At 34.6% G+C, this 139,964-nt stretch overlaps 18 protein-coding genes, 3 long non-coding RNA genes and 1 pseudogene across 36 annotated transcripts in view; 9 read left to right on the top strand and 13 right to left on the bottom strand.

Moving 5' to 3' along the window:
• The window catches only part of LOC108476915 (protein BASIC PENTACYSTEINE7), a 2,090-nt gene extending 3 nt beyond the window's left edge, over positions 1–2,087 (bottom strand). The window contains exons 1-2 of one of the 2 annotated variants that reach the window (XM_017779288.2): positions 1,806–2,087; positions 1–941 (exon numbers count right to left, since the gene is read on the bottom strand). The exon at positions 1–941 is cut by the window's left edge and continues 3 nt beyond it. In XM_017779288.2, the coding sequence (XP_017634777.1) occupies positions 222–926 (705 nt within the window). In that variant the 5' untranslated portion in view covers positions 927–941; positions 1,806–2,087 and the 3' untranslated portion in view covers positions 1–221. Of the gene's footprint in view, positions 942–1,374; positions 1,741–1,805 lie in introns of those variants that run through there. The other variant, XM_053023009.1, reaches the window with a different exon arrangement.
• A 1,552-nt stretch (positions 2,088–3,639) lies between these two features.
• LOC108479533 (CSC1-like protein At1g32090) lies at positions 3,640–10,225 on the bottom strand. The gene is made up of 11 exons (XM_017782199.2): positions 9,569–10,225; positions 8,265–8,417; positions 8,048–8,183; positions 7,724–7,825; positions 7,509–7,628; positions 7,300–7,380; positions 6,829–7,169; positions 6,129–6,374; positions 5,026–5,350; positions 4,519–4,752; positions 3,640–4,329 (listed from the first exon to the last, which is right to left on the bottom strand). Exons 1-11 carry the CDS (start codon positions 9,880–9,882, stop codon positions 3,958–3,960), a joined length of 2,424 nt encoding a protein of 807 aa, XP_017637688.1. The 5' UTR covers positions 9,883–10,225; the 3' UTR covers positions 3,640–3,957.
• Positions 10,226–12,966: 2,741 nt separating this feature from the next.
• On the top strand, positions 12,967–14,724 carry LOC108477717 (uncharacterized). Its single transcript, XM_017780223.1, has 2 exons — positions 12,967–13,322; positions 13,413–14,724. Exons 1-2 carry the CDS (start codon positions 12,967–12,969, stop codon positions 14,722–14,724), a joined length of 1,668 nt encoding a protein of 555 aa, XP_017635712.1.
• Positions 14,725–18,452: 3,728 nt separating this feature from the next.
• On the top strand, positions 18,453–20,335 carry LOC108479286 (myb family transcription factor PHL11). 3 transcript variants are annotated; one of them, XM_017781790.2, is made up of 6 exons: positions 18,453–18,854; positions 19,173–19,249; positions 19,360–19,423; positions 19,548–19,590; positions 19,777–19,846; positions 19,936–20,335. In XM_017781790.2, exons 1-6 carry the CDS (start codon positions 18,695–18,697, stop codon positions 20,194–20,196), a joined length of 675 nt encoding a protein of 224 aa, XP_017637279.1. In that variant the 5' UTR covers positions 18,453–18,694; the 3' UTR covers positions 20,197–20,335. The 3 variants fall into 3 exon arrangements, with proteins under 3 accessions (XP_017637279.1, XP_017637277.1, XP_017637278.1); XM_017781788.2 differs by having other exon boundaries at positions 19,512–19,590; XM_017781789.2 differs by having other exon boundaries at positions 18,454–18,842; positions 19,512–19,590.
• A 1,095-nt stretch (positions 20,336–21,430) lies between these two features.
• LOC108479285 (scopoletin glucosyltransferase-like) lies at positions 21,431–23,653 on the top strand. Its single transcript, XM_017781787.2, has one exon. The coding sequence runs from the start codon at positions 21,930–21,932 to the stop codon at positions 23,469–23,471; it is 1,542 nt and encodes a 513-aa protein (XP_017637276.1). The 5' UTR covers positions 21,431–21,929; the 3' UTR covers positions 23,472–23,653.
• Positions 23,587–33,482, bottom strand: LOC108479284 (protein ENHANCED DISEASE RESISTANCE 2). 3 transcript variants are annotated; one of them, XM_053023662.1, is made up of 23 exons: positions 33,176–33,482; positions 32,542–32,925; positions 32,103–32,177; positions 31,558–31,611; positions 30,896–30,961; positions 30,614–30,717; positions 29,874–29,941; positions 29,673–29,789; positions 29,481–29,521; positions 29,281–29,381; positions 29,037–29,132; positions 28,368–28,432; positions 28,206–28,277; positions 27,957–28,112; positions 27,342–27,574; positions 27,220–27,259; positions 26,953–27,107; positions 26,747–26,848; positions 25,857–25,901; positions 25,635–25,775; positions 24,434–24,529; positions 24,233–24,334; positions 23,587–23,883 (listed from the first exon to the last, which is right to left on the bottom strand). In XM_053023662.1, exons 2-23 carry the CDS (start codon positions 32,677–32,679, stop codon positions 23,767–23,769), a joined length of 2,184 nt encoding a protein of 727 aa, XP_052879622.1. In that variant the 5' UTR covers positions 32,680–32,925; positions 33,176–33,482; the 3' UTR covers positions 23,587–23,766. The 3 variants fall into 3 exon arrangements, with proteins under 3 accessions (XP_052879622.1, XP_052879621.1, XP_052879620.1); XM_053023661.1 differs by having other exon boundaries at positions 32,542–32,824; XM_053023660.1 differs by having other exon boundaries at positions 32,542–33,482.
• A 1,930-nt stretch (positions 33,483–35,412) lies between these two features.
• LOC108476580 (MOB kinase activator-like 1A) lies at positions 35,413–40,386 on the bottom strand. Its single transcript, XM_017778824.2, has 7 exons — positions 40,053–40,386; positions 38,738–38,786; positions 37,684–37,792; positions 37,419–37,512; positions 36,561–36,694; positions 36,227–36,390; positions 35,413–35,677 (listed from the first exon to the last, which is right to left on the bottom strand). Exons 1-7 carry the CDS (start codon positions 40,073–40,075, stop codon positions 35,603–35,605), a joined length of 648 nt encoding a protein of 215 aa, XP_017634313.1. The 5' UTR covers positions 40,076–40,386; the 3' UTR covers positions 35,413–35,602.
• Positions 40,387–41,197: 811 nt separating this feature from the next.
• Positions 41,198–46,203, bottom strand: LOC108479414 (putative disease resistance protein At4g19050). The gene is made up of 4 exons (XM_017781991.2): positions 46,084–46,203; positions 45,484–45,705; positions 41,640–43,933; positions 41,198–41,546 (listed from the first exon to the last, which is right to left on the bottom strand). Exons 2-4 carry the CDS (start codon positions 45,677–45,679, stop codon positions 41,523–41,525), a joined length of 2,514 nt encoding a protein of 837 aa, XP_017637480.1. The 5' UTR covers positions 45,680–45,705; positions 46,084–46,203; the 3' UTR covers positions 41,198–41,522.
• Positions 46,204–47,145: 942 nt separating this feature from the next.
• On the top strand, positions 47,146–50,003 carry LOC108476662 (uncharacterized). The gene has a single exon (XM_017778933.2). It carries the CDS (start codon positions 47,339–47,341, stop codon positions 49,811–49,813), a length of 2,475 nt encoding a protein of 824 aa, XP_017634422.1. The 5' UTR covers positions 47,146–47,338; the 3' UTR covers positions 49,814–50,003.
• A 981-nt stretch (positions 50,004–50,984) lies between these two features.
• Positions 50,985–54,074, top strand: LOC108477015 (uncharacterized). Its single transcript, XM_017779424.2, has one exon. It carries the CDS (start codon positions 51,504–51,506, stop codon positions 53,913–53,915), a length of 2,412 nt encoding a protein of 803 aa, XP_017634913.1. The 5' UTR covers positions 50,985–51,503; the 3' UTR covers positions 53,916–54,074.
• A 4,020-nt stretch (positions 54,075–58,094) lies between these two features.
• On the bottom strand, positions 58,095–59,512 carry LOC108477352 (probable disease resistance protein At4g19060). The gene has a single exon (XM_017779865.2). It carries the CDS (start codon positions 59,223–59,225, stop codon positions 58,224–58,226), a length of 1,002 nt encoding a protein of 333 aa, XP_017635354.1. The 5' UTR covers positions 59,226–59,512; the 3' UTR covers positions 58,095–58,223.
• A 763-nt stretch (positions 59,513–60,275) lies between these two features.
• LOC108477716 (protein BOBBER 1-like) lies at positions 60,276–61,373 on the bottom strand. The gene has a single exon (XM_017780222.2). It carries the CDS (start codon positions 61,234–61,236, stop codon positions 60,427–60,429), a length of 810 nt encoding a protein of 269 aa, XP_017635711.1. The 5' UTR covers positions 61,237–61,373; the 3' UTR covers positions 60,276–60,426.
• A 3,669-nt stretch (positions 61,374–65,042) lies between these two features.
• On the top strand, positions 65,043–66,662 carry LOC128285604 (uncharacterized). The gene is made up of 3 exons (XR_008276102.1): positions 65,043–65,172; positions 66,089–66,130; positions 66,582–66,662. It is a non-coding gene; the product is annotated as an uncharacterized LOC128285604 (long non-coding RNA).
• A 7,834-nt stretch (positions 66,663–74,496) lies between these two features.
• Positions 74,497–76,176, bottom strand: LOC128285605 (uncharacterized). Its single transcript, XR_008276103.1, has 3 exons — positions 76,102–76,176; positions 75,554–75,639; positions 74,497–74,736 (listed from the first exon to the last, which is right to left on the bottom strand). It is a non-coding gene; the product is annotated as an uncharacterized LOC128285605 (long non-coding RNA).
• Positions 76,177–79,663: 3,487 nt separating this feature from the next.
• LOC108477715 (beta-galactosidase-like) lies at positions 79,664–83,848 on the bottom strand (annotated as a pseudogene).
• Positions 83,849–87,927: 4,079 nt separating this feature from the next.
• LOC108478944 (uncharacterized) lies at positions 87,928–89,746 on the top strand. Its single transcript, XM_017781397.2, has 5 exons — positions 87,928–88,488; positions 88,625–88,720; positions 88,832–88,880; positions 89,180–89,316; positions 89,486–89,746. Exons 1-4 carry the CDS (start codon positions 88,165–88,167, stop codon positions 89,266–89,268), a joined length of 558 nt encoding a protein of 185 aa, XP_017636886.1. The 5' UTR covers positions 87,928–88,164; the 3' UTR covers positions 89,269–89,316; positions 89,486–89,746.
• Positions 89,747–92,448: 2,702 nt separating this feature from the next.
• LOC108478203 (uncharacterized) lies at positions 92,449–93,777 on the top strand. Its single transcript, XR_008276101.1, has 4 exons — positions 92,449–92,634; positions 92,913–93,082; positions 93,200–93,262; positions 93,345–93,777. It is a non-coding gene; the product is annotated as an uncharacterized LOC108478203 (long non-coding RNA).
• A 14,083-nt stretch (positions 93,778–107,860) lies between these two features.
• On the top strand, positions 107,861–113,247 carry LOC108478201 (protein BREVIS RADIX-like). 7 transcript variants are annotated; one of them, XM_053023390.1, is made up of 8 exons: positions 107,861–108,066; positions 108,204–108,271; positions 108,384–108,611; positions 109,600–109,782; positions 111,558–111,952; positions 112,078–112,207; positions 112,315–112,622; positions 112,723–113,247. In XM_053023390.1, exons 4-8 carry the CDS (start codon positions 109,666–109,668, stop codon positions 112,799–112,801), a joined length of 1,029 nt encoding a protein of 342 aa, XP_052879350.1. In that variant the 5' UTR covers positions 107,861–108,066; positions 108,204–108,271; positions 108,384–108,611; positions 109,600–109,665; the 3' UTR covers positions 112,802–113,247. The 7 variants fall into 7 exon arrangements, with proteins under 7 accessions (XP_052879350.1, XP_017636124.1, XP_052879349.1 ...); XM_017780635.2 differs by lacking the exon at positions 108,384–108,611; XM_053023389.1 differs by lacking the exons at positions 107,861–108,066; positions 108,384–108,611 and having other exon boundaries at positions 108,073–108,271.
• Positions 113,248–113,627: 380 nt separating this feature from the next.
• On the bottom strand, positions 113,628–118,989 carry LOC108478199 (cyclin-dependent kinase F-4-like). Of its 2 annotated transcripts, XM_053023388.1 has the most exons (19): positions 118,760–118,989; positions 117,805–118,065; positions 117,687–117,737; positions 117,031–117,585; positions 116,866–116,944; positions 116,692–116,760; positions 116,527–116,616; positions 116,302–116,440; positions 116,106–116,208; positions 115,964–116,016; positions 115,809–115,875; positions 115,537–115,645; positions 115,332–115,397; positions 115,178–115,246; positions 114,989–115,052; positions 114,779–114,895; positions 114,537–114,568; positions 114,344–114,422; positions 113,628–114,075 (listed from the first exon to the last, which is right to left on the bottom strand). In XM_053023388.1, the coding sequence occupies exons 4-19, from the start codon at positions 117,036–117,038 to the stop codon at positions 113,921–113,923; spliced, it is 1,299 nt and encodes a 432-aa protein (XP_052879348.1). In that variant the 5' UTR covers positions 117,039–117,585; positions 117,687–117,737; positions 117,805–118,065; positions 118,760–118,989; the 3' UTR covers positions 113,628–113,920. The 2 variants fall into 2 exon arrangements, with proteins under 2 accessions (XP_052879348.1, XP_017636121.1); XM_017780632.2 differs by lacking the exon at positions 117,687–117,737.
• Positions 118,990–120,227: 1,238 nt separating this feature from the next.
• LOC108478197 (probable methyltransferase PMT21) lies at positions 120,228–124,640 on the bottom strand. Of its 4 annotated transcripts, none has more exons than XM_017780629.2 (8): positions 124,267–124,640; positions 122,867–123,166; positions 122,632–122,780; positions 122,332–122,527; positions 121,993–122,203; positions 121,095–121,770; positions 120,923–121,000; positions 120,228–120,842 (listed from the first exon to the last, which is right to left on the bottom strand). In XM_017780629.2, exons 2-8 carry the CDS (start codon positions 123,143–123,145, stop codon positions 120,620–120,622), a joined length of 1,812 nt encoding a protein of 603 aa, XP_017636118.1. In that variant the 5' UTR covers positions 123,146–123,166; positions 124,267–124,640; the 3' UTR covers positions 120,228–120,619. The 4 variants fall into 4 exon arrangements, with proteins under 4 accessions (XP_017636118.1, XP_052879346.1, XP_017636119.1 ...); XM_053023386.1 differs by having other exon boundaries at positions 123,463–124,508; XM_017780630.2 differs by lacking the exon at positions 124,267–124,640 and adding an exon at positions 123,349–124,253.
• A 6,489-nt stretch (positions 124,641–131,129) lies between these two features.
• Positions 131,130–133,959, bottom strand: LOC108478200 (uncharacterized). The gene is made up of 4 exons (XM_017780633.2): positions 133,739–133,959; positions 132,966–133,132; positions 132,518–132,811; positions 131,130–132,078 (listed from the first exon to the last, which is right to left on the bottom strand). Exons 2-4 carry the CDS (start codon positions 133,104–133,106, stop codon positions 131,428–131,430), a joined length of 1,086 nt encoding a protein of 361 aa, XP_017636122.1. The 5' UTR covers positions 133,107–133,132; positions 133,739–133,959; the 3' UTR covers positions 131,130–131,427.
• Positions 133,960–134,417: 458 nt separating this feature from the next.
• Positions 134,418–138,393, bottom strand: LOC108478196 (replication protein A 70 kDa DNA-binding subunit E-like). Its single transcript, XM_017780628.2, has 3 exons — positions 137,799–138,393; positions 134,896–137,195; positions 134,418–134,788 (listed from the first exon to the last, which is right to left on the bottom strand). The coding sequence occupies exons 1-2, from the start codon at positions 138,113–138,115 to the stop codon at positions 134,936–134,938; spliced, it is 2,577 nt and encodes an 858-aa protein (XP_017636117.1). The 5' UTR covers positions 138,116–138,393; the 3' UTR covers positions 134,418–134,788; positions 134,896–134,935.
• Positions 138,394–139,964: the final 1,571 nt, after the last annotated feature.

Here is a 139,964-nt window from a genome sequence, read left to right as displayed (position 1 = left end):
AAGCAAATAGCATGAACTTTGTTTTAACAACATCAGGCTTCCAAACGCAAAGTAACAACATACCCTTCTAAGTTTTAGCCAAAGTCAGAGAGACAATATTTACAATCCGAGTTGTCGGATCATCTCTAGGGTGTAACAGTAAATTACATTCAAACTAGAAAGCAGGGTACTAAATATTTGAAACTATTGATATTATGCTCAGCTACCAGCCATCTGCATTTCTATTTGATTGTAACGAACTTGTTTGTACCATGCCTAGCCCAGTGGTCTTTCAAGTCAACAGGATGAGAAAGATCATATCCTTCAGCTGCAAGTCTCAGAAGAAGTTTGAAATATGCTCCATTGCTCATTTTTCTCCCAGCCACACGAGCACCAGGCCTGGTGGGACTCATGGGAAGTGGACATTCTGATATATTGATGGTACAACATGAGGATTGCCAACCACTGGCACCCCACTTGTAGCACACTCTTGCAACACCTGTACAAGAGCAAATGGGGGAAGGCACCCCAGAGAAATCAAACTTCGTTCCATCAAGATTGATGTTGGGATTTTTCTTCTCGCGTTTGGTTTCCGGAATGCTTGCTCCCTTTCCCTTCTTAGGAAGAGAGGGTTTCTTCATGGGCTGCTTTGGTCCCAGAACCTTGGGAGCTATTTGATTAGAACCCTTCACAGAAGACTTCTGTTTCCCCACCTTTGTAGTTTTGGTCCCCAAATCATTGTTGTTCCCTGATTCAGTTGTGGCAGCAATGGTACGAATGGGAGAAACAACAAGACCAGGTTCATGGTGTATTCCAGTTCGTTGCAGAGAACTAAAGCCAGGTTTGGATGTGGGGTTGTAATGATAAAGCCAAGAAAAAGGTGAACCGGTTGATCCTATTTCAGTTTCAGGCATCACGTTCTTATCGGAGTAAGACCTCATCTTCATAGCTATTACTTGAGCCTGCAGCAAAACATTAACGAAAACAAAATTCCAATAGGCACTTGAGAATTTTCTAGAATTATCTCAGGACAATAAATGATTTCTAAGCATTCAAGAAACAAAAATCACAGCCCCGCTTATGTCTTATATATCATTCAATGTCCTATTATCTACTTCCGCTTTCCCCTTGATCGACAATGCCGGATGCGTAGGCGCAGAACAAAAACATTACCCTAGCAATGCCATATATTGACCACAAGCTCTTTGCTACACATCAAAAATTGAGAACTTGCATGCATAAACATATACATCTTTTAAAAAAGAAAGGGAAATGTTCTAAAGATATGAATAAAAGCGGGAGAAATTGGATGCAAACGCTGCTAAACAGATTGCATGACAGAAAATTTACCATCAAGAAAAGGAACAAAAGATATTAGAGAGATGAGGAACTCACTCCAAATTCCAAGAAACTGAAGAATAAAAAACCATAGCAGACTACATGGGGATAAAGCTATCTCAACCGAAGTAAATGGCTACCTGGAACAGGAACATTCCACACAAACCTCATCTCAAAACAAACAAATAAAAGGCAAAAGCCTGACCCATTGAGATGAAACAACCCGAAACCCTGATCTACAAACAAAAACCCATTTGAGGGAAAGCATCAAAGCAACCATAAAAGATAAAAGCTAACTAATAACAAACTGCATAAACCCATATCTCAGCCTGAAAAATCAAAAGCAAAAGACTTCAGGTCTAGGGGGGAAAAAAGAGAGAACTTTTTACAACTAGCGACCATAAGGTAAGAAACCATCAAGGATAAAGAAGATATTAAGCACTAAAAGCTGGAAAAAAAATATTAATATAGTATTAAAAGGAACTTACAAGCTTGGTAAGATCTAGTGGAGGGTAGGTCTAGGCAAGTTTCAGGCTGAAAAATCTAAGGGCAAAGAACAGAGTGATTTGCCATCTCCAAAAGAAAGTTTCCAGTTGTATGGTTTAGTGGTTTCTCAGTCTGTCTGAGCAGTGACAGTGAGCACCAAAAGCATTGTAACTGAACTTACTATCTTTTCTATCTTTGCCTAAAAAATTGATAAAATATTCGTTTTTATTTATTGCACTCAAATCTCAAGTTTACCCAAGAGTTTAATTTCCCTCGAAAAACTCTTACATTACTGCTAGCATTACCATAAATGCACAAGGGACTAGGGTAGGATGTTCCCACCAGCATAGATATATGTTCCATGTGGCATAAACTTAGTACATTTGTCTCATAATATAATCTTCTTTTCTTTTTGTAATTTACACTAACATGTTATGAAAGTCCAAATTATCATTTCTCTAAGAAAAAGCATACTATTATTATTTCCTTGTCCTTAAAAACCAACAAAAACTACCAAACTCATCTCTTGTTTCATGTATATTAGATATACACAAATTAGGGAGTGACTTGAGAAGAAATTGGCTGCTATAATCAGCCACGAAGATTAGTTATTGAACTGCTAAATGAGTCTTTCTTATAGAACAAGTAAAAGTTAAATTGAAATGAGCTACTAAATGAGCCCACTTCAAAGACAGTACTCTGCGTACAAGACTCCTCAACAATGAAATATCAGATTCAGTAGTCCAACATTGATGGTTCCTCTGCCGTAAGCTTGTCTTCCCCTACAGCAGTGCAATGATTCTTTTGTCTTTCTGGCTACAAAATAAATTGATGAAACCATTATACCTTTCTGCTACAAGAAGTGCCTATCTTACTACATGAAGCTATCTGCTGGTTTTGTCCAGATGTTGCAAGGGGCACGAAAAATGTGCCAGATACTGCCCTGCACAGTTTACTACTAGAAAGGGAATGCCAAAGCCCATAGGATCATTCTTCAAGGCTAAGAATCAGGTTGTAAGTCTGACATTTTGGGACGCTGTAAGGGAGATTAGGATTCATAAAATGTCTGCATTAGGATTTATGCTGTAAAAATACCACAAAATCTCTGTATTGTATCTTAAATTGTTTTTTAGTTATTTTTATTGAAAAATAATAAGTTAGGGGAAAACAGCTCATTCCTTAAAATTTAGGGTTAAATAGTTGTTTTGGTGTTTCATATATACAGTTAACCCCTACTCATTTATTAGAAGTAAATAAAAAATTTAAAACTAATAAGGTTAAAATATCAAAAAGTTTTAGTACCAAAAAAAAAATTCAATTAAGCCTTTTCAAGATTTAAAAATTAAAAATCATAAAAATTATAACCATACGTAATTTTGGTATGTCTCTAAGTGTCATCATATACAATTGTCACGTTTGACTTTTAATTTAGTTAGTCCAGTCAATTTGCTGCTTTAATTTAGATTAAATCATTTCTTAATCTAATTAATCGAATCTACGTTATACTTTAAAAAAAATCAAATTGCAGAAGAATTGAAGCCCAACCCAAGAAACTTAAGCCTTCTGGCACTGTTTTTACTCTCTCTCTTCTTTTTTTTTTTTTCCTGTTTTTCATAAGGTACTATCCAAACAATATTCAATCAGTCAACTAAACCGCATGTAAAATGTTCAAATCGTTAATTAACATCAATTCTGAATCATTCTTATGCCTTACTTAAAACAATAATAATCTTGCTAAAGAATCCTTATCCCCTAAAACAGTAATGATCCTGCTAAAAATTGAGCTGTTACGCCAAGGATATATGTTAAAGTCATTTTACATTGACAAATCAATAATTTCCAAATAAAGGAGGAAAGAAAATCATTGAACCAAAGTATCAAAAATTACAACCGAGTAACAAAGGGAAGTTCAAATCTTCAAACAGATCGAAACTCGGGAACATCTCTCACTTCTTTTGCAGACACCAGATTTAGCATGCTGGAACTTCAACATAATTTCTAATAAAAATGCCTTCAAACTGATAGAACCATATGTACTTAATCTAAATAATAATAATAATTACAGGAAAGGAAAGGACTCATCCTCAATGCCTACTAGTCCCTGGTGGTAAGTTATGAGATTGGACAAATTGGTTAAGATTCTTTCTAAGCATTTTAGTCCCTTGAAGTCCATGACTCTGCTTCATAATAATAGCCATAAAGGTTATAATCATACTGGGGCGGAATGCCATGGTGATAGATATCTTGGGGTGGAGAGGTGGTGGGCTGATGATAGCTATGGTGAGGGGGGGAGGCTGGATGATATGCATGATGAGGTGGGGAGGGGGAACTGATATCATCTCTGGTTTGGGCATTGTCGGCATAAGATTGGTGTCTATCAACTCTAACTTTATCAACTCTGATCTCTACCAACTCCTCTTCCTCGAAAGATCGGAAAATTGGGTGCAAGTAAGCATCAGCCAAGAATGCTTTTAAGTTTATATCAGATTCAGTGGTCTGATCCATTAAGTCCTTTGCCATTGCTTCCTGCAAAAGAAGATAAAAGAACTTTCATCATACTTGAACAAAATTCTCAAATCTTATGAGATTAAAATTCACATCCAGTTAAAGACCATGAAAGTATAATTGCAGGCAAAAGGAATCTCTCTACCTTGCTCACCAAAAACCTACAACTGTCATTGCAATAAAGTCAGCTATTTGCTCTACTCAACTTACCTCCAGTGGATGCTTTCTGAATGCGGGTTCAAAGCGGCTCTTGCAATACTTATGGAAGGATAATGTCAATATTGGTAAGATAACAAGCAGAGGAGTTGAATTAGCAGCCTCTTTTGTACTGAGCAGGCCCATCAATAGAAGTTGAGAGATCAATAAGCTTGCTATTATGCGGCTGTGCACGTGTGGCCAGAATGCAGCACCACTCTCGTACTGGGGATTGTAGACATTAATTATCTGCGTATGATCAAATGGAAAATAAGATTAATGAACTCTAAAAACAAGAGAAGATCTACAACTAACATAATTTGCAAAAGAATCTTCAAATTAATCGACTTATCTCTCTTGAGAGTAAAGGTTTCTATCAGTTATGACCTATGAGCATCCTATTGAGTTTTAAGTTTCAAATGCAGACATTTTATGGTAGGCTTATAGTAACTGAATAAATTATCAGATGACCTTGCAGAAAGAGAACACATATAAATAGAAAAGCACTGTTCATAAACTAACCTGATGACGGTAAACCAGGTAGGCAAAGGCAAAGAAGACTAGTATAAAAGGAAGAAGAATGGGAGTAACTACAGCATATACAATTCCCAAAAGGAAGTAGAGTTGGAGACTTGGGAGAGTTTCCGGATAGTCCACACTGCCAGGGTCCATGGCCATTTCTCTGTCTCTTTCAGTCTTCACCAAAAACATGTTCTTGAGATGAAAAATAACCAATGGTTTCAGTCGGAGAATTTCACCAGCTATACCAGCCCATCCATCAACCATTATATATGTAATAAAGAAAGTGGCCTTCATTGGTATTGACACCCCTATGGTCCTGGGGATCCTGCAGTAGAGTGGAATAATCAGATCACATGATCAGACATCTTCAAAGCCATGCACTAAACATCATCTAAAATTTGCAAAAGTTAAAAGTGGATGAAAGATGACTTACACGACCTTAATATTGCAGTGTGCTAAATTTACATACTATTACTCTACTCGCAAGAACAAATCCCAAGACTAATACTCTCTGCCATCTTCCCAGCTCACTACTGTTCATAGCTAGGCTAATGTTTGCATCACCAGAAGCTCTAGGCCTCTTGTGGAACCAACTTTAAATTAACATCAGACATGAGTTGCACTTGTGTTGGTATTTTTAAAGGTCTCAAGGGCTGCATCATGTTATAGATTTCTATCCCCTTATTAGGCAGCCCCATCCTAGCATATTGAGGTTCACCATTGCAGCATCTCAAGAAGCACACATTCCCAGCATCTTGAGAGGCTCTTTTTACTAAACCTATTTGGTGCTGTCGACAATTGAAGCTCAAAAGGAACCCTTTATAGTTTTCTTTCTGTCAGACCTTGTTTTCAGGGTCACTGTCATGTTAGTCCATCTAAGATTGCTAAATATAGTAGTCAGGTTTTATTCAAAGGGATCTAGACTTGTAGGTCTCTCTCCTTACAATAAACTAGCAGACATTCATGTTAAATTATTGTTCCTCTTCACCCTCGAGATCTCAGGTTTCTGAAAAAAAATTAGCAATTTAGAACAACTTATAACATCTTAAGACAATACTTAAAAAAAAAAAAAAAAAGAACACCAAAGTTGAATGGAGAATTACTGGGTTGGTGGTTGGTGAAGGAACGAGTGCAACTGCTGAAAAGCTGTTCCAGTCACTATACTCCCCAAGAACACATTCACCAACATAAAATAATAGTACTTTGCTGATGCTCGTCGTTCAAGAGTTGATATAGCTATATGTCCCTCAATTTTTGACATGATCATCAAAATTGTAGGAAGAACATACAAAAAGATCTTAAGAGCAAGGCCGGGAAGAAAACCTTGCAAGAAAGATTTGATGAAGTTCCTGCATATTAATTTCAAGTAACACTTTCTGAGTATACTGAAAGAACTTACAAAGTTGCAAGATACTACTCCATTTTTTGATTAAATGATAATAGTAGTTTGAAAGTTGCTATAATGGTGATTATATCACCAAAGTCTTCTATGTTGCAGAGAATACGAAAATTGAAAATGTAAAATGGAGCCCAACAAAAGCTCGTTACCCCATTTTGTTGTATACAGCAGTGTATATAAAAAGACATAGACTATCCCTTTGTAAGTGATATGAAGAGATAAATATGAAAAGTAAGCATAGACTATCCCTTTGTAAGTGATATGAAGAGATAAATATGAAAAGTAAGCACTAGAGCTAAGCATGAATTTTCATAAAAAAATGTTTAGAGCATCTAAAAATATAAATGCATATAGGAAATTACTAATGTTGCATCTATATGCTAAGAATTGAAAAGATAACTTACAGTTCTATAACTGGCCTAAGGAAGGGAGCAACTCTTTCAAGACCCTCTAAATTTGCAAGAGATTGCACAAATGCGATGGGTATCATGTAGAAAAATACCAAGGCAAATACTGATAATGATATAATTAGCTTCCGAATGGTCAAAGAGACAAATGGTATTGCCAGATTTCGCCAATAAACATCACGGGGTTCCGGAGCCCAATCTGTTAACCACAGTGTAGGATTTTTACTTTGTTGTGTCTGGGCACAAACAGCAGCCCCCCAACGTGATTTGAATGATACAAAAGCAACAGGCAGGATAGATTTGGAGTCCTTGAGAATTTTCTGGCGCTCTAGTTCCATCTGAGACGATTAAAAACAATGCAATAGACAGGGTATCAGAGCCATCCAAAGGTCTAGAAAAGTGTAGGAAGAAAATAGGTTAAAACCATTTGAATATTGAATGTATTGGAACAAAATAGCAGCAGCTTACTCTTTTATCAAATTCTTTTATTTGTTGTTTGTAGAAATCAATGGAATCAACTCTTTCACCCCATAGCCCCAGAAAACCTATCTGAAAGTGGAAAGCATTCAGGGCATCAAATGACCGGGTCCATGAAATATTGGACAAATTGTAAGTTGATAAAAATCTCAAACAAAAACATATAAATAACCACGAAGGTCTGTATAAGCATAAACTACGTTTTTTGTTGGTCTCTTCTCCGGGTTTCTTTCAAACTTCAATTGATTATAGTCCAGCCAATTTTGAAGCCTATCTCTTTTCCTCACCAGTGAAGCGAATTTGTTTGCATTATATACTGCCTGCATAAAAAAAAATGCAGAAACTATAACGCGCCATGTAAAGCCCCACAAAGATGGACAAGGATGTGTTATATGTATATTATACATTTGATTACCTGGTGACAAAGATAAGTATCAGGGTGATTTGTTTTAAAGAAGTGGTCTAGAGATTCTGCTATTGAGTGACCTGGAATCTGCGGCACATTCCTCACAGCTACCTGAAAATTCACCAAAATTTTACCCACAAATGTTTGAATAAACCATTTGATAGCAAACATTGTAAGAAGTGGGACTGATATGGTTACTAGAGTTATTCAAGTGAATTAAAAGAAAAATCTTAATCCTCATATGAATGATGAGACAACGACATGACAGTTTCTTCTCAACTTTAAATATGCTGTAACTGTTCTTAAGATAGTAAAATAGAACTCCCAACTCACAGTGAACTGTTCTGCACGCCTACGCTGAGAGGCCAAGAAATGCAACCTCATTGTTGCTACATTATCATATTCCTTGTAGAGCATGTAACAAATCCAAATTGTGAACAAGTATTCTAATCCAATATGAACAAAAAACCTGAAATTCAACCCACAGCTCGTTAGAAATGCTATCAAATCAGCAATGAGATGTTTATTAAAGATATCGTGCTAAATTTACCTTATAGATTTAGGGGGAACATTTGATATTGAAAGCTTATCAATGTCACTCACAACCAATTCTTTCCTCAGGAAAAATAATGTTCCACTTGACACATTCACTGGAATAAGGATTAGAAGGGCCACAACAGCTATGGGCACAAAAATCTTTAAGCTGTCAGAGAAGAAACAACAGTGTTAAAAAGATGGTCACAGATATTAAAGTTTCTTTTCTTATCTTGAAAATGGACATAAATACTTCAATTATAAATAATAATAATGATAAAAAGAAGAAGAAGAAGAAAAGAAAAGCAGTCATGGTTCTGAAGCAGGCAATATGTGAAAGTAACGAAACTTTGACCTTTTCTTAAAAAAGAAAAAGTATTAAGATTATTGATGCACAGAGAAGATGCATAAAATCATCTATTCGATAAAGCTCAATATGCAAGTACAGATAATATCAAGATTTCATGACTGTGAAATACGGTAACCAGATGATAAAACATACTAATCTGTAAAAACCATCATCCTAGACTTGAGTGTACAAAAAGAAACAGCATGAATGAAGTCTACTCATCCTTTTTAAGTCCTACAAACAATGCTTAATCTGTACAGCAATCAACAGGAGGTTGGAAGGGATCATTAATGGGGAACAGTAGCACGCCTTTGAACTCTTAAATCGTGTGAAAGAGCTGCTTTACATATTTCTACAACAAATGCAGTTTCAGAAAAATTTAACTGATACCTGTCAATGTAATGCAAGTTATTCAAAGCACACATAAATACAACTAAAGAAACCCCAACTTCACTTAATGTGACACTTCGCGTACAATTCGATACAAGATTACACTATGACTTTAACACAGGGGGTAACCATATACTGCGGTCAACTTAGATAGAAAAGCAGATTCATTACATCAAAATTCAAATGAATGGGGAAGGAGCTAGTTCTAAGTCAAAGTTTACGAATCTGATTCCAGAAATCACTCACATAAATATAATTTGAAAAGAATATTTATCACAATTTTTTATCCTTCAAATTCCAGAATTTTCTCAAGAAAAATAATACTACTCAGAACCTAAAACAAGTAGAAAAAGGACAAGGGAAGAATAAAACAAGAAAATTGATAACCGTAGGGTATGCATTCACAGGAGAAAATAAAAGGTAAAGTTTTTTCCTTTTTGTGTTTAGACCCACAATGGAAATAACTTGAAACGGTGAAAATTATAGTTCAAAACTCAATGTTTCTGTGATGAGAAGAAAATAGTAGCCACAAGCAATGAACAACCGAACACTAAAAATGGAAGGAAAAGAGGAAAGACTACCCAAGAATGTAAATTCTGAGGAAAACAGCAGAATCAAGGCCAGCATGGTTGATAAGCTGGGTCTCACTCATCTTCAAAGCTTGAGGCATCCAGTTCAAGAAAGTAAGATAAGTCTTGAAATCGAGGTTGACGAACTTCGCCACAAAATTCCCACCCCTTCTTGGGCTTGCTCTCTCTCCATTGATATACCATTTTGGGAAGTAAACTCTGTCATTAACTGGTTGAATTCTCAACAGAGCAAAAGCCAACAAGAACGCAAATGCACTCAGAATATTGATTAACGCTGACACCCCAATATCACTAAGAGTAGCCATTCACTAAAAAGGCAGAGCAAAAGGAAAACAAAGCATGTGATGTGAAGATGTTTTGAAAGAGATAAGGAAAAGACGCAATAGATGTGCAAAAACGCAAGACAAGTAGACAAGCACCTAATAGTCCAAAATATGTGACTGCTGATGTAAACACTAAACAGAATTAAGGTGACGTAGAGAAAAAGAAAGAAGAAGAAAACAAAGTTTTCTTTTTTATAATAGAAAATAGAGTTAATTACTTATTATTTTGTTTAGATTCCAATAAAAAATATGTTTTACATTTAAAAATATTATTTTTTAACCATATTTTGGATAATTAATAATAAAGGAAAGGAAATGAAAAAAAAGAAAAAAGAAAAGGAAGGGACGCAATATATATATTTTTTGAAGTGGGAAATTAATGGTTTTGATCTGTCAAGCTATAATTAAGAAGTACTTATTACCACTATAATTGATTGGGTTGTTAATAATTGAATTTAGGGCTCAGTAGGAAGCGTTTTCATGTGCATGTGACTGTGTGAGCATGACTGTCATGTTGTTTAATGTTTTATTATATGAGAGAGAAAAAGTGGGGTTTGCTTTTTCTGGACTTGTTTATATTGCCTTTGTCAGCAGTTGGGTTCATCAAGGATTGTTTGTTAAAATTATTTTTGAAATTTACGGTATTTTTTATTTTTTTATTTATTTTATTAAGATGAAATAAAGTGTAAATTCATATAGTACAAGGATTATAAATATTTATAATTCTCCATTTCATATTTTCATACTTTGAAGAGGAAAGGTGATAGATTGATGCCCCCATCAATGCCTTGAAATCAGGCAATAAAAGTATGGTTCTTATTTTCTTAATCAGATATAAAGTACTAAACATAAAAGACAATAAAGATATGATTCTTTATTCTCCTAGTCTTTTTATTATATCGTTTTCCCTCCAAAAGGCTAACACATTTTTGCTTGCTTTATTCCATCGATGATGATGAACAAAAAAGGGAAGTTTTGCTTTACTTATTTTGTTTTCTTTGGCGTTTTATTGATTGAGTGGTAATTTAATTTATATAAATATTATTATTAATATAATAAAATTTAAATTTAAATGTATTGGAGCATTTTATTTATGAATTAGAGAAAATATTATCTTAAAAGAGTAAATATAATAAAAAATTATAATGAAATTATTTAAAGAAATAATAATAAAATAAAAGCTTTGACTTTTGGAATCCCCAGCCAAGCCTCTAAAATCCCAAAAGGATTTCTTTTTAACCTTTTTTTTCTCGCCCAATGTTAATGCTTGTTTTTCGGTCCTTAATACAAGTGGAATACATTCCATTTAAGAAAAAGCTCTTAAAATGCCAACTTTTTTTTTCTTAAAGCAAGAGGAAAATATTCACAAAAAAAGGGGGAAGGGGGCAAGAGGGAAAATTGATGAGATAAAATTATTTGGTATCATATTCGAATCTTAAATTAATTCATTCGAATTAAATTAATTATAATGGATTTTATTTATAACTAAAAAAAATTTGTTTTGTTAGTTGAATGTTGGGCATATTCGATAAGGTCGGTGGAGAAAGTGCACTAGAGTCTAAGCTCTAGACTTGTACAATCTACTGTTGTGAACCCACGCGGTCCACACTATTAATGCCACTTTCCTCAAGAGTATGGTTAGGTACTTAGCTTTACAACTTGGTGGAAAAAATCAAAAAAATAAATGTTTAGATATTACATATTAAATACCCTTTTAAGGAAATATACTTCATACACATTCTTCTTCTTTTGTGAGCTTTTATCTTGCATGCTATCACTTCTTTTTAAAAAAATAAATTACAATCAGTATAAAGATTTAAGAAGCTATAACAGATTTCATTTTTTTATTATAGAAAATGAAAATACATGTCTAAAAATTAGGAATATATAAGGATAAAGACCTCCTCATACAGTGAACTATGAATATATTCATTTAATAATCTTTTAACATACTGTGATGTCAACCTTGATACTCTCTCTCAATACATAACATATTTTATTTCAGGCTTTTAAATTCAGGATTATCTCATTAAGTTGATTAAGTTCAAAAATTAAATAAGGATGGATGGGATAGCTTTCATTTGATTTAATTTTGAATTTTATATATCTATTTTATTATAATTGAATAAACAATCCTTCAATTTTAATTTGTTAAATTTTAATATTTTTACTTTATAAATATTAAGAAATTGTCCCGTTTTTGATAAATATATGAGCTTAAATTATTGATTATTTATTAATTTGTTGGATATAAATTATTAAATTATTTATTTTTATTAATTATAGGCATATAAGTATTTGAATTATCAATTTCTAAATTAATTTAACAATATTATCTTAATTGGATTAACTTTTCAATTTGTAAATGAGTATGAAAATTCAATTTTGATAAATTAAAATAGAAAAAAAATTAATATTTTCATTTAAAATCTAAGGTAAAATCACCGTTATATTTAATTAGGCCGGAGTCTTGGGCTAAATACTTGTGGACAAAAATTCCATGATCTCTCAGCTTTAGTGTGAATATGCCCATCAAAATTTAGAGCAATAAATTGTCAAGCCCATTCGCGGGTCTTTAATTTGGGTACAGGAACTGAGAAAACAATGTTAGTTTAGATGGATATTTACATTGTTTATATCACTGATGATTCTTAACAAGATCTTTGATATATATCTTTTTTCCTTCTGAGAGTTGAAAAGAACACATAAAGACAAAATGTGAATGAGGGAAAAGAATGATGCCAAATCTATCCCCACGATATCAATTCATAAATGAACACAACGAGGTTTGCTTTGCCAAACCCAAACTCTTGAAAATTTCACACCACAATGAAACATATTCTATTATTCTCATACTCTCCAACATTGTTCAATTTCACCCTCATAGCGACCTCTCTTCCTTCACCATTCTGCCTAGTGCCAATCGACTGCCGACCTCGTTACTCGACAAATATTTTTTTTATCGTCTATTGTTTCTTCATCATCTTTGTCTATTTGTACTCTGTGTATACCTTCATTTTCCCAAACAACAAAATTTTCATCTAACAAAGCTGAGACTCAGCCAACATGGCAGAAGAGAGTTCTGAATTTCAAAACACTCAAGGACTAGTCCATGCACCAGAATCAAATGAAAGGGAAATTATCGTTAGGTCGATCTTTGACGTGGGTGGCACTTCCATGAAACTGGAGAGAGCTAATAAGGAAGCTTATAGCACATATTCGAGGGTTGAGCATAAACCTACGAGACAGGAAATTTGGGCTTGGTATGCCTATGAACTGTGCTCTTACTTTGTCCATACAGTTCTTATACCTGTAGTGTTTTCTCTAATTATCGGTCAAATAGTTGAGGAACCTACTGAGCCACTCCGAGGATGGAGCGAGAGTGCCAAGGGCTTGGCTTGTAAGATCAATGAAATGAAACTGTAAGCGTCGTTGAGTTGGTATATATTTCTCGAATCATTTTCAGCTTAAGATCATGCAATTAATAATATATACGCGTTTAAATATTACAGGTATGAGCGACTTACACAGCGTTCAGTATCAGTTGGCAATTCCAAAGTTTCCCCCTTAGAGTGGACTTCAATCTCCTGGGCAATAGGCCTAGTTCTGGCTGCACCGGCACTCCGTTCCATTTCCACCAACCTTGACCAAGGGCAGAACCTGCAAGTTTTTACTGGAGCTGCAACAGCCATTGGAGCATTATTTTGTCTGCCTGTTGGATTCTTCAAAGTCACATGGATCTTCCCCATATATATTGCTCCAGTGGTGGCTGCCATTATCGTTGCTACTGCTTCTCACACCCGCCATCATGGCCTAATGGTCCGAGGATTCTCTGGAACCACCATTCAAAGACATCATTTCCCAGTTAGAAGAGGTGTCTCAAGTTGGCTGTCGCTCTATGCCACAGCCGCTGGTTGCTTGGGGTCTGCTGTAATAGCAGCATTCGTGTATTATATGCTTCGAATTCAAGATATTTTTACTGGCTTGTGGGTGGTCTCCATTTTCAGTGGACTGAAATGGCTAGCTGGAATAGTTCACGTCTTTACTTTGAGGCCTGGGGAAGCCATTACCTCTCCTTCACCAACAAATCATTTCCTCTCCATTTTTAAATATCATCATGGACTTGGAAGCCTTATTATTGTTTGGCTTTCTTCATTCACATCAATGTGCATTTTCACAGGAGGGGTACTTTATTTGGTTGGACAACTCTGCCTCAAGCCTGTGTTCTTGCTCTATTTCTGGTTAATTTATTTCATTTTCCCCTCAGTTTCTTTGCCGCTGCTGCAACCAATTCAGCTTGTTTTTAAGGCAAATGCAGTGAAAATGCATCTGCTTGGACTCATTTTATCACTAGTAACTTCAGGAACAGGGTTCCAGTTCCGAAAGGGGAACTGGCAGAGACATCATATACTGATTTTTGCTGCAGTGCAAAGCACATCGGCAGGAGTCTTGCATGCTTTTGGGCGAGTTTTGTTGATGGACTGTTCACCAGCTGGTAAGGAAGGCGCATTTGCAGTTTGGTACTCGTGGGTGAAAATGGTGGGAACTTGTTTAGGTTTTGCAATAGCGTCGGGAGCCGCTGCTGGAAATGTTGGAACTTCTTTCGCAACCGCTTTCTGCACAGCAGCAGTGGCGATGGTGATTTCGATATATGCGAACATAAGCGACGTTGGAGGAGCAGTAGCCGCAGGGCTTGTGAGTGAAGACGGCGAGACGGCTTCACCCATCTCCAAGGGCTTGGATGAGAGCGACAGCATGAGCATGAGCATGAGCAAAGTTGATGGCAATGCAAAGAAACAGGCTGTGGGAGAGGAAGCTGCATAGGAATAGGAACCAAGTAAAAGGGAATAATTAAAGGGTTTTCTTTTACCGTCAGAAGGTAATTTCCTTTTTGTAATCCTAATTCTTTTGAAATAATTTAGGCTAAATGTTGAATTTGTTTTTTTTTTTTATTCATTTGTGTTAATAAAAAATGTTTTAATTTGCTTACGGAGGATTTGAATTTTAAATGGGCAATTGTTGTATCAAAAATGTTTTGATTTAGTGTATGCATACATGAAGATTTTTTTATATGCAATATTATAACTACTCATATCCCTCCCAACCTTTAAATAAAAAGATAATATACTTTAATATCTTCGAATTTACATTTCTTACATTGACAACAATGTCGATGCCAACTGAACTAAGATCCAATAAACTACATGCAGTTTTTCAAATATAAGTCAAAAATTATATATTCTGAAAAATTAGAAATTATATGTAGGGAGAGGCCCACTTATATCTGTATAAAATTAAAATAGTTTCAGATCTTCTCATATATTTTTGTACGATTGATATTTTAACGAATCCATTTGTTGAATCTATCGATATAATTGTACTTATCATGCATATAAAATTTTAAATTAATTTGATATCATTATCATATCAATCTAAGATATTGTATATATTAATATTTATTAAGCGATTGAAAGTTTTCCATAAAACAAATAGTTAAAATTTTAAATTCACGTTAAATTTGACATAAACCATATATGTCAATAGAATATGAAATATAACGTTTGGATCGTTAAAATATTAATTGTATATATATATAGACAAGGTGTAAAACTACCATATTAGAAAAGGTTTTTAATGTGCATACTCTTTTCTATACTTTAATTTGTAAACATTGAATCTTTGTGTTTTTTATTTAAAATATTAGCCCCCATCCAACTTTATTGCTAGTGTTGTTGTAGTAGTAATTAAAATAAAGGTAAAATAACTTTTAGCTCTTCAATATTTACAATTTTTTCAATTTGATACTCACTTTTTAAAACTGCATAGTTATTAACAAAATTAAAAATATTATATTTTAATAAAATAATTTTTTTAAATATATAATTTTATTAAAATAAAAAATAAAACTTTTAAAGTTCAAAATAAAACATATTTTTTAAAATTAAAATTTTAAAATTGTAGAAAATAATGTAATAAGGTATATCTACCCTTTAAATGGTAATAAGTTGTCTCTAATGTTTTTATAATTTTATGCATATTAAAATGCTTTTTTATAAAAAATACTTTATTTTTAATGGTGTACAAAATTATTTCACAATTCTTTAAGAATTCATCATTTTATTTCAGTTAAATTTTAAATACACTCTCAATAAGGGTGAAGCAAGAAAATATTTTAGGGGCCAAAATAAAATTTTAATTTTAATAGTCCATATCTTTATAGTTTTAAAGGATTAAATTAAATTTTTATAATTTTAGAGGGTTAAATTGTAATTTTATCTTTATTAATTTAAAATTTTAAAATTTTTCTTAAAGGCCAAAATAAAATTTTTCATTTTAAAGGAGTTGGGCCCTGATAGCCCCAGAATTCGCCTCTCCTCTCAATATATGAGTCTTATGTATTACTAATAAATCACAAATTATCATATCATTAATAAATAAAGTAAAATAAAAATGTTGGAAGACACATAAATAAATAAATATCCGTAAATTTATTTAAACGTAATAAATGATGATTTATAAGATGATGATGGTCATAATAAGCTATTGAGATGGTGTTGAATGTATATCAATTTTCCAATTTAAATAAATTTAGGGATATTTATGTATAGGTACTTCATTATTTTGTTAATTAATGAAGTGAGTAAATATAATTCAATGATAGTGTACCAGACTCGTGTACAGGGGTGAAGCCAAAAAATTTTTTTAGGGGGGGCCGAATGAAATTTTAATTTTTTATAGTTTATATTTTTATAATTTATAAAGGATTAAATTAAATTTTTATAATTTTAGGGGGGCCAAAGTGAAATTTTACATTTACTAATTTAAAATTTTAAAAATTTCAAGGGCCTAAAATAAAATTTTCTATTTTGGGGGGGGCCGGGGCCCATGCCACCCAGCTACGCCTACTTGTGTATTAATAATGCATTACATATATAATATTATTTAAAAAATTAGTATATATTTTGTGCATGTTGATGTTTAGATTGAATTTTAAAAAAATTTATGGCTGTTCAACAATATTTTAATTTTTTAACAAAAAATCAAATTGAATATTAAAGGCAATTAAACGAGTAGAATTCAATTCTAACAGTTGAATCAATTCAGTTCATTTATTTTTTTAAATTAAAAATAGCTTTTGCATAATTTTATTGATGTCAGTAACTTTATATATAAAGAAATTTTATATGATAAAATAATAACTAATAATTAATTATACTTGTGAATAGAGGTGTTCATGGGCCGGGCCAATCAGGTTTATGTCGAGCTTAAGTATAATGTTAATATACTCTACGTTTGTTCAAGCTCGGCCCGACCGTAAATCAATCTAAAATTTTATTTAAACTCGTCTATATTTGCAAAAGACTAATCTAAGCCCATTTTAGGCTCGCCCATATATTTTTAATATATTTATATTATTTTATTTTAATATTTAATATTTTTATACATTTTTATTTATTGAAAATTTTAGTCATCTTAACATTTTTTAATGTTTACATTAGAGTAGTATTATATATTCAGTATTAGTTTATTTTTTAATTTGTTCTAAATTACATAATATAAAGTATTATAAATTTAAAACTGGTCGGGTTGAGCCGGGCTCAAGTCTTGAATGTTCAAGCCTGAGTTCGGCTCATATTTTAAACGGGCATTTTTTTTTACTTAAGCCCATTTTTCGAGTTTAATATTTTTGCCCAAATCTTCTCGAATTTCAGACAGCCCTTTAGGCCTGGGCGAATAGTTCAACCCATAAATAGGTCTACTTGTGAACAAAAATTGAACTAAGGACCAATCTAAAAGGTTTAGTATTGATTCACTAAGGACCATTTAGACATATATTAAACAACTGGTTAATAATTTTTTTTTTTAGTTGCCCAAAATATTCACTTGAACGAGTCTAATGATTAATATTTTACGTTTGGTAAGTTCAATAAATAGATAAATACTAGCTACAGATTTTAAAATTACTCTATACCTAAAATAAATATTAAACTTTCAACCGATTGAAAAAACTTTTATCATCTCGCTGATTAATAATTTATACATATATTTATATTTTCACTATACATCAACAATGAAATATATAGTAGCACCTCATCAAAAACTCTAAAATAAATAAATAAATACTATAAAATTTGTATTAATTAATTCGTTGGGCACCATTTTTGGCTTTTTTACGGGCATTGCACCTTACCTCCATGTTGGGGTCGAGCCATTGCAAATATTGAGTCCCCCGTTATTGACGGATAATATGACACGTGCCTTCTTGCCGGCCCACGCCATGTGGAAAGACGACGATGTATCCTGAATGACGCTTGCGTCTGTGGGCCCGCCACGTGACTCATCGAATATTCCATTCCTCTCTTTTGCCGCCGAATATTACACGCTGGCACCTTTTTACCAATTTGCTACGTCTCCCTCCAAGCTGCATCCACTTTTATTGTCTCTCAAATAACCGTTGGATCATCAAACTAGGAAAATCAACGGTGGAACGCCTAACGTAAATGTAGACCGGAGAAGTGGGAGAAAATTATTATGCTGCGCTTGTTTTGTTGTAAATGCAAATCATGTTTGTTTGCTTTTAAGATTCGTCACCGAGCTTTGCTCTGCATGTTCTGGGGTTAAGATATAAAAATTCTTTGTCCATTTCTGAGTAAATCAAAAATAAAAATACTCTACTAATCTATATGAAGTTGAAGCAGCAAAAACTCTGTTTACAATTCTCATTCTCAGAAGAATCCTATTTGACATTTGGAAAATCAACTCCCTTTCAGTTTTAAGGAGAGAATTTGATGAGATGGAGAGATTAAGCTATGGTGGAGGCGGTGGTGGAGAAGGGAACTATTGGTACGAAAATGAGGTAGTGATGAGCAGAGACCAGAAGCCGAGACTGAGATGGACGGCTGATCTTCACGACCGATTTGTCGATGCCGTAACTAAACTTGGTGGGCCTGACAGTTAGTCTTCTCTAACTCTTTACGATGTTTCTACTTTTTTTTGCAATTAGATACATATCTTTCAATTTCCTTCATAAACGGTGCAACAAGAAGCAGGTTATAGACAATACGAAACAAATAAGGCATTCGTGTATGAGTTATTAGCAAAATTTTTATAGTAGAAAAATACTCTGGTTTTCGTTAAGTAGAATCTTCTTCTTGTACTAAATTGTAATTCTATTTTTTTATTATTAATGAAATGATATAAGTATATTGAAATATCACCTTGGCATAGTTTTTACATTGTAGTCTGATGTTATTGTGAAATTCTGCTTTCAGAAGCAACTCCGAAGTCCGTCCTAAGGTTGATGGGCATGAAGGGCTTAACACTCTACCATTTGAAGAGCCATTTACAGGTAAATAGCATAGGACAATGCCATTAATGCTTTCAAGCTTCATGTTTCCCTTTTGCTTTTCAATTATTTTTTTTTAACATTGCACTGTGGTGATTTTGCTTATTTTATAGAAATACAGACTAGGACAGCAGACACGGAAACAAAATGCAGTAGACCTAAACAAAGTAAATGGTGGTAAGTTTGTTGATTAGAAATATACAAATATTTCTTAAAATGGTGATAAGTTGGTTGTTGTGGTGATGGCTGCAATTCCTTAATTTAGGGAGTTCATATGTACAATGTCGCAATCATTTTTCAGGGACTATCATCACCAATTCACCAAGAGCTGACAGTGAGCAAAGGTACTTCGCAACTCTATTTATCATTTCTGCTTTGTAATCAGAACCTCTGCTTCTGCTTGAGTATTCACTGGTTACATCAGACTTTACAGCGGCTAGAAATTGAGAATCAAATTAGGATATCATCTTTTCAGACTGTTTTTCGTTTTTGGGTCTGTCAAAAGTGCACTGAATATGCAAATGAAACAGACAAATCCCAGTGGCAGAAGCATTGAAGAATCAGGTGGAAGTACAACAGACGTTGCAAGAGCAACTTGAGGTTAATTTACCCTTTAAGAGAACAACAGTAGTATATTCTGTTAGTTGGCAAATTTTGCTATTCAAGCTTGTAATTTGTATTTACTGTAGGTAGAGAAGAAACTGCAGATGAGAATAGATGCGCAAGGGAAGTACTTGCAAGCAATATTAGAGAAAGCCCAAAAGAGAGTCTCGATTGATATAAATTATTGCGAAGGGAATGGTGAGGAAGAAACAAACTTCAACGTTTTAAACAAGGTCAACTGCTCTGCTTTCCAGAATTATGGAGGGAGATGGAGAGAAAACAGCAAAGATGTTAAGCTTGAAGTTGAAGGAGATTCCATTGCTTTTGACTTAAAAGACCAGACATAGCTACAAGTTTGTTAGTGCTGTAAATGGAAACCGCATGTTTTCATGAGTTTTTTCTTAAAAAACTCTTCAACTTCAACAGAAGATGATCAAAAGTCAAAGCACACACGAAAGGCAATTGGTATCAAATATTAAATTGAAACCCAATTTCTATCCAAAAAAAGAGAAGAAAATGAAACCAAAAAAAGCACAGCAATGACACATTAGTGTCCATATAACGAGGAAGAAAGAGCAATTTTGGTGAATAAAAAATGAGATAACAAAAGTAGCAGCAGCTTTGTCTCGCTAAATCAATTCCTTATGCACATGTGTTACTCTCAGCATATCATCAATCTCAATAGAAAACATGTTTGTTAAACAATCAATTTAATTTCTCTTCATAGGACATGCCTAACATCTGCTTAAAATCCTAAATATCCATTTTGAATAGCATTGATTGCCTTCAAGCAACCTGTTTGAATCAAAGCTTTAGCATACCCTTTTGGTTGTGGCAAGAGTAAATCATTTCAGATATTCTAAATTTTAACATAAAAAATCAAACAAAACATTTAAATTATAATTAAACCCGATAATTCAATCTCTAAGCTGATCTCGCACTATCATTAAACTGTTTAGTTTATCATAATAAATGAAATAATGACAGTGACATTTTCTTTAACTATAATATAATGATATATTTACTTTTTAATATTTTTATAAATTCTATTAATTTAATTCTTAACAAATTCCTTGATCATCTGTTGCTTTAATCGTGTCTTGGTCCACAATAGCCACAATTATCAAATCTCATCCTCGGGTTTGTTGACTCTGATCCATGCAATTCAAGGGCTGCTGAAATTCCCAGTCTATGCTTTGCTTACCCTAGCATTTCTGGCCCTCTTATTATTCTATAGATCTCTCATTTTTACTTAATGAAGCACGAACGCAGAAATGTAATATAGGATACGAATATAGTGATATGATAATTTTAAAAAGAATTAGAATACGAGTATAGTGGACATGACAATAATAACATGATAATGTTTCTTTTCTAAATGAAATTATTAATAATTTTATTTATTTATTTATAATTAAAATTAATCTTTTATGTAAAAATTAAAATTTAATAAAATAAATAAATAAATTAGACAAACATTATATATATTTAGCATAATATTTGCTTACTTTAATAATTATGTACTAAAAGAACTTCAATAATTATAAATAATGAGCTGCACAAAATTTTCAGCTTCATGCCCCTTTCCATTTCTCCACATTTTTTTTTTCATTTCAGTTTCTTTTCTTCCCCATCTTTCCTTGTCTTTCTTCTCTATTCTGTTTCTTTTTCTCTGTTTCTGTGACTGTGTTCAATTTGATTTTTTTTTTCTGATCCGATACGTATCCAGCCGTGTCGGTGGTGTGTCCGTGTCGGGCACCTTTATGACACTGGAAAGAGGAGGTTTCCCGGTGCTTTATAGACCCTTACTTTAATTGAACTTTCTTCATTGGACAAATCCAGTATCACGGAATGTTCCAGATTGTTCATCATTATTGATGACTTGTTTGTATTTGGTTCTCTTCACTTTTCATAACTACAAGTCCAACCCTCTTTCCTTGACCACCTACCAGTGAAAACCTTAACCTCTAAGTCTTCATCTCATCCTATTCCTACCTTTTCCCGCTCTATAAATTGGGTGAATCAATCGTGTTTGGATATTGAGAAATCACCAAGCCAAAGCTGTTTCATTTCAACAAGAATGTCGAGCGAAAGCCAGATATGGGTGATTCCGTTCTTTGGGCAAGGCCATCTCCTCCCATCCATGGAACTGTGCAAGCACATAGCCTCTCGCAATTTCAAAGCTACTCTCATCATTTCCTCCAATCTCTCTTCTTCTATACCCTCTTCCTTCCATGATCATCCTCTCATTCAGGTTGCCCAAATACCCTCTTCACCGCCTACTCCACCAGAGCTCAGTTCCGGCCCCCATCATCATCACTCAGATTTAGCTCAGGGCATTGCCAGTCTGCTGGAGAATACCTCCCAACCTGCCTGTGCCGTAATAGATAATATGATGGATTGGACAGCAGACATTTTCAAGAAACTTAAGATTCCAACAATTGCGTTTTTCACCTCGGGTGCGTGTTCAGCAGCTCTGGAGTTCGCCATGTGGAAGGCTCGCGTAGTAGATATCAAGCCTGGAGAGACAATTTTGCTTCCTGGGTTACCTGAAGAAATGGCTTTGACAGATTCCGATCTTAAACAAGGCCCACCACCTGGACCACCTCCTCCCCAGCTTGGGGGCTTCGGGTTTCCACGTGGGCCTCCAGGATCACCACCACCGCCGGCAGCGCACGGCTTTCCTCTTGGACATCCACCACCGAAAATGGGACCACCCCAACCAGGTGGACAACCACAATGGATGGAAACTGCCAAGGACTCAGTCGCATTAATGCTGAATAGTTGCCATGAGCTTGAAGGCCCATTTCTTGACTATTTAAGGCTCCAAATTGGTAAACCAGTTTGGGGTGTTGGGCCCCTATTGCCCCAACAGTTTTGGAAATCATCCGATTCCTTACTCCACGATCGTGAAATCCGAGCCAACAAACAATCGAACGTTACGGAAGATGAAGTGATGGGATGGTTAGATTCAAAGCCACATGGTTCAGTGCTATACGTGTCTTTCGGTACTGAAGTTGCTCCCACCAAACAACAGTTCCAGCAATTGGCTGATGCATTAGAAGCCTCGAACAGGCCATTTATATGGGTGATCCAACATGGGTCGGGCCGACCAGGTCCACCACCTGGCCCACCTCAGTTCTTAGGGAACCAACCTGATTCCAATGATGTAGTCTTTGAAGAAGAGGGTTACTTCCCACATGGTTTGGACCAAAAGGTCGGTCAAAGAGGATTGATCATACACGGATGGGCACCTCAGTTGTTAATATTAAGCCATGCATCGACGGGTGGGTTTCTATCACATTGTGGATGGAATTCTACCGTGGAAGCAATCGGACGTGGGGTGCCATTATTGGCATGGCCTATTAGGGGCGACCAGCACTCCAATGCCAAATTGGTAGTGAATCATCTCAAAGTGGGGTGCATGATTTCCGATAATCTGGCACAACAGAATATCAAGAAGGATGATATTGCTGAAGGGATTGAGAAGCTCATGGGAAACGAAGAGATTAAAACGCAAGCTGTGATGCTTAGCACTAAATTTCAGCAGGGTTTCCCAGCGAGTTCAACTGTTACTTTGGATGCTTTCAAGGATTTTATTGTTAACCTGAATGCACATTAAGCACAAAGGTTTCTGTCACGGAGGAATCTATTTATATAATTCCTTTGTATTTCATTGACATATTCTGAGGATTATTATTTACCTTATTAATTTCTTTTGCTTGGGCATCCTGATCTTAGAGATCCATGTACTTTTTTTGTTCTATATATAGAAGTTAAAATTTTCATTACATTTCCTGAAAATCTTATGTGGAAAAACGAAAGTGACGGCTTCTTTTTTGTAATGTTGAATGATAAAAGAGGAAATGTGAATGAAATATTAGAACAAATAATCCGTATAGATGAACTGTGTGTGGTCAATACAATCGTGATGGATCCGCATCCAGCTTCGGAACTATGGCAGACGATAGCTCTATATGAGAAACACGGACTGCACCAATTAGCCGCTCTGGCAGCTCATCTGTTGTATTTGCCTAGTGGGCAGCAAAGAAAACATGCAAGACTTTTAATACAACAAAAGTAAGCCACTAATGCAACTTAGAGCTCCATGCCTAATTTCTAGCAACAATGGGCAATGGTTTTGAACATTAGCCACGCTTTGTGGTTAAGAATTAGGTAAAACTACTACCTGGAGCCCCCTATATTACTATCATGCACTCTTTGCTATTGAAATGCCATTAATAATGAAAATAATGTGCATTACAACATTGATTGCATCAGATTATGCTGCTTCCTACTGACTCTCTTTGCTAGCAAGTTGGTATGTGTTATGGCTACCATCAACAATGAACAAGCAACAACTGGTGCTTTAGAAGAACGTACCTGTACAAGGAAAGCCATGTCAACCACCAATGTTGTGATTACACCAATGACAAGCCCCAAAACTCCATTAGCAACCGTAGAGGAACCTATGTCAATATCAACCTAGAGAGACACATGAACAAGTAAACACATATCAGTAACAAGGACCCCTGCTTAATGCTACATTTATGTGTACTACAAAGAAGCCATAAGGATCCTTACCTCTAAGTACTTGGGACCACGGATATAGTTGCAATCAACTGCTTTTCCCAACAAACAAGGGGTGCTCCCAACACTCTGTCGCACAATCCATGATCCCTGCAAAATTCAATGTGAACAATTCAGAACAAGTTCAAAGGTGCAAAGTGAAAATTACAATTAAACGAACAAAATAATTTACAACAACAATATGTTACTTAAGGATCAGGTTTGCAGATAAGGACTATGTCCAACTTTAATTAAAGGTAGCTATGTTAGAAAAGTGGTTCACCAATTGTAACTTTGAAACAGCAAAACCTATGTAATATTGACAAATCCACCTTGTTATTTCTTTTAGGCTTTGCTAGGTAGAGTGGAAAGAAAATTAGAAATATGGAACATTGAAGAAGCAGAAAAATAGAAAGAAAAAAAATACATTTTCCATTAATGTGCTTGATAAGAAAGATTGAAAAATTGAAAAAAAAGAAGTAATTTTCTTTTCACCAATTGCTTGGCAGAGTTGAAAAATGAGAGGAAAGGAAATGAAACTTTTGAAAAATGCAGAATTTTGAACTTACATCTCTCTCATTTTCTCCTCTTATCATTCCAGTTTGGAATGATTTCTTTTTATGCATTAGGATAGAAAATGGTCATCTCTTTTGTTTTCTTTCCTCTTCTCTTTCATACCAAACACACTCAAAATTTATTTTCTTTCCACTTTTCCACTCCTTTTTTCGTCATTCCACTTTTCCACTTAACTAAGTACACCCTTAACATGCATATATTCATGCTCGAATGCATAAAAGGAAGTCAAAAGGATTAAGAATATCATGGAGAACATGACTAGAAACCAATGATCCAGTAAAAATTGTGTTATATTATGTAAAAACTTACACTCCAGTTTTCCTACGGCATTAATAAAAACAATTTTGACAATCACGTTCAGAAACTGCTCATGAGAATCTAGATGGCACATTTGTCATACTCAAGAGGGCAGTGCAGTCAATTAATAGCATTTACAGCGTATAGGAGCTTTTAAGAATAAAGTACATTGTTTGAATGGTGACACACATCAAGTGTGTGATATGGACTTGGCAGACTAATAAAGAGCATAGTCCATAGATGACAAAAATTCAGGAGGCACAGTTATGATGAAGACTGCTTCCAACTGTCTAAACATCCTGATTTAAACATTTATCTTTGCATGATGAAAAAAGATAGATACCTTTGGCACTGAGGGAATAAGCTTCAACCTACTATTGCGGAACTCATCATCACCCTCAACAAATCGATACAAAAGGGACCCAGGTACTAGTTCCCTTGTCACAAAATAAAAGACCATACTATAGTGGGTTGAGCCAGGAACCTGGAACAAAAATAACATAATCAGACAACGTCATGATCCATCAGTCTGAGATATAACACTACCAACATTATGGAAACTTACTTGAACATTAAAGACCAAAGAGAAAAGCCCCTTTTCTGAAGCAACCTACAAAGACAAGAAAAGACCTGTAAAATATACTCCATAGAGAATTGATAGGTTTTCTACATCTATAAAGTTGATAGTGACAACCCAAGAAACACCTAAGCAGTACATGCTTAGGTTCTTAGGAGAATGGTAGGTTAACCGTTAACTGTCAGTTCAGATCTAATGCAATCAACCAATAAATGTGATTCCTACTCATTCCTTTTTTTTCCCCTAGAAAAAAAAAGTGTGGCTTGTTCATAGTAGGAACACAACCAGCTACCCTAATTTGAAGTTCCTTTTACTAAATTTACTGGTTTAAGTTAATCCTTCATCATTTCCAGAAATTTTTTCCTGATTAGCTTGTATTGAATCTGTAAGATATAATTTCTGTTCAAGAAATGTGAATATGTAGGTTGTGGTTCTACCCCCGGTACACTACTACAGAAGTATGAGGTCCTAGCCTCCTAGGCTGAAGTCTTGGCTTCAAGATACGAGGATGGGCAAAGGACTGATACTTCCAATTTGCAACCTAACCGATTGACCTGACAAATATTTTGATATGCCACATGCATGGCCTGAATCTAATTCCAATAACTACCAGGCAGGTTATGGAGTTACTCCAGCAAGGTATGCAACTCAAAAATACAAGTGAACCAATCAGTTTTAATGCAATCAAATTCCATTTGCCCATGTGGATTACAATGTTCACGGCACTTCCCTAATAAACAAAATAACAGAACAGAGAAACCATGCATAGCAAATGGAGTACGAATTATTTAATATATCACTGAAATACTAAAAAATGGCTTTCTGAAGTGGAACAGGACAGAGGCAAACAACATTAAATGGTAACTTCTCAGACTCACTTGTGCAGCGCAGCCATGACGCCTAGCAACATGGTCCATTCTTTTTGTGTCTTTAAACCAATCAACAGCAACAAGATCCATTAAATGCTTCCCAGCAGGAATCTTCATTGCATACAAGGGGAAAAAGTAACAACAAAACAAAGACATAAGATATTAATTTAGATGTAAATAAAGTAACTAGAAGTAACAAGCAAAAGAATGGGAACCTTTGTTTTGTTGAAACAAAAATGCTTGCTACGGACTCTGAAATTGTTACCATCCGAAATTCTCCAACAATCACGAGAATTCTCACGGTCATCACGTCGTAGATTACCAGAAAAGCATGACAAATCAATTTTCTCAAATGGTTCTTCTTTGGGGGCTTTAATTCATCAAACATATAGTATATTTGGGATGAGAAGTCAGACTCATAAATTAAAAATCTTATTCAATCACATCGAAATAAACCAATATAATATTATTAGGACCACCACCTGTTCTCTTGGCATCATTGTCGCTTTTTGTTGGACATGCCTGGAAATTTTAAGGAAACAATAAACCCCATAGTTAATAATAAGTCAAACAAAAAATATTAAAGATAAGGGTAATATAAAACCTCTTGTTCTGCCTCAGGCATTTGTTCTTCATCTTCGTCAGAGTATTCATCCATCATCACAGAGTTTCTGCTTGCAGCATTTGTTTGATCAAGAGAAGGGCCAGGGGGAACAGATAACTCATCTATCTTTTGAGTCTTAACTGAGGAAACTGAAGATGAGGCCATATTGACCATAACAGGAATTCTAGGAGGAGCACCTCTTTCATCTATTTGAGCAAACCATTCACGCAATCCTGTCATGATAGGTAACAACAATTTTCAGAAGGTAGATGAGCAAGAAACAAATATTATAGGAGTGAAGTTTCCTTAATATCAGACTGAAAAATATATTATAGGAATGGCATCCCCTCGCACCTCCTCACACCTTTCTTTTCTTCTCTTTTTTTCTTCTTCTTCAAGTTGATAATTATTTGGACAAGTGTGGGATGTCAAGATGCAATGCAGATTGATATCACAACAAAAAGAATATATTTCCCTATTTCTTTATGTTATTGAAATATGAGAACAAAAAGAACTAAACTATAGAAACATGAAAAAGCATCCTATCTTTTAATGTGACGTCAAATTCCCAGAAAACCATAAATTTTAACACGCAGGATAGAGAAAATAACTCACCAGCAACACTATTCAACATCTGAAGAAGACAGTGTTGCTGAAATGATGAAACATAACCCACACCCCATCCTTTCAAATCAACCTGCATGAGATGCTGCACCTGCGTTCTAGGCTTCCCATTTCGAGATTTCAGGGGGGAAATGTTGAACCCTCCACCTGAGAAATTTAGTACATAGTATGCAATATACTCTAAATTAAATACTCATCTTTCAAGTATTGGCACAACCAAGGAATTCACATAGAGCTTACTTTCAACATGAGCCCGCACATATCCTGGTTGTTGGCCACAATTCTCATGCTCCCTAGAGCGAAATAATACAACTGCACAATAATCAAGACGAGAAAAGAAGTTAAAATTCTGAAGCTAGAAAAATAAGCATACAGTTCAATATGTAAATCTGCAAGACTTACCATAACTTCCATCATCATTTCGGCGCCAATAACGCACATAGCAAAGGTCACGGGGCCATACAAACCTGCAAAAGCACAGAGCAACAACCTTGAAAAATTGCACATTCTTTGAAAAATTGCACATTCTTCATAAAGAAAGAAGAAAGAAGAAATCTTTTGAAAACTAGCATAAATCTAAAAATATTCCATAATGTTGCATAAATAATCCTCAATGAAGTGAACATAAGTGATCATAAACCTTGAATAATAAGTAGGCTCACTCCTATTATGTATCATAATAAGTAAATGCTCTCTCTAGGTCTTTTCTCTTATGTCTTTATGTCTTTTCCCACTTCCACAGTTTTTCTTTCTTTTTCTTCCTTCTATTTTAAAGATACAGTGAATTTAATCTTTTCTCATTCCTTCCTTTAATCTCATCCCTTTTTTTGGTACATGTATCCAGACTAAGCTTAACCTGGCCACATCTGGAATTTCCTATATGCCTTGGTTAGCTAAAATATCAACAATCAAAGAAATGTGCTAAAAGGTGATTCACAAGCTCTTCTATGTGTTTTCCTGACTACTTTGGTTCCAAAACAAAACAAACTATGGCAGTTCTACTTCAAAGGATAAATATACAATGAAATAAAGCATAAACTGAAAACACTTAAATTGGAGATAAAGTATTACAGAGGAAACCAATCCAACTGAAGCCTGTGATAAAGTATAGCTGTATGCCCATCTACCTCTTCAACTAAACTACCGTACTGAAAACTACAATCCCACCTGCAGAAGATAAATAAAATACTAATAAAATATGGAAAGTTGCCAAAAGTCTAAAACAAATTGTGTGGATGAAAAAAGGTATGCATTTTTGTCTCAGGCATTGAAAACTACAATATATATTTTTTAATTGAAAATATACAAAACATACTCAAATCTAGTTCCATCCATGCTCATTACAAGACCAAAAATTTCCTCACAAGTAGCTTCCACAACACCTACAGCTTTCATTGCTCTACTACAGCTCCTTGGCTGCATTAAGAAAATATATGCAATATTTAATAACCAAAACATTTTTATGACTGAAAAATAAATACAGGGCATAAAGAAAGCAATGAAATAGTTCCATACAAGGTAATCAACTTCAACAAGCTCTTCAAAAATGCGAAGTCCTGTCAAATCAAAGAAAAAGTTTAGTTTCATAATGATCTCTCACTGCCACTACAGTATCGTGGTAATTAAAAGACCCTTCCAGTACAAACTACTTTTTTGAGATTTTCATACCTGGATTGAACCTTAAAGCCAATAAAATGAAAAACTAACCATTTTGACATTGAAGGAGGCGCCAATGTTTTCCAGAAAATGCTTGGTTGTTGGCATTGTGATTTGCCAATTCTGAGTCACATTCCTGTGTCCAGTCGAATATTGAATCCGGAGGACCTGATATTTTTCCTAGAAATGTTGAGATTCTGATAATTGAACTAAATAGTTCAAAGTAGATGAGAAAGAAAATCAAATGTGTACCATTTCCAATTGTTGTTCTCCTTAGCAAACTTGATGGTGCACCAACTTCATCCTCCTGGGCACTGAACCTTAAGAAAAAATAAATAAAGAAATTTCAAGATTGACCAAGGATCACAAATGACTTCTCTTGACATTGGAAAAAATAAATAAAAATAGAGAGAGAAAAATCAGGGAAAGGCTGAGAACTGATAAGAATCAAGGCACCTTATTTCATTTTGATTTACAATCAACCTTTAATAGAAATTGAAGCAAATGAACAAGTGCTTTATTCAGCTTGCCAATAAACTTAACAAGAAGCAGATAATATGCATTAAACCAACAGTAAAGCAAGGCAATTGAACCATTTGATATTCATCATAACCAGCAGACCAGTCACAAGGCTTTGGCTATTATTTATCAAAACTATTTACTTGCTCCAACCATGAAATATTTATGTATTTCATGTATGCTATATTTTAGAAGTTGCAATACTTCAGAAGATGTAAGGCGAGGATGAAGTCCCACAAAATATAAGACCTCTTCATACAACAACTAATTATTCTAACTTTCCCCCACTCATTTACAAAAAATACCCCTCAGCCCATGAGTATTTGACTCAAAGAATTCTAGGCACTCAGGCAGCTCGACTGAAGTCCTCAGCCACAGACCTAGCTGACTCACAGCTAACATAAGAAGCGTTCACTTTTATGAGCACATACAACCAACAGAAAATTAAAAAACAGTGATAGACAGGCACTTACTGACATTCATGGTCCGAAGAAGAAGCAGTCCTCCCATTATCCATCCCAGATTTATATTCAAAAGAAACATATTTGTTACCGTTAGCAATTTGGGGCTCCTGATGCTGCATATAAAAATAATGTAACTAGACAATTGAAACAGTCTGGCTAACGGGTTAACATATTAAGAAAACACATTCAATTCAGTAAAGAAACTGTAACCCTAAACCATTGTGACAAAAGTTGATAAAGAAAGCAGGTTCACAATGCAAATCCAAAACATGCAAAAAGCGGGATATGCACCTGATCAATTACAGACTCTATTTTTTCCTTCCATATTAGGACTTCCTGGATGTTGAATGCTGCCATCTAGAAAGAAGTATACAAACATGACTTATTTTAGGTTCCCAATATTCAAGAGCATAAGATTTCACAAAAGGATATATAGGACACAAAGACTGCGAAAACTGAAAATGAACACGGGTCAAAGAAGCCACATAGTAAATCTGAAGCATGTGTCAGTTTTGCTTGCACAATCAAAGAGAAACACAATGGATAGTATCACTTCTAAACAGATACCACTCTAATTCCATCATGAAAAGCTTTCACTCCCGTATAACAATAAATTGAAGTTCGGAACTCAAAAAATAGGGTTTTAACTCAACTATTTGATAATGTCTATATGGTAAAAGCGAGTGCAAGACCACTATTTGATAATGTGACCTAAGTCATTCAGCATAGAGCTCGCAAAAAAACCACTGTTAATTTGGCAAAGTATAAATAGCAAGGGATCCATTCCTACACCCTCCCCTCATAGTGGCAAGCCTAAGAGAGAAGATGCCAAGAACTTGTTTCAATTTCTCCAAATTGAATAACCAATCAAGCAAGCTCAGGTTATTAAGCATCAAAGAATGCGTATTCATTTACTATATCCATTAAAGAAAAGGAAAATGAAAACAACAAACCGTGATTCTGTGGTACTTCTCCTTCTTGTTGTAAACAGACAAAACATAAAGCATCTGCAAAACATAAACTGTGAGCAAGTTAAAATAAAGTATAAATGAGTGTTCCATCTAAACGAATACATTTCATCATGCACCAGAGCATAAATGCTAATGGAACATTATAGTGGACTACATGAACTGTCATGCAAAAACTGAGGCAATAAGAGCATGCATGAGTCGGGATGAAAAGAAAGAAAAGGAAGAAAAGAGCAGTAAAATATATTAAGCAAAGCATAAAACTACAATTGGTCAATAGGAGAGTCCTAAATCAATAACAGTCGATAATAGAAAACACAAAGTTATCTTTAGCAAGAGAAATGGATAATTATTCATGACTTAACAATATGTTTATGCACACACTCGAGTACATGCATGTGTACACTATGAATATATATGAAGTTGGACAGTCTAAGTTCTCAGCCATCGAAAGCATTGTTTTTGTACTGTCATTACCATTATAACACAAATGTTATAACAGGCAAACACATATAAAACGGGAAACTCACATGTCCATGGTGTGTCTTCAAGCCTCGATCCTCCACTCTATAGTTTCCGTCTATCAAAAGGGTCTTGATTGGAACCTAAATGAGACCACCGGGGGAGCGAATAGTCAAATGAAACAGCCTTTTCAAAAGAAAAACGAAAATAAAAATTACTCTGTTCTCTTTTCCCTAAACAGTGAAGTAACCCAGAGATTTCAGACACCTTTGTAAACAAAGATGCTCCTCCTTTTACTAAAAGCATAGCAGCGCCAGCCGCACAAGTTCTATTATTAAAAATTAAAATAAAATATAATTGCACTAACATTCTAAATAAGCATTTTCTCTCTTCTCCGATCCCAAAAAAACGATTTCAAATTTTTAAAAAACCGTAAAAAGCTTCAGTAACATGTTTAATTCAAGAACCTAAACAAAATTAAGAACTCTAAAAATAATAATAAAACACCTGACTATCTTGTGGCTTTCGCTTGTAATAAGCCAAAAGTCGATTTTCGAGTACGAAATATCGCATGTGTATGAAAGATCGGCCGATCTTCCTTCTTCCATATCTCACCATCCATCCTTCGTACACCACCTTCGACATTTCAGTCCTCTCAAAAATTCCACCAACAACAACCGAATTTCCTCCCAAGCAAAATTGGAAGCTTAGATCGTAATCCTTGCTTCCGCTAAAGTAGTGCCGCTTAAGTCATTTGATCTCTTATCATCTCTCACTTTACCTTCCAAATCTAGAAATCAGAAAATAAATGTTTCCTAATTATCATTTCTCAAAGAATCCGAGTATTCGATTTCCACATTTCCGGTGAACTCGAGAATCGCAAAAGCGAATCTACGACGAAGAGACGACAAAAGAAAAAGTAGAAAACAGTAAAGTTAAAAAAAACAAAGAGATAAAAGCAAGCAAGATCAAGTGAACTTCAGAGAAGACAATTGAAGAAGAAATATAAAACCGTAATTTGAGAGAAAAAGAAAATGGAACAATGAGAAAAAAATGAAATGTTTGGTTTTAATTTACAAATATGAATATTATTAAAAATAAAAATAATAATAACGGGGGTGGGGGGAATCTGGGGAGAGACCTAACGCGGTAATGGGGGGGGGATCGGCGATGGTGTGGAGTGGAAATGCCGACGACGCAATTGAAGAAAAGATTCTAACGGACGTTGGATTTGAGATTGAGAGATCCCACGTAAGTGTAAAAAAGAGGAGCGCGAACAAATACGACACCACGTGTCTGATTATGATTGGGTAAGTGGGGTATGAGGTATCTTTAGAACCGTGACGCTTTGCCAAGTTTAAATGAGAAGGAGGGCTGACTTCCAAGTTTACTTTACTTTCTTTTTGGGGCTGCGCTGCTGGGTTGGATCTGAAAAATCTTATTTTTATCTGTTTTCAGGGGGAAAAAGGGCAAATATTTAGGCCACTAGTAAATAGCTTAATTACATATAAGTCCTAGCGCCTAAGGCATTTCAAAGTAATATGTATGGTCCCATGTCAGTATCAGCATATAAATTTGGATGGACGAAATGATTATTCACGCCTCACCCAATAATGTGTAAAATTGTCATTATCTATATTTTTGTGTGTGTATGTGTTTTTTCCCCCTAAAACTATTAAGAAATGAAATGTTTTTATACGTAGTCAGAAGATAATTAAAAAAAAGAGAGGTAGTATGATCACAAATTTTATTATCTTGTCGGGTGATTTTTAAATTTTAAATGGTTTAAAGTTAATACGGATGGATGTATATTAAGTTTTAATTTTATGGCAATAATAGGAAGAATTACATGAAATCATGATGATTGTTGGATTTGAGGTTTTAGTAAAGGGGTTGACTCATGTCCCATATCGGAGGCAGAATTATGAGGAGCCTATGAGAGACTTTCGATCACATAGGAGAGGGGTGCTACGAAAGTTGTGTCAGAAGTGGATTATAAGGAAACAATCGATATTGTTAAAGGAAGTGAAGAGGAGAGTTTGCCAATTTCCAGAAGAATTAAAGGACTTATATCACGATATTAGTTGGTTCTGATTAATCACGTGCTATGAGAGCTTAATAAAGTGACAGATGAACTAATTAGATTGACCTTGTGTTTCGCCATTTATCATAGTAAATATGATGTTTCTCCTGTTATTGTCTATAATATATTTATAATAGAGAATGTTGTAATACGAGGGCTAACTAATTCTGATTTTCTTTTCTTTTATAAACACACAAAAAAAAATCAACAAAACAAATTAACAGTATATGTAGAGTTTCAACAAAAATTTAGTATTTGAAATAAAGATAATAAATTAGGAAACCAACAAGAAAGAGAAAAAAATTGTTACTTTAATGGTTGATGTTGTTTATATATATTGACTTGATTTAACTAACTCTTCAATCGTAATAGAAAATTATATAAAATTAAGATAATTAGATAAGTTGATCATAAGAAGACGACGCAGTCTCCAAGTCCAAGAGTTTGTCTTTCATGATGGTGATAACTAAGGCTGATGCATGGGTGGGTTTACTGCTGCAACCAAGGCTTTTTTTTCTCAATTTTTGGAATTAAAGGACCCCGTTTCTTTGAAAGGGAACTTACATGACCTTGTAGGTTTGTCTTACCACCACCACCACCACTCTCTCTCCATCTCCCCCAAAGCTACATGTTACTAGTATTACTAGAATTCAAAGAAAGGTATGAAATATCATAAATTTAATTAAAAAGTCATGCGTTTAAATGGTTTGCTTTTCCAGTCCAAATAGATTGTTATGTGTGGAGGGGTAAATTTCAAAATGTTTGGTGTTCAATCTTCAGTTCGTTTCCGTGGCCGGAAATGGGCAAAGGAGAAGGCTTTTAGTTAAAGAAAAAGACGGGCGGCAAACGAGTGGATCGAGGTAATCATCAGGTTAGGACCATTCATTATTCAGTGTAATAAGCCTAACACGAAGGATACTTGATTATCGCGCCACTCCCAAGTGCCTACCAAGTAACCTATTAGCTTTCTCTATAATAGATATATTTTTTGAATTTATAATTTATGTTAACGATTCCGATTAAAATCATTATCAATTAATTGAAATAAATTTAAACAAAATTTTACACATAAACTTATCTTTAAACCAAGATAATTAGTTTAACAATGATCTGTTATATTTAATTTTTGGTAGATTGGTTTCGGCTTCTGGGCTGCTGGCCTGGCCACCTTTTATTAATTCACTTGCAATTTGTCCAACATATATAAGAAGAATAATTAAATGGAAATTAAGACACTGATAACTTTCAAGTGCAAGCTGCTTTCTTTTCGAAAATGCTTGATGTAAGGCAAGGCATTCAAGGAACATGACATATGAACTTGCATTTATAACACAGAGATATAAATTAGAGACACTTGTTTCTTAAGTCGTCTGCTATAACAGTCTCTTAATTTATTTGACTTTGCATCCCTAAAATAAAGAAAAAAAAAAGAAAAAAAGAAGAAGAAAGAAACATCATCAGGATATCCAAAGTCCAGTCCTGTAATTAGTAGGGGACTATGATGGATTCAATGAGCTCTTGAAGTGGAGCTAGCTCTTTCTTGTCAATCAGCCCAAACTCCTGCACATCCAAAACAACAATCTCAATTAAACCCAACAACTTCCTACTCAACTAAGCATGAATTCCAAACTCTTACAAGAATGTTTCAGAGATCTAAAAGATACAAAGAACATTTCAACTCTTGTCACCTGGCCCTTAACTCGGGTGGTGAAGCTTGAGGTTAATATCTTAAACGGTTAAACTTGAGACTCTAGTGTGCCTTCTTGTTACTTAAAGAAGAACAAAAGGTATTTTAGCCCATCTCTCTTTCCACAACTAAAACCATATTCCGTTTTTGTTTTGGTCACTGTAACAGACTCTTCTCTGAAAACCATGATACATATATGGCAAGAAATCATGACTCTTATTCAGAAAATAATGGCAAGCTTATACTTAGCGATGATTTAAAAGAACCATCAACTAACTGTTTTGGAATTTGCATTAAACATCTTTAAGCTATTGGCCCTGATTTAACTGCTATTTAAATTTGTATAAAATAGATAAATAGTGGAAGGGCAGAGAATAATATATATATATATATATATCAAGCAGAAGCAGAGAAAGACTTACACAAGTAAAAAGTATGAAATGCTTAAAGCATGTGTTCAAATGGGCTTCCTCCTTAAGGCTCACAATTTTCTGAAAGTGAGAGTGATAGATGTGGGCATATACTCGGAACAGTCTTTTGAATATTGTCTTCACTACATCTTTGAAGTTTGGAGGAAATGGTGCACCTAGCAAATTTCAAATGTGCAATGACATATATAAACATATTCCGGATAGATAAGAGGCAAGTAACTTCATATATTAAAGTTTAATCATCACTGTTGTCATCATACATAGATAAACAAATATCTTTCTCTAGTCCGAGTCAGACTTCATCACAGAGAATTGAAGATTTTACCCAGTTTTTGAGGAAATATTGATTCATCATCAAGTTGTGTTTCGATCCAGTCCATTAGATATTCGACATATTTTGGGGCAGAAACCTCGATAGGTTTCTTGATTTGCACGCCATCTGCCCATCTATATTCATACCTGTAAAGTTTTGTAAGATGGCACATAATCAACTACCGAAAACCCAAGAAATATGCTTTCAAAGATTATTAAAAATGAGTAGGCTAAATTAAGGTGCACAAGCATTATTAAACTGATTGATCAGATAGTGCAAGGTAAAAGAACCAAACATGAAAACTAAAATTTAATCATTGGACAAAATCAAATGACTACATGGACTTTTAATTCCTAAAAACATTCTAAACATATTTTATTTCTTTCTACCGACCTTTGAACAATATAAGGAAAAATTCAAATTATAGTGACCAGTTAAATCGAACTGACAATGAGAATGGAAACAACAACAAATATTAGGATTAATGAAATCAATAAAAACATAATGCATAGCTCATTGTCCTTCCATGTAATAGACAAGTTCATGCTACATATTCAGACATCATATTTCAATAACATTTTGCATATTATATATATTTAAATAAGTAAATAAATAAATTAAATGCAATTTGCATGTATGTTTTAAAGAAATAAAAGAGCCTAAATAAGTCAACGGGGTCTTGATTTATCTGAATTCCTTGGAGACTTAACACATCCAACCATTATCTGATGGAAACACTTTTAATACCACCAAATAGATACAAACATGACATAGGCATACAGCATACAGCATAATAAAATATTGAAATTTACAATTTGTACAACTAATTTATTGAAAAGAGCAAAAGGAATCAAGTTTTATATATCATACTTAGGGCCTGCGGTCATTGTAGGACAGTTCTCAGGAGTACAAAACTCAGTCAGGGTACCATAGAGCAGATTCACCTGATTGAAGAAATCCACAGCTGAAAAAGACCCAACACAGTTATGACTGTAAGTAACAGCACAGTTATACTGAAGTAGAATAATCATAGATAGATTATATACAAAGTTTTACAAATATATTGAATGATCTATGCAGAATGTGCTATCCAGGCGTATGTGAGTAAGAAAGAAAGAGGGGAAGCGAGAGATACTGTTGACTGCGAGCCATTCATTTAAATCCTCCCCAGGAGGTAGCCTCACTGCTTCCCTTAGGTTTCCACTGCCCAGGGTAGCATCAATGTGCTTTTTAAGTTGTGCACCCTGCATTATGTCAAGATTACAACACTAGGATGAGAACTGCAAAGACTGCTAAGCCACTAATATAGAAGACTGAAGTCCAGAAAGTATTTTATAATAAAGAAACAATAAATAAGACAACTCTCAAGAACTGTAGAGGAACCAGAAAAAGGCTAATAATTATTATCATATTCAACCACACATTAATACTAACCATGTTTAGAGTTTAGACATAGATGCTTGTTTAGTAAAACAATTATCACATGTAGTACGTGTATATAACGCTTGCAAACATTCGTGAGTGGGTCCCACAGGTGAGGCTGTAGGACCGTCATGCATGCGAGTATAGCATTGAAGTTTGTAGAATTTCAACTTTGCTGCTGAAAATTCAAGGAGACACTGTAACGTAAAGTTATTTTCTGAACCAGTGACTTCAAAAGTGATGAAATCTAAAAAACAGAAATATGAATGGCAAAGTGAGCTTTTCTTCTTCTTTCTCGATAGGCAAGGTGGGAATTCTTGGTTTGTTTGCAAATAAATAATGGCAACCATTCAAGTAGCTAAAAACCCAAGTTGAAGAATCAGCAGAAGGCATTAAATAAAAAATACAGTAGCCCATTTTCTTAGATTGTTTGCAAATAAAGCCAACTTTCTAGGGTCTTTTTTTAGGTTTTTGGATGCATTAGGTCTTAGGTGTTAAGTTCGGCTTGCTTTTATTATATTTCTGGACACCTTCTAATAGACTTCCAGTGTGCTAAAGTTGCATGCTCGCACCGAAGAAGTTCTTAGTCGTCAAAAACAGGAAAACATTTACTTCCGAAGGGGGGAATTGCGAAGGTGATCAGATCAAATTAACAACCAGATTCGAGCACAGAGTAAGAGAACATATCATATCAAATTCAACAGGCAGGAGATGAACAAAACTAATTATGCTTTATTATAGAGATAAAGAAGGAACAAGTAACGAACCTTACTTCCAGAAGGTGCACTTTTTTTGGGGCGGAATGTTCTCTGATTTCTGTTTTCAGAGCAATTTATTAGCAGAAAAATCTCAACTGAAAAGATACTGCTCGGACGTGGGAATAGAAATAGAAATATACACACATCTAAAATAGGTACGTTCAATGTTTCACTAATTCCTCTCTATATATATAGGATCATGGCATAGCTTGTGTAGCTTGAAGTTACTGCATTTATATATATGATCATAACAGCTTTTGTACATTGAAGGTATTCATATCCGTACTGCATGTAACCTTGGGATAAAGATTCAAAACAATATAGTTCAGAGTAATTGGATCTAAGCAAAATATAAAAAATACTTTTCAGTGTGTTTCTCTTTTAATGGCTTGAAATAATGAACAATGCTAATCATGCATACATGGACGCATATACATGATTGAGAGCAATACAAATCGCCCAAACTCCTATCTTACTGAAGACTATAGAAGATCTCCTGCATCCTTCGAAACTGATCATACAATTGGTTTTTAGAAAATTAATTAGCTCCCATTAGACTACATTTATACATTCCTGTTTCTCGTCCAGTTGATTCAACTTCCTCACCTTCATTCAGCCACCACAAGTCTTCAAACAATGGCTGCAAAGTGCCAACAAACCTAGTTTGCGACGCTTCATGATACAAAGCTAAAACTTCTGGATTATGGCAATATAACTTTTAAGGTTAAAAAAACCAAGAGTTCAGCTCTTGACCTTTTCGACCTTTCTAATGTTGCCAATCATGAAAACAAACCATGGTCACATAGCTTTTAATCCTAGTTCTAACACTGAACCAAATGAATCGTAAGCAATCAGAACATATCATTAATTACTTAACACCAGAACATTAAGAGAAGTTCAACATGCATTAAGATTCGCTACTGATTTTTTCAACATAATAATATAAGCAAAATTTTCAAAGCAGAAACCATGATCAATGATTGAATTGACCTCAACGGGACTGAATTAACAAAATCAACAATTGGATTGTAGTTGTTACAGTTAACAGAGGAACAAAAGAATCAGGGAGTAAAATCAGGATGATAGATGAAATGTTTTTAGAATCTGAATTAAACTTAATGAAGGTTAAAAAAAAAAGTAGAGTTGCTCGTTGATCTTGAATCAGAAAAAGGCTGCAAAAGTATAATAGATCTGACATGCAAATTATGAGCAGCAATTGGAAATAAGCAAAAAAAGAAGGAATTAACGAAAAGAAGATTAATTAAAGGAAAAATAACAAAGCATTTTAAGATAAACTTCTCTAAAAGTAGAAATTAAAACTCACCTTCCCAGACCGAAGAGACTCATTGTTAGAGAGGGATTGAGAAAAAAGACTGTTTGATTTTCGTTTCCTCAGGTGGGAAAAATGAAAAAGCCTCTTTTCTTTTCCTTTCACCTCTCTTTTTTCCTCCTACTATTTTCTTACGAGTACTATAATCTAATTATTTATGCATTTTTTAATCTCTTTCTGTTCCATTACTTTAGATTTAGAAGAACCAAAAAATAAAAAATAAAATAAAAGAAATTCGTGGGGGGTGTTTTGTAATTTGGAGACAGAAAAGGCTGGGACGCGGATGGGGCTTGCCTCTTGTGAGTTGTGTGACATGTGAGGATGTTTTGAGGTAAGAATTCGATACTTATAGGTATGAGGTATTATCAAATATTTTTCACTTGTATTCACTATTGACCTAAATCAAATGCGTTTTTCAAAATAATCCTAAAGTCCATTTATTTTAAGTTATAGTTTCAAATTTTGCAATATTCTGAGATCTAATTTGTTCTTTCTTTTCTTTTCTTTTTTGTTCAGTTGGCCTACTTTTGGGCTGATATAATGATATAGAAGAACTGTTATGAGGCTAAAACTAGAGTTAAGGCCATTTTTATGGTTTTAAAAGGAAATGCCGCCCCATAAATTCGTATAATAAATTATTTGATCTTTTAATTTTATAAAAATAATTTTTAAATAAATAAAAATTAATGTTTTTGAATTTTGCTAATATCATATATACGAGAACTAACCAATAGATGACAAGTTAACATTTAATTAAATTTTAAAAATTTTAAAAATTCAAAAATTTATAAAAACTATTTCTAAAAATTAAGTCATTAAAATTATTAAAATTATAAAAAATTATGTTCTTAAATTTTAATAAATTAATTAAATATTAACATGTCATGATTCACATATATGTTATATCAAGAAAATTAACAAATGTTAATTTTTCTACCCATTTAAGGTGATTTGATAAAAATTATAAGTTTAAAAGGTTAAAAAATGAATAATTAATATAAATTTTTTTTTGGTAAAGTTAGAGGACAAAAAAAAGGTCGTTATACCCATGATATACCATGTTTCCTTTCTAGTTCCGCCTAATAGATCTAAAGCTAAATCACAGCATACTAGTCTACTATGGAGAATAAGTGTACAAATAAAGCACAACAGAAAGTTCTCGAGTTTACGATAAAATCCTCAAACACCAATTCAGTTTTAGCACTAACAGTACGAAATAGATAGCACACACACAGACAAGCAAGATCACAATTCCAACACAAAATGAAAAGTTTATTTTTACACACATAACTGCTCCTCCAGTAGGCTACTAAACTTGTTCTGGGGGAAACTTCAAGTCCAGCAGATGAAGGTGCTTTAAATGTGCAAACCATAATAAAGCAAATTTCAACTCCAGTTCCCAATAGACCTCTTGGTAAGCTTGAACAGCCTCTCATCGAAAATTACATGAAGAAATTATGGCTGTCAAGAAGGGGGCAATGTGCTCACCTGGATCGTAGAAAGAAGTAGAACGTGGAATTTTGTTAAATCATTTAGTGAAAGCTTACAGTAACAGGAGATGCTGAAAATGGATGTACTCACCTTTCGGGGTAGTATTTGGAGGTCTTTAATATGACTCAGGGATTTAACCACATCTTCGCTCCAAAGTTCAGTACCTTGTAGGTCGAGCTTCTCAAGTTTCAATAGAGATGTTAAATCTGGAAGGCTTTTGAGGTTGCTGCAACCAATTAGATTGAGAATCTTCAGTTTTTGAAGAGCACTCAGCTCTGGCAAGTTCTCCAGCCTCTCACAACCTGAGAGCTCAAGTTCCTCAAGTCTACTATGCCCACTCAGTTCTGGTAGATTTCTTAATAATTTACATCCCTTCAGTCTCAGTTTCTGAAGATCGCCAATCTCAGGAGGCAAATATTGTATCTGAGTTTCTGATAGATCGAGTTCTCTAAGGTTTTCTGTTTCTTCAAAGCAGTCATACCTAATTTCTTTTATGTTAGTTGCACCTGAAAGATCAAGGATCTTGAGGCTTGACACCTGTTTGAGCATGCGCATTGCAGACAACTCACTGCATCCTTTTAATAAGAGTATGGTCAGATTTCTAAGAGTCTTAACAATAGGTAGTTTCTCGATTTTTGTATGGGAAAAGTTGATCACTTTAAGCTTTTCAAGTTTCCCGAAGCTCTTTTCTTGGATCTTTTTCAAACTTGTGCATTCAGAAAGATCAATTACTTCAAGTTTACTGAATTTTGCCAGCTTTGGAAGTTGTGTTAAGGAAGAACACTGCCTAAGGATGAGCCTCCGCAGTTCAGTCAATTCAGAGAAGCTATCAGGTAATGATTCAAATCCGGCTCCAGTTAAGTCAAGGCTCCGAAGTCGGGACACTTCATGGAAAAAGTTATCCGAGAGTTTTATCGTCCAGGCTCTTGAACCAGATATTTCAAGAACAGTTAAGGCTTTGAGTTTTTCAACAATATTTACATTCTCCAACAGGTAAGAGCCTCTGAGCATGAGCACAAGCAGCTTCTCCGGTCTAGATATGGAAAGTTCCTCAGGAGATTTGAGCCGGGGAGAAAAAATAGCAAGCAGACTCAGGTTCTCCTTAGCTCCAAAGAAAGCATCATGAACTTCTCTGCATAGACGACTTCCATCAATTAGTAATGAGGAGACCATTTTCTCTTTCTTATCACCACACAGTGTTCTCATCATGCCATCAGCTGGTGTTATTCCTTCGAGAACTTGAGCTGGTGGTATTTCTTCAAGATCTGTTTCATCAATATCCTTGAGCACGCTAGCCAAACCAGGATCAGCTGTTCCCAAGTATCCACGGCGGCAGAACTTATTCATCTCACGAGTTGCTCCCTCCACAACAACAATATTGTCCTCTTGCAGTTTCAGCATGTGATACTCTATAAGCTTCATCAAGACATCATGTCCCTCCAGATAAGCCTTATCAATCTGATTGGTGTGTTTGAGACAACCTTCCATTATCCAGCTAGTGATCAACTCATTGAAATGAACACCACCATGTTTTCCCAAGAAGTTCCAACTATGCCAAAAGCAGTCAATCATAGAATTTCCTCGCTCCTTATCATATGCAAAACGCAGAAGTTGCTCCAGACCATTAGCAGCTGCCTCCAAAGCAGCTTTTAACTCCCAAGATTTATCTTTTGCAATATAATTTATGGTTCCTGCTAACATAAGGATTTCTGCAGGCTTCCTTCCGCATCGCTCGGATACTTTTTGAAACTCTTCAGGACACACATTGACATCAACTTTGTATTTTAACAATTCCAATGTCTCGAACTCAGAAAAGGGTTCGAGTTTAAACTTCTTTGCTTTCACAGCATTATCACCTTTTTCACTTTTCCTCCTCGTGATAAGAACCTTCAAGCTGTCGATATTATTCATGCTATCTTTCAAACCTAAAATTTCTTCCTTGATGTAACATTCAATCCCCATCTCTTCATTTTGGTCTTTCTCCATCATCTCTAGTTGACCATCCAAAACCAATAGAATAAACTTACCTTTCTTTTTCACCGCGTCAAGCTTTCCTATCATTGTCTCCGCCACTCTCTTTGCATTATTCACTTTCTTATCTTTTTTCTCCTTTTCTCCATCTTCTTCTCTTTCATCTGCACTAGTAGGGAGAGAAAACCGACGGGCAACAGTGTCCAGAAAAGACTTCTTATCATGCTTTTTGTCCAGACAGATCCAAATGGGCTCATCATACTTTTTCTCCACAGCAACCTCACATATTTTACTTGCCATCCATGTTTTCCCAGTCCCAGTCTCCCCAAGGAGAATGATTTTTGACACATCGTCTTCTTTTAACTGATCAAATATCTTCCGTGCATTGTCCTTTGTCGCCGTCAATTTTTCAACTGTTATTTCAAGAAGAAAATGATAATATTGAGAATAAGAGAGCGATAATCAAATTTAAACAAAAGAATTTCAATAACATTATGAGAAAAAAAAAATTCTTTTCTACACCATATAGCAGAGTAAAACAAAGGCAAAACTACACCAACAGTCACTAAGCTTTCAACTCAATCACTAAACTTTAGAAAAATAACAAACCAGTCACCCTAACAATTTTCCATTACAGACATAATGGAGCTGTCATTTTCCGTCCCTCTCCCCCCCTCCCTCGTCTCCCTCCCCCTACCACCGCTCTCCCACTGCCCCACCATCCCTGCCCCCTACTCCGACCCTCTCCCCTCTCCCCCTTCCCCCACCGTCCTTTCCCTCTGCTAACCCTCTCCTAATTTTCTCTTACAGAAAAAAGAAATATCCAGCAACAAGTTCAAGCATTTGGGGCAGCAAATTGGATGAAATTACGACATCAATTTGAAGCAAATAATAGCAGCAAATAATTGGAGCAATCGGTGAGGAAGGAATGGTAATTAGTAGCCACTATTTCCAGGCTGATCAGTGGAAGAAATTTGGCTAACCAGCAGCCTCTTTGAAGCAATGGTCGGTGCAATGGGCAGCAAATACTTGTTCGATCGGCAGTGAATTAGAGAGCAAGCAAGCAGGTCAACGAAGCAGCTTATTTAAAGAATATTGAAGGCTTTTTAGTCGACTGTTTAGAGGCTATTTGGTGATTGAAATTGGATCAAATGGCAGCTGGTATAAACGTGGGCAGCAACTATTTTGGAAGCATTGCAATCGGCAATTTGCAGCAAATAATTTAGAAGCAATTTGGTCAATGCAAGCAAGGGATTTTGGAGCAACGATATAATGAAGATGAGAGCAATAATCGCAAGACAAAGCAACCATAAAATTAAGAATATGTCAGTCGATTGGTGGAGTGAATTGAGAAGGTTGAAGCTTGCGGGAAATCGGAGTTAGCAGAGGGAAAGGGATGGTGGGGGAGAGGGAGAGGGTCGGAGTAGGGGGAGGGACGGTGGGGAGAGGAGAGAATCGGAATAGGGGGAGGGATGGTGGGGAAGAGGGAGAGGGATGGGAGAGCGGAGGTAGGGGGAGAGAGGGAAGAAAATGAGAGCTCCTCTACGTCTGTAACGAAAATGGTTACGGTAACTGTTTGTTATTTTTCTAAAGTTTAGTGACTGTTTTGTTATTGAAACCAAAGTTGGGTTGGTGTACTTTACCCTAAAACAAATGTAGCCTTCCCATCTTTCAATCTCAACAATTACAGTTCACCCTCACATCTAAAAGTACCATTAAAGATGCTTATATTCTCAAAATTGAACTGTCAAACTAGCTACATTTATATAATTACCTGGTTAATATGGCACAGATTTACTACATTTCATTCTAATTATAGGTTTTTAAAACTTGTTTTCCTGCATTGACTCTGAAATCTGAAGTTGGGTTATTACTGTCTAGATCTCCAGAAACAGGTTCTCTACAAAAGCCATAAGAACAACAAAATATTATTGAAATTAAAACACACACACACAGAGACTACCTTCAGTGTCTTCTTCATTAATGTCATTGGTACTGCCTTGATTGAGTTCTCCTCTGGTATCTTCTTGGTTATTCCCTCCATTGGATCCTTCACCGTCAGTATTACCTTCAATGGCTTCTTCATTGATCTCTTCGTGGGTGTTACCTACATTGGGTTCTTCAGTGATATCTGGGCTTGAACTGCCTTTAGTACTCATCTCTCAAACTCTCAGGGATTCCCTCCCTTGTATAGAAATTAGTATATAAATGAATAATTAGTAAGTTATAATACCTAATATGAATAAAAGAGGAGTAAAAGCACACAGTACAATCCTGATTCCTGAAAGCGGGGGAAATAAAATCTCTTAAGTAGAAAGCATCAAGAAGGTATGAAAAAGAAATGAAATATATAGCTCGAATTGTTTCTGAATAATCACTTAAATCAGATCAGTTTCCTTTCCCCAAATGCTGAGGCATGTGAAACTATGAACATAAACCATTCATCTTTGTCCTAAGTAATAAAGATAGTAAAAGGAAACTAGAAGCTGAAACAAAAAATGAAGCAAACTGAAGGGAAGAAGGAGATAAGAAGGGAAACAGAAAAGGAAGAAAAAAGAAAAACCTGAGTGGGTTGAATATTGAACGATATGAAGCAGAACCCAATCTCAGTAAGCGATCAGTGTTTTCTGTTTTGCGTTTCTTTCTGCTTACAATGCTTGACTGCTTGCTTAAAGTTGAGGCTTTGTGGAATATTGATTCTTTTTCTTATCTTATTCGGCTTTGGATATCAAATTGACCAAGTCAATATTTTTGTCCTCCAAATTTTTCTGACTTAAATATCCCTAGGTTTTAATTATCCAAACATAATTATAAAAGTTAGGTCCAAAAATTAAATGTTGAAAAAAATTTATAAGATATATTTATTATATTATTTAAATTAATCATGAAATGTAATAAAATTGTTTGATAAATATAGATTTTAAATTATGAAATATTTTACATTATATTTTTAATTTTAAAATTTTCATCTTATTCTAAATAAAAATTAAATTTTAAATTAAATTTTATAGAATAATATAAAATTAAAATTAATAAAATAAAATTGAAACAATTGAAAATATTCACAGTTATTTATTTATTATTTTTCACATTTTTATAAAAATAAATTGTATTAAATTATGTTTATTTTGATTTATCAAATATGCATAAAAATTTAAATCAATAAATTTAATTTTTTCAATCGTAGCAATATCATATTTGTTCTTTTTGATGCAATACCTAGAACTAATAATAACCCCTCTTCAACTTTTATAGGAGAATAATTCAAACCCATATTCTCATTTATTGACAACAATACCGATCAATCGAACTAAAATTTAACTAACATTTTTTTAATAATTTATTAAACAAACATTTGTTACTTAACTACTCCTAATTAATCATCTAAATCACGTATTAATATTTAGTTGCATGAATTTCACATATACCATTTAACTAAAATTAAATTTTAATATATATAATTAATAAAATGAGTTTATATACACAATAAATCTAATTAAAAATATAATTTTAAGATTTATTGTGAATGAAATGGTTAATATTGGCTTGAAATATTGACTTAAGTTCACTAAAAGGTAAAATCACTTAGTGGAGCTACCAAACACGGCCTTAAGAAAGATAGTAAAATAAAAAAATAAAAATGAACAAGTAATAACTGAGTTCCTTCCTTTTTCTTTTTCTTTTTTTCAAAGAAAAAGCTGGTAATCTAAATTGGTTTTCCTTAGTTTCGGCGTTCTTTCAATCTATAAACTAAACCGAGCTTTCCTCACTAGACAAGTACACTCAAAACTAAAGAAAGAAGAAGGAATAGTGAAGAAATGGTCGACCCCATCCCGCCGGAGGTGCAGAAGGTATGGGACAAATGGAATATCCGAGGCACCATTCTGTTCAGTCTCTCATTGCAGACCTTCCTGGTTTTGCTCGCCCCATACCGCAAATCTACAAGGAAAAGACTCTTAATCATGCTCATCTGGTCCGCTTACTTGCTCGCCGACGCTGCTGCTAATTTCACTGTGGGTCTCATCTCCAATAACCAAGGCGGTGGTTCTAAAAAATCTGGCTTCTCTACGTCCAAGTCTTCTTCTCATCATAGTAACGATGCTCTCCTGGCCTTCTGGGCTCCCTTTCTTTTGTTGCATCTGGGTGGTCCCGATACAATCACTGCTTTTGCTCTTGAAGATAACGAGCTTTGGCTTAGGCACTTGCTCGGTCTCGGCTTTCAAGCTGTTGCAACTCTTTATGTCTTTGCTCAGTCACTCCCAAAGAACAGGTTTTGGGTTCCCACCGTGCTAATGTTTGTGGCTGGAACCATCAAGTATGTGGAGCGGACGCGTGCTCTGTATCTCGCGAGCTTGGACAGGTTTCGAGATTCCATGCTCAAAGAGGCTGATCCTGGGCCTAACTACGCAAAGCTTATGGAGGAGTACGCTTCCAAGAGAGACAACAAACTTCCGACCCGAATTATAATGATTCCAGAGCCTGATAAAGAAGCCAGGGCTACTGATATGCCAGTTAAGGAAGGCAATTTGAACAATCTCGAAGTAGTGCATTATGCTTATAAGTACTTCCTAATCTTCAAGGGGCTTGTGGTGGATCTCATATTTAGCTTCCGTGAGCGTAACGAGAGCCGGGAATTCTTCAAAAAGAGAAAACCAATCGATGCTCTGAGGGTCATCGAGGTTGAACTCAACTTCATATACGAGGTTCTTTACACTAAAGTACAAGTTGTGCATTCCGCTTGGGGATATATATTCCGATGTGTAGCCTTTGCTTCTATTGTAGCAGCTCTTTCTATCTTCCATTTCAGAACAAGGAAACACGACCTTAACCAATTTGATGTGGGAATCACCTACACCTTGCTCCTGGGTGCGGTGGTCCTGGATCTTATAGCCCTATTGATGCTCATTTTTTCCGACTGGACGTTTGCTACCATCAAGGACCCTGATTCCAATCCCGGGATCTTGGCTTGGCTCTTCAGTAGCTTCCTTCGGTTCAGGATGCCATGGTGGAAAAGCTGCAAGTGTACAACCCCTCTTAAACCAGAAGAGAAACCGATTGAGATGATCAGTCATAAGGTTTTGTCAACTCCCATTTTGTTCCGAAGGTGGTCTGGATCTCTCTCATCCTTCAATTTCATAAGTTATTGCCTGCAGAGCCATACTAGAAGAATCCACAAATTCACGAGATGGCCACTCGTTATCGCTAAGGACATCAGCACCTTTCTGCGCATTGACGCATGTTTCGACTTTGCTGTTGATTTGATCAAAAAATTCACCATTGCAATCACCGGTTTACGGTCTTGTGTGATAATTGTATTGGATTTTATCAACAACAAAGTCAGCACGGCTATCACCTATGTTGTCGATAAGCTCAACCTACAGCATGTCATAAAAAAGACAAGTATACTTTGTGGCGATGTTCGTACATTCATCATGGGAAGTATGGGGCTCAAGGACTTCATTGATGAGATATTATATGTATCCCGCGAGCCATTCACCAAAGAGCTATGGGAATTCATATTCGATGAGCTGAAAACCAAAGCCGACCATGCAGATGATCCTGAAACGGCCAAGAGGATATCTGCGGCGAGGGGTGAATGGATTATAGTAGACAGTGATACAAAAGTTGATCGCAGCTCGCTGATGCCGTATATTACCGATGTCCAGTACGATGAAAGCATTATATTGTGGCACATTGCTACTGATCTATGTTACTATACTTCCAATGGAAAGAAATTAGACAAGAAAAGCTTTAATTATCGAGAATTTAGTAAGCTTCTTTCGGATTACATGTTGTATCTTTTAATCTGGCAGCCAACAATGATGTCTGCTGTAGGAGGCATTGGAAAAATAAGATTTAGGGACACTTATGCCGAGGCTGACAGATTCTTTGCTAGCCGGGGATTACCATCACTGGTAGAAAAGCTGAAAGGGAGCGGAAGTGTAGAAGCCAAGGCCTGCGAGGCGATTCTTTCGGTGACAACAAATGTTAAACCTGTGGCGGTGAAGGGGGATAGAAGTAAATCTGTTCTGTTTGATGCCAGCATGTTGGCACAAGAACTAAACAGGCTTGAGGGGGACGGTCTGGATAAATGGAAATTGATGAGCAGAGTCTGGGTGGAATTGATGTCATATGCTGCCAGCCATTGCAGAGCAAACACGCACGCACAGCAGGTCAGCAAAGGTGGGGAGCTCATTACTTTTATTTGGTTGCTCATGGCTCATTTTGGTCTCGGGGAGCAGTTCCAAATCAACGAGGGACATGCAAGGGCTAAATTGATTGTCGGAAAGTAACCACTTTGCACGCACATTTCATCAATGCTTGTCCACCACGGCCTTAAATCATGTCTTTTTATATATGAAGTTTGTCATCTCTGTTTGCTTTTGCTTTTATTGTGCTAAATTCCAAGTTTCTGTGGAGAAATGGAAAATGTAATATTGCGCAAGATCATAGATTATGGTGTTTTCTTCAGCAACGAACAAATTTTTGGTATGCTTTTTTATTCATTGCCTATTGCACAACTTGAAAGGGATCAAATGCCCTGTTATTTTCACGATTCAAATTACCAAAAAAACAAATGGAACATCTTGCAATTTTCCAAGCATATTGGATTTATTTTTTAAAGGGCTATTTTTCCAATATATGCTGGAAAAAAATTATTTGAATATATATGCTATTTTCTTAAAAATGTATTGATCTATACTATTTTAAATAGGAGAGACAGGAAAAAATATGTCCTACAAAAATCGCATTCAGTAGCGTCAGCTGAAAGGATGCCTTTCACTATTCAAATTACCCAAAAAAACGAAAAATTTTGCAATTTTCCAAGCATGTTGGATTTTTTTTTTAAAGTGTGAAAGGCTCTCCATTCTGAATTTTTATATAACAAAAAGAGAATAAAATAAAAAAACATAACACGACACACTCATACATGTGAAGTTTTCTTGTAATTCGTTAAAAAAAAAAACTTTACAACTTTATAAGCAAGAGTTAGATAAAAGATTGTACTGTATGATTTATTTTTTGATGTAACCCATTGGATTGGCTGTTAATAAGACGAAATGGAACCAGCAACGGGCAAACCCATCCATGTTAGGATTATTTTTCTTCCATTTTTTAAGGGTGAAAAACTGAAATTCACAGTTCCCATTGCTACCAGCAGCTTGGATTACATGGGTGTACTAGGTTGAGAAAATACAATTTGCCTATTGTTTAATTGTTTTGCAGAAGGAACATGCATTGAACTTACATGTAATATATAAAAAAAACTCATGGGTTCTGCTGGAGATTAAAGAAGCAGGCAAGGTTGCATCGAAGTAAATTAATTAACCTGGTGTGTGGCCATGAAGAGTTGGTGGGGAACTCAAACAAGCCTGACATCCCTGTTTGTTCATATTTATCTAAACACGACTTTTATTTGAAAAAAAAGAAAGAAGAAAATTGTCCCATCTTCTGTATAAAACTCCACGTTTCCCTAAAAGAAAATAAGATTCCTCTTCCAAAGATGACCCTTGTGTCCTTTCACTAAATGAATTTTTGGTTTAAAGGAAAAGCATTTATGTTTCGGCGAGCAATCATTTAAGGGCATTGACTTGACTTGGTTAAAAATCTACTCCTAAAAACCAACGAGTCTTTAAAAATATTTTACAAAAATTTTCAGAAAAATAAAGAAGTGGCCCGAGGAAGTTGCTGGACTGTTTCCCTCCTTGATTAATCTACCAATATTACCATGTCATTGTCAGTTTTCAAGGCAGCGTTTGGCTGTAACTTTGCTTAAAGTTTCTTCACTTTGTCCCTTTTGTTGACCTGAATCAAGTCTTTGTTTTTTTGTTTCTCTTTACTCTTTTCCTTCTTGGAATATACAAGGGAACCTTCCCAGCTTCTCCTGCAGACTAGTTACTAATTGGGTTGAGAGATTCTTTTTTACCTGGTGTGTGTTTATATTCTTGTCCAGGCTCACTTTCTTGAGCTAATGCCCTAGCCATGTCTTCCACAGATGACAAGCCACCTCCCTTATCCATTCAGGACATAAACAATATCATAACGAACCTGAAGAACCTCCTCACTAGCGATTGTGCAGAGGCCGAAATCACTGTCGCCACCAACACTGCGGCTAATAGCCCGACTGGAAATGAGCAAGATGGCTCTAACCGTACTGGAAATGAGCAAGATGGCTCTAACCGTACTGGAAATGAGCAAGATGGGACCAACAAACAGGATGGAGATGCTAACCAGGCCCAGGAGACCAACGACAAAAAGAAGGAACCGCTGTACGAGCTGGGAAAACTATGCAAAGAACTCGATTATATGATCAGGTCATTCCAGAACCTGGAGAACTTAAAAAATAGTCTAACAGAACCATTCAAAACTCTTGAGGCCAATGTCAACGACATCGTGAGTGATCTCGAAAAAGACGAGTTACGAAAACAGGTTCAGCACAATCTACGTGTGTTCAGAAACAACATCACCCGAGTCAAAATCCTGATCCTCTTGCAACTTCAGGCCGCCAGTATAAATTCCGATGGTAATCGTGCTTTGCAGACAACCTTTGCCACCGGCGAGGCCGGGGACTTGCCTTACCTCTATCGTCAACCTATATTTGAAAATAGCTATTATTTTAAAGAAATTGAGGAAAAATATGAAAGCCTTGATGACAGGCAGAAACTGTGCTTGCTGTGTTTCTCAATTTTCCCTGAAAATGCGGAGATAAAGAAGAGGTTTTTGAGATTTTGGTGGGTCGGAGAAAACTTAATCCCCCAAAATGGAAACGATGAGATGGGAGATTTAAACGACACTCTCACCACGTTCGTGAAGAAGAGGCTAATCGAGCCTGTTCTGAAAAAAAACAGATTACAACCCAGAAGCTATAAGGTGACCCCAATTGTTCGTTCGTGCTTGATCCATTTTGCCAAGAAAGCGAGGTTCTTCGATTATGACCCGGATGGAAAGCCCATCATGGATTTTTCATCTTGCAACAAGGCATGTATGGTGAAGTCAGAAAGAGCTACTGCTTCCTGGTTCGCTGATTATCTTAAAGGCAATGACAAGGATGGCAATTCAGAAAAGCCTAAAGAGCAGCAGCAACATCAGGAGCAAGGAAAGCTATCTGCAGATCTAGTAAAGCTGCAGATGTTGTTCAATTTTCTGAATAAGGAGAAATTGATAAGTGCTAGTCAGCAAATTGATAAATTGCAGACTTTGTTCAACTTGAGTAAGCAATTTCCAGATTTACCTACGGAGTGGTTTTCTAAGATGACGGGCATTAAAGTTCTTTATTTGGGTAGATGGGAAGCCACGGCTGGGCAAGCTCGCCATATTGAGGTGGAAGACATTGAGTTCTTAAAAGGGTTCAAAAACATGAAGAATTTAAGGCTTCTTAGCCTTCAAGGTATTTCCGGTATCCCAAAGCTTCCCACCACTCTGTGCAAGCTTGAAAATTTGAGGATATTAGATCTAAGAGCATGTCACGATCTGGAGAAGCTACCAGAGAGGATAGGGTCACTTAAGAAGTTGACTTACTTGGATTTATCAGAATGCTATCTGCTTGATTACATTCCCCAACAGCTGAATAAACTATCGGAACTTCAAGTCCTTAAAGGGTTTGTGATTCTGGATGCCAAAAACTCATGCACACTTGATGATTTGTCGGAGTTATCGAGTCTGAGAAAACTAAGCGTCAATGTGAACACTACCAAGTTCAATATCGATGAGGCAGGGGACGCTCTCGCTAAATTTCAGAAACTTGAGAAGTTGAGGATAGCGTGGGGATGGGGGGGAATGCCAGGAAAAGAGGATTCTACGCTAGACAGTAGTAGCGAACAACAGCAATCCAAGACCAAGAAGAAGCAGGCAAGTAGTATTAGTAGTGCAGCAGCAAAAGCCTCGACTGATAAAGTGAACAAGGGAGAGGAGAAAGGCAACCGGGAAAGGAGTGCAGTCGCAGCAGCAGGTGAAGCAAATTCAAAGACCGCGAAGCTGGGAGGTGGTTTAAGAGGGACAGCCAACATAGCTTTGATGGCTAAGAAATGGAGGAGGTTGTCAATGAAAGGGAGAGAACCACAAAATCTGGAAGGCCTTGAGAGACTGGTGAAACTGGACCTCCAGTGTTTCCCTCGCTCGGAACCACCTACTTGGCTGGTACCAAGAAAAATGAAGAAACTCACGAATTTGTCGATTAGAGGTGGAAGACTGGGTTACCTAAATCATAAGGATGGCCAGAAGTGGAATGTGGACACCTTACGTTTGAAGTTTTTGGTGAACTTCAAGATGAACTGGAAAGAAATGCAGCAACGATTTCCCAATTTGAAATATTTGGAGAACCTTAGATGCCCAAGAATCACATTCTGCCCATGCGATGCCAATGGAGTATGGCAAAAGTTCGTCCAATCCAAATAAACTTCAACCTTTGAGCATTTGAATTTACTTTGCATTCTTGTTTCTTTGTTTCTAATTCACCGGACAAGTTTGTGTTGTATTTCAGTTTCACCTTCTTTTTTTCCTAGTTTGTTGTATTTTCCTTTATGGAAGAAATGGTAATTTTCTTTATCCAACAAAGTCTTGTTTTTTCTGCTCTTTTATCTATATTCATTAATTTTACCTTTTAACATCTAAACTTAATAATGCCTATTTCCCAACTTTAGTAGATTATTCATCAACATAATCTACCAAATTATTTACTACTAAATGAGAATTGTTGAGTATTTTCGTAAATTTCCTCTGGAGATTAACTTTCTATTTATAAAGCATGATTTTCTCGATGAGATGTACAAGGATTAGATAGATATTCACACATATCAACATGTACTCTACTCTTGAGTCAACACGTGCCTCTCGAATATGAGTTCGCCTGCATGAGAGCGCGGACCCATCAAATGCGAACTCATGGAGGCGAATTATACGCTTTGGTTAACTCTATACTTACCACGATAAAAAGGGTCGGATCAACCTAAATTGAATAATAAGTCGGAAATCGCGAACACCTAACAAGAATAGATATGATTTTAAGAGGTTTGGACTAGCTAATCACATTCAAGTTTTTATTTCCATAATATTTAGTTCTGATTACCACTAAACAGACCCGACCTTGGGAGTAGTTTAGAAGTGCGACGGTCCAGAGCCTATGGTTGAAAGAGGCCACCAAAAAATTTGTTGAGGCCCCAAAAACTTAAAATGCAGAAAATTTTTTTTATCAACTCTTCATTATATACAGGAAAAAAACAAAATAAAAAGTCCCAATTTTATTTAATATTTTATTTTATAATTTATTGGTACTAAAAATATCGGTTCTATTACTATAATTATGATTATGATATCACAATACTCACCCACTTGGTTAACTGATCACCTTTTCTCCCCTATCTATAACTTTATTTTATCAAATGTTGTCTAAAAAAAATAACATAAATAATAATTTAATTTAAATATTTACTTTTAAAAAAATTGATTGGGAGATGAATATGGGTGCTTTCAAAGTATCTTAGCCTTATGCCCTTATCCATAATTATTTTATTTTTCATGAAAATCAAATAATTTTTTTGTATAGACCAAATCCAACCCATACAGTTGGGCCATTGACTTAGGGCAGATAGAGTCCACCCACTGGCTGTATTGCATCCAAGCCTGAGTCACCACAAACCAATGCAAATAGCGTGGCATTAAAACTCCAGGACGACAGGGGTACACAGCTGGGGACTGGGAAAATCATTTTACAAATTTACCCCTAATAGCCGTTATTTTTTCTTTCTATGGCTTACTATTCAAATTTTATTTCACAACTCCCATGAAAAATAAAAATTTTAAAAAGAAATTCATTAAATAAATCAATAAATTTCAATTATGCACAATTTTTAAAAAAATTATCTACGTATACTCATATAAATTATCATGTCAATATTATTACAATTGTAATTAATTAGTCAGCTTTTTTTGTTCAAAATATACAATTTTAATTAGATTTTAAAATTTGGATCAATTAATAAAAAATTAGGGTCAAAGTAAATATTAATAAATGTTATATATTAAATTTATCATTATGTCAAAAATTTATTTCTACTATATTTTATGGCCTATTTATATTATAGTCATTCTATTTTTAAAATTTCACTTTCATTTTTAAAATAAAATTAATAATATGTTTATGTATGACATAATCACATAACTCACCCTGTACTATTTAATGAAATTAATTAAAATTAATTTATAATTAAAATTCAATTAACATTATTATTATTACAATAATTAAGAAAATATAAATTTTACGTTTAAATTTATATTTTTTAAGACCAATTTTGAGATAGTCTGGAAATATGGCTGTCTATGACCCAAGATTGTAAGGGGTCTAAATTGTTTTTATTATTTTATTTAATATAATAAAACATAAATTATTAATATATTTTATTATATTATATTATATTTTATAATTTTTGTACAAATATCCCAATTTATTATTTTTAGGTTCCAAAATGTCAAAAAAGAACCAAAATTTTCTCGCATTATATATATATAATAATAATAAACCATCATAATACAATACAGGTGACAGGTGAATTGCTTCAACAAATGGGCTTCACAGTTTTCACTTTTCAGTTTTGAGAAGAGATAATGCAAATGTCGTTATTTAATTTTTGAAAACTCATTTCATGCTTAATTTTAAATAATTTAATAAATTTAGTTCTCTACATATATAATTTTCATCAATTTAGTCATTAAACACTTCGTTAGTTGTGTAGCAATTTTAACTTGTAAATTTTTACTATTTGTTTAATTTCTTTAAAACTCCGAACAAAATTGATAGTTATAATTTTAAAAATAGTCATTTTTGTTTGTCTTATATTATATTTTACTCATTTATGTTTGAAATATTATGTTTTAGTCACTTATGTTATCGTTTTGTTACGAAGTGGTCACTCTACCATTAAGCTCCGTTACCTCCCTAACAGTGGTCCTACGTGGCAATCCAAATGAATTTTAAATGTCAACTTAAATATTCTGCGAGACAGTCAAAGTTAAATTTATTTAATTGAAAACCTATTTTCATCCTAACAATTGGGCATTCAAGTTGGCATTTAAAACCCATTTGGACTGCCATTTAGGACAGCCGTTACGGAGGTAATGAAATTTAAGAGTAGAGTGACCACTTTTTAACAATAATGTAAGTGACTAAAACGTAATATTTCAAACATAAGTGACTAAAATATAATCTGAGACAAAAAAAATGACTATTTCTATAATTTACCCTATAAATAAATAACATTTAACAAGCCGAAGCCAACTTTATCTACTCAACTAGATAATCTAAAACTCCATAAACACTTCAACTTACTAGGATCCCTAACCGACCCAAACAAGCGAAAAAGGAAGGAGAAACTAAAGAAACCCTAAAAGCTCCTGTTCAAACCAAATACTCGAGCTTGAAGCATTTTTGTTTTAGATTTAGATGATGACAAGCCAGATCAAAGCGAATACAAAGCCATAATTGAAATATTAGAACGATTGGGCGATGGATTTAAAGGATATGAGAAGCCTTGATTTATACTTTCAAATATTGAGGGTAATCAAATTTAGGAGCGAGTAAAACTCGATTTGATTCGAAAAAAATTTAAATCTTGAGTCAACTCGAATTAGTAATTCAAGTTTCGAATTTGAATCGAGTTGAATTTTATAATTCGAATAACAGATTGTTGTATATATACTTTTGGCCTTTGTTAAGTTTGAAAATGAGTAAATTGATCTCTCTCAACAAAAATTATAAAATAGTTTTCACGATTCAAAATATTTATAAAAAACCCAAATTTTATAAATATATATTTAAAAATTCTAAATATATATATAAGTTAAAAAAATTTATAGAATTATAATTTTGGAACCTAAATAAGTAAATTAATGGTTCAAGTTTATCGTACTAAAGTTTTTTTTGAATTTTTTTCAAATATATATGGTTTCAAATTTATGTGTTATAACATGAGATTAGTTATACTGTAATAAGATTTTAATTTGACATGTTTAATTTTTTTTAATTTAACTCGAACAATTTCACTCGATTCGACTCGCTTTGTATTTCAATTCACTCGACTCAATTCAAAAAAAATTTGAATCGAATTAGGATGATAAAATAAGACTCGTCAACTTAATTAGCTCGAAATTTCTTACTTAATTTGATTCGATCAAACACTCACCACTACTCAAATCGATTTCAGTAATAATCATTAAAAAAAAAGGAGAGAGAAGAAGGTTATATAGGAGTAATTCTCAAAGAAAAAAAGATAAATGATGGCTTTTAATAAAATAAAAGGTAAAAGGGTTAGGTATAAAAAGAAGGTGATGAATGATAGTAATAAATGGAAAATTTTTGTGAAAGCAACCAAAAAGATTAGCTTTTTGAGCTAGGTGTAAAAAGTTATAAAATAATTAAATATATTAAATAAAATTTGTAATTATTGACAGTTAAATTTATTGAATTATTTAAATTGATAACATCTGCAATATTTTTATCAATAATTTGATGGTTGAAAGTTTTTTGCGGTACTTTGATGACCAAATAAAAATAAGCTAAAAGCTGAGGGACTAATTATGCAATTTACAAGAAAAAAAAGAAGGAAAAACTTGGGAATTAAAATTAACTACCATGGCAGGCAAAGAGCAGAGTACAAGCAAAAAGGTTCATCAATTCCAAAATACAAATACAAGAAATAATACCACATCTAATTAAGCATGAAATGTGGAGTGAGTGGACACAGTGTGGTTAGCTTTATTTTTGTCCTTCTTGATTTCACCCATCATTCGTGCAGCCCCAGGTAGACCTCCACACCTCTTCATCAGTTCCTCCTTCACCTTGTTTGAAATTGTTGTGTCTTCACTTGTCTTTTTACCTTTCACTGCCTCGTTGTATATCCACCAGCAGCTGTTTGGATCATTGAGAGGCTGAAGTCGATGCAAGTTGTCGTCTCCCACCACTTTCTTTGCTGCTTCCTCCGACCTACACGTCACGATAACCGCTCCCCCTTTCTGCTTTGGAAGATGTTCATCGCTCAAGCATTTCTTGAGTTCTTCATAATACCCGTCTTCCTCTGCCTCCCCCACATCATCTAACACAATTAAATACTTGTTCTCCGCTAGTTTCTCCCGATGATCGCTCAGGCGTCTAAGAAGATGAGGCACTTCGGATTTGAATTTGATGATGTCCCCTGGAAGTGTATCCTCAATTTCCTCTACCACCTCCTCAGTTTCCTCTACCTCCTCCTCAGTTTCCTCTGCCTCATTCCACAAGCTTATCCAAAACATTTGCGTGTAGCTACTCTTCACCCTCTCATTTCGGAGAATGAACCTGCAAAGGGCTGTTTTGCCAACACCAGGCAGCCCTACAACACCGATTGTCTTGAAGGGTTCATCCCTAAATCCACCTTTGAGAAGCATTATTTCAAGCGACATCTCATCTTTCTTAAAACCACGCACAGCGGCTGCAGGCTTATAAGTCTTTTTAATTTTTTTCTTCTCTGATGAGGTCCCTTCGCCGGGATTGTTTGGGGTAACATCCCCGTTTGAACCTGCAGGTGGGGCAGCTGCTGCTGTGGCCGATCCATTCTGTTTCTTATCTTTATTTCTCCAGAAGCGAGAGGAACTCCCCTTGCTGCTCTTCTCTTGGGGTGTCAAACTCTCTTGGTACTTGTCGTACAGGGTCTTTTTCTGGTGTTCAGTGGGTGCGGCCATATTCTATCTCTCAAACTCAAAGCTGCTTCAAAGTTGAGATCTTTTATATTACTACTAGTACAACCGAATGGTTTAATAGAGAAGAGATTCGCAATGATTATCACTCGGCTGAGATGGGAGAGGATGGATGGGAAGACACAGGGAGTGAAAGAACAAGGAATCCTATGCAAAACCCTCAAAATGATATAGAAACATATTCACTTGAATGAAAGAAAAAGAAAAGGTTAGTGGGACCCTATTTTTATCACTAACACATCACGACTCTTATGGTCAATGAACAAAGTCGAGAGCTTTAAAAATTTTATGAATAAAAAATTATTAAAAAACTGCTAAATTCTCACATGTTGCAGCCAAGCGGGACAACTTTTTTAATCATTAAAAATTTTACTATTACAACATCCTTTGAGAAAGATGGATACACAAGATAATTTAATTATTGTTCCCAAAATTAATAATTAAATAATTTGGATGGTTTTAGCCCTTTTTCTTAATATTTTTGTTTCTTGTTTTGAGATAATGTGCACTTTAATCTTTTATTTTATTTTATTTTGGCATTGATTCTTTAAAATTATGTATGTATATTTCATTTTAGGTATGTGTAATTTTTAAAAAAAATTATGAATATTTTTAAATTTTGAGATAATATGTAAATTGTCAAATCAATATTGCTCATATTTTAATTTTCCCGTCAACTTTTTCATAAAAGAAATAATTTTAAAAATTAAGGATAAAGTGATAACAACATTAAACAATAAAAATTAAATTTATTTTCTTTTTATACTAATCAGAGAGACTCCAGCAGACTCGATCCAACTCCAACACCTTTAAGAAGAAAAAGACATTAACTAGAACAACAAAACCTTGGGCCAGATAGATGGCTTCAGTTATCTAGAAGAACACAAAGCTCTCTAGTGTCGTTATGCAAAAGCCTTGGGCTGTTTTCGTGCATGAGACGATCAAACGTAATTTGGGCTTAGCTCGGACAGCATTGGTTCAACATGTTGTAGCATTTGCATGGAATATACTAGTATCATTCATGAATATCTCTCCTTGTTCCTAAGGAAAAACCTTGATATTATATTATGAAACACTGATAAACGGATAAACAACTAATTGCTGAGATTAGAGTTTGGTGCTAACAAGATACTGTTGTTTACTATCTAATTAAACCTTAAAGATCCTAAACCTTTGCTCTTTATATCTAAAACATCTTAGCATTGGTGATGTCAAAATTTGGATTCTGAGCAATGAATTTCTTGAGCATGTTCTGGTTCTCTGTCTCCTGATTGGTGGGAAGCCCCAACTGCTTCTGCCTTTGGTCAAACATCATCTTCTCCACAGTGGACCTCGTTTCCATGTCCAAATCAGACAACTTGCTCTTCTCTGGTTCTGCCTTTTGAGTATCAATCTCCGGTCCTCCCTTCAACAACGATTTCCACCAACTGGTTTTGTCGCACTTGGTCATTAGCAAATATATTACCTTTTGGTCCTCCAAACTCCAGTACGAATCGTTAGGTTTCACGGTCTCGAACAACTGCCCATCAACAATAGGAGTCTGACCCTTGAGCCCAACCTTCAAATAATCCTTCTTTACATCGCATATAACGTCCCTGGATTTGGTCCCCAGAGGGACAGGAATTGTAACAGTAACCTCTTGCAGGTTTTGTCCCCATGAATGGTTCTCCATGTCGAGACCGTTGTCTTTGTTTGGGTTTAGCTTCGGCTTCGGCTTCGGCTTCTCCTTGATCTCCTCTTTTTCCTTCGTCTCGTGCTCTTTCTTTGCTGCCTCTTCTTTCATTGTCCTTTCCTTGATGTTCTTCACAAGAGATGATATTTTCTTCTCCACAGAATCGGTGTTGAACATGTCAGAGTTTTCGGACACAAAGTTGAAGGCAGATTCGAGAAACCCTAGAGGATTTGAAGGGTCTAGAACTGCATTGAAAGACAAAGCAGAAGAAGTAGATGATTGCTTGTTGTCTTCATCTTCTATGTAACCAGAGAGGATGGCCATGGTTAAATTAATTCTTGGGGGGGGGGGGGAGAGGGTTTGAGGCGTAGAGAAACAGATGATCTACTAACTATTAGGTCTTTTTTTCTTCCTTGAAGGAGACTTAAGGCGTCGAACGTAGATATAGGCCTGGAGTATACGAGTTCAAATCAAAGTGGGAAGCCCTTCGTCACAGATATATTAATTCAGTTTGCAGCATGTTTTTGGGCAACCTACATGTATCAAAAAGTTTTTATTTTAAGCATTTAAAAATAAAAAATTATAATTTAATCTCTCACCTTACATAATCTAATATGTTCTAAAAGATATTATTAACTAGAATTTTAGATATTATTATTATTTAGAAAATACAATTTTGATAGCCATATATTAGTGATTTGGAGGACACCTCTTGTAAAATATTTAGTGCCTATTTTGGCTAACTCTCCATCATTTTTCTTCGGCTGAGAGGCATTTATTTCCACGGTGCTCCTTTGTCCAATTATGAAGCATGGTTCAACGATCCTACTCACATTGGACCTAGTGCCCAGGTGGTTCAACCAATAGTGGGCCAAGAAATCTTGAATGGCAATGTGGGTGGGGGTTTCCAAGGATTACAAATAACCTCTAGTTTTTTTCAAATTTGGCGAGCATCTGGAATAACTAGTGAATTACAACTCTATTGTATTGCAATCGGTGCATTGGTCTTTGCGGCCTTAATGCTTTTTGCCGGTTGGTTCCATTATCACAAAGCGGCCCCAAAATTGGTATGGTTCCAAGATGTAGAATCTATGTTAAGTCACCATTTAGCAAGGCTATTGAGATTTGGGTCCCTTTCTTGGGCGGGGCATCAAGTACATGTATCTTTACCGATAAACCAATTTCTAAATGCTGGAGTAGACCCTCAAGAGATCCCACTTCCCCATGAATTTATCTTGAATCGTGATCTTTTGGCTCAACTTTATCCCAGTTTTGCCGGGGAATTTGTAACACCCCAAACCCGGCCCAGACGTTATGGTCGGATCCGACATGCCACATCGAAGCATTCAAAACATTTTATATTGTTGATCCAGAAAAACTTACTTAGTGTTTTAAAAGATGATTTCATTATAGGTTAAAGTGGATGGAAGCTGTGTACCAGGTAGGAAACGGGAAAAGAGGAGGTGAGTCCATCGGACTGCTTAAGTACCAAGCTCCCTTCAGATCCAATCCTAGACATGCACACCGCCATTGCCACACCTTAACGTCATGTATATTTCTAGAAAACCGATTTGATTAAGTCCTTTTTAGGAAAAGTGATTAATTTTGGAAAATATCTTCATTGCGGAAGCTTTGCTTGTTGTTGTGTTATTTTTAAATCAATTACTGTTTTTGAAAACGCGCCCTAAAGCTATCCAATTCCAACAGTTAATATAAGTAATACCTATCTTAATAAAACATATCAAAACCATAAAAAATAATTAAACGGCCTTATTACAACTTAAAACCCAAATCATAAAAATAAAAGAAAAGATGTCCAATTCACCGGAAGAAAACAGGAATTTGTAGAACGTGTGGCCACTCCGAATTCCCTCACAGCTCCAAGCCCACTATGGTTGGGGTTTACCTACGTGGATGAAAAATAAGGGTGAGTTTGAGAAAACTCGATGTGTAAAATAACCCAACCATAGTCTAAATCACTCAAACCACGAAGCGAATAAGTTAGCCTTAGCCTGAGCAGTTTTCGAATGAAGCCCATAGGCCCATAATGAGCGAGCGAGCAGATATTACATGTTTATGCAGAAACCCAACCCAGATTCATCCATAACACCCCCGTACTAGCCTTACACCATGTGGGGAGGCTACTCGACCCACCCAACAGCTACACACTGAGTTTTTCAGAAAAAACTCATGTCCCCATGCAACAGAAATAATATGTCATGGCATACGTATACAGAAACAGAACATCATGCTTTTCAGAAAAAAATAACCCTAGGGGTATAACGGTAATTTTGCATACATAAGGGTGTTCAAGTAATTTCACTATTCTTAAGGTTTTCATACATAACATAGCCATTTACGTACGATCAAAAACACTTACCGCGTTTTTTTACCAACTTGGGCCCATTGGCCCATTATCCCGTTTTTGGCCCATTAAGCCCAAAAACATTGAAATGCACGGAATCGCGCACTCTGCAGTCTTATCACTTTAATTTACCATATACATCAAACTATTAATATCATGAACATTGGCACACTCGCAAGATCTCAAAATACCGACTTTTCGGCTTTTGTCGATCTAGTCTATAAGAGGGTGTTAGTTACACACCTGTTTGAGACGATATGCTGACGAGATCCACACACGAACTGCCTACAATTGGATTACTAACACGTTAATCTAACTATTCAAACACGAACTACATATTAACCCCATACCATATTCGGCCAACCACACCTACAGATCATAGTAAGCTTATAAGAAATCAATAAGCAACTCATTAACAAATTTTTGTCAATGTTTACCACATAATCAAAATTTCACTGCAAGCTGTCTTCCTGAGCAACAGTCACTAAATCATTTATAACTGGAGCTACGAAACTCCAAATCAAGTTCCGTTAATTTTCCCTGAAAATAAACTCATATATCTTCTATCCATAAAATTTTCAGAATTTTTGGTTTAGCCAATCAATACCAGATTTTTCTCAAAGTTTCTCATGTTTCACTGTTTGACTAATCTGACCACTCTTCTTTACGAATCAAATTTCTCATTGTACAGAATTCAAAATATGTTCTCGTTTATTTATTTGAAACTAGACTCATTAAGCTTAAATTACATAATTTACTCAGCTTCTAACTCATCTCCCACAATTTATGGTGATTTTCCAAAGTCACGTTACTGCTGCTGTCCCAAGCATATTTATTACCAAATCACTCTTTCACACACCTAACTTGCATGCATGTTATTTAAACATGTATATCACCAATCAATCATCACATATCTATGATTTTACTTAAGTATAATCTCCATTTCATCATTTTAAAGCACAACATGTTAGCCGATTTTTCCCTTAGCATCTAAGGCACATGCATGCTCATTTGTTTAGCTCAACTTCACCTATCTTCCATTTTTCATCAAAAGAACATGAAACAACAACCATTTCCTTCATTTTAATTCATGACTAAATGCTCACAACACAACTAAAAACCAAAATATGCTTCAAGAGTTAAGGTAGAATCAAGAAGAACTCATGAACCTCAAAATAAAAGCAAGGTACCAAGAACTTACCTTCAATTTTCCTCCTCCTAGTGACCGAATACTCAAGAGCTTTCTCCTCTCCTTTCTCTTCTCTAACTTTCGGCTATGATGAACAAAGATGGACAAAACTTTGTTTTTTTCATCCTTTTGTTATTTTATTACCCAACATTTTATGTAACGCCCCAATTTTCGGGAATTCTGTGAATGTTGGCAAAATTTCATGCTTTGATTTTGTCATTTGTGAGTGAAATTATGAAATAGAACCTATGTGAAAATGTTTGAAAATGCTATAGGCTAAATTGAAGTGGCCAAATAAATAGGAGTGCAAAATAGGAGGATTTGCATTACAAACCTTCCATTTTACATGAAGTGGCCAGCCATCATGTTGTTGTAGACAATATGAGCACTTGATATCCATAATTCATGGTACAAATTGATAATGGGTTAGGTAAATGTTCCATGATAATGGATTAGGTAAATATTCCATGATAATGGGTTAGGTAAATGTTCCATGATAATGGTTTAGGTAAATATTCCATGATGGGCATTTCATGTCTTTTGTATTAAAGAATTAAATAGATGAAATATGAAATTTTATTAAAAGAAAAAGGGGTGAAAAGAACAAAGTTTTGTCCATCTTTGTTCATCATATCCTAAAGTTAGAGAAGAGAAAGGAGAGGAGAAAACTCTTGAATGTTCGGTCACTTGGGGAAGAAAATTGAAGGTAAGTTCATGGTAGTTTGCTTTTATCTTGATGTTCATGAGTTCTTCTTGATTCTACCTTAACTCTTGAAGCATATTTTGGTTTTTAGTTGTGTTGTGAGCATTTAGTCATGAATTAAAATGAAGGAAATGGTTGTTGTTTCATGTTCTTTTGATGAAAAATGGAAGATAGGTGAAGTTGAGCCAAACAAATGAGCATGCATGTGCCTTAGATGTTAAAGGGAAAAATCAGCTAGCATGTTGTGCTTTAAAATGATGAAATGGAGATTATACTTAAGTAAAATCATAGATATGTGATGATTGATTGGTGATATACATGTTTAAATAACAAGCATGCAAGTTAGGTGTGAAAGAGTGATTTGGTAATAAATCTGCTTGGGATAGCAGCAGTAACGTGACTTTGGAAAATCACCATAAATTGTGGGAGATGAGTTAGAAGCTGCATAAATTATGTAATTAAAGCTTAATGAGTCTAGTTTCAAATGGAATAAACGAGAAAATATTTTGAATTCTGTACAATGAGAAATTTGATTCGTAATGAAGAGTTATCAGATTAGTCAAACAGTGAAACACGGGAAACTTTAAGAAAAATCTGGTATTGATTGGCCATACCAAAAATTCTTAAAATTTTATGGATAGAAGATATATGAGTCTATTTTCAGGGAAAATTAACGGCACTTGATTTGGAGTTTCGGAGCTCCAGTTATAAATAATTTAGTGACTGTTGCTCAAGAAGACAGCTTGCAGTGAAATTATGATTATGTGGTAAACATTGACAAAAATTTGTTAATGAGTTACTTATTGTTTTCTTATAAGCTTACTATGATCTGTAGGTGTGGTTGGCCGAATATTGTAAGGGGTTAATACGTAGTTCGTATTTGAATAGTTAGATTAATGTGTTAGTAATCCAATTGTAGGCAGTTCGTGTGTGGATCTCGTCAGCATATCGTCGCAAACAGGTGTGTAACTAACACCCTCTTTCTTAGTCTGGATCGACAAAAGTCGAAAAGCCGAAATGCCGAAAACCGGTATTTTGTAGATTTGCGAGTGTGCGAATGCTCGTGAGATAAATCGATTAATGTTTTTGGTAAGCTGCAAAATTTGGACTGCAAAGTGCATGATTTGTAACGCCCCCACGCCCGAGACCGTCGCCGGAGTCGAGTATGAGGTGTTACTAAGCTTAATTTAACATATTTAGAACTTTAGATTATTTATTTCTACATTCGCAGCTTTTAAGCTACTTGCATCACAGTCACAAGAAAAATCATATCTCGAGTTACGAAACTCGAAATCAAGATCCGTAAATTTTTCCTGAATCTAGACTCATATACCTATCTACTAATTTTTTTTTTAGAATTTTTGGTTGGACCAATTAGTACAGTTTATTAGTTAAAGTTACCCCTGTTTCAGGACTTGACTGGTCTGACCTCTGTTTACTACGAACCATATTTCTCTCTGTACAAAATTCATATGAATATGAGGTTTATTTATTCTGAAAATAGACTCAATAAGGATTCTGATAATATAAAATACACTACCTAATTATATCTTTACAATTTATGGTGAATTTCTAAAGTTGGAACAGGGGATTCAGAAACTGCTATGACCCTGTTTCACTAAAATTCTAATATCTTCTAACATATAATTCCTTTACTTGTTTCATTTGTTTCATGTGAAACTAGACATAATAAGCTTCCATTTGATATGTAGTCCATCACCAAATTCAATTTATATGATTTTTAGTAAATTTTCAAACTCACGTCAGTGTTGCTGCAGTATTCTGTTTATGGCAAATTTCATCCCTTTTTATGAGTTTTTATGCACTAAGTATCTTATTAATTTTCCTTAACATCAAATATAATCTAAACTAACTATTTTCATAATTTATCATTATCAAGCATTTCCTCAACCATTCCATCACCATACCATAAGATCATTTACACAAAAGGTATATTGCTATACATGCCATACTTAAATTTACGAGCCATTTACCAAAAGTCTTACGGATAGTGTGGTGAGCCTTGACCTATCCCGACTCTGAGCTAGCTTGTCCAAAACTACAATGAGTAAGAAGGAGGGAGTAAGCATAAATGCTTAGTAAGTTCATATGCAAATAATAAGTAACATAACAAACAGTCATACCAATCAACATTAGCATGCATCACTAAAACACGTATCACATTTCTAATCATTTTTCATCATCTTATTACCTTATAGTGGTTGTATCAATACTCAACCCGAGGGTTAAATACATACCTGTCCAAAATATCCATTTCATATCACTTACCAATACGTCTCTTTACATCTCGAAATTTTCCTCCATTTGAGTAGAACTTTACCCGTTGAACACATCGGAATATAATTCGGATACACGGATAAATTGCACATAAGTGCTACATATTCAATCAAGCAATCATGTAACCCGCCCATAAGCGAACTCGGACTCAACTCAACGAGCTCGGGCGTTCGCATCCATAAGTGAACTCGGACTCAACTCAACGAGTTCGGATGCCTAGTTACATCTCACGAACTCGGACTCAACTCAACGAGTTCGAACATTCGCATCCATAAGTGAACTCGGACTCAACTCAACGAGTTCGGATGCTCAACCATCCTAGTGACATGTCACTTGTATCCTAATCTATTCCTAAGGTTCAAACGGGCTTTTTCCCTCGATCACTTATCCTTGCCGTCTTCCGTAGAATGCCGAAATCAATACTCGGTAACAATTATATTTAACAAGTAGTTCACATAATTTACATATTATTTGAAATTAACCACAAAGCATACATTTCATAATAAAATTCAGCATAGCATATAATTAACATCAATAACTTAAAAATAACCATTATGCTACATTATTTACACATGAACTTACCTTGGTACCAAAATACAAAGATTTTGCAATTTAGTCCACAATCTTTTCTTTTCCTCGATTGAGGTCGATTCCACGTCTTTCTTGATCTAAAATAACACATTTAGCTTATTTAATACTCAAATTATCAAATTAATCCTTAACTCAAATTTTGGCAAAATTACAATTTTACCCCTAAACTTTTGCATATTTACATTTTTGCCCCTAGGCTCGGGATTAAACTTTATTCCTTATTCTTATGTTTTACAACATGCTGATCACTTTTCTCTTCTATGGCAACATCAAATTCTCACTCTAACATGTACTTGTGACTATTAGGTATTTTTACCGATTAAGCCCTTTTACTCGTTTTGCTTAAAATCGAGTAGTACAAGTTGTCTAACATAATTTAAAACTTCATATTCTATCATAAAACATCAAAATACACAAATTTCACCTATGGGTATTTTTCCAAATATAAACCCTAGGTTAAATTATTGCTAACATAAGCTTTATCGAGTTCTAGGGATCTCAAAAGCGTAAAAATCATTAAAAGCGGGCTTGGAATCACTTACTATGGAGCTTGGAAGCTTGAAACAAACCCTAGCTATGGAGAACCCTTGAAATTTCGGCCTAATGAAGAAGATGGACAAAAATTGGCTTTTAATTTTGTTTTTAATTCATTTTAATAACTAAATGACCAAAATACCCTTACTACTAAACTTTCCAAAAATTCCTTCCATGTCCTAATTTGTCCATGAACTTAAAATTGGTCAAATTGCTATTTAAGACCTCCTCATTAATATTCCAAAACAATTTCATACTAAAAACTTCTAGAATGCAAGTTTTGCAACTTATTCGATTTAGTCCCTACTTTCAATTTAAGCACTTTAGGCATAGAATTTCATCACGAAATTTTCACACAATCATGCAATCATATCATAAACATCAAAATCATTGTAAAATAATTATTTCTATCTCGGATTTGTGGTCACGAAACCACTATTCCGATTAGGCCCTAATTCAGGATATTACAACTCTCCCCCCCTTTTAAGGATTTTTGTCCTCGAAAATCTTACCGGTAAACAGGTGTGGGTATTGGTTTCTCATAGTTTCTTCAGGTTCCCATGTAGCCTCTTCTACCCCATGCTTTTGCCACAACACTTTCACAAGTGCAACACTTTTATTTCTTAATTGTTTGACTTCTCGAGCTAAAATTTTAATCGGTTCTTCTTCGTAGGTCATATCTGGTTGTAGTTCAATTTCTGTCGGTGAAACTACATGTGAAGGATCCGAACGATACCGACGTAACATAGATACGTGGAACACATCATGAATCTTCTCTAATTCGGTGGTAATGCTAGCCGATATGCTCTGGGTCCAACTTTTTGGATTACTTCATACGGCCCAATAAAACGCGGACTTAATTTGCCCTTCCGTCCAAATCTAAGGACTTTCTTCCACGGAGACACCTTTAAAAATACTTTATCACCAACTTGAAATTCAATGTCCTTTCGTTTTAAATCTGCATAAGATTTCTGTCTATCTGAAGCAACTTTCAAACAATCTCGAATTACCTTCACTTTTTCTTCAGTTTCTTTTATTAGATCAACTCCATAAATCTGATTTTCCTTGAGTTCAGTCCAATACAAAGGCGTCCGACATTTACGACCATATAATGCTTCATAAGGTGCCATCTTCAAACTTGTCTGATAACTATTATTATAAGCAAATTCTATCAACGGTAAATACCTTTCCCAACTACCTTGAAATTCCAATACACAACATCTGAGCATGTCTTCAAGAATCTGAATTACTCTCTCTGATTGTCCATCAGTTTGTGGATGAAAAGCGATCTTGAAATTTAACCCATACCTAACGCGTCTTGCAACTTTTGCCAAAACCGTGAGGTAAACCTTGATCTCTATCTGAAATAATCGATAATGGTATTCCGTGTAATCTAACAATTTCTTTAATATACTGATTCAGCCAACTTGTTAAGAGAATAATTAAATGCGTCATCAAATAAAATGAGCCGACTTAGTTAATCTGTCAACTATCACCCAGATGGCATCTTTCTTTCCTGGAGTCAATGGCAATCCTGAAACAAAATCCATAGTAATCCGATCCCATTTCCATTCAGGAACCATAATAGGCTGGAGTAATCCTGAAGGTACTTGGTGTTCGGCTTTCACCTGTTGACAAATTAAGCATTTGGACACAAACTCTGATATATCTCTTTTCATTCCATTCCACCAATACATTTTCTTCAAGTCATTATACATTTTCGTACTACCGGATGAATCGAGAAATAACCACTATGTGCTTCTGTAGGATCTTTTGAATCAATTCCTCATTCTTGATTTTCAAATCCGATCTTTAAACATTAAGCACCCATCGAACCAATTTTGAAATCTGACTCTATATCTACTTCACACTGTTTTCTCTTGGCTTGCAAATCTTGATCATCTTTCTGAGTTTCAGAAATCTCTTGTAAAAACATTGGTTTTGCTCTTAACTCTGCTAGAATCGAGCTATCATCTGACACGTTCAACTGAGTGTTCATAACTCTCAAAGCAAACAACAACTTTCTGCTCAAAGCATCAGCAACCACATTCGCTTTTCCCGGATGATAATCAATAACAAGCTCGTAATCTTTCAACAACTCCAACCATCTTCGTTGTCTCAAATTCAAGTCTTTTTGTGACATCAAGTACTTAAGACTTTTGTGGTCGGTATATACCCGACATTTTTCACCATACAAATAATGTCGCCAAATTTTCAAAGCAAACACCACCGCAGCCAATTCCAAATCGTGAGTAGGATAATTCCTCTCATGAGGTTTTAACTGCCTCGAAGCATATGCCACCACTTTTCCTTCTTGCATGAGCACACACCCCAAACCATTTAGAGAAGCATCACTATACACCACAAATTCTTTACGATTCGGGCTGTACTAACACTGGTGCCTCTGTTAATAACTTTTCAATTCTTCAAAACTCATTGACATTCTTCCGTCCATTCAAATTTAACATCCTTTCGGAGTAATCTAGTTGTAGGAGCAGCAATTATAGAAAATCCATTTACAAACCGCCGATAATACCCAGCTAGCCCCAAGAAACTTCTAACTTCGATTCACGTTTTTGGTGGTTTCCAATCAACAATGGCTGAAATTTTACTAGGATCAACCCGTATACCATCACGAAACAATATGACCCAAAATCCAACTTCCGGAGCCAAAATTCACTTTTACTAAACTTAGCATACAATTGCTTATCTCTCAAAGTTTGCAAAACTATCCTCAAATGCTCAAGATGCTCTGTCTCATCTTTTGAATAAATTAAAATATCATCTATAAACACCACAACAAATCTGTCCAAGTATGGTGAAATATGCGATTCATTAAATCCATAAACACAGCAGGAGCATTTGTCAACCCGAATGGCATAACTAAAAATTCATAATGACCATACCTTGTTCTAAAAGCAGTTTTAGGTACATCCGACTCCTTTACCCAGATTGGTAATACCGGATCTCAAGTCAATCTTTGAAAACCATGTCGCTCCTTTTAGGTGATCAAACAAATCATCAATTCTCGACAGCGGATACTTGTTTTGATTGTCACCTTGTTTAACTGCCGATAATCAACACATAATCTCATAGAACCATCCTTCTTTTCACAAATAACACGGAGCACCCCAAGGTGAAAACTTCGGTCTCACAAAACCTTTATCACCAACTCTTGCAAGCTGCGACTTTAATTCTTTCAACTCTGTTGGTGCCATTCTATATGGAGAAATCGAGATCGGAGCTGTTCCCGGTATCAAATCAATACCAAATTCTACTTCCCTGACTGGAGGCAAACCCGGCAATTCTTCTGGAAATACATCCGCAAATTCACACACAACCGGCGACTGATTCAACTTTCTTTTCAACTTCTTTTGTATTAATTACATACGCCAAATAAGCTTCATAACCCTTTCTAGATATCTTTGAGCCGACATTGAAGAAATCACACTAGGCAATGCCTCGATTTATCTGATTCAACCCGAGAGTTTCACCATTTTCACACTTTAATTCTATAACCTTTTCTTTGCAATTTATTTTAGCATCATGCAATGTCAACCAATCCATACCCAAAATAACATCAAACTCATCAAACGGCAACAACATCAAGTCGGTAGGAAAGTAATGATCCCGAATCATTAAAGGACATTTCTTACATACTTTATCAACAATCACACATTTGCCTAACGGATTCGACACTCTAATCATAAATTCGTGTTCTCAACGGTATATTCATACTAGACACCAATTTCATGCACACATATGAATGAGTAGAACCGGATCAATCAAAGCAATAACATTAACATTATAGAGAAAATGTACGGTAATCACATCGGTGAGGAAGCATCTTCACGCGCTTTAATAGCATAAGTTCTAGCCGGAGCCCTTCCTTGAGTCTAACGGTGCATCCTGGCTACATTCTTCTTGCTTGTTTCACTTCCACTTTTCTCGGATACCTTCCCTCGAGTCTGCACCACTAGCCTTTACATTCGAAATTTTTCTTTCTCGGCTCTCTCGGCGTCTCTAATAAAATGATCCGGAGAACCACATCGAAAACATTCATTTGCTCTGCACGGACCAAAATGATTTCTACCACACGGCACTTTCGGGTTTAACAAATCTCGTATTTCCCACACTAGCCGCAAGTTGTCCGAGATTTAGGACCCACATTTCGCTTCTTAAAATTTCCATATGATTGCCCAAATGAAACTTGGGAACGAGGATTCATATTTCTTGACTTTCCGGTTTCTTTGTGAGGGTACATTACTCATTGGTCTTTTCTTCCAATTTCTTGTTTGATTCTACCTTTTCTTTTCCTTGATAATTCTTCACCTTGCAAGCTCGATCGACAAGTACCACCATTTCTTTTAGTTCAAGGATCCCAACAAATACCTTAATGTCTTCATTAAGCCCGTCTTCAAATCGTCGGCACATCTTGGCTTCAGAGGAACATATTCCACAGCATACTTACTTAATCGAACAAACTCTCTTTCATATTCGAGATCGTCATATTACCTTGCTTCACTCAAGAAACTCTTTACATTTCGATCAATAAATCTTTCACTAATATATTTCTTCCAAACTCTTCTTGAAAGAATTCCCGAGTTACCCTCTCTTTCGGTACTACCAAATCAAAGTCTTCCACCAATTATAGGCTGAATCTCTCAACAAAGATGTAGCACATTTCAAACATTCTTCGGTGTACAAGATAATTCATCAAATACCGGATAGAATTTTCAAGCGAACTCGCTTTCTCGCATCATCATCAATATTTGCTCTAAATTCTTCAGCCCCTTGTTTACTTAATTACATCAACCTGGAGTTCGTGAAATTTCATCAGATCCATACCTTGAGGCATCGGGGTGCAGGTTGAGGAATTGGGGAGGTGGGGAGGTCGTACATTTGGGTTCGTCTGAGCGAACTCGGTGTACCATGCACTCATCATTTGGAGAAAGGCTTCCGATCCCTTTCTCCTCCTCCCCGACCAACAGGGAGGTGGGTTTTCGATCGGCGCTGCCCTTCATCGGCTGGCGCATTACTCTCTACTTCATCTGCCACAGCTGGATCGGGATCCATTTACTATATAAAAATCATTTAAAAGGTCAAGTCGTCACACTATCACAATTCATACATATGGCATGTATAGCAAAATCCGTACATACAACACGTGGTCCGAGAACCGACTAAACCTGCTCGATACCACTAAATGTAACGCCCCACGCCTTGAGACCGTCATGGGAGTCGAGTATGAGGTGTTACTAAGCTTAATTTAACATATTTAGAACTTTAGATTATTTATTTCTACATTCGCAGCTTTTAAGCTACTTGCATCACAGTCACAAGAAAAATCATATCTCGAGTTACGAAACTCGAAATCAAGATCCGTAAATTTTCCTGAATCTAGACTCATATACCTATCTACTAATTTTTTTTTTAGAATTTTTGGTTGGACCAATTAGTACAGTTTATTAGTTAAAGTTACCCCTGTTTCAGGACTTGACTGGTCTGACCTCTGTTTACTACGAACCATATTTCTCTCTGTACAAAATTCATATGAATATGAGGTTTATTTATTCTGAAAATAGACTCAATAAGGATTCTGATAATATAAAATACACTACCTAATTATATCTTTACAATTTATGGTGAATTTCTAAAGTTGGAACAGGGGATTCAGAAACTGCTATGACCCTGTTTCACTAAAATTCTAATATCTTCTAACATATAATTCCTTTACTTGTTTCATTTGTTTCATGTGAAACTAGACATAATAAGCTTCCATTTGATATGTAGTCCATCACCAAATTCAATTTCTATGATTTTTAGTAAATTTTCAAACTCACGTCAGTGTTGCTGCAGTATTCTGTTTATGGCAAATTTCATCCCTTTTTATGAGTTTTTATGCACTAAGTATCTTATTAATTTTCCTTAACATCAAATATAATCTAAACTAACTATTTTCATAATTTATCATTATCAAGCATTTCCTCAACCATTCCATCACCATACCATAAGATCATTTACACAAAAAGGTATATTGCTATACATGCCATACTTAAATTTACAGGCCATTTACCAAAAGTCTTCTGGATAGTGTGACTGAGCCTTCGACCTATCCCGACTCCTGAGCTGGCTTGTCCAAAACTACAATGAGTAAGAAGGAGGGAGTAAGCATAAATGCTTAGTAAGTTCATATGCAAATAATAAGTAACATAACAAACAGTCATACCAATCAACATTAGCATGCATCACTAAAACACGTATCACATTTCTAATCATTTTTCATCATCTTATTACCTTATAGTGGTTGTATCAATACTCAACCCGAGGGTTAAATACATACCTGTCCAAAATATCCATTTCATATCACTTACCAATACGTCTCTTTACATCTCGAAATTTTCCTCCATTTGAGTAGAACTTTACCCGTTGAACACATCGAATATAATTGGATACGGATAAATTGCACATAAGTGCTACATATTCAATCAAGCAATCATGTAACCCGCCCATAAGCGAACTCGGACTCAACTCAACGAGCTCAGGCGTTCGCATCCATAAGTGAACTCGGACTCAACTCAACGAGTTCGGATGCCTAGTTACATCTCACGAACTCGGACTCAACTCAACGAGTTCGAACATTCGCATCCATAAGTGAACTCGGACTCAACTCAACGAGTTCGGATGCTCAACCATCCTAGTGACATGTCACTTGTATCCTAATCTATTCCTAAGGTTCAAACGGGCTTTTTCCCTCGATCACTTATCCTTGCCGTCTTCCGTAGAATGCCGAAATCAATACTCGGTAACAATTATATTTAACAAGTAGTTCACATAATTTACATATTATTTGAAATTAACCACAAAGCATACATTTCATAATAAAATTCAGCATAGCATATAATTAACATCAATAACTTAAAAATAACCATTATGCTACATTATTTACACATGAACTTACCTTGGTACCAAAATACAAAGATTTTGCAATTTAGTCCACAATCTTTTCTTTTCCTCGATTGAGGTCGATTCCACGTCTTTCTTGATCTAAAATAACACATTTAGCTTATTTAATACTCAAATTATCAAATTAATCCTTAACTCAAATTTTGGCAAAATTACAATTTTACCCTAAACTTTTGCATATTTACATTTTTGCCCCTAGGCTCGGGATTAAACTTTATTCCTTATTCTTATGTTTTACAACATGCTGATCACTTTTCTCTTCTATGGCAACATCAAATTCTCACTCTAACATGTACTTGTGACTATTAGGTATTTTTACCGATTAAGCCCTTTTACTCGTTTTTGCTTAAAATCGAGTAGTACAAGTTGTCTAACATAATTTAAAACTTCATATTCTATCATAAAACATCAAAATACACAAATTTCACCTATGGGTATTTTTCCAAATATAAACCCTAGGTTAAATTATTGCTAACATAAGCTTTATCGAGTTACGGGATCTCAAAACGTAAAATCATTAAAAGCGGGCTTGGAATCACTTACTATGGAGCTTGGAAGCTTGAAACAAACCCTAGCTATGGAGAACCCTTGAAATTTCGGCCTAATGAAGAAGATGGACAAAAATTGGCTTTTAATTTTGTTTTTAATTCATTTTAATAACTAAATGACCAAAATACCCTTACTACTAAACTTTCCAAAAATTCCTTCCATGTCCTAATTTGTCCATGAACTTAAAATTGGTCAAATTGCTATTTAAGACCTCCTCATTAATATTCCAAAACAATTTCATACTAAAAACTTCTAGAATGCAAGTTTTGCAACTTATTCGATTTAGTCCCTACTTTCAATTTAAGCACTTTAGGCATAGAATTTCATCACGAAATTTTCACACAATCATGCAATCATATCATAAACATCAAAATCATTGTAAAATAATTATTTCTATCTCGGATTTGTGGTCACGAAACCACTATTCCGATTAGGCCCTAATTCAGGATATTACATGATTTCTGTGCCCTCGATATTTTTGGGCTTAATGGGCCAAAATTGGAATGATGGGCCAACGGGCCCAATTCGGTAAGAACCCTCGGTACGTGATTCTATTAGTACGTGAAAAGTAGGAATATGCATGAAAAACCCTAAAATAGATAAATTACTGAAATACCTTTAAAAGTGGAAATTTACAGTTTTACCCCTAGGAGATAAATAACCGAAATACCCATAGGGTTAAATTGACCTAAATGCATGTTTGACTGTTGTTATTTACTGCATGCCATGTTGTTATTATCTGATGCATGGGATTGGGATATTGACGGAGGAAGTACTGAAAGTGGCTTGTCCACGTACTGGAGGCTTTGCCTCAATTTACTGTTAACTGAGCAGCAAGGCTGCAACTGTGGAGTGTTGGGCTGGGTGGGTTGAGCTATTCCCCACATGGAGTGTATGGCTGGTACGGGTGGAGTGTAGTGGTTGGTGGGTTGAGTAGTCTCCCCAAATGGGCTTGCATATGTTTACTGATGTTGCATGTATTTTGAAATGGGCCTATGGGCCATACTGTTATCTGAATAAGGGGCTAAGGCCCAGTTTATTGTAATCTGAAAAGGGCTCTGGCCCAGTACCACTGTTACCTGAATGGGCTTAGGCCCAATGGGCTTGAGCTGACTTGGGCTTTGAATGGGTTTTCCTTACACACTGAGTTTCCCCAAACTCACCCATTTTATTTTCATCCACGCAGGAAATCCCTAACCATAGTGGGCTTGGAGCTGTGAGGGAATTCGGAGTGGCCACCCGTTCTGAAAGTTAGATTTTCTTTTGGTAAACTGGACATACTTTTAATTACGTTTGAGGTTTTGGGCTTTTAAATGTAATAAGGCCGCTTATTTATTTTTAATGGTTTTTATATGTTTTATTAAGATAGGTAATATTTATATTTAACTATTGAAATTGGATAGCTTTAGGGAGCGTTTTCAAAAATAGTAATTGATTTCAAAATAACACGAAAACAAGCAAAGCTTCCGCAATAAAGATATTTTCCAAAATTAATCACTTTTCCTAAAAATGACTTAATCAAATCGGTTTCCTAGAAATATACATGACGTTAAGGTGTGGCAATGGCGGTGTGCATGTCTAGGATTGGATCCGAAGGGAGCTTGGTACTTAAGTAGTCCGATAGACTCACCTCCTATTTTCCGGTTTCCTACCGGTGCATGCTTCCATTCACTTTAACCTATAATGAAATTATCTTTTAAAACACTAAGTAGGTTTTTTTGGATCAACAATATAAAATGTTTTGAACGCTTCGATGTGGCATGTCGGATCCGGCCATAACTTCTGGGCCGGGTTTGGGGTGCTACATTTTATGACACAAAATAACCTATATTATTTGTGCCATACCTATGCCATAATGTCAATAAAAAAAATGCCCATAATGCTTATCATTCCCATCATGGAACATTTACCTAACCCATTATCAATTTTTTATCAATTTGTACCATAATTTATGGATATCAAGTGCACATATTGTCTTCAACAACATGATGGCCGCCACTTCTTTTAAAATGGGAGGTTTGACATGCAAATCCTCCTATTTTGCACTACTATTTATTTGGCCACTACAAATTAGCCTGTAGCATTTTCAAACATTTTCACATAGGTCCCATTTCATAATTTCACTCACAAATGACAAAATCAAAGCATGAAATTTTGCCAACATTCACAGAATTCCCGAAAATTGGGGCGTTACAGAATTTTTTGTTGATTAGGCGACACCCGGATTTGAACTGGGGAATAAGGGATTTGTAATTCCTCGCCTTACCGCTTGGCCATGTCGCCAAAAGGCTATAAACAAAAAAAGGAGAGTATCTCCCTTTTCTTTTTTCTTTTTAGATCGGATCCATACCTTTAATTGGTTATAGTATCTCAAGACACACAACATCTAAAAACTTTCCCTTTCTTTTCTATTGAAAAAGAAAATGTGGATTCTCAATTACAAAAGTCAAAATTCAGGACAAATAAATTGAAACCATTGACTATTGACTGCAAATTTATGGACGATTCTTCTTTACTTGTCTTTTTCTAATGGTATAAGAAAATAAAACTGGATACATAATTAAGCAGTATTGATTTTTTTCAATAAAAAAAAAACTTTTTGAATTTCAAGTATATTATAATAATATAACACAATTATGAGTCTATGTAAAACCCAGAGCGTAAGTCGTTACACGTTATAGTTATCTAATAAGATATTTTATCTATCTAGATATGATGTCAACAGGAATCAACAAGAAATTATCGTGTTTCAATTTTTCATTGAATAGATTAAAATAAAAGTAATGAGAGTATCAAATTGATCAAACTATGTAATATGAGTGTTTAAATTGTAATTTTTATTTTTGAGTGTCTAAAATGAAAACTTTTGATAATTAGATGACTATTTATGTAATTTATCCTAGATTTTCTTATTGTATTAAAATACCAAAAATAATTCTTAAATTTATTATTTAAAGTTATTATAGTAAAATAAGTTTTTATATAAATTTATATTTTTAATTTTAAACAAAGAGTTATTTGACTTAGGGCAAGCATTCAAGGCAAAAGAAAAAGAAATTAAGGTTGTGGATTGTATAAGTTTAAAAATTTTGAGTTGTTAAGCTTTAAGTCTTAATTTATCATGTTAATTTAAATTTAAAAATTTTCAGTAGTGAACTATCGAAAAAATATATTAAATTAAAACTTATGAATAGATTCTAAGAACATGTAAATTTTATATATATCAACAATTCTTTCAAATCAAAATAAGAGATAAATAATATATTTTAATATGATAAAATTGATTTAATAATTTTTAATTTAAAGCTTTGAATTTATCATTTTAAAAAAATAAAATTATTATAATTAAACATTAATTATAGGGTTTTTTTCATTTGTAAAGATTATTTTATATTTTTTAGAATTATACTTTTTAATAATATATTCAATTTCATTAACTCAAAATTCTTAAAAAAATTGATTTTCGTGAGTTGAATGAAGTTTGAATTTTTTTACTTATTAGCCTCCTAGCGTAAAAGCATATGTATTTAAATACAAATAGAAAAACAATAAAACTTCTTTCGCCTAGATTGGTTGTACTTTCTAGAAATAATTTTCTAAAATTTTATCTGGTGCAACATCCTATATTAGCAAATAGCTTCAACAGCTAGCCTCTTTGTAAAGTTGGCACACTCCGTTGATCCAAATGTTGCATCCGGGACATCAATCGAACATCTCTTCCTCCCAACACACTCCTGCAAGAAACCAATATATATTTTGTACTTAATAACACTAGGTTATCAGATACAGAAACATATAATCTGTATCTTGATGCCGAGAAAGTAGTCGTGACTACGTACCTTTTCCAAATAAGATATGCTTAGATCTGCATCACAAGAGCCTTTTTGGAATGAGCCACATTTTCCCTGAGGATCACCAAAGCTGGCGAATTTTATCTGCGATATGGTTTGACCTCCTTGGCATGATAGTTCCAACGTGTTGCCTTCGCTTACATTTGCACAAATCGAACCCACAGTGATGGTCTGAAAAGACACTTGCGAAGGGTTTCCACCCATTTCCTCAAATAAAATCAACGTGTTGTTGTCGTCATTTAGGAATGATCTCGGTACATGGTACCTGTTACAAATACATTACGTACATCGTATCAGGTTTCGGATTTTGAGAGTAATTAGTTGCTGGTAAACCAATATTATGTGAGAGGTGATGTTTATACCATCTTTGAGAAGGATTGCCACAATTTGATAAACATTTTCTCTCATTGTATTTCCCACGATAATCACATTCCGTGCCATAGCCATTGCTATCAGTAATTCGTGCCGGCCAGAAGCGTCCTATGCTGTTTCCGTTTATCCAGGCATGCCCCTTGCCCATGCCTTGTAAATCCACAACTACAGGGTCTGTTCCTGGCGGAGCTTTGAATTCAGTCTAAACAAACACAATGCAAAAACAAGTTGCTTAGAATCATAATTTGAATCCACAATCAAAAGGGAAAAAGTTAATTTGAATTATACTTTTAAGTACCTTGTACCAAATTAACCATAGGCATGCCGATGAAAAGTTCAAGAAATTCTGATGAAAACTGTAGTCTAGCATGGGGAGATTTTGGATCATGAAGTCTTTCGGCTTCACCATTCAACCCAATCTTTATCCAAGGCAAAATAAAGTATAGTTTCAATCAAATATTGTATATAATATTGCTGTAATAGAGATTTTCTAATTCCTTAACTTTTGAGACTTACCTTGTATTTCCAAGTATTTGATGACAAATCTATAGTAACATTCTTGTTGTCAGTCAATACAACTGGACCCCCATTTAATCCCTCAGGTCCTTTATCAAAAAAAGGTCCATAGTTCTGAATAACGAAAAGAAAGCATGATATATAAATAAATTTGAAATTGGTAATTTACATTACATGAATGTTGAAGTTCATTTTCAATTGTTAGCAAATCATCATTCCACTAGGGTGTGCCTGCCTACCTGTAGACCAACTGTGACACTGAGCAAAGTTAGATTGTTTGTTCCAGGCATTAGTGAAACTGGGTTCTTGAACTGAAATGCGTAACCTGATTGAGAGCCTGTAAAAAAAAAAAAAAGCTCAAACAAATTAAATGTAAATTTATTCTGATCATCTTTTGAGCAAATAGAATATATTTATATTTGGATCATATAGTTAAACGATACCTATCAGATGGCCGTTCACGTAAGCATAAAGGACTTGACCAGATGACTTTACAGACAGAGTAGCATCTTTCCAGGATGTTCCGTTAACATCAAAACTGTCTCCAACAGATAATAATGAGAAAACAAAAAATTCTACCATTTCTAAGGAACTCAATCACCTTATACCACAAGGATGTGTTTTGGATTTCGACATTACCTTGCCATATACCACAAGTAGTCACTGACATCAGAAGTTACTCTTTTCTGTTCAAGAAGCTGCCTAGCTGTAAATATTCCTTACCCAAGGAGGGTGTCTTTAATTGTTTCGGGAGTCCACATCCAGGATAATTTAGCAGTTTCATCATCCATTTGTTTTTTCACCATGATAGAGGTCTGTGTGTTAACCTGTGGGCAATATTTGTTTGTTTTTTTTTTTAAACGCCTAGTTAGCTTATTATTCTATTTCAAGCAAACTGTGATAGACTTATAAGCATGAAAAAATAAAGTTTCTACCTTTGCAGTGTTGAAAATCTCCTTATTGCAGCCACCAAGGATACTAACAGACCAAGCTGGAACAACGAATATATTGCCTTCTTCCAAGACAACAGTCGCCTCTTCAATTTGATTATTATTGCTCAAGAAACAAAAACTTTCCCCGGTTATACTATTGGTATACGTCGTCAGCTGGTTAAATTTCGAATTCAAAACAGCCATTTCATTCAGCATTAAATCTACAACGTCTACCACATTTCGTTAAAACTCCGTCACTTACCTCAACCCCATTGCCATAAACCTTTGTGGTTGCTGTACCATTAGTGAGAACCCTCTCCCCCACTTTAATAGCTGCGTGGAGTTGTTTAAGATGACCATATTTTGGCTGGATTAAATTGCCTGAAAACAGGAACCAATCTTAACTATTACTACGTTTTTGGAAGTGGAGGATTGTGCTTTTAGTCTTCGGCTCACTTACCGAATTCATCAAGTGGGGCATCATAATCATAGGATGTTGTGATGAATGGCCCTCCAGATGTACGTCCAAAGTTTGTTCCTCCATGGTACTGAAAGTATATTTGTTAAAAAGATAGATCAAAGAAAGAGACATTGGGAGCCAAGTTCAACAACAAAGAGGTGATAAGTAATAACCATACCATATAGTAATTTATCAACACTCCACCAGCTTGAAAAAAACGAGCTACTGAATAAGCCAAGTCTTCTGCAGGTCTGTGAGGGTCTTTTTGACCCCATTTTTTGAACCTACATTTGATAGTCCAATATATTTATTAGTTTAATCTGAAAATGGGGAAAAAATTAAAGGAAATGAACATAATTGAATACCATCCCGTCCAGTTTTCCGTAAACATTTTGGGGATCAGGGTATTTTTTGGCTTAAATGTATGACAGTAAAACCCATTGCATGTGCTAATCTGTAGAAGAAAACATCATTTACCATAATAAAACCAATTACAAAAAAACTATAAAAAAAAAAGCAGCAAAAGTTACAATGGGCGGTGGAGCACTCTGCTGTTGACACATAATCTATGGGACTCCAATATTTTGGGCTGCAGCCATTTCAGCACACCAATTGACGTATGCCACCCCTTTATCTTTATAAGCCCACATAATATTTCCGTACTCGTTCTCAATCTGTCATGAGAAAGGGTTGAATTTTGTCTCAAAAGTTCTCAATCTTCAATGCTAAATATTTACAGAAGGAAGGAAAGATAACCTGTGCTAAAATGATGGGTCCACCTTGTGAAGCAAAAAGTTCTGCTTCTTTGCACATATCCACAATCTTGGTTACAAAAATTCTCATTTCATTCTGCATTTGAAGTGATAAAAATGGTTGAAATCCATATGTTCAGACTTCAAATATGAAAACTAGTGAAAGCAGGAACCTTGTATATTTCATTATCTGTCCTTAATTCAATCCCTTCAATATTATTTAGCCACACAGGGAATCCCCTGCATACGACATAAAATATATATATTAATTCCAAAATGTATTGAATTCATTAGGTGATAGAAGAAAAATATGTTACCCATAATTCCATTCAGCACAGACATAAGGGCCTAATCTCAAGATTCCATATAGTCCAGCCTCTTGAACTAGCTTGAAAAACTTTACAAAATCCAGGTTTCCCTCGAAATTATACTGTTTTAAACCATTAATAAAAAGGGTTGACATTAGCAGATTAGTGCTGGTTATTTAAAGATTAGATGAGAAAAAAGAAGCATCACTTGTCGGCGGATAGGCTCATGAGCGTTCCAAAAGATATATGTTTCGACTGCATCAAGGCCCCCATCTTTAGCTTTCTGTATAAGATCTGGCCACATCTATTTATACAACATATAAACAGTGTGTCAAGAAATCAATTCCATGTACCTAAATAGAAATGAAAGGTCAAATTCAAGTAAATATACCACAGGGGTGCTACGAGGGTAGTGGATTGCACCAGAAAATATTAGTTTACGTTGCCCATCGATGATCAAGGCTTTGGGATCATAATCAACCTCTATTGCTGAGCTTCTACATAGGCATAGCAGAGTTGAATAAATCACGAGAATCCAAATGTTCCACATATTTGCAAACTCTGAAATTGATTACTGTGACGAGAGTAGATGGTGCCTTATTATATAGGGATGAATGATTGCATAAATTAAATTTTTGGATTTCCATATCTATCTTCATCATCTAATATTTCAACATATCTATCTGGAATTTCTTTATTATTTATCGTAATTTTATCCTACCATTTATCCAAGTATAATAAATATCACAAATCTTTCGATTTATGTTTTTTTAAGGGTAAATTATCTTAGTTGATTACCCAATTTTTAGTGCGCCTTTATTTTAGTCATTCAATTGTTAGTATTATCGAGGTACCAAAAAATTAAAGATTAAAGTGAAAACGATAGAAATTAAAATAATGCATAAAAATTATTAAATTGTACTTGTTTATCATATTGCCAAAATTGTAAATTTCTTCTTCTTTTTTTGGTATTGAAATTTTAAATTTCCAAAACATCAAAACCTATAAATTATTGAAAAATTTTATCCATGTCAACCGATTTGTTACTATAATATAAAATTTAATTTAATTAAATAATTTAATCTCCTTCTAAATTTTAAAATTTTATTTTAATGTTTCCATATTATTGTTAAAGAATTCAACTCAACTCATATTTAATTACTGTCTATGAAACTTATATCTCCTTTGATTATATAATTTCAAATCTGCCTTAAAGTAGAAAAGAAAAAAAAATTACAATTAATTAAATCATTTGTTTATTCTTTGGGTAAAAAGTGATGAAAAAGTATGGATTTTGTTTGGCATGACAAATAAAATTAATTAATTTAATTAATTGTGAGAATTTTTCTTTATTTTTAAATTAACATAGAAGACTCAAGATCATATAACAAAAAATTATGTTTCATAGATAATTATTCAAGATGGTTATTTGAATTGATTTTAAATTTGAAAGCATAAAATAAAATTTTAAAATTTAGAAAGAGATTAAATTAATTAATTTCAATATTATAGTAATACATTGACTGGCATTATCATGGGATAAATTTTTTAATAATTTCTTTAATTAATTTTGATGTGTTTGAAAATTAAAATTTAAATATTGAAAAAATTAGAATTTTCAGCAAGGGCACAATTTGACCATTTTTAAAGTATTATTTTAGTTCACTTTAATCTTTCATGTTTTTTTTACCTTAATAATACTTACAAAATGATAATTTTTTAGATGACCAAAATGAAAGCGACTAATAAGTTGAGTGATTAAAATGAAAGTGTAAATATTATGTGGCATATATAGTTAACCATTATTAGAGATTTAAAGAGTGCATGACTAAAATAAAAGTATTTTAAAAGCAAAGTGATAAAAATATAAAAAATTATTTTGAGTGATTAAAATAAAAGCATCCTAATAATAAATATTTTTTAATTAGGCTTTTTTTGTTAGAATAAGGAATTTTATATAACTAATTAAACTATTACTGATTACTCAGATAATTGGCATGATACCCATCCCATTTTAAGATGATGATTAAAGACATCATCTATAGTCTTATCAAGTAAATCAATAGATTTCACTTAAAAGAAAATTCCAAATCAAAAGAATGAAAAATTAAAGGAAACAAGCACAATAACTTGGAAGATGGGGTTTTGATTTTTTGATAAATTAGATAAAAGCTTAAAATAGTAATTATATTTTTTATGATTATAAAAATTATAAATTTTTAAACGTGTTTGGATAATAAAATATAATTATATAAAAGAATTTATGTTCGTGGTAAAAATATAATTATATATAATTTAAATTTTTAAAAAAATATTAATTAATCACTATAAAAATTATTGAGGAGTTTTTTTAAATAAATAACGAAATTGAAGTCAAACTATCATATGTAATATGTTAGTTTAGGAAAATAGTCGACATTACTATTACAAATAAAAATAAAAATCATATGCAATTTTATCTAAATGTTCTAATATTCCATATTTGTTGAGTTGTTCTCTCTCTAGCATTTAACATATACTCATTGATCTATTGGTTATTGACCGATTTCTTCATCATTTTAATCGAAATATGAATTTGTATCATTAATATTACCAAGATCTTCTTCCATATACTATTAAAGGAATGTGTCATCTCGATTCAAACAACGAATGAAGTTATGAAGTAACTTGCTAGCATGATCCAACCTTATTCTTTTAGACTACATTAAAGTGGTGATGTTAATATGAGAAATCTCTTTTTTAGGGCAACAAATATCCTCCCAATCACATTTCTAAATTTTAAATGTCTCAGATTAAATAGTTTGTGAGCCGTCTTTAGTGTTTGTGTTTAATTTCATTCTCCTAAATGGTATTGTACCCAACTATATGGTGTAAGAGAACTTTTATTATCTGTATAACTAACTTTGTGGATTATCAAATGCAATTTTTAATTTATTTTAAGACTTCTCCTGAACAACGAGGCTCGTTCTTAATATTTTTGGGGTCCTAGGCAAAACAATAAAATGGAGTTTTAAGTTCCTTAAAAGTTGAAGAAAAATTTGTTTAGGTCCCTTAAAAGTTGGTAAAAAAAAATTCCGGGTCCTTAAAAGCTAAAACTCTTTTTTTGGGCCTCTTAAAAACTGGAAAACAATATTTTGAATTCCTCTCAACTTTGGGCGGTCACACCTCCATACAACCCCCAAAGTCAGGCCTGCAAACAACATTTATTAGCACTCTAGAATATGAGGAGCAAATCTAATCATTCCATTATAATAGCAAACCAACTTTATTACATTTTTATGATATTTCGATTACTATTATTCCACGCAAATTAATGTAGAATTTAAGATATAACCTTTATAGAAAAAAGGTTTATAAAGTGTTTAATCAAATACATGTTGATGCAAGAATAATATAGAATTTATAATATAATCTTTATAAACTTAATTCACTATTAGTTCAAAAATTGTTTAAGAATATTTTTCTCATATTTTATTAAAATAATATAATATTAATGAATTTGAACATTATCTAAATTCATATATATATATATATTACTTTAAAAATCATGATTAGAACAAACATTTTATTTTTCAAAGGCACATTTGACAACAATATTAAACAATTAAATCTTAATCAAACATTTTTTTACATCCTTTTTCAAAAACAATGTTGAACTAGTCGTTAATGAGATTTTAACATTAAACTTTAAACATTCCATCAATAGGTCACAACTTAAATTTATGCACCATTTATTAATCTTATAATTTGCGAAATATAAACTTTAAATATTCTCTAAACAATTAATATAGATTGTTTTCAAAACTAAATTTAGAAGGCTAAAAAGCTAGAATGTTGAGTTTTTAGTCTAAAATTTCTAAACTTGGATGATATATTTAGGCCCTACTTTTCCACCATCCACACCTAGAGGATGAGGATCTTGGGACCAGCATACTCACTCAACCAGCCTTTTTTGCATGCTTGCATGTGGAATTGTCACCAATTTTGCATTTACGTGCATTGCTCGTAACACTCATGCATAGGACACAAGATTAGCATTTATACATAAATTTATATACTATCCATGTATTCTAATTTGTTAATGCATAATCACTCAACCGGCCTTTTTATTGTCACCAATTTTGCATGTACGGGTATTGCTCGCAACACTCATGCATAGGACATAAGATTACCAATGTAGCTTATTTTCCATACATAAATTTATACACTATCCATGTATTATAATTTGTTAATGCATACTCACTCAACCCGCCTTTTTCGTGCGCAGTTGTCGTCGCGATTCTTGCAGTACAGCATTGTTCGCAATGCTCTAGGACATATAATTAGCAATATAATTTATTGTTAATGTATAAATATATACTATCACTGTATTGAATACATATCAATATATACTATTAATATTATTGATCATTTAGTGATATTTAAAGAACCACCGACTGATATTATGATTTTTCTAGAAGAGGATAGTCGTTCGAGTATTTTTATGAAATATGAAATCAAATAGTAACTAATTTTTCTGATATTTAGGCTTTCATTTCTACCAAAAAAAATACTAATACTATCATATGTATAATAGACGAAAATTCAACCATATATATATTACCAAGAGGGGATTGATCTGTTATGCATTATAACTGGCTCTCAGAAAAACCTAAAAGTACAAAATTTCAGAATTAAAGAAAGGAAGATATGACCGATACTTCCACGTGTTAACACATACAGCTGGTAGCACACAGCGTCCATAACTCGAGTAATTCCAGATGGTTACCACAGAAATTTGAGAACAATAAAACCCGCCAGCCAGTTTGCAACTACAAATATAATTCATTCAGTTGAAAGCAAAATTGCTGGCTCCTGCGAACGAAAATGCAGAGGAGAAGTAATCGACCATCGCCATTGCCAGTGGCATCTCCTGCTCCAGAGGATAACCATTCTCCGCTCAAATCAACCATTTTCAACAAAAGGAAGAGGACTATAGCAGCTAACGCCTCCCGTTCGACTCCAGCTTCCGCTTTCTTCAACCTCCAATCCTCACCGCCTAATCACAAAACCCTAACCACCATCTCCGACCTCAAGGAATTTGTGTCTTCTCGACTGGAGGATATAAAGCATAACCTCATCGACCGATCTCACTCTGAGATTCTTAAGGATCTTGACGCCTCTCACTGGCGCCTCCATAAGCGCTTCAAGGTCTCTCTCACTTATTCCTGCTGATCCGTTTGATTATTTACATGAAATCAGGGGACCTTTGAATTTTAAAAGTTGTTATAACTGTTTTTTTTTTTTTAAATTATTCTACTGCTAATTGTTTTTCCTAATTTGACAGATCCAGACACAAGCATGCCAACAAGCGATTGAGGAAGCTGAAAAGGAATACAAGAAGATATTGGAAAAGATTGATGAAAGCCATGAAGCAATGAAAGTAAATATTTCTCCGCTGAATAAATGAGAAATTAACCATATTCTACAATTAATTTTTTTTCCCAGTTCCGATACCATCATCTAATTTCCTTTTCTTTGTGTTCAATTTCAGGCTTCATATGCAGAATTCATGGCAGATGCACAAGCCACTGCTTCCCGTGGTATTTTCGTGCTACTTCTTTTCATCGCCACTGTTATTTCAACACGGTCTTTCATTATTATTGATACGTGTTACAGTGTTTACTGCTTAGCAGAGTTCCCTGATTTGTCTAAAATTAATAGGAACCTAACGAAAAAGTTCATAAAAGATCATCTGGAAACTGATTATGTTTAAGTTGCTTTTAAATCGGTGGATCCTTCATCTAGCTTTACCTATGTAAATCTAATTTTCATCACGCCACACATATTTTACATTTTAGTGAAATTTCATCATCTTATTGTCCATTTGTGTTGCTGTCAGTTTGCAAAACTTCCATTTCTGAGCTTTCTAAGTCATTTGAGAAACGAATTGACGATCTCCGCAGCCAATTTGGAATGCCATCCGCTTAGATTTGATTCTGAAACTGAACGACACTCCCCTCTGGATCTTCTTTTATGGTATTTTTATCACCTTTTTTTTTTTTTTTTTTTTAATTACATGAATCTCTTATATAATAAACTTCCTTTTTGGTATGTTTGTCATTTTTGTTTCAGCTTCCCATAGGAAATAACTTTAAATTTTACGGAATCGTCTTCTGATGTATCTGAAATAAGCTGTGATTTTCAGGAACTGATGAAAAGCAATTTGGCTTTTGGAGGACCTGTATAATTTGCAGAGCAATGGACTTTTATTGTTGGACAAATAGTGTGTGTAGTGTATTGCTATGTCGTGGTAGCTAGCTGTTTCTGTTTTGGGAAAATTAAGCTTAATTAGCTAAAACAGATCAAAAATAAAATGTTGGCTCAAGGTTCCGCTAACAATTTAGGTGGAAGTAGAAATCATCTCAACACACGGGCAAAAACATGCCTCAATGAAACAACCCGTTTATTTTTATTTTTTTTGTTGTTTTTCTGCCAGTTAATTTTACTACACATCCCTAAACTATAATTTTCATTTTAAATTAGCCCTAAAACTTTAAAATATTCTAGTTCCATATTTAAACTATCGATGTTATTTTAATTTTGTCCTTCAATTATTAAAACTGTCAAATGATATATTAAATCTAAGGTGTTGTAATTTAAAATAAAACTTTTAAGGAAAAGTAAAATGCTTTTGCATAACTTAAAATTCAAAATTAAGTAAAACCGGAGAGAGAGAATGAGAGATATATCGGTCTGAATTCCTCTTCATCTTGCTTTTCGCTTTTGGTTTTTGGATTCTATTTCACCCTATGCTTCCACAATCCCCTGCCCCGAGATCGTGCCATTTTGAATTCATTTGATTTTTTTTACTGAAAAAACTTGTAAAAACTTTGAAAACTTTAAAAATAATATTTTTACAACATTTATTTTTAGAATTTTTTCTTTTATTTTAAAGTATGTTATATAAGATTTGATATCTTATTTAACAGGTAAATTAATAATTTTAATAAAAGACCCTTTTATACAACTTCAATAATTAAAAACTGTAATTAAAAAGTTTAAAGATGAATTTAAAATGAATGTTGTAGGTGTAATTAACTCTTCTTTTAACCAAGATTGATCCTTACACTTCCTTATTTTAGTTTATTTAATATTTCTGCTTATTAGTTGGTTTGTTGTATATTGTAGTTTAATTTTTTTAACTTATCTAAATTTCAAATTTTAAAATTTCGTTTGGTTAAACCGTTAATTAATTATGTTATTTCTAAAATCTTATGTAGCTAATATATTACAAGTTACAATATATATAATACCATGTCATTTATTATTTTCATTTAATATTTATATAAAAAAATTAACCAATGTCAATGGGTAAGATACATGTTTTCATACTCCCTATTAACGGGACATGGATTCAAGATGCATACACGAATCATCTAACTATCACACCAATATATCTAGCACTTAGTGTGTCATCGGTACATTTGAAGTATCATATGTACTTCGCGTCTCATCAGTTTAAATCAAAGTATATAAATGTGCCTAGCACATTATCGGAATGTTCAAAGTATAATATGCGTTCCGCATCTCATTGGTATAAACCAAAGTATAATCTCGTATACTAATCCTATTGCATGTCAATTATACTCGACTTTGTCTGAAACAGTTAATAGGGTAACTAATGTTTCAAACATATATTCCTAATCCACATTTCACAGTTTTGTAACTAGTTAATTTACATCATGTTCAAATCAATTCAATTCATACCATTTCATATCATCATGTGCATATTATCACAATTTCACAAGTTACCAACTAATTTATACTTATCTATTCATAAGACAATTAAGTTCATTACCTTAAACATAGCTAATTGCAAAAATCCATACATGTAATTTGAATTTAAATCATGAAAGTACAAATTGGAATAGCTACTCGTCTACGACCCTCATCTTTTCTTTATCTCGAGATGACTCAACATTATCTTTAGCTACTTATAATAATTCAATTATAGAAATGATATTAGTTTTCACCAAATCACATAAAAAACATAAATTAAACACAATCCGCATTTTAGTCTCTATATCCGAAATGCTCATACTTTTCGATATTTAACATCGAATCAAAAATCAAATTTCATATTCTCTCATTAAGTACATTGTACTTTTAATCTATATTATAATTTCTCATCAGTTTTCAATTTATTCAATTTAGTCCTTAATAACATAAATCAACTATATAATTTAGTTCAATTTCAAATTAAATCCACCATTTCCTACTAATTAACTAACAACACCATGCATGAACTTGAGCATTTAACAACTAATTTTTCTAAGCTTCTCAACCATGAAAATTTAATCAAAACATCGATAATTCATTAATCTAATATTGGGTTAGTTAAATCCAACTTATTTAAGCTTAAATCTATAAGAAATTATCAAAATAAGTTAGTTAATTTTGTTGGACGGCAAACAAGAATCAAAGAGGGAAATTTTCTTTTTCTTTTTCTTTTTCTTTCTAATGGTTTCGGCGAGGAGAGAAGAAGGTTTGAAGGTTTTTTCATTCATTAATATGTTTTATATAATTTAAGTTTTTAATTAACATATTTATTTTAATATTTAAAGGTTAAAAATTAAGTTAAAGGTTCTTAGTATTATTAATAGGTGATAATAATCATGTTTCAACACTAACAAATTTTCTTTAATGTTTATTTACTCTAATGTCCTTGGCATAATATCCAATAAGGTCCCTTGACCCTCCCTATTTTTCAAGTAAAAATTTATTAATGATTACACCTTTACAATTTAATCTCTACACTACAATTAATAATTATCTTGATTTAATTACTTAACCCTTTACTAATATATTTTCATGTTAAATTTGAAAATCATTCTATATATAATTTCATTGACTTGATTTATAGAATTGAGTTCTGAATCGAGTTGTTATTTTTTTTGTTGAAGAAATTGACTAAATATTATAAAAGAAAATGTATCCAAACAACAAAAGAACCACAAATTTAGCTTAAGACCCAATAAAGTAGACCTGAAAAACTGAAAAGGAACCGGGCCACACACAGACTGGCCCAAAGCCTAAAATAGAAACAAATCGACAAAAAGAGAACCTAATCAAATAACAAGAAAGAAAACCTATTCAAAATTCAGTCGATAGACAACTGGCCTCCATTAAGTCATTTCATTTCCCATCACCGACACAGCCTTAATGGTAGCAGATCTCCTCATATCTTTTAGTCTTCTGCTACATTTTCAAACCACTCATTCTCTTTCAGTCTAGATGCCTCGGACGCTTCCTCTCCATAGCACAACGGACGGATCTGGGAATATCTCCGACCAGGTAATGACCTTCCCCCTTCTTTAATGCCTCTACTACAACAAAATAAGCAAATATGTTTTCTGATCTAGGAACAAAATGAAATCTAAGGTTTTGAAAGTGGCTTTTTGTATTCTGAATGTCTCGAGTAATAGCTCCAATCACCGATCTGTCATGTTCTGAACTTTTGCACTTTGAAATAAACGTTCTTGAATCTCCTATTACTTGCAAAACATTAAACCCCATAGATATTCCTAATAATGAAGCTTATAACCCTGCATGTGCTTCGGCCGCAAATGAAGTTGCAATATTGGAATGTATGACTGACTTGGAGGCCAATATTTTCCCCTCCTCATTTCGAACAACTAGCCCCAAAACAGATCTTAAGAGTTGTTGATCAAAAGCCGCATCAAAGTAAATCGTCACAGTCGGTCTTCTTTTGTCAGACTTAGGAACCATGCTAGTGTCTATGGTAAGTTTTTTCTCCTCAACTCCTTTTAGTTCTAACACATAATTTAGAATTTATGATGAAATGCTCCTGCTTGTTGAGTGTTTGTTTTCGTATATTAACTTATTTCTACTTGCCCAGATTATCCAAAGCCCACAACAAAAAAGGCGACTCTGTTCTTCTGTCCCTTAACTGAATACCCAGGTTAACCAGCTCCATACATTTTCTATGTTATTTTGTAATATCCAAGAAAGCTTTAAAAATCTCCAAACTTCAATCGTTGTAGGGCAGCTACGGAAGACATGGTAGTAGTCCTCCTCCTCCTGTTGACACAGGGAACAACGAGCATCAGAAACAACTCGTCTTTGCTTCAGATTAGCAAAAGTTGGGATGTAATTCCAAGATATCCTTCAGATGGTAACTTTAACTTTCGAGGGCATCTGTAAACTCCATAGCTTCTTGAAAAAGCTTTTAGTTTCAGTCTGTATAATAATAGGATTTAGAGTAGCCTCCTGTAATAGTTTGTAGGCGGTACGGACAGAAAAATTACCCGAAGGCTCTCTTTTTCAGACTTGAAAGTCTTCATGTGCTACACTTGCCAAAGGAATCTACTTGATCTTTCTAGCTAAATCCGCTCTGAAGGTATTGTCAATTAAGTCTACTTTCCATGTTCTATTAACTTCATCGATCAGATCCGATACTAATACGAAATTATCATTTCTGTGTTGGTGCTACAATCTATCTTCTTCATTGCCCGAAATCCAAAGATCCGTCCAGACAGAAATTTGATCCCCCTTGCCTACCCTCCAACATAACCCTCCTTCTAGCACTCATTTTGCCGACCAGATACTCCTCCAGATAAGTGAAGGTGAGTTACCTAATAGGGCAGTTAAAAAATACGCATTTGGATAATATTTAGCTCTCAAAACACAGGCTAGCAAAGAATTCGGATAATTAATAAGACGCCAACCCTGTTTAGCTAATAATGCTATATTAAATTTATCGAGTTTTCGAAAACCAAGTCCACCTACCTCTGTTGCTACACAAATATCTTTCCAAGCACTCCAATGGATTCCTTTTTTCCCCCGATTTTTTTGCCACAAAAATTTAGCTATTATACCCTCCAACTCTTGGCATAAAGACTTAGGAAACAAAAAACAAGCCATAGACTAGGTTGGAATGGATTGTAAAACGGCTTTGATAAAGACCTCTTTACCTCATTGAGAAAGATACCTAATGCTCAAATTATCAATTCTTTGCTTTAATCTATCCTTCAAATTCTGAAAAGCTATTTTCTTCCCTCTACCCACCAAATTTGGTAACCCTAAATATCTTTCTAAATCATTAGAGCTGCGAACTCCAAGCACCCTGGTTATTACCATTTTCTCCTCTTCCTGCATATTGGAACTGAAAAAAAATGTAGATTTCGTGTAATTAACACATTGATCAGAACCGAGTTCATATTCATGTAATATCCTCTTTAATAAATTTGCTCCTCTCTCAGTGGCTTCCCCAAACAAAATACAATCATTTGCAAAAAGTAAATGTGAGATCTGTGGCTCGCTTCTACTAGCCTTAACTCCTCGAAGTAAATTCCCTTCTGTGGCTAACCTCATAAGACTAGATAACCCTTCTCCACAGAATAGGAATAAGAACGGGCTCAAAGGGCCGCCTTGTCTAAAATCTCTAGAAGGGATAAAATTTTCTCCAATAACACTATTAAAAACCACTGAATATGACACTGTGGTTACACATTTCATTAACACATCAACCCATTTTGCATCAAAACCCAGTTTCTTCATAATTTGTTCAACAAAACTCCATTCTACCTTGTCATACGCTTTACTCATATCTAATTTCACCGCCATACACCCTTTCTTCCCTACTCTTTTATTCTTAAAAGTATGAAGAATTTCATATGCCAATAGAACATCATCACAAATAAGTCTCCCCGATACAAAGGCACTTTGTGTTAGATCAATACATTTATTCATCACATGACGAAGACGATTTGCAATAACTTTAGCCAACAGTTTATAAAGCACATTACATAAACTGATTGGCCTAAAGTGGTTAATATTCAAAGGATTGGGGATTTTTGGAATTAACACAATATTTGTTTTGTTTATTGAGCTAATTACCTCTATTCAGTTGAGCAAGACAAAATGAGGTAACTTCCTCCCCAATAATTAGCCAATATTTTAGATAAAACAACGCCGGGAATCCATCCTCACCTGGAGCTTTTGTTGGACCTAACTCTGCTCGTGCTTCGTGAATCTCCTTTGCTGTATACCGTGCTTTCAACCTTAAGTTGTCCTCATCCAAGATGCAACGTTTAATTCCTGCCAAAATATGATCAAAATCACCCCTCCTCCCAGCAGAAAACAACTGTTGAAAATACAATCTGGCTATTCCCTCCATTTCCATAATATCTTCTGTGTCTCTGCCATCATCAAATTGCATTCTACTAATAAAATTCCTCTGTCTTTTCTGAGTAGCTTGTTTGTGAAAAAAGGCAGTATTCTTATCTCCATTCTTCAGCCAGTTAACTCGTGCCCTCTGTTCCCAATAGTGTAGCAGCCAATTTTGGCCCAGATCAACAAACCAAAAATAAAAACCCAAAATACAATGAATAAAATAAAAGTCCAATAGTCCATTTACAATGTTAAACAGCCCAAAACTTAAAGCCCCCATCAGCCCATTATCTTAAACATTTTAGCAAACAAAAAAACCCTACCGATAGCGGAAGTCTGTAGCCAATTCAAGATCAAACATCATAATTCATCACCATATCGCCCAAAGATGAATGGTGCAGTGGAAGCAACCAATAAGAACATCAAGAAGATTGTAGGAAAAATGACTGAGACTTATAAGGATTGGCACGAGAAATTACCATTTGCCCTTTATGCCTACCGGACGTCAGTCAAAACTTCTACCGGGGCAACACCTTTTTCTTTAGTTTATGGAATAGAGGAGGTTCTGGCTATTGAAGTCGAGATTCCCTCTCTACGCGTGCTGTCAGAAATAAAATTAGATGAAGTAGAATGGATCCAGTCTCGATACGACCAGTTGAACTTAATTGAAGAAAATAGACTAAAGGCTATCCGTCATGGTCAAATGTATCAAAAGAGAATGATATGGACTTATAATAAGAAGGTTCGCCCTAGAGAATTCCATAAAAGAGACCTCGTATTGAAAAAGATCCTCCCCATACAAAAGGACTTCAGAGGGAAATGAATGCCAAATTGAGAGGGACCTTATGTGGTAAAGAAGGCTTTCTCTGGAGGAGCTCTGATTTTGACCGAGATGGATGGTAAAAGCCTGCCTAATCCCATGAAGTCGGATTAGGTCAAGAGGTACTTTACCTAAAAAAAAGGAAAAAATGAGAGGCCAAGGCGAAAACCCGTAAAAAGGCGCTTTGAGACCAAAGGGGTTTTGAATTGAAAACCCAAGAATGGACAATTCAAATTGAAGTGGGGCATCTAGTTGTATTGTCTTCTCTGAATTAACAAGAAGGAGGGATGCTACATATTGGGGCATCAACAAAGTATTATTGGTCGTCCAAACACATACCAAGTTTCAAAAGGTCTTCTAAAGAATTTGTGCAACAAAGCTCATACTGCGATATCTAGGGCACTTATTCTTATCTCATTCATTTTGTATTCTTTGGCAAAATATGCTATCTTGATTAATTTATTAGTTCTCATTTTGTATCTTAGCAAATTTGCTATCTCAATTACCCTATTCATTTCGAGCTTTGCTCTCAATAAAATTCCATTTTGTCTAAAGGGATAATCTTTTTTAAGCATTTTTCGTTGAAATGATGATTAATGGACTAATAATATTCATAAAAGAGTTTTACATAGTACTCTGAAATGCTTCGAAACAATACAAGGACCTCAAACGGGACTAATTAGTTTGAATTACCCAAATTCAAGGGTTGGAAGCGTTGGGGAAATAATAGCCCAAATTGTGATTATTCTTTGGGTTTCCTGTCAAAGATACCAGTCGAAGAAAAGGCAGAGTAATACGTCATTGATAAAATCTCGGTGAACAATGAGTAATATCAAATCAAGTATTAAAAAATGATGACATTTTGCATTCATGCAAACATCATTCATGCACATCTAGCTAGGAGCATTTGATTCATTTTGATCATGACATCCTAATCATTTGGCATAAATAGGTCCATGAAATAGATTCAACAGGTCATGTTCTCTAAAGAATAATGTAACAGAACAAAGAAATCAAATCCTACACCCCTGAAGATGCAATGGGACGGATTGAAATCACCATGGCGAATCTTGTCTCCCTGAAGTTGCAGCGGAGCAGATTAAAATCGCAAATCTCATCTTCTTGAAGTCACAGAGGAATAGATTGAAGTTGCAGATCTTATCTCCCTGAAGTTGCAGTGGAACAGATCGAAGAATAGCGAACCTTATCCCCCTGAAGTTACAGTGGGGCAGGTTAAAGTTACAAGTCTTATCTCACTGAAATTGCAGTGGGACAGACTGAAGATAGAAAATCTTATTCCCCGAAAATTGCAGTGGAACAGGTTAAAGCTACGAGTTATAAGTCCTATACCTTTGAAGTCGCAGTGGGTCGGATCAAATCTACCATGGCAAATCTTATCTCTCTGAAGTTGCAGTAGAGCAGATTAAAGCCATTAATCTTATCACCCTGAAGATGCAGTGGAGCACTTTGAAATTACCAAGTCTTATCTCCCTGAAGTTGCAGTGGAATAGACTGAAGATAGCAAATCTTATCACTCTGAAGATGCAGTAGAGTAGATTAAGGCTATGAATCCTATACCTCTGAAGTTGCAGTAGGTCAGATCAAGTTACCATGGCGAATCTTATCTCCCTGAAGTTATAGTGGAGCAGACTGAAGCCACAAACCACATCTCCCTGAAGATGCAGTGGAGCAGGTTGAAATTATCAAGTCTTATCCCTTTAAAATTCCAACGGAGTAGATCGAAGCTACAAGTCTCTTCTCCCTGAAATTACATTGGAGCAAATCATAGCACCAGTCTCTATACCCCTGAAGATGCAGTGGGATGGAACGAGGCTTTTAGAAGAAAAGAAATACCAATAAGCCAAAATTCAGTGAGACTAGGCAAAATTGGCTCCTTTAAGGTCTTTACTCCATTCTCGTTACACGACAATGAGCAAAGAGGGGCAGCTGTAGCAACAAATTTTGGCCCAGATCAACATACCAAAAATAAAAACCCAAAATACAATGAATAAAATAAAAGTCCAATAGTTCATTTACAATGTTAAACATCCCAAAACTTAAAACCCCCATCAGCCCATTATCTTAAACATTTTAGCAAACAAAAAAACCCTAGCCCCAAGGTGCAGCCGTCGTCCCTTCAGCCACTAGCCTCTGCCATTGACCAGCGTCGTACGTCACCGGCCTTCCACACCTCTGTCATAGCCATTTCACACTCATCTGATGTCTCTCTGACACCACCTGCAATACGCAAAAGAAGAGGACAACGAAGAAGAAAACAAAATAGCAGCAGAGAACAAAATGAAAACAAACAAAGACGGATCTTAACATTGGCTATAAAAGCCAAGACGAATCCTTTGTACTTTTTTTTACAGAGATTATTAATCAAAAAGAGAACAAAAAAGGTTGTTTTCATATTTTCTTTTCTTGTTTTTTTCTTTCTTTAGATTTCTTTTTATATTTTCTGTATCAAATCTATTTAAAAATAAAAATAAAAAACGAAAGAGGGGCTAAAACTTACCTATTCTTCGCGCCCCGCCACCATCGGAGATCCCCCGATTCAAATGAGCCACGAAACCCCTCAGGTTTCTCGTTTAAGCCATGGAAAAAGGGGGGGATGAGTATTCGAAGGGCGAAATAGGGGCTTTCTCTCTTGAACTTGGTGTGAGGGAGGTTTGTTTCAGAGAAATGAAAATGAAAAGGGGGAAAGAAAGAGTTTTTTGGTTTTTTTCTCTTGAAAAAAAAATGGAACCAGCAGAAAGGAAAAGAAGGAAACCTTTTTTTGTTTTAAATCATTTGCAACGGTGTCGTGAGTGTAGTGGGGGGTTGTGAATTCTCCCTAAAAGGGATATTTATGCGATTAGTCCTTTTCATTCGCAACTCCATTCAATCGGGCCTCATTTCCTGTTTTCTTTTGTATTTTTTTAATTCTAACCCTCAGATTTCGTTTGGTTTTTGATTAGGTCCCTAATTAACTTTCCAGTATTTATAATTTTGTACCCCAAATTTTAACTTGTTTTCAACCATGTCCTAAATCTATTTAATCCATTTATTAACTTTTTTAAAAAAAACATTTCATCTATATGTTATTTCAAATATTTTATATATTATTTACTTTATATCTATTCCAACTTATTTTAATGTATTGTTTGTTTAAATTCTTATTATTTATTTTAACTTGCTTTATGCATATATTTTATCTTGTTCTATTTTATATGTATTATTTATTTTATATTCCTTACCTATTATATATATGTATACATATAGTTTACTCTAAGCCTTTTATATATTTATAATTCTTTTAAAAATCGTTTTGTTATATATTTATTTTAAATTATTTTATATTGTTTATTTTAAGTTATTGTACATTATATATTTCAAACAACCTTTTTAATACCTTCAAACCGCTATTATCATAAAATATATTTATATTGTCTCTTTTTAATTCTTTTACATATTTTTTTAAACTTGTTATATATCATTTTAAATTAACTTATATATTCTTATTTTAAAATTATTTTATATACCTTATTTTAAACCCATTTTACTTATTTCAAATGATTTTATTATTATTTATTTTAGGTTTTTTTACATATTATTTTACCCTTTTATATATACATATTATCTATTTTAAAATTATTCATTTTTAAAAAATTCTAATTTGTGTGGTTATGGATTTTAAAATACTTTTTTTACATTACTTATTTTAAATTCATTTATTACCATTCTAAAATTTGGTCACACTTTATTTATTTAATTTGTTTTATACCTTTTATCATTTAATTCAATAGCCCTTATTTATCGATGTTATCATTTAAATGTTGTATGATTATTGCTATTGCATATACTATGATTCGTTATTTGTATTTTCATATTATCGTCATTCACTTGTATAATATTTTATTCATGTATTATTATTCCACGCACTATCATTTTATGCACATTACTATATTTTTTTCTCATGTCATCGTATCGTGTATTAAACTTCAATCTTTTATCCAATATGGATCGTTCCACTTTTACTCCAAACAACTAATACACGTCGTTTAAATATTGTATCCGCTACTATTTAAAAACGAAATTTTCTAAATAAGGCAATGTTTTGCATTTTGGAATATCGAGGACTTGTGCCCTAACTTACGGGGTTTCGATTTTCTCGTTGTTTCTAAATAGTCAAATATCCTTTTCAAGTTTTATAACACATGAAATTCTTATTTAAATTAAAAGACGACCTTGCGCTCGGGAATTCATGGTATTGTGTCCTAACTTACGGGATGTGATACTCCGATATCTCAGGATAAGGAAATCTTTAAGCAATCATTTTAAGCTAATTCAAGAATTTTAAAATCGATGTTAATAAAAAAGGATCGTATTTCAAATCCATTCCCGATTTTCAATTTTCTACATTAAGACACTAACTAATCAATTCGATACCAATTTTTGGGCGTGTCGAGGGTGCTAATCCTTCCTCACACGTAACCGACTCCCGAACTTGTTCTCTTGAATTTTGTGGACCAAAATGCCGTTTTAGTAAACTAAAATTGTTTTATTAAAACAAAAGTGATCCGATCACACCAAATAAATATCGGTGGCGACTCCTGTTTTGATTTTCGCCTTTAAACAAAGTCGATTCCTGTTTTTTAAAAAATGGTTTCGACAAATAGCACTCATCTTTTTCCATCTCAAAATTAAGTTGGATTTTCGTATCTATGAGTTCTACCAAGGTTTCATCATTTCTTTCATTCTCAAACCATTCCAATTTTAAAATCAACGCCTCTTTCTTACATTTCCTGTTACGTTGGATCTCCTCAGCCTATTTCTTTAGACCTTTCTTAAGACTTTCAAGCTTGCACAATAGTTCTCCTGTAGTACTTTCCCAGATATTTCTAACCCTTGTAAAAAAGGTTTCCTCCAACACCCACCATGCTTCAAATTTAAAACTACTACTCATTCTCTCATATTCCTCTCGTTTTGTGTTAATAAACAAAGGGCAATGATCTGAAAAAGAATGAGATAAATGTCGAATGTGGAACTTCAGAAATAGAGATAACCAATCGTCAGTAGTAAATCCCCTATCCAGGTGTTCCTGAATATTTGTTTCTGGCAGATTTCCCCTTTCCCAAGTGAACCATCTTCTAGAAAAACCCATGTCTTTTAATTTACAAACCTCCATGGCCTTACAAAACGCTTCCATTCTGCCCTCATCACGAGGTAAACCTCCATTCTGTTCAAAACCATACAAAATTTCATTGAAATCACTACAAACCATCCAAGGAAGCTCCCCACCAGTACGTAATTGTTGCAATAGATTCTACGATTCTTCTTTATCATTTGAATAGGGGGACCCATAGAAGCCAGTAAACCTCCATTTATTACCTTCATCTGTATTCTCAATTTCCACATCAATATGGCTTTTTGAATAACTTTTAAGCCTGATGTTAATATCGCCACGCCAAGCCAAGCATAAACCACCACGAGATCCTATCGCATCAACATCAATGCCATTTAAAAAACCACATCATCTTCAAACTTCTTCCATCCTCTTCCTGTTAAGTTTTGTCTCCATAAAGAAGACCAAATGGAGATTGTATAACCTCAGCCAATGCCGAAGCCTAAGAACAGCCCGTGGGTTCCCCAAACCACGGACGTTCCAACTTAATATTTTCATTGCGATTGGTCGGCTTGCCTCCTAACAGCCACCGATAATAAATGATTAGCTTCCACTACTCGTCTATTTCTTATCACCAAAGCGCTAATCTCTTCCTTGGCTAATCCATCTTCAATATCTCCCCTAGTTTTTTTTCCCTCCTCTCCAATTAGCACCCTATCCTCCGAGTCATGATCCATTGAGGTGTGCGATAGACTTATAGTTGAATTCTCACCCCCATTAAAGGCTTTTGATTTCCCTTCCAGATTAAACCCCAACATTGGATCTATATTATTCAATTGTCCCATACTTCCCCTTAAAACCCTGCCACTAGGGCCTAATGCTTGGGTTACCCCACGATTTCCCCTCCAATCTCTTCTTCTTCTCCACGTAACCAAACACTACTCATGGCTATAGCTCTTCTCATTGCGCTCGCAATGATAAATCTTAACCAATATTAGCAGCTTCCACCCCTAATTCCATCTTCGATTTACAAAAAGAGTCACTATGCCCCAACCGTCCACAGTAAAAACAAAAAAGGGATAATCGTTCATACTTAAATTTAACATATAAACAATTACCAAAAAACATAATCTGCTTCTTCCTTTTCAGAGGACGTCTTATATCAACTTGAACTCTTATTCTCATGAAATTTTGATTTTCTTTTCCCAACTCGAATCCATCATACTCCATAAAAGAACCTATGAAATTACCCAACTGTATTGCCAACCTTTCAAAGAAAAGACCGATAGGAATATCGTGAACCTATACCCAAAAAGGTGAAGAAATCAAAGGGACTAGTAAAGGGTCCTCCCCTAATTGTAACTTGAAAAGCAATAATAAATGGTTGTTGAAAGTCCACAGTGACCCCTTCAATACCCTCTCCATATCCATAACATGAAAAAATTGGAATAAGTACCTTTTCCCTCCTAAATCTCGATTTGTACCTCCCTAACGGGATGCCAGAGGTTTGCCATCGTACTTTTCATTGCTAGAAAATGAATAGTACTAGCAGTTAAGAAACATCCTACTAATTGAAAAACCCCACATCCTCTTCCTGTTTGTGGTTCAGGTTGGATCTATAAAACTTCTTCTTCCTCTTCATTAAGTGTTAACCCAGCAAAATCAGACTCCATACTGTAAGATTGACTATATCGTAAAGAACAACCAAATTACCAAAGAAAGATTGAAAATCTAATCGCCGACGCAAACAATGAACAAAACCCTAAATCTTGCCAAATAGAGCAGACAGAGACGTACCAGAGAAGGCAGACCTATACTTTTTGAATCGAGTTGTTACACTAATAGTAAAATTTAAAGTAATGAATTTAACCGTAATAGTTTTGTGTGAGGCTATAATTTCAAATTTTCAAAAAATATAAAGACATAAAATTATAATTTATGCATAATACAAATACGAAAAATATAGATTATAGTAGAGGCGAATATAAAAAACATAAGCCTAGGTAGTTTCTATTGGGCTTCATCTTATATTTTCTAGATTTGAACAGAAGAGCCCAATATTTGGAGTTTTTGAAATGGGCTTTGTCCAAGCCTGCAAAGTACAAACGTTAGTTAGACCGTATAAAGTTGTAATTAGGGATGAGTGTGTTGGGAAGACTCAAAAGATTGGCCTGTTTTTCCGGGATGCCTCTTGTACTTTCTCTTTTTCATTGTTGTTCTCAGATTTTGCCCACTCTAACAGTGAAGTAACTTTATTTCAAAGAGAAAAAAATAGAATGAATAAAGAATTTGGAATGTAGCTCTCTGGCTTTGGAATAGCGTCATAAAGTTGGAGTGACTGCTAAAAGGAATGCAGCAATGTTAATGTAGTACCATATATGCTTCCACTCACTGTTCTTTTTTGAGAATCATCCTAGGCCTGTCCCAAATCTCCGCAGCTAGATGATGTTATAATTGGGTTTGGCCTTGTTTCTTCTTTTCTCGATTTGTATTTCAATAATAATGATTGGAGTATTTGTTTCCTCGGACATCATTAGTAGAAGATTTCTCACAAGGGGTTTAAATTCAAATTTTAAATACTAGTGTTGTAACTTTGACTGCTGAACAATTCCTAATGCAAAAAGGAAGAAGAATGAGATTCTTCCCCATCAACCATGAAAAAAAGGGGACTTCTTTTAGTGAAGAGTGCAGTAATAGGGATGGTTTTGGGAACACATATATGTATCGATTTATTTTGAAATAAAGGAATATTTGGTGTAGTAGTAGTTAGTGTTAAAGAAATTAGCAAACCTTGCCTGCCTGCCTGCCTGCCTGCCTGCCTGCCTGCTTTTTTTCATGTATGAGATCAACTTTAATGGGCCATATATAGGTATGGGCTACAAATCAACACAGGCCGATATAATGATTGCAGGGGAGATCAGATCATCATAGATTCTGCTATTTTTTCTTTATTCTTTTTCTTCCTTCTAGATTCTGAAAGAGACTAGAAGATATTCATACATTTATGGAGATTGTGAATAACACGAGGAAGCAAGTTCTAATGTTTTAATATTTGCCATCCTAGTACCTATATAGCCCTATGATAAGGTGTACGGCATCTTCAAAGTTAAGCAAGCATATACTTAATATAATATTTGAAACAAGAAGAAAACAGTCGGTCTCTTCTTTTAAGCAAAAAATAAAAATGGGAAGTGAAGCCGGAAATCAAAAGAAACAAGTGTAATCAAAATTAAAGTAATCAAAACATTGGAAATGGGGAAAGAGTTGGGGATTGAGATTACATTAGATCTACTTTAGAATGGATCGCTGAATGGCTTTATAATCACTTTTCAAACTACATTCCTAACGTTAAAACCATACCCCAACCCCCTGGCCCTACCTTTCATTTTTCAAGTGCCATCAAACTGTCTCACTTGTGCCATGTTTTCATGTTGCTACTACTTCATTTTGTTAAAACCTCTCCATCTTAATGTTTAGGAATAGGATAGGGGTTTATTTATTTATTTATTTATTTCTGATATGCTGACTGGTACATGAAACATATATTAAATATGGTTGTTCCTTTTACATGCATTGAGAATAGATAAAGAGACGTGAAGAAAATCAGAAAGTTGGGTAATTAAAGTAGTAGATGGTATTTTTGAAATTGCTAAACCATGAACCAAATAAATAGGTAAGGGAATGAGTGGGATGGCTTTAAACCTTGACTATGCTTTTCTTGCTTAAGAAGAAGTTGTCTTTAACCAAAAGCTTAGCAGTGCCATGCCCTGCCATGTGGCCATCTCAACCCGGGGGGGGGGGGGAATGGATGTTGCATATGTATTAAAGAAGAATATTGATTCAGCTTAGCCTCAAAAGAAGACAGCGGTTGGCAGTGTAGTGAAGAAAGGTTAGGAGATGGCATTGAGTTGTTTTGTTGTCCCTCTATCCCAAGCATTCTTTGCTTAAAGACAGGTTAGCCCCAGGAATAAAGCCAAGGCCAAAAACAAAAACAATACCTACACTGTGTGGTTAAAGTTAAGAAATATAAAAAAAAAAAAAAAAAAAAAAGCACACACTTGCCCATGATAATTCCAAAAAAACACCAAATACAAATAGCAACCAATGCTGACAACCGACAATAGCCAGTTAACATCTCTCTGGGTTAAAAGTTCTGCGTCTGCCATCTGTGCCCGAAAAAACAGTAACAGTTCTCAAAAGGATTAGTGACCGGTCACCGGTCACAGCCGGTTTAGTTTAGTCAGTGACCAGATGTCTACTTGAAGTACAATAATCTCTGAAACATTAATGGAGACTTGGGATGGTTTCTTCAGTCCGTGGCCATTGCTCAGACAAATAAGAATCTACCATAACCGTAACCCCCCCAAACACCCTTTTCTTCTTAATAAAAAATTTTTAGTTTAAATTTGGTGTTTCTTATTAGAATCCATTTTTGCTATATATATATGTTGACAAGATAGGAGATCTTCCTATATTCCAATTTGGATTTGTAACAGTGTTGATTCTTTCACCAGCTGCGCATCCAAGTACCACACCTCCTTCAGTCTGATTGGACCATCCATCCATGCATGCACTCCAACCCGGCCCCCCTGTCTTCCCTATAAAAACTCCCTACTGTTTCATATATATATATATATTGATGAAATACCAAAATACTGTTTATTTTAATATATATATATATATATATGCAAAAAAGTTTAAGAAGGACGTGGATCAATTGGTACGTGAAGCTGTTCCTATATATAATATTTTGACTGAATGTACTTGACCTTTCCGCTACTGATGTCACCGTCTACAGCAACCTCATACATGCCAGCGTAACTATTATTACACTAATAGCAATATACTACACGTATAGTTCTTCTTAGTGGTTAGTAATTCCTTAATCCTTACACATTTAAGAACGATTCCACATTCATGATCGATGTATGCTTCAAAACTTGGCAACCTTGTTATTCCCTCTATTTCTTAATTCTTCATTTAATTACTTTAGTTTTTTTTCATTTTTCTCATGGAAGAAAGCGTGCATTAGGTTGCTTAATTACTTGGATTGCCAAGTGTTAAAAAAAGGTTTTGCATGTGCACAATTTAGCTACCCCTACCCCAAGCTATCTAATATAATATATATATGTGTGTATATAGACACCTAAGCTAACCCTAATCTAGCTAATATATAGTTATTCTAAAGCCAAAACTTAATATTAACCAATGATTCTATACTTGATGGGTAGTAAACTTTTGTCATCACTTTTTAAGAAAAGGTTTTCCTTGTCTCGAATGAATGAATGACCAATCCCTTCATACACTTAACCTAAAACCAAACGTACTATTAGAACGTAAGCACAAACACTAGTTAAAATATTGAAGGCAGTGTCCATGATTGGCAAACACGTCTTTCTTAAGTTGGAAATAATATTAGAATATCCAGTGGTTTTTAAAATTTGTTGTTTGCGTATATAAAAACAAAAAGGAAAGTATCTTAGAAAGAGATATCATGGAATTACTTGATGAATTCCAATCCATCTGATCATATCAAAATTTTAACTTAACTTCCCCATTACCTTTTCCTTTTCCTCTTTTTCTCTTTTTCTTCACCTTAAGGGGGAAGCCATTAGCCAAGCCACAATTTTGTTTACTTTCTTCCATGGATGCACTAACAAAAATAATCGATATAGATTTTGCATGGTCGTGATGCCAAATTTCAAAATATTTGAATCATAAAGCTAATTAAAACGGGTGATAAAGCCAACAATATCTCATCTTTTAAAATGAAGATTGATGACAGCTAAAGAAATTTATATCAACAAAAATATTCACATAAAAAAGTAGAAATGTAGTTGTTGTTGTCGTTTTGGAGAAAAAAAAAATTAAAATTGATAAAAGTCTCCTTTCAATAATATTCACTCTCTTTTTTTATGCAAATATTTTTTTCCCAGATAGTGGTGTAACAAGGACCCATCATCAGGGTGTCTTTAATTAATCAATGAGTTCAATTATTCATTTAATTTCAGGAACTGTGATTTTGAGGGATTTCTTTCGATATAAGATGAAAAAGGAAACTAGGTTTATATTAATATAAAAACAAAAATGAAATGGTGATGCGACGGTTCATCATAACTCGCAACTACTAATCAGCAGTCAAATTCTAATCACTAATCTCATAAGGAAATCCCAGCCATTGCTGTCGACGATTGAATCTAAACCAATACTGCTTCGCCACGTACCCTACTTACAATACACGTAAGAGATCCCAAAACTTTATTGCATCAGCAAAACACGTGGGGCCAACATGTCCTCCCGTCTCCCGATCAGTACCGATTTGTTGCCTCTAATAGCTAATAAGAACACATTTTTCCGTTTTTTAACGGCAGAATCCACTGATGCCGTCAACACCTCCTAACCCCGTCTCACAGTCTGAGTCAAGTAGTAGGGTGTCTATTACTATATAAATACCTGGCCCTCAATTTGTTTGCGTCTCCTTGTCTGTCTGTCCGAGTGTTTTTGTCTTAACATATATTTATTTTTAATTAGCTATTTTTGGCTTCATTTGCCGAAATCTAAATCCCCGGGCTTTCCATAAACAAAACATTCCGTTTTTGGGAAGGTCTGGGATTCTCGGCCGATATATCGCCTGCATTTTTGTCACCCAATCCGGATATATATTGTTGTACGTTTTCTGTTTAATCTGCTATCTTTTCCTTCTTCATTTATCAAGATTTTTTTTCAGCTGTAATTCATTGGATTTTCCATTCTTAAGTTTTAAAGCTTTCTTGTGTTCTTTTTTTTTTTTTTCTGGTTTCAAAGCTTCAAGCTTCAATCTTCAATCTCCAAGACATTCAAAGCTTTACTGGGTTATTAAAGTTGGCCAGTGGGTAAGTGGGTCTTAATTCTTTTTTCCCTATCTTTTATTTTTCTTTTAATTTTTTCTCAGCAACCAAACAAAGCATTACTTTTCCTTTATTCTTTGCATCATTGTTTACGTAGTGTAATTAAAGCTATGGCTTCTGAGTATGTGTTTGAATGAACGAGAAACCACCAGTTTTGATATTGTAGCTGTGGGAAAAAAAAACAGAGTAGAGCAGAGCAGAAAACAGAGAGCAGAGGAAATGAAATTAGAAAGAGAGAGAGAGAGAGAGAGAGAGAGAGAGTGAATTAGAGATATAAACAAAGACAGCTAAGAAAAAAAGAAGAGCAATTGAAGGATATTAAAGGGTAAGTCGTTTTCGAACAATAAATGATGCCAAGTAGTAGTAGTTTTCAGGCTTTCAACTGAAACAAATCTCAATGTCCAACAGTTGCTACTCAATATTCTCTCGTCACTTTGTCTATTTGTTTCTCGACACTTGAAATAGGCCCATCTTCTTCTTCTTCTTCGATAAATATACATTGGTCCATCCATCCACCTATCTCCCACCAAAAAAGAAAAAGAAAAACTACTGTGCTACTGCTCCAATGTTTCTCTATATTATTCTTGGGTTGCTTTTTTGCTTTTGGTTTTTTTAATTCAATTTCGTTCATTTAAATTAGTATGTCAGAAACATCGGCTTGCTTCAACAGATCATTGTTTTATTTTGAATCTTTGCTGGTTACGTTAAAGCAAAGCATAGATTCCAACCTTGGTCCTTGTTCAATTAGGTTACTTTCCAATTGCTTATGTCCCATTATGTTTCCTTTCCTTTTTTTTCTTTTAAAATTTTCCAATAATTGACTGCTTATTTTATTTGATTTTATTTATTTTTTAATATAGCAAGGAAACACTTTTTGGGAAGGTGTTGGGGGGCCTTACTTCTCTGATCCCAAGCTCTTTTTCTTTTTACTTCTCTTTTCCTTTCTGTCGTTGTCAAAAGAAAAAAAAAACTCGATTCAATAAGGTATGATGCTGATGCAACATTCACACTTGTTGGGGATTGTTTTCTTGTATGGTTTTGATTTTTTTTGGGGGGGTTTTCTTTGTTCCTTTTCCATCCATTTGTTTTGTTTTTCTCGGGTGCCAAACATGCTGGAATTAGATCCTTTGTTTTTATATGAATGGAGCAGTCTTTTATTTTTATTGTAACAATGTCTGCAAGTATGTCTCCCCATCTCTGAACCAACCAGTACTGCATGAAAGAATCTTCCATGCGTTTCAATTGACCATCATTACCCTCACCCCCCAAACGTGAAATAAATTAGTAATCTACAATTTGTTGCTTCTTTGCAGAGATAAGTAGACAGCAAAAACGAAAGGAGTAATCAAAAGCAAAGAGATTTTTTTTAAGAAAAAAAAATGTTTACGTGCATAGCCTGCACAAAGCAAATGGCGGATGGAGGTGAAGAAGTAGAAGGAGCGCGTGGAAGTGGCACTCCCAGCACCAAAGAAGCTGTCAAAAGCCTGACCACGCAGGTTCTACTTATATCATCTCTTCGCTATCTTTTTTTTACAATGCTTGTTGGCATGGTCTGGCCTTGAGCCTTCCTTCTTTGCTTCATTCATTGAATCAATGGTAGCTTAGGCTTTGCTTTAGTTCAGTTTCCTTTTTTTCTACTTTGGGCTTTGTTTGTGAGAAAGAACAAAATCATAATCCCAATTAGCCTTGGGGGGGGGACCACCTTTTTCTTCTTTGGACGCTTTTCTCTTGGCATCTTTCCTTTCACGTTTATTCATGTATCTACACTACTGTTTTAATTTAATCCTATTACTTAATTACTATACTGTAAAAGCTGTGCATCGAGTGGGGCCTTTTAACCATTTCTTTCCATGTAATTCTGCTGTATTCAAGATATCGGCTATACGCAGTGATCCTCAAAAAAATCAAAAGTATTGTTATAGGATGAGAGTAAATGGATGGATTTTGGGTTTGGCTTTACTCAAAACCAGCTTTAGGCTTTAGCCAGAGCATTAATTAAGAAAGAGAGGATTTTGGGCATGAAAACATGGGCAACATCCTTGGAAGGATCCGATGGGGAAACAGGGGTTTTAACAAAGTGGCTAAAAGTGGGAACCTTTGGAGTAAAACGGAGGGGTTCCAGTACAGTATGTATTTGAGTACAGTGCAGGGGCTATGGGTGATGGGATTTGAACCTAGGCCGCACTAGGGTGTTGGTATATGCTGGTAGATCTTTGCGTGACTTAGAGCAACAAGAATCCCGCCACAAGCAATCCCCATCCGCCGTTACCCTTGTACTAATTTATTAGTTTTTTCCTTCTGTTTCTTGTTTTAGACCTCTAGGAGTCTCAATATGTCTACTAATATGGGTGTTACTTATTCTCTGGGTTTTTAGTTTAGATTTCGATGGATAGAATCACTTCCATGATTCCTGGCCAAAGTTCTCCCTCCCTATGTTCCTTGTAGGATTCAAGAAAACAGATGTGCCTGACATGGACAGTTTCAAATTTTATTTTATGTACTTATTCAAGAAAAAGAAACAAATTTGTTGTTTTTACTACCCTTTTGACTGCTACCATTTCTCTTATTCCCTTGCAGCACTGGATTATTTTTGGGGGGTATGTTTAAATGGCTTTGAAAGTAAAGTCGAGCAAAATGCAATAAGGGGGATTAGGAAGTAAAGTAGGGATATGTTTAGTAAAGACAAAATGGTGTAAAAACGAAGAAAAGACTCCCAAGTGTCGTGGGCCTGACCCACCATTGAATTCTTGTCGATCCACTGTGTTTGAAAAGTAAGGGAGGGGGAGGATATGGGAAAAGAAAAGGGAAATTCTATGCGTGCTAATGGCTGAGCAAGTGAGTGATATCTCATAAATTGACAGCTAGAATAGAACAGCTCTCAGGTGGTAGCAGAGAAGTACATTTCTTTTATGATTTCAGACTGTTAGACCAACAGTGTTGACTGTAATAATATTCCCCATGATATTCACAGTTGACAATCTCCTTTTGGCGTGTGTATTCTATCCCTTTTTCTTTTTCGTAGATCTTCCTGTCGGCCTCTACTGTGCACACTAGCTTGGATTTGGACTTAAACACCAATCAAATAAACCACTTCAAATTTCTGCATAATTCTAGGCCTTATATTAACTTTGTAGTTTGAAATCAATAATTCGTAACAAGATAGTTAAGGTTTTGATTATGGTTGTTAGATTGAACACATCAATGCAGTTCCAGGAATGTGGAATTTTTGTTTTTGGCTTCTTATTTAACTTTAAGTTTTGATAATATGTAGATCAAGGATATGGCATTGAAATTTTCTGGAGCTTACAAGCAATGCAAGCCTTGCACAGGCTCCAGCAGCTACAAGAAAGGAAGTCGACCATATCCAGATTTTGATGCTGCTTCAGAAGGGGTTCCTTACCCCTACATGGGTGGAAGCTCTAGCTCAACGCCTGCATGGGACTTTACCAGTGCCAGTCATCATCCAGGAAGGTCAGATTCCAGATTTACAGGGGCATTCAGCGGTGACAGAACTCCTGGCTATAGGGAGTCTTTCTCGGTCCAGGACCTGGTGTTAGAAGATGAGGATGAGCCCAAAGAATGGATGGCACAAGTGGAGCCTGGGGTTCATATAACTTTTGTCTCTCTCCCTAATGGAGGAAATGATCTAAAACGGATTCGATTCAGGTATACATGCCATCAACTTATCCATACCAGCAATGGGACTGTACTTTTTGAGCTGTTGTTAGTGAAATTTAATGAGGCGTGTATATATACGGAAACTGACGTTGCTTAGGCTTTGAATATTGAAGCCGGGAGATGTTTAACAAGTGGCAAGCGCAGCGGTGGTGGGGTGAGAATTATGATAGAATCATGGAGCTCTACAATGTACAGAGATTTAATCGTCAAGCATTACATACTCCCCCAAGGTCTGAGGATGAGGTAAAACACATTCTGTTAGTTGCATATAAATCTGGTGAGAATTATCATGTAAAACATGCCCTTTTATTCCAAGATGAAATCAGTAACAGAAAAATTACACACTTTAGACGCAGAGGGATTCGACATACTCGAGGGTGGGATCGGCAATGGAAAGCCCCATGGCTCATTGGACGCCAAGAAACAACTATAAGCCTTACAGTGCAGGGCCTAGTGGGTTTTGTCCGGGTGGCACAAGAGGGGATGCATCATTTGATGCTTCACGGACGACCACCTCCTCTAGAGATGAGCCTTCTGTTTCGGTGAGCAATGCGAGTGAGATGGAGGCAGAATGGGTTGAACAGGATGAACCAGGGGTTTACATTACCATCAGACAGTTAGCTGATGGCACCAGGGAACTCCGGCGTGTCAGATTCAGGTAATCTATTTACATTTAGGCTTAACTTGAGATTATGATTTAGACACGTATACTAAGAACATGTCAAATTTTGATGTATTTGGGTTATCAAATTGGACAGCCGCGAAAGATTTGGAGAAGTAAATGCAAAGCAGTGGTGGGAAGAGAACAGAGAAAGGATACAAGCACAATACCTTTAAATTTATGATAGTATTGCACCAAAAAAAGAAATTTAAAATTACAAAAAGGAAGAGCAGCGGTGGATCCAAATGTGTTACCAGTTGGATGTTCCCTCTCAATTTTGGTTATGATAGCGGGTAAGAGTAAGACAGATTTTACAGGGCAATTGGGGGTTTTGTCACCTTTACTTTGTAACTGATCTAATAATATTATGTCCTTTCACTCGAAAACTAATCTCAGTCAATTTTTCATTCATGGTGACAACCCAACTGGGTTTTGTTTCCCAGCTGCTGCTGGCCAAATTTTTTTTTTTTTTTGTTGGTCTGCCAATTTTTAGGGGGCTTTTATACCACCACCTTAGAAGACCTTTTGGGTCGGGAACTACCTTCTCCGCGGTTGTTTTGTTTGTTATTTTGTAATACAGAACTTGATAGTTGAAGAAATGAAATTCACATTATTGTTGTTATGTTTGGATTCCATTGACATTGCTGTCTTTGTTTTCTTTTTCTTATGAATTAGAGAAATTACACGACACTTCGAAGGTAATAAAATTTTTGAAGGCGTAGCAGTTAAGCAACCATTCTCTCAACGTTGGAATTCAATAACGATATTATCTCTAGTATCTCATATATTAAACTGGTTTCAACATTCACACTCGTAAATACGTCCTTGACTAAGAAAAGCGAATTATAACTGCACTGAGATTCCGGAACTTTTGTTTTCTGAAAGACCAAGTTTATTTTCTTTACAATAAAATAATTAAAAAGAATAAAAGAAAACCTTTCACCCCAATACCGGAGATTCAATTATCAAGGAGAAGAAATTTCAACATGCAAACCAAAATCATTGACAAACTGGCACTTCATTATCAAAGCAAAGGTCAATAGAAACCAAGCCACTCTCAATTATTTGTAACAGAACACAACACATGTATCATATCATGGTTATTGTTAAGAAAACACACAAACGGAAGACATAACTGATAAAACCAAAGCTCTCTAGCTCATTTCGATATTTGGACTCCATCAATATATAATACCCCAAGATATGCATTATTATTAAAAAGACCATCTCATCATTCCACGCTACCTTCTTTCCGGTGATCAAGTATTAGTAGGGTTGGCAAAAGAAACATGTCGTTAAAATCCGCAGTCCACAGAACCCCAGCCTTTATATTCAGAGTGCCTTATTTGCCCAACATTCAGCCGCCGATTTCCAATTGTAACATTTGCCAACTTCTCCGCTACATCTGAAGCTCCAATGGCATTCCTATCCTTGTTGATGGATGTGGCAACTGGACCAATCATTATATTTTCATGTCAATAACATCCAGAATACCAAACAAGACAGTAACGCAAGAACATCTTTCCAGCTCAATTACATTCATCTTCAACAACCAAAATGTGTAAAGTATTATATCGTCGACTTTAACCTTATATAGAGTTCATTTTCCTTATTTTTAAAAGGGCTGTTAATATAGTCATGTACTCATAATATGATAGATATCTAGATACAATGAAAAAGCAACAGTTCAATACATACATAGATATATAAATGCTTACATGGACTCTTTCTTCCTGGTGGTCGATACCTTGGTTGTTTGGCAAAGCTCTTCAAGGATTTATCATTCTTATTAAGATCCTTTAGGGTGGAACAGGAAAAAAAGAAACAAAGAAAAAGACCATATTTAGAAGCATTGTACAAAAATCGCTACTAGATAACTAGAACCACTGATACACATTAGATTACAATTACCTGATTAACCATCTCCAGCTTGCGTTGCACACCTGCATGTATCAACCATAAGTAGGGAATCCCATCATATAAGATCTTGTAGGAAATAAACAGAATTTGGAGTTGCAATTTGGACGAACAAAACAAAGGAACAACCATATACAGCTCCATACAATTTAGTTGCTAATACCATCACTAATCAGAAGACCAAATCCAACGTCATTACTGAACTACCCCAGCAATTACACATTAAAATACATTACCTGTGCCCAAAGATGCATTTGCCTTCAGAGTAGAATGATTGCCAGTGAGCTTTGCATTAGGTAGAAACCCAGAGAATCTCCTAGGTGATTGCTGTTCCCATGTTCCTTTCACCCCAACTATGCATGCAATTAAATATTAGGAACAAACTAAACCAGATAACGAATTCTCTCAAAAAGAGTAAGCAAAATTGGTAAGAGCTTTGAACAAACCAGATGGAGGAGTTCCAGACACAGCTGCTTTGGGACGAAGAGAGGGTGGAACATAATAACAGCTCTGCACAACAAAGAGAAAATATGTCAAAAGAGCACTAGCAACAACATAATTGTCATTTTAACCTCGTAAAAGAACACCCCAGAACATTATTAAGAACACTGAAATAACTATAAAAGACACACCACCTGAAAGAAAGGATGTCGAAGGGCCTCAACAGCCGATGGCCTTTTGCAAGGATCCCATGAACAGAGAGACTAAAAACAAAAGCCAAGCAAAAGTCAATTTGAACAGTCCCATCAAAGATAATAAAAAGCAACAAAGAGCAGACTTGCACTTAACTGTAATAAGGTTGATTGCATCATCACTTGCTGATGGTACCAACAAAGACAGATGCACACCAGGGAACTTAAATGTTCAATAACACAGATGAAAAGAAAAATCAGATTCTACTCTCTAATAATATGACCACACTAACTTTACATTGGTAAAATAACTTCGAATTAAAGCTATGAAGCGTGTAATCACAATTAAGAGGGAGTAAGACCTTTGGGAATTGGTAGTTTATAGATCTTGCAAGGTTAAGCCCGTCAGACCACGTATACTTAGTTGGAGTACCTAATACACTGCAGATTTTGTAGATTTCATCTGCTTCACTGCACACATAATGAAAGGTTAGCATCAATCCTGTGAACAACCAGCCAATTACCCCGAGTTGCAGAACAGACTAGTAAAGAAAAATAAACATCACCCATGTCTAAGATGGCATAATCTCGGGGGGAAAGTTCACAGCAAAAATAATAAATTAAAAGAACATACCTGGCACCAGGAAAAAGAGGACGTAAGGTGAACAACTCGGCCATTATAGCACCCATCGCCCACATATCTGTAAGCAAGGAGATAAAGGCATAATTAGAAGGCTGCTAGCATTTCCATACATAAGTGAATAAGAACCGATTACACAGAGAACTTGCCAACTTTTGAAGTATACAGGTATGATTGAAGAAGTATTTCAGGCGCACGATACCTAAACAAGTCAAAGTTTAGATAGTAGTAATAGAAAAAAAACAGAAAAAAAAGGAAAACAAAATAAACTCTCAGAAGTATCAAACTTACCAGCGTGTTGAGACATATTCTGTGTATGGAGGATGTGAACTGATTTCACGTGCAAGACCAAAATCAGCAATTTTGATTATGTCTCTAGAAACCAACAAATTCTCTAGAAAGAAAAGGGCAGTTAGTCACATAAAATATCTTTGAGTAAATGTACAGAGAAAAAAACATGAATCCTGTAGATTAAATTAAACAATACCTGGCTTTAGGTCACGATGAAAATATCCACACTGGTGCATGTATGCAAGACCTTGAAAGACTTGGAAGCACCAATTTCTGATTTCAACTTCTGAAAAATGCTTTTCTCTGTCTTTCATAAGCCGGTAAAGATTGCATTCCTGGATAATTGCATGTTTTCAGAAAGATAGCTAAAGCTCCAAAGATCATAGAGCAAGTTATAACACAAATACAAGCAGTCACTTACCATATATTCAAACACAAAGTACAGAACATTATTTTCCCTGATGACTTCCTTAAGCTTCACAATATTGGGATGATTCATTCTCCTCAGAGACTGTCAAAAGAGATAGATTATAATGCATATGAAAAGAAAAAAGGAGTAAAACCAGAACAAAGGGACTCATATTACCTTAACTTCTCTCAGATTCACACACTCTTCCCACGAGTAATATTTCTTCTTCATTTTCTTAATTGCAACCTTCAAAACAGATGATACATATTTGAAAAGGATATATCAGAGTCAACACATCAAAAGAAACGTGTTTTTACAATTTCAAATAAATAAAATTGGGGGCATACTCACAACTTCACCAGACAGCTTATTAATAGCTCTCCACACACAACCAAATGTCCCGTCACCAACTTCCCTGAGTAACTTGTACCTAATACCATCCAAAAATTGATAAGCAAACCTTAACTTGTAGAAAATAAATATACTGTCTAGCACATCACAGATAAAACAACATACCTCTCCATTCTTGCAGAACAAAAAGTAGCACTTTCTTTATTCAAGAGATGTATAAGAAACAACGATAGTCATATGAGATATATCTTCAGAAGAAGATTGCTTGTATTAGAAACTATAAAAACATCAACTGTGCTGCTGGTCAGCTAAATCCACCATTAATTTCCTCTGGCAAGATGCAAAAGCATAAAACCAGAAATTTTATTGTTGATGGGCTTCAGAGCTTTATTTGTTACTAAACCCACAGCTTCGAGCAGAGAACAGGTATCAATTGAAGGAACAGATGAACTCCACAAAACATACTGATAGGACACAACCAGAATGATGTGCTCTATCAAACAGGAATGATCCCAAGCTCAAGATACACTTTACTTGGTTCAAAAGCTTCATTGCAGTCAACTCATCTAGGATAAATAGAAACTGTTGCAGAAAGCTCAAAACACCAACATCTCATCACTGATCAGTGCCCATCAGGAGCAATAACAGAAAACTAACTTAGAACTACAACTGCTACAGGCTTAGCATGCAACTTTAAACTGCCTATCGATAGAGTCAGACCTGTGATAACAGAAGAACAAGAAAAATATGATAGAGATCAGAAAAGGTTCAACCAGTTTAACAGATATGGGCGAACATGATTATGCAGATACATGGAGCACCTGAAAAGCATTTTCCCAAAATCCTCATCTGGATGTTTTGTCATCAATTCACTGCAAATAAAATATTTAGATCCTACTATCTTATTTTTAATCAAACACAGAAGACAGAATTGCTTACTTGCGGAAATGTGCTAAAAATCCAACACCTATCTCAGAAAAAACTAGCATTCCAGCTCCTGTGTTGAGTGTTAAAAGGAGACTGAGAACTAAGTGCAATTGACAAAGGAAACCAAAAGAAAATCTCCACGGGCAAGGAACCGCCAATCTAGTACTTCTTGGAAGAAAAACACTCGGAAAAGGTAGCAATTTGACCAGAAGCACACTTGTTCCATGTCTTGAAAAGGAAACTAAATCCCTCTAAATCCAAGTCAGGTACAAGCTGATATTAAAAAAAAAAAATCAATCGAAACTTTGAGTTAAGATAGATCTAACATGGGCACATTGAATTTCTACAAGAAAATAAGAAAATAGTAACATAACTCATCAACAATACTTGGACAAAGCTTACTGTTTCTTGCCAGAAAAGAGAGGATAGAAGTACAGTATTACTCAGAAAAGAGTATACACTAATTCAAGAATACAATATGCAACAATGAAAAAAAACTGAAATAACTTTCAGTCTAAGCGATATATCTACAAAAACTGGAATAATCAATCAACAAAATCCAACTAGCGTCGACTCGGCAGATCAGGACAAGTCAATGCCCAATTCCAGTTAACAACAATTCATATTCTCCGATTATAGTAAACCAAACAAGCAAGCAAGAATCCCCGTGAGACAAGCATCATAAAACATCAATAGCAACTAATTAATTTAGGAAAAGATGAACAAACCCCAAGATGTTATCTGATAAATCAAACACGGAAACCCTTATCGATGAAATCACTTAATTCAATACGAATCCCTCATTATGAAACAGGCGGAGAAAACAACGTGTCTATATCAATAAATTGGAAAATAGATTGGATAAAAAGAATCCTAATAAACCCTAAACACGAAAAAGAAAAAGAGAGAAAAAGAAAAGAAGGAAAAAGAAGAGAAGGAAAAAGAAGAGAAGGTGTCAGATCTAAACCTGAAAAAGAAGCGGCATAAACACCGTCGCCAAGGACGGGAGGAGGTGGAATCCAGAGCGTCGCTATTTCTCTCTCGCAAAAGTAGAATTTTTGGGTGTCTTTTTTGTTTGTTTTGGAATTATTATGGTGCGAAATACGGAATGGCCTTTAATATTGTTATTGGTTGAGCCAAAGGGGGGTTCATCTTGTGTGTGCACCAAGAAAAAGCTTAATTATGTGGGTAATTTTTATTTTTATTGTTTGAAAATGCGTGTCTATACTGGGTACGGTAGTCAATATTCCTCTACTTGTAGTTGGCCCGTTCCTTCGCTCTCTCCGTTTCTTCTAGATTTCCTCCTGTCATTCTGATCATATTTGAGGGGCCCAAATCCAACTCCATTGGTAATCAAAATACATTGTATATTTCTTTTTTAAAGAAAATATCTTGTATATTAAAATAAATCTAAAACGAGTTTAAACTTTTTAAATTTTAATCTCATCAATATTAATATTATCTATCTGATTTTAAACCAGAATTTTTAAAATGCAAATCTTTGCCAATATTTTGTTCAAATAAATAAGTTTTAGGTAAATTTAACAATTTGAATTTTATGAGTTAATATAATTGTAAAAAATAATATAAAAATGTTGTATGAATATCATTAAATTTATAAGTATATAGTGTAATTAAATAGATTTTGAAAGCAGTGAGATTAGATTTCTTCTTTAAGCATTTGAATCAAGTTTAAATTTTGAGTTCGACATGATAAAAACAAATAAAAATATATTTTTAATATTTTAAGTGTAATCATGTGTTAATTAAAATAAGATTATAATATTTAAAAATAATTATTTTAAATGAAATTTAAATAAAATGGAGTTAATCAAATCTACTTTTAAAATTCTTTATAAAAATCAATCCCAAATACAAATATTCTTCAAGAATACCTTTTTTTTAATCATTAGAAAAATGAAAACAATGATGGAAATTCAATGGACCACTTAAAAGAAGAGAAAAAGGGGAATGTAGTTTAAAGCTTGGTAGGTGCGTGGCAACATATTCAACCTCGCCTTGGGTTGCTGTTAAATGAAGTTGGCATTATATTTAGGGAGTTAAAAAGAAGAATATTGGGGTGAATGCTGAGGTGTTGTGATTGACTCGTAAATTGGCGCCACCTGTCCAACAAGAATTCTAGGTGTAGCTGTAGACTTACACGTCATTTACAAACTGACCGCCCCCTTTTTTTCAATTGCAGAATACAACTAAGCAGTCAAAGCACCCGGAAACTAGGCGGCCATTGTGATTGCCACACCGCTATTCCCAAGCGCCGGGTTAAATATAATTTATGCTTAAATTTGAGTTCGGCAAATAGACGGTGCCCTCCGTCCCTACTTTGTTGGGCCTTCACTTAGTCCATAATCTTAATGGGCTGGACCTATTTTTTAAGAATGCCTTTGGATTTAGGGTTTTAGTCTAATAAAAAATGATTTGGAAAGCAGAAATAGTTTTCATTACACTTGTAAAATCACAACTGGGAAGGATGTGACAAAATAATAATATTTCCACAGCCATCCCAAATTGACAACATATAGAAGAAAGAAAATAAGGCCCACAAAAAAAATAAAGAAAAAAAAAATTAAAAATCTGTGTCTAGAATAGATAGATGCCTTACAAAGAATATATATCTATAAAATCAACTATTATTGGGGGGAGGCTAACCCTTCAATGGACGAATATGAATCTAGAGGCTCTTTGATTTCTATGGATATGCTTGTATCCGTATGCAGCTTCCATCTTTCAGCTCCAACGTTACGCTTGGAAGAACAATAATATTATATTATATAGTACTTTTTAACTTAACCAGGCAAAACATATATTGTCATCTTGAACTGCTGCTAGCGGAATACCAGAGCTTTTTCTGGCAAACTAATAACTTCTCCTTGGCTACACCATATTCGGTGTCTTCTCTATGGCAGCTCCACTTCAATCCCTTGGCAATGCTGGCTATTGCATCAATAAAATAGCTTGATTCCCGTATTAATGCATAACCCTTGGGTCGCAGGATTCGGTCCATCTCCAACAGTACATACTTCATGTCACACCTGCCAAAACCAAACATGCAATGTTCTCAACCCAGAACAAAGCAAAGAACATCAAATGGGAAAATGCACCGAATATCTACCTGTGGCTCTCAGCTGTGAAGAGGCCGTCAAGGTGAAGGAGATCATATGTTCGAGGATATGTTGAAAATGCTTCACACCTGGAAAAGATACAACAGATTAGACACCCATGAGAAACATCAAAAGAACAACATGACTAGGATTCAGATGCCATGTAAATGCATTTGAAATTACCAATCATGAAAAGTTCCAATAAGACCCCGATCGTAGACCACAGGCAGTGTGTTGGCAGCGTAGGAAGACACCACATTCATGGTCCACAGGGAATCATCAATAACAGCTGCAGCAAAACCTCCATAAACTGTATTCATGTCCATAACATTCCTTATCTCATTGGTCCCAAGTGCAGGGAGTAACTTTTTGTAGTGCTTGGCTCGGACCTTCCACTTGCCGTCATCATGCTTTAAAGCACTGCTACTCCCACCGGGAACATTTGAGATGCGCTCAGGTGCGACTTGCAACCTCTCTGGCCACTTTGGCAGGGACTCTAAAGCTGACTTCTTAAGTTCTGGCTTTGGGACTACAACACACGGGCGGAGTGGAGTGTACCATGCTGAATCTGGTTCAAGACTATCATCACACTTGGCAGGGTAGACATCTGGCTCAGCAAGCTTATTGTAGCAACTACCATCTGAAGATTTCTGCCACACAGCAATATCGTCCTTCTTGGCATACATTTTAAAGCACATCGAAGTCAACAAGCCCTCCAACTTCTCATAATCAGATTTCTGCTCTTCCACAGTTGTATTCCATCCTCGCCAGCGGTTTTCGTAGTTTACAGGAGGTCCGGACAAGACCCAAAAACCACCAGGACGGAGTATGCGGTGAACTTCAAGGAGATATATTCCACCTGAAGGCAAGAGCATCTATGTTTTAAAAACTACAAGAGTGAACAAAAGGGGCACTTATTTGATACAATATAACCAAAGTAAAAGCTTGCAGCATCAACAATGATAAATAACAAATTATAACGGAATCTCGTACTTTTTTGGCATAAATTCATAGATAACGAGAAGATTATGTTATTTCATAAACAACAGTTAAAGCACAGCTGAGAATGCAAGCTATTTACCGAATTCAGTCCATGGGATAAGGCATCTTGAGCAATGAGCCATATCAAACGAATTTGAAGGGAAAGGAAGGCGCTGGGTAGAAATGACACCAAGAATTGCAGGTATTCCTCGTTCCAATGCAAACTGCACCTGAGCTTCATGATTATCTCTCGGCGCAAGAGAAACTGTCAAAATCCCACGATCTAATAGATCGCCTCCCCAACTTGCAACCTGCAAATAAATCAGAAAAAGAAAAGGTTCAAATTTTGGAAAGAAATAGGAAGTGGGAAGCAAAGAGACAGACAATCAGTTGCTTCCATAAGTCAATTTAAACATCGGAAACAACAACTGCAACTCACCCCACAACCGGTATCAATAGCAGTTCGAACCGTGCCATCTCTCATTTCAGGGATCAAATCCTGCATCAAATCAACATATGCACCAACACCTCTAGGGAACATAGTACCACCACCAGGAAACAGGAATTTCTCTCCTTGTTTCCTCAACCAGTTCTGATTAGATTTCTGCTTATTGATCCAGTTATATGGCACATTCCTGGAAGTACATCAACATGTTATTATACCATGCGTACTTAAATAGATAGATAAATAATTAAACAAATCAATTTGATCCTCTCAGTCATCAACTAGCTATAGTACCTGTACCAACATTCATCACGGCTCTTTGGCCATCTGATAGGTGGCTTATACCCATCAGGAGGTGGAACCAAGCATTGCTTCCTCTCCGACATCGGAGGACAGTGGCGTTCCAAGAAAGTAAGCCGATGCGAACCATACTTCCTCCACCTCTGCAGCAATAAACACAACTCATCAGCACAACAATTAAAGATCGAGCAGCCTTAACTTCATTAAATGAACAGTCATGTATTACTACCCTGGGATCAGTGCATGGAGTGTAATCCTGGAAATCAGCGCTGCATTCCGGGAAAGCCATGGATTTGATTTGAAGGGGGTCCACTGCAGGTTCCTTAGGAGAAGAAACAGTCTTGGAAACATCCTGCACACTCTTTCCCTCTAGTCGACTTTTCTCAGAACAGAAGATTCCACCAAGATAGAAAGAAAACCCACATAGAACGATAACAAGCAATGTTGCAGGGACAATCTTGAAAGGTTTTTCAGGTTGTGAATGGTATTTTCCATCTTTATGCTTCATGGTTTCAGAACTATTTAGTTACTGCAATACAAAAGCACCAATCAGTCAAAACAGAAAAGAAGAACTCAACTGAGAAACACAGTTTCTGATTTTTTTTTCCCCTCGGGTAGATGGGAGCAAGTGAATGGCTGTTGTTGAACAAAATTGGTGTGCAAAAAACTAAAAAAGAAAACCCATCAATATGTAACATGAGGTGCACGTACTGATGGTTTAATTTTAAAATGAGATGTTAGCTTTCTAGGAGAGATCGGAGTGATGGATACAGAAAGCATCCATCAACCCAGGAGAGGACGGAAAGGGAAAGGAAAACCACGCACCCACCACCACACCAGGAATCAAATTTAATGTAGATCTTGCTAGCAATCCGGAGCTTAAAGACAAGACCTTGAAAGCTGTAAAACTCGAGAGATCTAATGCCAACTACTACCGACATATAATACTCTGCATGGTTACTTTGCCTTTATATCTTTCACATGATATAGGGACCCAACTTAGCATTATAACCACGGTCCCCATTCATCCTATATTTGATACACACACTCTCTCCCCCACTTGAGTCAAAAAGGTAACAGAGAAACTACAGATTTGGCTTGCTACCCACAGCATGGAAAGGAAAAAAAGGGAACCCAGACATGCTTTGTAATCATTTCCTTGACATGGAAGAAAAGGTTAAATCGATGTCAGTGAAGGCCAACCGGATCTTTTTGTTTTGGTTTTTTATTTATCATCAACAATTAACCAATGAACAAAAATGCAAAAAGCACACAGTACCAAATGCCAATATGCCATTTATGCACTAACTTGGAAGCAAAGTAGGGAACTTTTTCTTTATTCAAAATTTAGAAACACCAAGAAAACAGGAAAAGAATAAATTAAAAAAAAACAAAAACAAAGGAAAGATTTCGCTGGACTAGTAATTTAGAATGGAGAAGAACCACAGTTTGATGTATATAAGGAGAAACCAAGTCTTTCCCAAGTGATTAACTGAGAATAGGAAATTGATAGAGAGAGAGAGGAAGAAAGAAAAAAAGAGGTCAGATCTGTTGAGGCAATGCCAGAGTTATACAGTAAAGAAAAACAAGAAAAAGAAAAGAAGGATTGTATTTGGAAATTGAGTGTACCTTTTCTCACTTCTCTACAATTACAAGTTGCCTGTGACTGTCTGAGTTACAAAAAGGAAGAAGAAAATAGAGGGGAGGTGTATGTATGATTATGGTACAGGGATTTGTATTAAAACGAATGGGAGGATAAGAAAAGAGAAAAATGAGCTGCAAAAACATACAAGTAAACACAAACAAACGCAGAACAAGCTCAAGCTTTTAAATAAGGTGAAAGAGGTTCCTGGCCCGTCCTTTCTGCCTGGCTGTCTAATCCCCCTCGTCTCCACTAATTTTTATTGCTTTTTTTCTACTAATATGTTTAGGTTTATTTTATTACTAAAACTTTTTAACTTTTTTTTCTTTTGGACTTAAATCTTAAACTAAAACAAAGGGCATAAAACTATATATATATATATATATATAATTCTTGGCTTTTGTGAGGATATTGCCGCTGCCTGAATTCTTTCTAGATTTGTGTTTCTTTATGTATTTTTCATTTTCATGTACAAAAATTATTGGTTTTTAAATAATATAAATTAATTACAAAAATAGCTCGAAAAATTATTTACAAAAGTTGTTTTATATTATTTTTGTAAAAAGCCAATTTTATTATAATAACAACGGTTAAATGCCTATACGAGTTCTTGAAATTCACAATTTTAGTTGATATTTAAATTTAAAATTATATATTATGGAAAAATATTTAGTAGATTACTAATGAAGTTCTTAAACTTGTAAGCATAATTAAAGGGTTAAAATATTAAAAATATATAAATATATTAATTTTTAAAATTACTCGTGAAATAAAATAAATATCAATGTTCTAAATACTAACTCATATACTATAACAATATAATATTATAACAAAACCCATTCTAGCATAGTTTATACATTGTCGCTTGATGCACTAATACGATGACAACGATAATTAATAGGTTTCATTAAAAAAATCATATAAATTATCATAAACACAAATTTCCGCATTGAAATAAAAAGATTTGACAAAATAAAATCAAGAGAATCAAAGATTACATAGAAATATTGAACCAAATAATTAAGGTAATCAAAGATAATGAAGATTTCCATATAGGTTATGATTTTATTCTGTATTGCTTATTTAACTTGGCTTCATTGTTTAAACTAGAGCAAAGATAAAATATAAGGAATAATATTTATTACACTACTAATAGAGTTTTTAGACTTCAAAGGCTGAAAAGTATTTTATAATATTGAAAAATAAATAAATATTTGAAAATAAGAGACACGTGGCGTCTTTTTAAGATTGATTGTGAAATTAAAAATATATAATATCAAGATACCAAATACTAATATTGAAATAAATTAATTTAACAAATATATGAAATAAATGAGCTATAAAATTATTAATATTATTATTTAATTTATAATAAATTAGTATTTTATTTTTATATTTTAAGATTAAATAACATTAATATAAGCATTTCCATTTCATTATATATATTTAAAAATATTTTTATTACATTTCTTTTCGAGGAAATTCATTAATAATAAACAAAAATTAATGTTATAATGTAAAATTTTACAAAGTTAGTATATTCAATTGACTCGTGCATTCTACGGATATACAAACTAATTTTTAACTAAGTTGATACTTTTTGCGAACCTAGCTAAATCATTAATTTTTGCATCCGCGTTCATTAAAACAGTTACATGTGTTCAAAATTTAAAAAAAAATTTGCAATTTTTTATAATTTTAAAAATTAAAATATATAAATTAATTTTCAATTTTTATAAATTCTATATTTTAAATTCATAACATATTGAAAGGTTATCACATGGTATCATAGAATGATTAGTAATGTCATATCAACACAAACAAACGGGATTAATTCGTAAATACCAATCTAATTGATTGTATATAAATTCAGGTACTAATTAAATAAAAATAAACTAAATACCCATACATAAATTCAAGAGATAAAATATATATTAACCCTACATATTTACACGTAGGATGGACTGAAATGAGTTGTTGTCTAAGAAAAAAAAAAGCAAAGAGGTTGCTTGTTTCTAAATCTGAACATACCGGACGCATTTCCTGAATATAATATCTAAAATATGTATTTTTAATTTTGTGATCAACTTTTTTATTTATATCTAAAATAATATCATATGGCTTATTTATTTATATATATACCTTGATATTTTGCAAATTTTTGTATATTTAAAAAATTAGAAAAAAAAGTATGTAAAACATTTGTGGACAAAAATGACAAAATGTATATGTCATGACTGAAAAAAGTTGACCGAAGACTAAAGATACACATTTTGGAAAATTGAAAGACTAGAAATAATCAAATTATGGTGGAAGGACTAAATTCACCAAAAATGTATATATAAAGACTTTTTTATGAAATTTAACCAAAATAAATAAAGAAAACTAAAGAGAGAAGCTTTCAAATCACCGACATTGGTTTATTACTGACTTTATTTTTAAACTTTTGTTTTTTTGCTTTTCTTATTTTATTGTTCTCACAAACGCGTTTTTGCTTTGGTTTTCTTATCCTTTTTCCTTTTTTTGGAACAAGTTGCTTGTTTTATTAATTTTAATAATTTTTTTTATAACCACAATTACTTCGAAATAGAGATAAGTTTTAATTTTATATTACTGAAATATTGTATTTTGAAATTAGATAATTTAAATAAAATATTTTTAATAGCAATTTTAATGTTAAATACAGTAATATAAAAAGTAAAAAAAATTAGTGGGCCCTTTATTTTCGAAAGATTTTAAATACAGAAAATGAACCAATAGTTTAAATGTTGATTGGATTTAGTCTGACAAAGTTTAAATTATTATAATCTCGAAATAGACAACATATTAAGGAATTCCATTAATTAATCAGGATATTATGCAGGCTGACATATTAAGCCCTCTGTCTGCCGACAGGTTTAAGGAGGAGGAATATTTATTTGAAGATCACAGGAAGTAACTCGCTAAACAACATTACAGTTTATACCGACAACACCAAGGTTTCAAGTAGCAAATGGATCACATACATGTACATATACAACGTTTAACATATAGATTATTCTAATGAAATGTGATTGTAAGGAAAATTATTTTATAATATTTAATATAATTAAAAATATTAGTTATAATTTTAAAAAGTTATATTATTATATTTAATTAATTAAATAAAAGATAATATTTATGTATAGATTAATTAAATTAACAAAAAGGAAGAAAAAATAGCATTGAAATATATTTTATTCACCAATCAAAATTGCCTCTTAAGATCTATAATTGTCTCAAAAAAGCTTAATGTACATATATTACTAGACCTTTTGAATAATAATCGAGAAGACCTTATGAAAATTGAACATTTTTGCATAGAAGATGTAAAACTAATATTGGACATTCTAGAAAAGAAGTAGAAAAGCATTTTGAAATTGATTTATCGAAATTTTTAATCTAATAGATTTTAAACCTTCAGCACAATCTTTAGATTCTAATTAGAATTGAATAAATGTATATAGGAAAATTCACTTTGACTTTGAAGTGATTATACGCACTATATAATATATATATATATATATATATTATAGAAAGAAAAAGCATATGTGCTCAATTTTTATAATAAATATTATTATTAATAATATATTTTAATTAATTTTTTAAAATTATTTGTGATGTTAATTGAAAGTAAAATTATTTTAAATTTATCTTACATTTATATTGTAAATATAATAATGTACATATAAAATCATATATACATAAAACTTGTTTTTGAATAATTTTTACATATAACACTTAAGAATAATCTATTGAAATAATACAAAATAAATCAAGTAGTAAGACAAAGGAACCTTAAACTGATATAGAACAAAATTAAATTTTATCTTAATATTTTTAAAAATTTATTATCTACATGAAAAAAAATATTCTCACATTTTATCATTGAAAAATAACTATTAAAGGAAAGTTAAACTCCAAAAGAATTAAATAAAATTACTGCCCATGATACTACAGGCTACATAGTTTAAAGCTGATTGTCTATTTTGCCCAGTTGGGAGAATTTATAATGTTTGAAATTTGAGCTGATTTTTCAGGTAGGTGTTGTAGTAGTCGGTGGTCCAAATTTAATTTTTAATTCTTCTAGACAATGGTTCCCCTGGAAAATGTGAAAATATATAATATGTAACACAAAGTTTAAAAAAAAAAAACTTAGAGGTTATTAATATAATTATTTATAATGTCTGATTAGCATGTGAAGCCACAAATTAAAGCTTAAAATAAAAATTTAAGGAAACTTCCTTTATTTGTATTAATTTCTCTTTAAATAATTTTTATGATGACTACTATAATTCCAAATTATTATTGCTTAAAATTAAAGAGAGTGTTACGAAGATATTAAATTAATTTATTTTTGGCTAAAATAAAATTTTGATAAATTTAACACGTTTTGAGAGACTATAATAGAAAGGTTGATAATAGTTGTATCATATCCACGGGAGCCTAGATATATTATTGCTTGGAGACTTGGTAAAGAATTAGCCTGCATATGTAAAAGCAAAACAGGGTCAGATATCCTTTTATTTTTTCCCCAAACAAATTACTATCATCATATAATCAGAATAGCATGCTTTTCTTTTTCCTTTATGACTAGTAACCTACCTACTCAGACTTGTAATTTTGAATTAATAAAAATAAAAATATCCAAAATAAGGAAAATTTCAACCCTGATTAGTAGTTTTGACTTTTTATTATTTTATGTCCAGTCTCCAACTACTACTTAGTATGTTGGATTTTCACCCACTAAAGTCAATAATTATGCTTAAAAGGGTCGCAATCTGTAGGACTCAAACTGAATGGTATTTGATAGATTAATTAAACATGCTTATTAAGTCCATTCACCCATCATTCAGTGGAAGAAATGAAAAGGTGAGATTTTGAGAGATATGGTCACCTCTTCATTTCTCTTTCTTTCTTTTATTTATTTTTAACATCTAATTCTTCATTAGTAGTAATTAAAGTACACATATAGAAGGGAAAAGGTTGCAGCTAATTAGACGACTATCTCTTTTTCTTTTTTCTTCTTAATTTCAAAAGGTATTTTACTAGTATATTACAAATTAATATTTAAGTATTACCTTAATTTAGAAGTTGCAATTATTTTACTTTTTTATCAAATTAATTAATTTTAACAAATAATAATTAAATATGGTAAAACACTGGGGACGAGACATTACATGAAAATGGGAATAAGGGGGAGAGAGGATAGAGGAGAAGTTAATGAATGATTTCACATGGAATTAGGGAAAAAGTGGCCCCGAAATGACGGTGTGGCTGTCACGGAGTCATGAGATGAACACGTTTCCTACCATTTTAAACTAAAAATCAAAGAAAAGAAAAATAAATATACATGCCTGATGCCTGCCTACTATCACGTAATTTGCCGTCGCTACATATATTAAATTAATTTAAGCATATGATATCGAAAGGGAAATGCACCACATGGCATGTTATCACCATGTGCCATCCTCAGCCTTGCCTGCCTCAATAATTGCCCATCTCGTCATCTGCTTTCCTTTTCCCTTTACCTTTGGCAATTGCCAGCCTTTCTTAATTTCAATGCCCATATTTATATATCACAACAAAATCCATCTGCTAATGTTAACCTTGGATTGGGATTGGATGCATGTCTTTCACCACTTTTTTTGTACGTTGTACTTGTCCTTGGCCTTTGAAGGATAGGATAGGAATGGAATATATTATTTTTAGACCCAATTTTTTTCTTACATTGAGATACTTAATTAGGATTCAAATGGCTAATTCTTGTGCAACAACGTGCCTCAATAAAGTATAGCATGCTTCACCAAGTCGTGCTCCACATCTTAATTAGGGTCAAACTCTTTTACTTCACTTTTTACTCCCGTTTTGCTTGTATTCCTTTCATTACGACATTTTTATCCCATGGCCATGGTCATAACCCATTCAAAAGTTTACAAAAAGACACATACGGATTAGTATAAGTTTTAGTCTATAAACTTAATAATTAATTTCATTTTAGTCCATAAAATTGACAATTGTAAATAGTTAATTTTTCGATAATGACACAGGTGAAGCCATACCTTTTTTTTAAGGGGCCGAAGTTAACATTGTATATTTTTACAATAATAAAAATGCAATTTCACTATTTTAATATCTATATGTTTATAATTTTAAAGGATTAAATCAAAATTTTATCATTTTAGGGGCCAAAATGTAATTTTACTTTTACTAATTTAAAATTTTTATAAATTTTAAAGGGACCTAAATGAAAAAAATTTCATTTTAAGAGGGCCAAGGCCCTGCCAGCCCCAGCTACACCCCTGTAATGACATTTAAAAGTCTATGCCACATCATCAATTCTTAATGGGATCTAAATTTAAGAACTGAAATAAACCTAATTGCTAAATTTAAGTATCAAAATGAAAAAAAAAAGTATAAATGTTTGTTAGTAGTGAATATTATGAATATTAACCCTATATATTAAATTCTAGCTAGCGTAGTAAAGCAAGTGTTTTTAACGAGTAAAAAACTATTATGTTTGACTAGTGGAAGCAAACTCTTACAAGGAAAAAGCATTCAATTGTTTTTAAGTGAATGTCCCTCTCCGGTAGCGTCGGTTCCTACTTCTGAATTATTTGAGAAGAAAAAATCTAGCTCAGCTTGCTATTTCCCACAACGCATGTTCTCCTCAATTCCCGGAGATGATTACTACTACTACTACTATCCTTTAATATTATCTCTGTATTCTCAACCATACTTATATTCCCGGATAACTTTTCAACCCGGACTGGCTCTCCATGTGCTTAAAAGACAACTTACAAGTCAAGGTTCAAAGTTCAAACACACCGAATTCATCAATCAATGACTCCGTAACACAATAATATTTATATTATATGCACTTCAAATCAAAAGTAGTCTTCTTTTTACAGTAGAAACAGGAAAGTACTATTCATATCTTACACAACTGTCTCTAGCAATAACTCTTTACTTTACCTTAGGAACTGCCATATTACTTTACTACATGACCTTAAGCATTCCCAAATTCTATAAAAATGGAACTTTGCTCAGGCCATTTCTACTATATAGTACTTAAAGTAGCCCTTTTCTTTTATTTGCTTACCTCACTCCACTAGTTACATCTACTGATGTCAATAGCACACACTGTCTGATGAAGAGGATGGTCGACCCACCTTCACTGGAATGGGTCCCCAGATAGCTCCTTCTCTACCACAATGGCTTGCACCGGATGGATCAACCTGACTTAGATCATTATACCCAGCCACAGCAGCAGCAACGGCTGTTTCAGCTGCCACCTTCTCCCTTTCAGCCACTGCTTTCAGCCGCTGCCTTTCAGCTCTTGAACCAATAACCTGCCCCAGGATAGAAGCCCCAATTGTCAGGGCCATAGCTGTTTTAGGCATTACGACGGACTTCCGAAGCATGGCTATGAAGGGCACAGCTGCATGCACAGCTACAAACCATGATAAAGAAAATTTTTCAGTGTGCTCCTTCCAAGCACCCAAAGGCACGTTAGCTGCCATGCCCAAGAGAGCAATAACAAACATCTTTGCAGGCAGTGGCTGAGGGCGTAAGTTTTTAACAAGGGCAGTGCGTGCTAGGGCAGCCCTTGCGGCAACTACAGCAGGGGGGCATCTAAACTTCATTGCAGGTGAGAGATGAAAAGGTGTCGCCACAAGTGGAAGGACACGACTCACTGCTCTGTAAGATTTTGCAATTGGGCAATTCCCATTTTGTAACCACTCGTTTCCCATTGCATCATGATTTGATGAATTTCCTTTCTGAAGGATCACAATACATCTCAGAATCAGTGTAGCTTGCAGTGATTATCAGGTATCAAATACATCATCTAATGGTTACATGGAAAATTATAATTCATACTGCTAAGCTTGTAGAAAAGATCCATTGATTTTTAAATTATTGATTCATTTCTCTAGAAGGCATCAATGTATTTCAGAACTAATGAAGACCAGCCTAAAAACGTATACCGAAACATAACAAGTATAAATCTTTTATGGGCTCATAAAGACAGTTTCCTGGAAACAATGTTGATGTTGAGACCTCACATCATGTTATATTTAGGTGGGTTCAATTCTTATTTGCCAATGCAGCGCTGCGGTGATGATACTTTCACTCATCTCTTCATTTTTATATTCCTCAAATTGTGTAAATCATTCTTCTAAATTAAAACATTGAATTGGTCTAAGGATGTATGATTACCTGAGAAGAGGGTTCTTGTTTGTTAGATGAGTCGGATTTCTTTTTCTGGTTCTTCCTTTTATCTGAGAAGGGACCAAAGCTGAAGGGCCCTCCTGAGCTAAAAGCTGAAAGGCTAATTGTTGCAGCTTTTCCTGCTAATGGGTTAAATTGGATGGTAGGCTCCTGTTTGTCTCTGTCACAGGGAACATCAGACCTCCCTGAGAGAGGTACAATGCCATCCTTCCCATGAAAAAGCTTAAATGCCATATCAAAATTTGGACCATCCTCAAATAAAGGACCTCTAGCTCCCTGTACCTGCAGAAAGATATTGAAGAAATCAACTCAAGGGCAAGGGCTATTTAACAGTTCAGAATTTATATATGTTTGCATGCATATAATATATATACACACAGACACCAATGCATGAATCCTCCAAAAGGAGGATATAAAATGGACTAGAAGAACTTACAGGCATGGGAAAACTCATTGAAGAGAATGAAAAGTTGGTGGGTTTGTTAATGTTCTTAAGAAATGGACATTTCTGAATGTCTGTCTCATTAAATGAGCACGCAGATGTGTCCTCACTGATTCCCTTGAACCAGAAGTCCATTGTCTCCAGTAACCAAAACAAGTTACCTGCAAAGAAAGCTTCTACACTTGAGAAACCAATGGTTGAATTCACATGAGGGAAGGGAAGGCAACCACCTCCAATTTTGAGATTACAAAAAAAAAAAAAGCCAGATGCAAAATAAAGGATGTTGAAGGTTCCTTGCTAAGCCCAGAATATAGATTGCATTGTTTTGAAGAATGAAATTTGATAAACAGGAAATTTTAACTAATTGCAGAAAGAATAAGGCTAGAAATGAAATTTGATAAACAGGAAATTTTAACTAATTGCAGAAAGAATAAGGCTAGAAGCAGCTCCCAATTAAGGGTATTGGAACGCAAAAGCATGAAATCTATTTTCATAGGACTTTCTATCTATAGTTTATTTGTCTAACTGAAAGAACAGCGAGTATACATGTACAATAATTGCAACTGAATGGTTCAAACAAAAGCAATTGAAAGCAGATTCCAACACAAAACAATATTAGTAATTCAGATGGAAACAATACGAAGCGTTCGCAATTTATTTATTCATAATGGCAATAGCAAAATTAAGGAGAAGAATCGAGAAACCCTAACATTTTAATTGTAACCTAAGAGGAAATGAAAAGAAACGAGAGTAGGTGGAGAAATTACTGGATGGATGTTGTGTCGTGAGATTTCCTCGATGTTGAGCTCCACCCTGAAACTTGGAAATCCGACGGAGAAACGCAAGATTACTGAAAACCAACAGCAAAAGGACGTGTGGCTCACACAATCACCAAATCACGATTCGCCAAAGCGGCTTTTTTTAAATTATTTTATTATGTCTGGCCTGTGTGGCTGTGGCTGTTAAACCAATGACCATCACAACAATTTATTTTGCCACGTTCGACTATCCGCTAAGGCCTCTGGGCAGCCAATGTTTTTTTTTTTTTTTTTTTTTTAAATAAATGGTCGAATAATAACTATAATTTGGCTGTAATTAGTCATTAATTATACTAATAACTTCCTAATTTCTTGTAGAATTTTGGGTTAGAAAATACCTTTGCGGTTTTTGGCTTGGAAACTTGGTTGGTTAGGTTCAACTAAGTTATCCAACGAGTTTTGGATGGGAACACTTGATAGTAGAATTTCATGTTTAATAACATTGTCCTTAGTTGGGAGCGAGTACACCCCTATTTTTTTACTACAACTAAATTCAGAGTGCCTGGCTTGACTTGAACAGCTCCGACGGTCCTCATCATGCCTTTGCCTTCCATACAGATTCAATTGCTTTCTAGTTTCTACTGCTTATGACTTTATATAGACACATTTTTAAAAACGAAAATTTCAATTTTCAGTGCAAACCAATGGAAGGTGTTTGTCATAAACTTCAGGAACACGCAATGCAACAAAACGTTAGTACAACCAAAGATTATACCACAATCCAACTTTTTTACATGTAGAAAACAGAACCATGTAATATGTAAAGATATAGAGTCGGCACTAAATACACCAAAACCAAAATGCTTGAAAAGCTACCCTTTTCAGACTGCCAAGTTCATCAGGCTTTTCGCATGCATGACCCCAATACAAAATGAAAGAACCTGTGCCACCGCCATCTCAAGTCTCTACCAGAAAGCCCTAACCTATTAAGTTCACTTTAAGATTGTCCAAATGGCATTCCAGCAGCAACTCATGCCTCCCAAGTCCAATGTCCAACTCCTGAGAAACCAATAACATACAATTAGAAGGGATAGATGATATGCTACAAAATGATGGGCTGATTTAATGTTCAATGCATATTCCAAAGAACTTCAAAACCAGCCTACCTGTTGCCTCTGAACACCTCCATATCTTCCTGAAGAAAAATCAGTGCCTCAATGGAGGTAAACGTCCAGAGTTTGGGCAGTCTCTGGCCCAATGTCCAGTTTGATGACATTTAAAGCACTCACTTGAGGCACCACCAACACTTGCCCCAGAAAATACTCTATCAGAATAGCCCCTACCAATGGACTGTACTGGACCATTCATGATGGTAGGACAATTTGTAGAGCTATGACCTGTAACCCCACAACTATTACAGAATATATCCATGTTCGAAGCAGATTCTCTAAGCCCAGAACCACCATAATGGTTTCCATATTGACCCCCTTGGTTTACTGGTAATCCATATTCTCTACTAGCAGTTGGTGGTGCAAGATCCCTCCTTCCATCAATCCCAACTCCGGTGTAATCCAGTCCAGTATTGGGAGTGGTAAACTCTGTCTTTGGTGCAAAAAGACCTGAATCATTTGCTTTAATCTTATCAATCAAATCCAAAAGGTACCTCGCTTCCGACGAAAAATTTACTTTTTCTACTTTCACCACTGTTGATTTCACACGCTGTTCATCACTAAAAGTTTCCTCCTTTACCTTTAACTTGAATATGTATTTATTAAACATAACTCGACGAGTGATTTCCATAAATTTTTCATCATCTTGGTTTTCATACCTCAGATAGTACAAATCTTTTGCAGGCACCCCCATGATATCCTGACCAGATTCCTGAAAAGCAGTCACCCATATTATGCCTGTATGATCCTGTATCTGCAACTGAATTATATACCTGTAGTCACATTCATCTACTGACCTATCACATTTATCACACCACCACTTCCCATCTCCATTATTTGTAACCTTTTTGTTGCATTGACGATCCCCATTCATGATGGGACAAGCTGTATAGCAGAAATTGTCCAACTTGATGTATGCAATCCTTGCTGCCACTGTAATCCAATCTGGTTTCTCAGAAGTTCCGAGCTTCTCATCTTTGATTTGTGATAAAGTTTTTCTATTATCTGTTCTACTCACACTTGACGTTTCCCTGGATATAGAGACAGTAGGAGTGTTCCTCCCATCAGTGACAAACCAATTCTTTAAACTATGAGCCTCAGGAAAATCAGGATCTATAAATAACTGGGTTGAAGAGATAGAACCCACTGCCTTCCCATTAAAATCATTCACCCTACCAGCTTTCACAGCCAGAACTGGAAACTCCCCAGAATCACACAAAGATTGGAGCTTTTGTCCTTCAGCATTGCATAAAGATCCCCATAAAGTTAACTCAACGCTTCGGCCAGACATGTCCTTCAAATGAAGGGTTCTCTTCTGAGTTTCAATACCATTTTTTCTCATTATTGAAGCAGCAGGACTGATAAATGACACCACACCAATTATATCCACAATACTATTGTTCTCCATACCTTCAATATCACTTATGGTACGGAAATGAAATTGCTGTCGTGGAATTCTGTTGTCATCCTCATAACATGGCTGTATCGTTGATGTGCTATCAAGAAGTATTTCATGCTCATTATTAAGGTGATTAAATGCCTTCTGAGCGGGTTTTAGACTTCCCCTAGAAATCAAATATATCTTACCAGTTTCAATCTGGTTATAGAATTGGTCAACCACAGTATTAAAGCAGGTCACCCGTATTTCTCCACCATCAGAATCAAGGAGGTCAAACGAGAAAACTTTTCCTTCACCACGTGCATTGTTATAGCGCCTAAGCTCTCCCTTTGCTGTTACTCTGGCTTTTATTGTCCACCGGCCCTGATATGGGTTCAGAGCAGAAATTGGGATTATCCTGGGTGGTGCCTCATTCTTGGCAACAGGCCCTCGGTTAGTGTACATTGGGGATGGCTGTTGATACGTAGGTACGGATTGGTAGTTAGAGGTGCTTAGAGGACGTGAAGTTGCTGGCCTAGGATTATGGAAACCCGTACTCTGAACACCATATGGTCTATCTAGAGGTGATGATCCAGGAAAACCAGCAGAAGGATCTGCTTTGGGATAAGAGGGTGGTGCATTTGCAGCAGGATAGTTTATCTGATCAGATTCATTTGAACGAGAATTACCATGCCATTGATTCATTCTAGGCTGTTGCAGAGTGGTCCCAGTTGAGTTCAGCCTATCAGCCATGCCGCCAGCAACTGAGCTTCCCCCTAATGAATTGCTCTGTGCCATCACCGTCCCAGATTGATCAGTAGGGGCTTGTGTTAGCCTAGAAGATCTTGGTGCTGCTACAGGCTTCCCAATAATATCACATTTTTCAACTATCACATCCAACTCAATGATAATAACAATCCTGCATGCATGGGACAGAAAATAAGGTCATCGGGAAAATTAGCACATTGACCTACACAGAGATGCAACAAAAATCACAAAGCTTGAGCAAAAAGCTATGCAGACACAAAGAAGGATCCCTCATCAGAGTTTAAAGTGTGAATTGTGAACAAAATATTCAATTACTTTGAGAAATTAAATTTTAAGTTCAAGAAGAAAAGAACCAAATCAATGGATAGATATATAAACGTGCCAAGTTAAGAACCAACAAGTCATTGTCATCCCACTAAAAAGCGATGCTATAAACTGCAAGTCTAAAAATTGCAGACTCGAGAAACTGTAATGGTTGAATTGATTCTTTAGAAATAAATAAAGCTAGAAAAGTGCATTACACCCAATTCAAGCTTCATCAATTAACAATGAAAAGAAGAAAAAATATATAAACCCACCCCAAAACACAAAACAGACAACTAATCATGTCGTCACAGGTTGAAAACCCAACAAATATAAGTTCTTTATATACGCAAAGGATCATAACGAAATAGTAATAAAGAAGAATATCCTTCAATCTTTCATCGAAAATATGTCCAGAAATAAATATAGAGTGAGAGAAAGAGGGGTATACATGCGATCTTGGATTACGTTGCAAATGTACTGAGTCAATTGAATAACGGAGCCAATTTGCAACTTCGAGGATTTCACAAGTTCATTCTTACTGGTAGCGAGCATCCCTTGCTGCGTCAACGACCCATCCGACAGCAATAGCCTATACCTCTCGCTCTTTTTCGGTTCTTGCTGCTGCTGCTGCTGCTGCGGATTCTTCGACGTCGTTTGAACCTCTTTCAACTCTATGACTTGAAGCAAAGGTTTCAAATCCCTCTCTGTCGACACCTCTCTGTTTATAATACGAGCCACCGCCCCTCCCGTCAGATTTACCTCCATCGAAGCCCTCAAATTAGGGACTTTTGGGCACAGATAGATGTTTGGATAGAGAGAGAATAAGAGAAAACTAGGAATGATGGGTTAAAATTTTGAGAGGAAACTGAAGGATTGCAGGAGAAGGAAACCTAGGGCAAAATGTTAGAAGCAACACTTCACTTGGCCAGTTAATTGAGAGAGAGAGAGATGAAGTGCGCCAAATCTAGAGTTTCGGAAATTTTGGTTCCAATTTGAGGGAATGATGTTTTTTGAATTTCCCAACGTGTCCCTACTTCCACTGTACACTTGTTTAACGCATTTTGTTAAACATAAAATACGGTTCGTGTCATTGGAAAAATTAGCCCAAATTGTCAAATTTGAAAAATATTTAGTGAAGTATATAGTTTTTTTTTTTATTTAAAGAAATAAATAGATTTTAGAGAGACGGGATGTATTTTAAATTAAGATGGTTAAAAATACGTTTTATAAGACTCGCTTTTAATATCCCCGCTATCACCTTAGTAATTTTTCGTTTAATGTTTAAATTTTTAAATAGTTAAAAATTCAATTGATAATTTCTTTTAAACGACTAAAACAACTAATTTATTTGCTATATAAACTTAAGTCATTTTTTCTTTTAATTTAAATCATATTTTTTAATTCTCTCAACTATTTGCAATAAATTTAGTTCATTTGAATGGAATAAAGACTATAACAAAATAGTCATTATGTGAGAATGAAATAAAATTGTAATGGTATTAAATAAATATAATAGTAATTTTGTTATATGAAATGAGTATTTTAATAATATTCATGCGTTTGATTGAAAAGAATAAAAATATAATTGTAAAAAATACTCAATCACAAATATTTCCTTTAATATTTTAATATATATTTTACATCAATTTAATATTAAAAATAATATTAATATTTAATATTTAAATAGTATTTTATATTAAATTACATGAAAATATTTTTTATTTTTATATTTTCTAAAATTTGAAATTAATATTTTATATTATATTATATTAAAAGATTTTTTATTTTCTCCATCTTCATCCTCGTTGATCCCCTCGCTCTCTCCAAATTCTTCTTCATCATATTGCATGAGCAAAGTGGATAGCTTTTTGATATCTCGAAATCATGATATGACAATTATTTTTAGTCCTTTGACAATTAGGCACCAAAAACGTTTGACTACAAGTAAGCTGCTTATTCATGCAGTAGATTTCATATTTAGTTGAATTTAACAAATTACAGACACCTCAAGGCTTTCCTTCAACAGTCACTAATGACGGTTATTAGTACGAATAAAGGGGACTACTGAGATTTTTATCCTTCAAGTAACAAAGTAAATATGCTTCTGAAATCACCCAATGAGGATATGATCCTAATTAGCAAATAGTATAGCTGACTAATTTGTAAATGAACATGAATAACATCAAAATGCAGAAAAGATAGCATTCCAGAAAGCTTTGTGAACCATACGATATCACAGCTGCGATTTGTGCGAAGCACTAACTGTTATATGGAAAAAAGGGAAAAGATGTTGAAGGAATGCGACCAGTACTCTAATCCATCTATTAGGAAAAAGAATATCCAGGAACCTCTCTCTGCCTTTGAAGGACCTGCTCTGTCAAAACAACGGGTACCACATACTAGCAGCTACACAATAGCCATTATAAAGGTTTCTAAAAAAAAGGGCAAATATCTCAGTGCTGATTACAGATTTTAACTTATGCAACTGGAAATACCTGGTTCTATCCCCTAAAAGAAGAATATTACAAAAATCAAACTTAAAGAAAAACTCGACCAACCCATCACCCTTCACTTGAAAGATTTCCGGAACAATTAAGAATTAATTTAATCATGC

This window comes from Gossypium arboreum, chromosome 12, assembly GCF_025698485.1.
Source record: "Gossypium arboreum isolate Shixiya-1 chromosome 12, ASM2569848v2, whole genome shotgun sequence".
NCBI classification, from domain to species: domain Eukaryota; kingdom Viridiplantae; phylum Streptophyta; class Magnoliopsida; order Malvales; family Malvaceae; genus Gossypium; species Gossypium arboreum.
This window is presented reverse-complemented; position numbering and strand designations above follow the sequence as displayed.

Bases quoted from the DNA above. Each gene is read 5' to 3' on its own strand.
- LOC108478199 (XM_053023388.1), bottom strand. The intron at 115,053-115,177 runs GTGGTGTGTCTT...TTTGTTGTGCAG, and splicing joins TTCGACATCCTTTCTTTCAG to AGCTGTTATTATGTTCCACC. The intron at 114,896-114,988 runs GTTTGTTCAAAG...TTGCATGCATAG, and splicing joins GTCTGGAACTCCTCCATCTG to TTGGGGTGAAAGGAACATGG.
- LOC108477716 (XM_017780222.2), bottom strand. From the start codon at position 61,236: ATGGCCATCCTCTCTGGTTACATAGAAGATGAAGACAACAAGCAATCA.
- LOC108478197 (XM_017780629.2), bottom strand. From the start codon at position 123,145: ATGAAGCATAAAGATGGAAAATACCATTCACAACCTGAAAAACCTTTC. The intron at 122,781-122,866 runs GTAGTAATACAT...TTATTGCTGCAG, and splicing joins CTCCATGCACTGATCCCAGG to AGGTGGAGGAAGTATGGTTC. The intron at 121,001-121,094 runs GTAATTTCAAAT...TATCTTTTCCAG, and splicing joins ATTGGAACTTTTCATGATTG to GTGTGAAGCATTTTCAACAT.
- LOC108478944 (XM_017781397.2), top strand. From the start codon at position 88,165: ATGCAGAGGAGAAGTAATCGACCATCGCCATTGCCAGTGGCATCTCCT. The intron at 88,489-88,624 runs GTCTCTCTCACT...CTAATTTGACAG, and splicing joins GCCTCCATAAGCGCTTCAAG to ATCCAGACACAAGCATGCCA. The intron at 88,721-88,831 runs GTAAATATTTCT...GTTCAATTTCAG, and splicing joins AAAGCCATGAAGCAATGAAA to GCTTCATATGCAGAATTCAT.
- LOC108479286 (XM_017781788.2), top strand. From the start codon at position 18,695: ATGGAGAGATTAAGCTATGGTGGAGGCGGTGGTGGAGAAGGGAACTAT. The intron at 19,250-19,359 runs GTAAATAGCATA...CTTATTTTATAG, and splicing joins ATTTGAAGAGCCATTTACAG to AAATACAGACTAGGACAGCA. The intron at 19,847-19,935 runs GTTAATTTACCC...TATTTACTGTAG, and splicing joins CGTTGCAAGAGCAACTTGAG to GTAGAGAAGAAACTGCAGAT.
- LOC108478200 (XM_017780633.2), bottom strand. From the start codon at position 133,106: ATGGACTTCTGGTTCAAGGGAATCAGTGAGGACACATCTGCGTGCTCA. The intron at 132,812-132,965 runs GTAAGTTCTTCT...ATCTTTCTGCAG, and splicing joins CAATGAGTTTTCCCATGCCT to GTACAGGGAGCTAGAGGTCC. The intron at 132,079-132,517 runs GTAATCATACAT...GTGATCCTTCAG, and splicing joins AACAAGAACCCTCTTCTCAG to AAAGGAAATTCATCAAATCA.
- LOC108479414 (XM_017781991.2), bottom strand. From the start codon at position 45,679: ATGAGTACTAAAGGCAGTTCAAGCCCAGATATCACTGAAGAACCCAAT. The intron at 43,934-45,483 runs GTAGTCTCTGTG...TTGAAATAACAG, and splicing joins TAATGAAGAAGACACTGAAG to TTGAAAAATTGACGGCGACA. The intron at 41,547-41,639 runs GTGAGTACATCC...TCTACGATCCAG, and splicing joins TCCAAATACTACCCCGAAAG to GTGAGCACATTGCCCCCTTC.
- LOC108477717 (XM_017780223.1), top strand. From the start codon at position 12,967: ATGGCAGAAGAGAGTTCTGAATTTCAAAACACTCAAGGACTAGTCCAT. The intron at 13,323-13,412 runs GTAAGCGTCGTT...TAAATATTACAG, and splicing joins AAGATCAATGAAATGAAACT to GTATGAGCGACTTACACAGC.
- LOC108479284 (XM_053023660.1), bottom strand. From the start codon at position 32,679: ATGTCGAAGGTGGTGTACGAAGGATGGATGGTGAGATATGGAAGAAGG. The intron at 30,962-31,557 runs GTTTGTTGTTTT...ACTTCTTTCTAG, and splicing joins AGAAGTACCACAGAATCACG to ATGGCAGCATTCAACATCCA. The intron at 30,718-30,895 runs GTGCATATCCCG...TTTTATATGCAG, and splicing joins TAGAGTCTGTAATTGATCAG to CATCAGGAGCCCCAAATTGC.
- LOC108476580 (XM_017778824.2), bottom strand. From the start codon at position 40,075: ATGAGTCTCTTCGGTCTGGGAAG. The intron at 37,793-38,737 runs GTTCGTTACTTG...GACATAATGCAG, and splicing joins GTGCACCTTCTGGAAGTAAG to GGTGCACAACTTAAAAAGCA. The intron at 36,695-37,418 runs GTATGATATATA...AAAACTTTACAG, and splicing joins ACAATGACCGCAGGCCCTAA to GTATGAATATAGATGGGCAG.
- LOC108479285 (XM_017781787.2), top strand. From the start codon at position 21,930: ATGTCGAGCGAAAGCCAGATATGGGTGATTCCGTTCTTTGGGCAAGGC.
- LOC108479533 (XM_017782199.2), bottom strand. From the start codon at position 9,882: ATGGCTACTCTTAGTGATATTGGGGTGTCAGCGTTAATCAATATTCTG. The intron at 7,629-7,723 runs GTAATCAAATGT...TTTTTTATGCAG, and splicing joins ATACTTATCTTTGTCACCAG to GCAGTATATAATGCAAACAA. The intron at 4,330-4,518 runs GTAAGTTGAGTA...CTTCTTTTGCAG, and splicing joins TCAGAAAGCATCCACTGGAG to GAAGCAATGGCAAAGGACTT.
- LOC108478201 (XM_017780635.2), top strand. From the start codon at position 109,666: ATGTTTACGTGCATAGCCTGCACAAAGCAAATGGCGGATGGAGGTGAA. The intron at 112,208-112,314 runs GTAAAACACATT...TACACACTTTAG, and splicing joins CCCCAAGGTCTGAGGATGAG to ACGCAGAGGGATTCGACATA. The intron at 112,623-112,722 runs GTAATCTATTTA...CAAATTGGACAG, and splicing joins CTCCGGCGTGTCAGATTCAG to CCGCGAAAGATTTGGAGAAG.
- LOC108476662 (XM_017778933.2), top strand. From the start codon at position 47,339: ATGGTCGACCCCATCCCGCCGGAGGTGCAGAAGGTATGGGACAAATGG.
- LOC108477015 (XM_017779424.2), top strand. From the start codon at position 51,504: ATGTCTTCCACAGATGACAAGCCACCTCCCTTATCCATTCAGGACATA.
- LOC108478196 (XM_017780628.2), bottom strand. From the start codon at position 138,115: ATGGAGGTAAATCTGACGGGAGGGGCGGTGGCTCGTATTATAAACAGA. The intron at 137,196-137,798 runs GTATACCCCTCT...CCATGCATGCAG, and splicing joins AACGTAATCCAAGATCGCAT to GATTGTTATTATCATTGAGT.
- LOC108477352 (XM_017779865.2), bottom strand. From the start codon at position 59,225: ATGGCCGCACCCACTGAACACCAGAAAAAGACCCTGTACGACAAGTAC.